Raw genomic sequence first — 144,179 nt, forward strand, 5'->3', positions numbered from 1 at the left:
GCGTGTGTGTGTGTGTGTGTGAGAAAAGAGGGTATGTTCTCCTAACATACACATGCACACATCTGACTATGGATTCAAACCTGGATTAGCAGTCCCAACAACAGCTGCCCCACCCCCTCAGCCCATAAAAACAAAACTTTAATGAATAACCACAAGTTTATCATGCTCCTCTCAACAAAGGACATAACTCCGACCTCCAAATCATTGTTCTAACTAAAAGCATCCTAAGTGAAGGCAGTCCTCTCTCCTTGCTAATTTTGATCTTGAATTGTTTCAGAATCCTCAACCAAATTCCTCTTTCCAACATTACTGTAACAATTTTTTATTGCAATAGGCTACAGGTCTTTCCCTGGCAAAGGTGTTCAAAGACCAACCACCGATACTAATCCCCTGATGTGGGGAAATATCTTGGGAGATTTGGAGTTTTAGTCAAACAAGTAGATCAAACAAAGCGGCTAGGCAAAAGTGAGGACTTTTGCTGGATTAGAGTGGAGATTAGAGTCTAGATTAGAGTGGTGCTGGAACAGCACAACAGGTCAGGCAGCATCCGAGCTGCAGGAAAATCGACATTTCGGACAAAATCCCTTCATCAGGAATGAGGCGGGGAGCCTCTGGGGTGGAGAGATAAATGAGGGGGGTGGGGTGGGGCTGCGAAGAAGGTAGCCAAGAGTACAATAGGTGGTTAGAGGTGGGGATGAAGGTTGAGCAGATAGGTGGGAAGTAAGATCGACAGGTAGGACAGGCCATGAGGATGGCGCTGAGCTGGAAGGTTAGAACTGGGGTAAGGTGTGGGGAGGACAAATGAGGAAACTGGTGAAGTCCACATTGATGCCCTGGGGTTGAAGTGTTCCGAGGCAGAAGATGAGGCATCCTTCCTCCAGGAAATGGGTGGTGAGGGAGCGGCGGTAGAGGTGGTCCAGGACCTCCATGTCCTCGGCAGAGTTGGGGGTGGGAGTTGAAATGTTGGGCCATGGGGTGGTGGGGTCGATTGGTGCAGATGTCCTGGAGATGTTCCCTAAAGCGCTCTGTGAGAAGGCAAACAAAGTATCAAAACAAAGCCTCTTTGTAGGATATGTGGAACAGTCCATCTTCCGCAGCTACACTGGCACCACAACCCACCTTTTCCTCCGCTACATCGATGACTGTATCGGCGCTGCCTCGTGCTCCCACGAGGAGGTTGAACAGTTCATCCACTTTACTAACACCTTCCACCCCGACCTCAAATTCACCTGGACCATCTCAGACTCCTCCCTCCCCTTCCTAGACCTTTCCATTTCCATCTCGGGTGACCGAATCGACACGGACATTTATTATAAACCAACCGACTCCCACAGCTACCTAGATTACACCTCCTCCCACCCTGCCCCCTGTAAAGACGCCATCCCATATTCCCAATTCCTTTGTCTCGGCCACATCTGCTCCCAGGAGGACCAGTTCCAAAACCATACCATCCAGATGGCCTCCTTCTTCAAGGACCGCAATTTCCCCCCAGACGTAGTAGTCGATGCCCTCCACCGCATCTCTTCCACTTCCCGCTCCTCCGCCCTTGAGCCCCGCCCCTCCAACTGCCACCAGGACAGAACCCCACTGGTCCTCACCTACCACCCCACCAACCTCCATGTACAGCGCATCATCCGCCGTCATTTCCACCACCTCCAAATGGACCCCACCACCAGGGATATATTTCCCTCCCCTCCCCTATCAGTATTCTGAAAAGACCACTCCCTCCGTGACTCCCTTGTCAGGTCCACAACCCCCATCAACCCAACCTCCACTCCCAGCACCTTTCCCTGCAACCGCAGGAAATGCAAAACTTGCGCCCACACCTCCCCCCTTACTTCCCTCCAAGGCCCCAAGGGATACTTCCATATCCGCCACAAATTCACCTGCACCTCCACACACATCATCTATTGCATCCGCTGCACCCGATGTGGCCTCCTCTATATTGGGGAGACAGGCCGCCTACTTGCTGAATGTTTCAGAGAACACCTCTGGGACACCCGGACCAACCAACCCAACCACCCCGTAGCCCAACACTTCAACTCCCCCTCCCACTCCACAAAGGACATGCAAGTCCTTGGACGACTCCATTGCCAGACCATGGCAACACGACGGTTGGAGGAAGAGCGCCTCATCTTCCGCCTGGGAACCCTCCAACCACAAGGGATGAACTCAGATTTCTCCAGTTTCCTCATTTCCCCTCCCCCGCACCTTGTCTCAGTCAAATCCCTCGAACTCACCACCGCCTTCCTAACCTGCAATCTTCTTCCTGACCTCTCCGCCCCCACCCCACTCCAGCCTATCCCCTCACTTTGACCTCCCTCCACCTATCGCATTCCCAACACCCCTCCCCACCTTTTACCTTAGCCTGCTGGACACACTTTCCTCATTCCTGAAGAAGGGCAGATGCCCGAAACGTCGATTCTCCTGTTCCTTTGATGCTGCCTGACCTGCTGCGCTTTTCCAGCAACACATTTTCAGCTCTGATCTCCAGCATCTGCAGTCCTCATTTTCTCCAAACAAAGCATCAAACCAAGGTCCATACCTGCTTGTTCAGATGGAGGATTTTGAAGAGGAGCAGAGGGAGTTATTGGTTGGGACATCAGGGATATCCATCACAATCAACTTCACAAAAATGTTATCCAGTCATTAACAGATTGCTGATGGCATTCATAACTATAAACAGTTGAGTTTGGATTATTCTGTGATGCTGTCACAAACAAAACAGAAGATGTGAAGTCACATATTGGTCAGACAATATGTGATGAGAGACAAAAGAAAAACTGCAGGTGCTGGGATCCAAAGTAGACAGGCAGGAGGCTGGAAGAACACAGCAAACCAGGCAGCATCAGGTGGTGGAGAAGTCAATGTTTCAGGTGTAAGCCTTCTTCAGGGCTGTGGTGGGGGAAGAGGGGAACTGCAGATAAATTGGGGAGGGGACGGAGTGGTGAGATAGGTATAGGTAAACACAGGTAGAGGAGTACAGCCTGGTTGGTCGATGGGAGGAATAAATCTAGTTGGTGGCTAGAAGGGTCACTGACCCCTTTACCTGCAGCTCCCCTCATCCCCAAAGAAAGATTATACCAGAGGCACTGATTTCTCCACCTCCTGGTGCTGCCTGGCTTGTTGTGTTCTTCCAGCCTCCTGCTTATCTACTTTGGGTAAAGTGAGGGAAAAATCTGCTCTGCTCTGTAGAGGGGCACGGTGCAGTTCTGGATTCTGAATGTTAATGGTTTTCTCTCCATTGATGCTGCCAGACCAGAGTTTCTCAGCAATGTTATTGAGACTAGTTTTTAATTCTCATTGTTTTTATTAACTGAAATTTAATTCAACAAGCTGTCATTGCCCACAGAGTAAGAGCCATGAACAATTATTCTTCCAGATATTACCAATATCTCCATCATTACTTGCATTTCAGTGGTAAAAGCAGTAGAGTATGAACATCTTCCTGCACTTTCACTTATGGATTTGCTCCTTCCCATCCTCCCAATAAACAGAGTTGGCCATTTGGTCCCTCACCAGCTCCACTGAAATTAGGATTAAGTCAAACTCCACAATATCAATGGTATTCTTGGCCAAAGTATCTGATTATTTGGACAAGCAAGGGTGAACTATAACTGGGTTCAAAACACTTGGCCAAATATAAAAAGGACGCAGAATATGGTGGGAGGGTGCTCACATTTAGTTAAAGTTCTAAGATTGTATGCTGTGGTTAACAATTAGTCCTGACAATAGAACCATGTAGTATCTCCAGCTCAGCCTCTCGAAGGCAGGAAAATAGCACACCATCAGTTGAGTGTATAGGCCAAGAGGTTTATTTACAGCTCAATAATGCACAGCAGTAAGACAATAGACAATACTTGAAACAAAAAAACTTCACATGGGGTTAAGACATTCTTTTTACAATGTATTTCTCACACAAACAGTTTTGCTGTTAATAGTCTTTTGCAGGCTGCCCATCGCAATCTTAAAATTGAGCAATTAGATTACCTCAATCTCAAAATGAGCTTCACAAAGCAAAATGAACGTTACATGCTGTTTACGTTTTCCAGGTGCAAAGGCCTGGAAATAGAAAACTGTCACAATCACAGACAGAGATGTTTGCAACTCATGCAAATATTTTATCCTCACGTTTTCTGTAACCACAAAAGTACTCTCTAAGCCTATACATTAGCACTTACAAATTACTACACTTTATAGATAAACAATTTGCTCTGCACTTCATAATTGGGCTGCATTTTTGGTATAAAAACATCTTTCATTTCAATTACCTCAAAATTGAATATCAAATAAGAAAACTTTTGATGTCTCAGAACTCCTACCCTTTTTTTAAAAAATAGAGTCACCTTCAGCATTTCTCCAGTCATTCCAAAATGATGTTTGAAACATCAACATCTATAGCTGTTGGAAATTACAAAGCTTGTATCATTGACAAGGCCAGTAATCTCCCTATGCCCAAGGATGCAAAGTCATTTGCTAGTAAGTGCTGACTATTGCAATATTACTTTGCTCAATTATTTCAAAGGTTAGGTAAGAATGAACCACATTGTAATTCCAGCTTCATGTCATTGTCGGGCAGATTGGGGGAGGACAAGTTTTCTTTTCAACAGGACAGCTGTGCAGTCTTTTGCATTCTCAGTAATAACTTCATGACAAGTGCTGATACAATGATAACCCTACCTTCCTCATTTTACAGTTGCCAGGTTAATGTTAAGCTTTTTAAAAAATAAGCCTCTGATATTTGTTCTCAAAATTATTCAATTTCAGAAAAATACAATTCCATTTTCACCATACAGAAATTGCTGGAAGAACTCTGGTCTGCTAGCATCTGTGGAGAGAAATCAGGAGTTAATGTTTCAGGTCCAATGACTTTCCTCAGAACGCTCGACATGAAATATCAACTTTTGTTTCTCTCCACACAGAGATGCTGCCAGACCTGCTGAGCTTTTCCAGCAATTTGTTTTTGTTTCTGATTTACAACATCTGCAGATCTTTTGGTTTCCATTCTCACCATGACAGAAAAAGGTTCCAACAAACATTGACAAGAAAATTCTGGTTGAGAAATGTTCAAGCAAGTGAATGTCAACATTATCACCAAATCTCTCAATGCAGCCAATGTCTGCACCACCTCCTGACTTGTACTTCTGTATTTACTTATGCAGGCAAGTTTGTACAGACAATTAAAGGAAAGTAATGATCAATAATGCAACTCTACCAGAATGTTCAAACTACCATTTCATGTATTTTTATTTCAAGTGGATTTTTAGAAGATGTTTGGATTGAAACTCACTAAAAATACAATCCTCATTGTTTTGCATGTGGGAAACAATATGAAGTTTGAGCAGTTTTACATATTAAAAACAAACAAACACTGGTTTTAAAGGTTCTTTTATTTTGACACTGCAGTGCAACGGGCAGCAACTGTGATCACCTCAAGAAACCACATACAACAGAACTCATTAAAACATGCTGGACAATATTGTAGTGTTTACAGCTGGAAATTTATTGTAGCTCAAAGACTGTTCAAACTTGTCTATCATACAGCTCTGTAGGTAATACCCATATTGGCTACATACAAGTAATAACATGATTACACCTTGGTTAGCTTTTAACATGATAGCCTTTAAGTCTAATACATTATCTACGATGACAATATATGGATAGACTTCAAGTCTCATACACAACATGAACACAAGACATCTATGTCAGACAAATACTTTAAACATAAGATTTATACTTTTCCAACTTTGAAAAAAAAACTATCACTTGTTTAAACTTGACAAAAAAAAACAAGTAAAACCATATTTCCCCACTGTTAGGCAATCTACAATTTAAAGTTACAAAAAATTTTTGACTATTCCACTTCCTAGATGTACATCATTAATTATGCTAATTGCAAAAATCAAGGCACTCCCAACCAGCTCATCTCAATCCAGTTCATATTACTGTTTCTGCCCCAGGAATGGATCCTAATCCAAAGAATGGGAGAAGCAAGAAAAACATACCTGGTTTCAAGGGATGACTGTGGCCACAGCAATTAGATGCTATATGTCTGGAAAGGATTTACAAAAATCCTAACAAAATTGCATTTTGTACAAAAGCTCTACATTCTTAACTTGCATTTAAACAAGAACCTTGCATCCACATGGACTTCAGTAGAAATCTCATTTTCAATCTTTAACAAGTGACTAATTCAGTAGTGTCCAAACATATTTTCCACCCGTAGCATAAATACTCTGGGCCAACTCTGGAATATAATGCTTTGTATACAATGTTTCCAATTATCCACCAGTAGCAGTTTTTTTCTCTAATAACAGGCCAATTCTACAAAATATTAGTCACTATCCTTTTCACCACTACACCAGCCAGACCTCTTGGAAAACCCAAAACATTTGTGGAAAGCTAATTTGGAGAGGAACAGTTTAGCCAGTATATCTGAATTTTGGTGATAAATATCAGTACCAATTACTGATACTGGCATTCACAAAGCAGCTATGAACTGTACCAGACAGAGGGCAGCCTCTTCCTGTCGTTTTGATACCATAAGCAATGCTTAACCACATTTGAACTTCCAGTTTCCAAGGTTTACTCCTAAGTAACGCAAACCTACAAATTTCACTTCCCCTTCTTTCTTTTAGGTACTGAAATGCCATTGGATATCCCTATTTGAAGTGACAGTCAACAGTCCTGGATTCAGGATGTAAAACTGTATCAACGTTGCAATGCTTAAAACTTTGAAGTTGTGCAAGACTTTTTCCAACACTAAGTAATTCAGGGATGACAAAAGGACAAAATCACACATTAGTCCATTACATCGGTTTTGAGTAGCCAAATTAATCTAATGCCTTTTATTCACTACACATTACCTCAGTCACAAAAGTTCTTAAATTTTTCATCTGTTATAATCCTGCCAATAATTTTGAAGATTCTCAGAGATCCTTTTCAATTTCTCCTCCTTTCTTCAGTCAGGTCTGCTATGTACATCTCACCGAAGCTGCATATTTTAGCACCTTTCTGGCAAACACTTTCATATCAATTAAAAATTCATTTAAAAACATGGAGGCAGAGAACTGTTTTAAAACCAAACACATGATTCACAAATGAGCCAATTTCTTTGTACAATTCCAACTACAATATTACCAGGAGAAACCAAAGTTTACTAAATGTAAACAAATAGTTTAAAACTACAGTACAATTCAATGTACAGGAACTATTGATAGTTATTTGAAATGTGCATGTTCCAACAGGGTTGGTTCTCAAAGAAAGCCTCAAGTTTATTGAATCCATCTCTCCCCATCATACAGCATTCAATTTAAAAAGACAGTATTAGATTTGCTTGGTCTGTACAGGGTCTGCTTTCTGATTACCCAGTCACCCAATGTAATTAACTTTTACTCAGCAGTTGCTAATTCTCCATTCTGGTTAATCTTTACCTTCCTTTTAAGTAGAAGACATTGAATGAGCAAGGAGTTCTTCGCCAAACAGCACAGTGCATTTAAAACCTAAATATTGGTTTGTGCTGGTTGAGCAGTTAAAATTGCTCCAATAATCTCACTTTAGTTTAACATTTGAACACATTGAAATGTATACTGCAGCAGTACAACTCCATGTGGCATCAGTAAGGATGTCTTTATCAAAACTGTCTCTTTAAATTTCTGCTTTCCCAATTCATTTGGCCAATCCCTGTTTTCACTACCACAACGACATTAATTACATAATTTCAATATATTTACAAAATATTAAAAATCTTGTTATTTCTCTACGTAAATCGACCTTTTCTGCAATTTTTTTCCACATGCACGAGAAAAAAATTTATGACCAGGCCAAAACCAAGCAACTTTAAACGCTACTCAATGCAATTTCTCTTTTCAATGGAAACAGAAAATAGCAAAGCTGCCTCTTAGAGCAAAGGGGACAGTCCTGAAAATTGTGTGTATTGTCTAACTAAAGTCACTCATCAGATGACAAGAAAAAAGTGCAAGATGGTTCCTTAGGTCAGATGGAGTGAGCAACAAAGTCTCCAAAAGCACAAAGCAACAGCAGGGAAATCAATAGGTAAGAGTCGAGTCATCCCATTCGAGTTGCTGCTGTCTGTTAACATTCTGCTGGTCTTCCTGCTGACCTTCTTCTTCCTCACTACTTTCAGATTCTGCACTGGTAATGTCATCTTCCTCATCACCTTCTTCACTTTCTTCCTCCTCTTCCTCCTCTTCCTCCTCACTACTATGTTGGTCCTCATAGGTCTAGCGAGGCAACATAATACATTAAGAATTTAGTAACCTCTGCCCCTTCAAAATACAAATATTTGGCTGCACAATTAGAAATTTCAAAGAAGTTTGGCATTAAGTAGCCACTTACCTCCATAGGATTTACTGTAATTGTCAAGGCGGAATCATCCCAATCCATCTCATTCTCTTTCCCATTCTCTTGATCCCGCATAGTCCGCTGATGTGCGGCTCGGATTCGGAAAACGCCAAGGATTATCATGAAGACTAGGAAGCTGACGCAAACCACAATGACAACTGTTGCTGCACTAGGAACAACTTGAAAGAAAAAAGAAAAGTTGTTTTTTGATAACTGAAAGGACAAATGCAAAGCTGAGAACATGGCTCAAAAACATTTATATTTACTAAAACAATCTTTTACAGTGGACTGAGACTGCTGGGAACTTTTCATTCTCTAGCTGCACACTTACAGGGAACTATATTGGCTATGTTTTACGATCAAATTAACCAAATTTCATAATGTAGCTATTTGGCATTTTTCATAAGTTTGACTTTAAGACCTCCAAGTCCCTTTAGTGTAAAATAATTTGACTCAGGTCTTTAGAAAACCACTAACTAGGACCGTCAGGACAATAAAATCCGCTGATGTCTGGTCACCATTTGAACTATACTAGGAGACACGTTATAACAAAGCTGATATAGCTTGTTGCCTAATGTCATCTTATCCAAGATACAGTCTACAATGTGGGGGTGGTGACTGGAGAGGAGGAAGAACTGGAAAAATAGTGAGCACACAATTGAAAGATTCTATAAGCAATTAAAACATGTTTTTTGCAGCCAAGACAATACACAGCACACAAATCATGTCTGCGTAAAAAATACTTGAAAAGAGTGGTAAACATAAAAAATTAATCAAACGCCTTATCAAATAGAAAGAGGAAGGGAATATTGACAGTCTTCATCCAGCACCTGAAATCTGTTTAATTAAGATAAAAGGTGCGATGGAATCAAAACGACATGGTCCCTTAGAGTATTTATAAGCTAAACTATAAGTAAAACTTAGTTGGCTGTAACATTGGTCACAAGTATTAGTAGGAACTTTCTTCCTGAAGAAACTGCATACAGGGAAGCTGAGAATCGCAAAATCAAACCCTTCATCACAACCTGACCAAATGACTCAGATAAAACTGTCTTTATACAAGGAAATAAAATTTCCATATTAATTCCGCTTGTACTTTGAAAGATCATTTAGTGTTTCACAAAATCTTCACAACACATCGATAGATGCTGGAATAGGTCATGCTCTGAAGTAGCATTTCAGTTTTGAAAAGAACACACGCCCCTAAATATGGCATCCATTGCTGACTTTTGATCTGACAATGAACTTATAATCTAGATTCAAAAAGCCTTAAACACAAGAACGGCTGAATTCTAATAAATATGATACCTTGATTTGGGGGCAAACTAAAAAAACATTTTCTTCCTGTAAACATTGAAGTAGATTTGAAACCCTTGGATAGCCTTAGAAAATGAATTTGATGTATGCTGCAGATTTGGTGAACTTGTACATGGTACTGAAGCATTCCAATAATGATTTAATAACTCAGTGACCTCTCCATTTCTCTCATTATGCAGCCTATATATTTTCATAGAATAAATAAACTAGCAAACAAACATTTCACCCAGGGCAGTACATTTGTTTGAACAAGAGTTTTATCAGGAATGTTACCTAACTGAAACTTATCTTTGTAAAAGGCTTTTTTTTTTACAAAAAGTAAAAAGGCAGGGACTGCAAAATCCACTTTCTCCATAACAGCTGTTTCCATTATTGAACATCTCCATTTACCTGAGGATGAATGAGGGTTTGCCAGATTGTGGCCAGACAAGTCAACAGAAGCATGCTGAACTGGGCGTACAAACTCTGGCTGTGCCAATACATGGTTGGGGTACTCTACTGGATTAGCAGTGTGAATTACGTTTACCTGAAAACAACATACATGCCCCTGTTAAACACATACCTAAGACTCTCATTACAGCATGTGAAGTTAAAACTGCACAAAATATAAATCAAACCAACGCCCTTTATGCTACAATTGACTTACAGCAAACATTTTATTAACCATCATCTACGTCACCTGGAGCATGCTGGTTGATCAAATATTCCAGATAATCAAGAGGTCCACATAATCAACGTAAAAACACACTAAAGAAAAAAAATCATATTGGCTGTACACACATTTTTAAAGCATAGATCACAAATAATGAAACTTTGCCTTCAGTTTACAGTCAGACAGCCCTTCCACTTGCATTTAGGTGAAAGTGAGGACTGTAAGATGTTGGAGATTAGAGTCGGGAGTGTGGTGCTGGAAAAGCACAGGTCAGGCAGCATCCAAGGAGCAGGAGAATCGAAGTTTCGGGCATAAGCCCTTCATGAGGGACGAGCCCTCATTCCTGATGAAGGGCTTATGCCTGAAATGTCGATTCTCCTGCTCCTCGGATGCTGCCTGACCAGCTGCGCTTTTCCAGCACCATACCCTTAACTCTCACTTCAACCCTCAAATGACTACTGTCATTGCAGTAGACTGTGGTATGAGTAGAAACTGACTCAAAATTGAATGAACTGTTGATGTGTCGTGAGATCATTTGATTGAACAAGTACATTTACATTGAGGTAAATAAATTAAAAACTATAATGGGACAGAATAATACAGGGAGTGTAAACTGTGCTATTTGATATATATAATTTTTGCTGGTTTATGGAGAGTACCAGTTCATAAGATGCCAGTTAAATCAAATTTTTCTGTATCAAAATGAAATTTAAAATCTACATACTACCAATTCCAAAGCATCCTTGGATAAGGTTCAATTGGGGGTTCTGAAATCAATATGCTAGTGAAAATGATTAATTTTTCTTTGTACGTCAAATATTCTACCTCGGCTTTCAAGTTGAGATCTCATTGTCAGATTATCTAATAATTTCGTCCAATCTTAAACAAAAACTAGCAAGCCTTATTCACCTACAGGAGTTTTCACCTACCTCAACTTTGAATTCATTACTGGCATAGCGCCCATTCAACTCTGAGCAAACAATTTTAAACTTCCTTTCAAACAGTGACTCGCTGTTCCAGTTTCGGTAACGGATCAAATGCAGCATCTCTTCATAATTTGCCATTGTATTCACACCTATACAAACCAAAACAATACAAGCACATGAAACAAGTACAAGATATCATGCATTAGGATTTTCATTCCCAACTGACTACAAGCAGAAATTTAAATGGACAGCGCCTAGGATTTTCATTAAGTGAGGCGAAAATACTAACAAGGTTCCAGACACGATGCCTGATTTGTTATTTTCACTTGCCACTGAGGAATAGTAACAATACAAAAGGTTCAGCATCAGTGGGTTAGGAAAAGGGAGAAAGAGAAAGACAACCTTGATGGGATTGCTGGCAATTATGGCCATGTCTCTTTCTTAACAATGGAGGAGACACCAGAGAAAATCTGGACCCCAAAAGGAGTTCAAGTATTCAAAAGTGATGGACAAACTTTCGAAAAATGTAAAATCAAATGCAGAGCTTTTGCTTCCTTAAAAATGTCCAAAGAACACAAATCACATTCAGTGCCTGAAGGCATTGTAAACTTTACATTTTAAGCAATTATATGATGGCGCAGTAAAGTGCCTTTTAGTTCAAGGTAATTATTAAAACGATATTCCTCCCATTCAATTTTCCCTCCCATTGAACATTTCTCCCACACTCCAGCTATAGCTCCACCAGGCAGTATCTCCTAAATTCTTCTTTCACAGAAAGATGGGACAACAGTAGGAGTAGAACATTGCAGACAAACTTGGTACTGTTCTCATTCAGCATCAGGTATACAGTTCCAACAGAGGCATTTGAAATTGGTAGTCTCGTACCCACAAAAGATACAATGTGCAAACTTCTTTTTAAAAACAGTTTTGAATACACTCCCACCATTTCAGAGGTATGCAGCGTTACTGTGCAAGGTGGGGGTGGCTGGTTAGTCAGACAGTAATACTTTTCCCATTTCGAATGTGTCCTTTAAAATCAGGCTCCCTAAAGAGCAACTTCCAATTTTTGAGAATCCCCATCTCAATTTCTGAAGGATAGTTAAACAAAGCAATGTAGAAAATATTTTAGAAAACTGAAAAGGCAACATATTTGTAGGTCAATAACTACAGAAATGCAGAAACCTAATGCACCAATAATCTAACCACCTCAGGAGGCACATGCGAACTCACTAGACATAAACATCAATTCAAAAATTCACATGCAAGACAACAGTATCAAATGTTTCTTGACATGCGTGTGATATATTTAAAGTACCTTCAGCCTCCAATATTTTAAAACTCACCTGTGATTATCAAACCAATAGATGAGTTGCTCATCTCCATTCCCCTTTGCTGGAGCTGAGATGGATCAACTTCAAAGCTTTCCTGTTCTGCATTCAGCTCATCTCCAAGAACAGAGACTTCACACGTATCCAAATTGTGCATTATCTCCTCAGATACCATAGATTCTTGGACTATAAGCAAAAATTCCATTTAAGTTCCAATGCCATGGAGTTAATTCAATGAAAATATCGATATAGGTCAATTTTAAAATTCCCACAGCAATTTTGGATTCAATTGGACCTGACATCAACTGTTCAGAAATGCTGCTAACACCAAAAATCTGAGTTGGCTTTCCAAATGAAGTGATTTCAGAATTAGCAGGAATGTAGAATAGGTTTAATGTTTCTATGCAACCTATGTACCAAGAGCACAGGTCTAACTAACATGTGAAATTGAAACAAAAGCTGAAAATGTTGGAAATACTCAGCAGGTTTGACAGCATTTGTGGCCAAGAAAACTCAGGGCTTCAGGATGAAGATCTTTCATCAGAACTGTGTTGCAATGTAGAAAGCTGCTTAGCAGATCAGTAACAGCTGTGCAGAGTAAAAATTAAACAAAACAATGGTAATGAAGAATCTGCTGAAAATATTTAGTCGTTTGGTTTAACATCAAGTAATGCTATTCCTCATGTGTCACTGCTTCTCTCTTCCCATGATGCAGCTAACTAATGGTTTGAAAGAAGCTCAACAATGTGGCCCTCAGCCACAATGGACGTTCAGCGTTTTGGTGCACTTGCAAAGGTTAGGAGGAAGACAATGTCTTGTGGCTTACAATGCTACAAGATTCGCAAGCTTTAAAATTAATTTCTTGACACTGTTTGACAAGCTACTCCATAGTTAAATAGCACTCTACAGATTACTTTAAAATTTGGGCCTAGGCTTTATAATTTTAACAGTAAGGATAATAGCATTCAATTATTGTGCAGTATGTCAGACTGGAACAACTAGCATTGGTACATGCAGATTTAAATGCAAAATCTTAGACGCTGCTGTCAAAGATAATTCATATTATGGACTGTAGCAGACCTGAATGATATCTGCATCTGTTTATGCTGAATCTGTGGATCAAGATTTATTGCAGTACATAAATGTAGGAGAGATATGGACAGATGTATAACAATATCCAATCTGTGCATTACCAGAGTTATATTCCTCTGGTGGATGACCATTCAAACTGACATCTTTCAGGAAAGAGGGAAAAAAATCATTGCCACACAGCAACCATAAGAATATTGCAGTTTAAAGTAGTAAATCACCTGATCTCAGTCCTTTTCTGTGACCATACACTACCTTTGCCCCATTTACCCTAACCCCTCTTGTAACAGAGCTTGAAATTGGCAGGTACAATGCTGTGGTATGACAGATGTGGCTGCAAGGGAATCACAGTTGAGAACTAAATATCCAAGGATACACGCCCTATCAAAAGGATGGGAAGATGGTCAAAGGGGTGGAGGTTAATTATAAGATTCCCTACAGTGTGGAAACACGCCCTTTGGCCCAATGTCCACACCAACCCTCCGAAGAGTAACCCACCCAGACCTATTTCCCTCTGACTAATGTACCTAACACTATGGGCAATTTAGAATGGCCAATTCACCTGACCTGCACATCTTTGGACTGTGGCAGGAAACCGGAGCATCCGGAAGAAACCCACACAGACAGTTGTCTGAGGCCGGAATCAAACCAGTGAACTTAAAATTGAAAGCAAAAAGTAATCAGAAGGTATAGAATCTGAGAGAGTAGGGTTCAGGAACCGTAAAGGAAGAAAAGACCCTGATGGGAGTTATGTAAAGACATCATAGCAATAGTCACAATACGCGGAAGAAAATAAACCAGTCCACAGAAAATGCATAAGGAAGGCACTAATATAATCACTGAACTTTGGGGGGGGGGGGGGGGGGGTGAAGAGAAGGGGTTTCAACATGCAGGTGGACTGGGAAAATCAGTTTGGAAGAGCAATGGCAGGAGTTTCTGGGGATAATTTGGGAGGTATAACAGAAATTCATCTCAAGAAGAAACATCAAGAGGATGCCAAAGCAATCATAGCTGACAATAGAATCAGGAACAGCATACAATGTAGTGAAGATTAGTGGTAAGCTAGAGGATTAGCAGCCTTAATAAACTAAGGATAACTACTAAAGTAATAAGCAGGGAGAAAATGAAATATTGGGGTTAGCTAGTTCACAATAAGATTGCAAGAGTTTTTAAAAAATATATAAAAAGGAGAGAGGCAAGAGTGGACAGTACACCACTGGAAAGTGCAGCTGTAATAGTAATAGGGAACAAAGACAGCAAAGGAACTGAACACTTTGCAGTCTTCACAGTGGAAGACACCAGCAGTATATCTTCAAAAAAAAAAAGTCATTGGTACAGGTGAATGTAGTGACCATCATTACAGGAAAAGATGCTGGGGAAACTGAAAGTGGATAAAATCACCCAGATTGGGTGAACGACTTCCCATAGTTCTGAAGGTGATAACTCAAGATTGCAGAGGTGGTGACGATCTTTTAGAAATCACTGATATCAGGGAGGGTTAGAGGACTGGAAAATAACCAATGTAACAATGAGACTGAAGTTAGGAAATTATACGCCAGTTAGTTTGACCTTAGCTGGTGGTAAGATTTTATAGTGTTGATTATTAAGGAGAAGACTGTGGAGTACTTGGAAGTCATAGTAAAATAGCGCCGAGTCAGGGCTTCCAGAGAAGGTCATGCCAGACAAATATTAGAATTCTTTAACTTGTTCATTCCCTCCTGAAAGGGCAGCCAGTGAATGCAACCTATTTGGATTTCCAGAAGGCCTTTGACAAGGTATTGCACAGAAGGCTGCTAAATAAGAGGAGCCTACTGCGTTATGGGCAAGGTACTGCCATTGAGGATTGGCTGACTGGCAAAAGACAGCCTGGAGATAAATAAGTGTCTTTTTCAGGATGGCAGATGGCGACAAGTAGAATTCTGCAGGAGTCAATGCTGGGACCACAACTATTCACTTTATATGTTAATGATCTGGTCAAAGGAACTAAAGACTTTTTGCTCAGTTTGCAGATGAGATAAAGATAGATGGAAGGACAGGTAAATGTTGAGGCAGCAGCTTGCTTCAAAAGGACGACAGGCCAGGGGAGTCAGCAAAGACATGGCAGGTAGAATACAATGAGGGAAAAAAAGTGTGATGTTATGTACTTTAGTAGGAAGAATAGAGGCATAGACAATTAGTAAATGGGGAAAGACTTCGAAAATCTGAAGCACAAAGGGATTTAGGAAACCTAATTTAAGATTCAAGGTTAACATGCAGACTCCATTGGCAGTTAGGAAAGCAAATGCAATGTTAGCATTCATTTCGAGAATACAAGATGTACTGCACAGACAGCAATTGGAGTACTAAGATCAATTTTGGGTCTTGGGAAGGATGCGCTGGTATTGAAGGGGGTCCACAGGATATTTAAAAGAATGATCTTAGGCATAAAGGGCTTGTCATACATGAAGCAGTTGAGGACTCTGCCTGAAGTCGATACTAAGAAGTTTGGATAGAATAGATGTAGAGATATTTCAACTAGGAGAGACTAGGATAAGAGGATAAATCTGAGTGAAGGAACGACTCTTTAGAATTGACATGAGGTAGAATTTCTTCAGCCAGAGGGTGGTGAATCTGTTGAACTCATTGCTGCAGAGGGCTGTGGAGGTCATGTCATGGCATATATTCAAGATCAAGAACGGCAGGTTCTTGATCAATCAGGAGAGCAAGTGTCATGGGGAGAAGGCAGCCAGGATCAAATGGTGGTGCGCAGGTGAACGGCCCAACTCTGCTCCTATAACTTATGGTCAAAACAGCAATCTCTTTTTCATTAACAACTGGTCCAGCATCAGCTGCCATTAGCAAGAGCTCCAAACTTTTACAACCGTTGGGATGTTAAATATTTTCATTAAAGATCTGAAAGTCACTAATTTTTAAAGGTCATGGCCCACCATCCGAGATTCCACAATCAGTTGAAATATTTATTTACCTAATCAGCTCTTAACACCTTAAAAGCTTCAATGAGATCAGCTCCTAATCACCCCCAAGTTCCTGGAATTGATTCTCTGATCTCTCCCTGTAACCTGACCTTTGTAGTATGGGCATCATTCAATTAATTCCTTAGGTCTGTAAACCCTCCAAGGCCAACATATCCTAGGATGTGGTGTCCAGCACTGTTTAGTAATCCAGGTGCTATCTAACCAAGACTTGGCTCGGCTGTCACCAGACTTTAATTACACTTGAGTCCTGCAGATATGAAGTCTAACATTGTGTAGTTTTTGATTTTTATATTTATTGATCAATGACATTTTAATGATTTATGTATTTGGGACACCTTTACTGCCAAGTCTACTGCTATTATCACTGCATCTAGCTTTACATCATTTTGAAAGCATGTATAGGTGATGCTACACTTGAATATTTTGAAATTCATCTGGTGCTTTGCCTACAATCTACAACAACAAATAATGGGCCTTTCACCTGTAGGCTCATCTTCATCCTCTCCCTCTGGTTCTACTTCTCTTGTGATGGTGCTAACGATTTTCAGCTCTGGGAACAGTGGAACACCTTTGTTACTTTCAAATTCAGAGGCAGCACGTGCAAAGTGATCAATCCCACTCAGACTTATCTTTGGTTCATCAGGCTGAAGCACCATTACATAGCCGTCCACATCTGGGACAGCAATGCAAGTCTCTTCATTGAAGCACCTGGAATTGTAAAAAAATGACTGACTATTAATGCAGTGCTCTTGAGAAATCTGATTCATTACAATTATTTTGCATAGTTTCAAAGTTTGCTCTGCATAATTAAAATTTAACACTCAGCATGACACAGAACCACCCACATAATACTACAGCTCAACTTCCTAGCCTTGAGGACATGATTCGCTTTACTACCTTCCACTATGCAAACATCATTCTGGACCAAGCCGGTGACTATTAGGAAGTAAAGTTGCCATAGGATTGCTCCCATTAGAAAGTCATTACTGGTGGTGAGTTTAACCAGTGGGTCACCATGTCTCAGCCAAGGGGTGAGGTTGAGGAGGTCACTCCATTTAAGAAAGGCTGTAAGGAAAAGCCAGGGACCCATAAACCAGTGATACTTACGTTAGAGATAGGTAAATTGTTGGAGGGATTCTGAGAAATATGATTTACACATACTTGAAAAGGCAAGGACTGATAAGGGATAGTCAATATGACTGCGTATGTGGGAAACTGTCTTACTAACTTGTTTCAGATTTTTGAAGAGATGACAAAGATGATTGAAGGCAGAGCAGTTGACATCGTCAAAATGGACTTCAGTAAAGCATTCAATAAGGTTCTGCATGGTAGGCAGATTAATAACGCTAGATCACGTGATCCCAGGGTGAACTACCCAGTTAGATACAAAATTGTCTTGAAGATAGGAGACAGAAGGTGCAGCAAAGGGCTGCTTTTCGGACTGGAGGCCAGTGACCAACTGTGTCACAAGGATCAGTGATGGGTCGACTGCTTTTTGTCATTTATAATGATTTGGATGTAAACACAGCAGGTATGGTTTGTAAGTTTGCAGATGAAACTAAAATAGGTGGTATAGTGGACAGTGAATTATGATACATCGAGTACAATAGGAGCTTGATCAGATGGGCCAATGGGCTGAGGAGCTGCAGATGGAAATTAATTTAGATAAATGCGAGGTGTTGCATTTTGGGAAGAAAAATCAGGGCAAGACTTAAACAGATACTGGTAGCGCCCTGGGGCATATTGCCAAACAAGGACAAATGGGTGTAGGTGCATAGTTCCTTGAAAGTGGAGTTGCAGGTAGACAGGGTGAAGACCGCATTTGGCATGCTTACCTTCATTGGTCAGAACACAGAACAGGAGTTGGGAGGTCATGTTGCAACTGCACTGGAAGCTGATGAGATCACCTTTCAAGTATTGCTCACAATTCGGGTTGCCCTTTTATAGGAGAAAATGTTGGTCAATTTGAGAGGGTGCACAAAAGATTTACAAGGATGCTGCCAGGACTGGAGGGTTTGAGAGGCTGAATAGGCTGGGGATATTTTGCCCCTCTGGAGTGTCGGAAGTTGCGGGGTGACCTTATAGAGGTTTATAAAATCATGAAGGGCATGAATAACCAAGATATTTTTCAGAGGCTGGGGGAGTCCAATACTAGAGGACACGGGTCTATGGTAAGAGAGGAAAGTTTAAAAGAGGACCTGAGGGATGGTATGCATATAGAACGAGCTGCAAGGTGAAGTGGAGGTAGTGGGTAAAATTATGACATTTAAAAAGCACCAGGATGGGTATATGATCAGGAAGGGTTGAGGGGGATATGGGCCAAATGGGGCGAGGTCAGACTGGGATGTCTGGTAGGTTTGGACAAGTTGAACCAAAGAGTCTGTTTCCATGCTGTATGACTAATTGCTCACAATACTCCAGTGCTGTTTAATCAAAGCTTTCTATAGCTGCAGCATGGCTTGCACAAATAGCTACATATAATCCTTGATTACTCTAACCTACATCTTAAGAATTAAGTAGGAACTGCAACTGTAGTAGTATAATTTGAATCTATGCGGAACTGTAGTTGGAAACGTTACTAATACAAAAGAATAAAACCTAAATGTATCAATTTAGGTATCAAACTTACTTCACGGTTGTGCTGATTTTCAATCTTCTAATTCCAGGTGTAGGAAACTGTCTAGAATTGAGATATGATACATGCTGCATACTCTTGTCGAAGCTTTCAATATCATCCCCTTCCATGCTAAGGAGTGATTGGGTGGGATTGAAGTGAATCTATAGGAGAAAAATGAATTTGAAAAGAACATTCAATTTGCTTCATAACTAATTTTTTTCCCCTCAATCGGGAGCTTTCACTGTCCATGGATCATGCACTTTAATATACTGCACTGAAATAGCACCTTCCAAGATCTTAACCATTACCATCCACAAGGAGAAAGGCAAAAGATACAAGAAAACAATACAACTTTCTAGTTTCCCTCCAAGCTACATTGTCCTGGACTTGGAAATATATAACTGCTCCTAAACCCTGAACTCCTTCCCTCAGGGCATTATGGGTCTTAGACAATAAACAGGCTGCAGCTGTTCAATATGGTAGCTTACCAACACCTTCAAGGACAACTTATGGTGGGGGTGGGGGGGGGGGGGGGGGGGGGGGGGGGTGTCCAAGCCAGCAAATTTCACAAATGAAACAAACCCAAAACTACCAAGTTCTGAACATGTCCACAAAAGGGCCACTGAGAATCTGAGCACAAGGAAACAAGTAGTCAGTGCACTGGAAGCATGCAAAACAGCACTGAACCATGCAGAGACTTAAACCAGCACGAGGTTATCCATCAATGTCTCACTGGTTAGATAAGTCACATAACATGCAGTTAAGAACAGTTCTTAATTTATCTTGCCACATACCTTTTTGTACAAGATAATGAAACACTACTCAACATTAAAAACATTTATAATCAGCTGTGGCCTACTGGTTTATGCAGGTGACTAGAACTTTGAAAAAACGCTTTTTGCTTCTTTGAAATTAAAAGCTGATTTGACTTCAAACAATAGCAAGGTTGCAATCAAAAAACATTTGAGAGTTAGCATAGGAAACTTAAAAAATGCACAATTTCATAAGATGAGGATTTCTTTTATCTTATTCATTTATGGGATGTGGGTGTCCTGGCTAGGCAGCATTTATTGCTTAGAGGTAAGAGGAGATCAGTTTGTGAAAATCTTAAAATTAATGGGAAAAGGAAATTTGTGCGGAAACCTCTTCTAGAAAAACAACCTGACTTTAGAAAAAGCCTGAAGACAATATTGGATGTCATTGCAAAAACGGCCAGTTCAGTCAGATATGAAATGGCAGCCTGTCCCTCTGATCACATATCCTGAAAGGGGTTATTCCCTGCACGTTAACACTAGCCAATAAAAATGAAATTACTACCCAAGTGTAGCTTCAGAGCAGAAATTGATTTCTCAGAAAAAGACAAAACTCAATGAAGGCTTGGACTGCAATGTGAAGAAAGCACTATTAGCTCTTACCATCACACCTTTGTAACCATTCCCAGAATCCAAGAGATCCAGTCCTTCTTTACAGGTGTACAAGCAGTCAATCACCTTTTTACTCTCAAGTTTGCCAGCTCGAATCATCAAACCAGCTAAATTGCCAAGAAAGAACTGAGTCATGCGAAGTTCACCACCTGGAAAGTGAAAATTTAATATAAATATGGCTTTTTTTTTAATGCTTAGCCATCTTTTATGATTCCCACATTCGTGCATTCATGCAGGTTAGTTATACTTCCATTCTCTCCACAATTCGCTTCTGGCTTCATGTGTGCATAAAGATGACTTGTCTTCATGCATGTGGGGTTTGGCAAAAATGCAGCACTTCACAGCAGTCAATAAAATTTATGAAAATGGAAGGAACAACAGGAATGGAGTGAGTTGCTGTGCCAGCTTTCTTTAGTACAGTGAGGTGGTACATGAATAAAACATATGCTATTTGCCAGATCTTAAGCAACTAAGACTCATTGCCTGAATGGTCTTCGATATTCTACAATTTGTCAAACTATATAGTACATCCAACTATGGGATTAATGTAGATTTAGAATAGCTTTTTGTTGGTGGAGACTCAATGGTCAAAGGGTCCCTTTTATTCTGTATTATTCTATGAATTTGTTCCTGAAGAATGGTACCCACAAAAGGAACAGTGCAAGTTTGACAGTGGTAAGGTTCTTCAATGTTTTTTAAATAAATAAAACTTCTGCCGTGTACGAAATTCATTTTAGGCTTGTATAAATAAAACCCACTCTCAAACCTTGCATTATTTTTCGAGTTACTGGAAATCCAGTTTTGTTGATAAAGTTGTATCCATAGAAGTCGTCCAAATCAATAAAATTCCCTGTAGAAAACGACTTCCATTTACTGAATGGAATAGACAGAGTTGCTCTTACCTACATAAAGTCTGAGATTTAGGGATAAATTAATTGAGGCCTGGAGGGTGCTAATCATTGACTGGGAGGCAAGTATTCTGTTTCATTAAGAGCATTGGTGCATGAGCTCTGCAGAAACAATAAGGCCCCAAATAGTAGACTCTATATTAGAACAGAAAGTTCAGTGGAATTAAATATCTAACTTTGAAAAGCAACAACACTATTTTAATTAACTAATCTCATAGCAAAAAGATTCAGTTGTATTTGGCTTGAACATAATTCTGATTAGTTAGAGGTTTGTGAACTCAGAATGACATCTGATAACAAACACTAAGACCAAACTTTAAGCAGCTAAATAACTCAAACAACTATTCTACAATTTCAGACTTAAAGTTTAATTTAAAGCACCTAAACATAGATAAAATTTCATCAATTAGGCTTGCAATATGGCTCACTTACATTTTCTGGATGCTGCTTTAGTCATTTGCAAGGTCCTGTCCCTGACAGGCAAAGCAAGCATTCCCAAGCATCGTCCTTTCAATTAAAGGAAAGCATTGGAAACAAAATGCTTCCAGCTGTATTCCCCAGGGTAATACTTCAACCAGAGTCCACCTTCTAACCAATCAACAATCTTTGCTGTATAAATTCCTTTTACAATTTGGCATTCTTGCATCTGTCCAAGAGTGCAAGATGAGAACATGCCCTTTTTCTCAGCAATACTTCAATTCAGAAACATTATGCTTAATAGGGCCATTATTTAGGTTAGTTTTTTTTAAAGAAACATAACACTATTTAAAACCATCTCACTGACATTCAGCATGCACAAAGGGACATACTTCTTTAACAACCCCATGCTTGCCAACAAAACATCTTGGTAGCAAAATGCAGGAAGTCAGTGAAAAAGCAGCGTGTGATGCAGCCAAAGTGGATCAAAACATATAATGAACATTTCATGCTAATTTTGGAAATTAAACAGGAGGGAAACCCCCAGCAACCTGGATAGGCTTCAGTCACAGTTTCATTTTCGCTTCCTGTATATTCTGTAGAGAAAGCAAGACAAAAGAAAGAGGAGATTTGGGGTAAAGGATTGGGGAATCTAACTGCACTTATCAAAGGTAATGGAAAATTCCTATGGCAAACAGGTTAACAGAAATCCTCCACTATGGATTGGAACCATCAAGTTTGCTTTCTCATTTGCATATAAAATATTTGTACCATTACATAGCAAACTTGTGAAGTTCTTCCTGTGACCTGGTTGATGTTTGGAGAAATATGGATCTAGAAATGGCAATAACTCTTCAGTACCTTGTACTTGGGAATGACTCCTTGGACATGGCTGGATAATGAAAACTGGCAGGTCATTGGGCTGATAGACAGCTGTATCAATTTCTACTCAACATCTACAACCATGTTCTTTGAGAAAGGGGCTGTTGGATAGGAGCTGGAACTCCAACTGATATTTTCACTTCTAGCTCTAGAGTACTGGACTTAACAGTAGCATCCATTCAGGCGAGGATAGACCAGGACCTCTATCTCTACAGACGAGGCAATTTTCACTAACCTAAAAGGGAAATTGCCTTTGAATGGTATTTGAAGATCTTTGTATTTAAAATGGTTGTTTCTAAAGCTATATGTAGTAAAGTAGCCAAGTAAAAGCAGCAGTTAATGCATGTAGGTGGCACTAAGGCAAAGTACAATAATTTCTACATGACATTAGCTGTTGTAGAAATAAAGTAAATGCGAATGCTCGTTTTATTTTTAGAACTTTTCTCCCTCCTTGAGAAGGTAATGGCTCACGCAGGAGCCTAGATCCAGAAACTATGCAGAACTTCAGCAATGTGGGTGGTCAATTGTCAATCGTCAATCCACACCACAAACATTAGTGGGCAATTCAACTAAAGTGAAAGTAAACGGAACAACTTTGCAGATGACTTGCAAGGATAGGACAACGCAAAAGGTGTTTTCAAGAGGCAGTCACTGCACAGTAATCAGCTATTGGAATTCTTGTTAAAACGACAATTAAAAAGTTAATTGGTTACTTTCATCAATACTCTTTACAATCAAAAGTTTTATACAGTATTGACTCAACTATTCTACCACCTGCAAAAGGTCACAAAGTCATTTTATCCCACATTACCTTGCCAACATGCTCCTACCACCAACTGAGTATCAATCTTTGAATGGTGGAGAGGATAGTCTTCAGTGACTAGGAATGGATCATATGATACCCCATCCACATATAGGGCCACAGTAGGGATGTCAACATTTAGCACATAGTGATGCCATTCTTTATCGCACACCTACAAAACATGGGAGAGTAAGGTCAAAGACGGAAAATGCACTATATCGGTTGAGAAAATGAGTAGTTAAAGAAAAAACTTAATTAGGGCATTGCTTCAAATCCATAAATCTGATCATTACACCAACTTTTAAAATCCAAGCTCCTTAGGTGGGCACTGAAGGTGTTTCAGTTCTTAAGTGCAATTCTGGTCAGCCTGATATAGGAAAGACGTTGTTAAATGTGAGGGGGTGCAGAAAAGATATACAAGGATGTTGCCAGGACCAAAGGGTTTGAGTTATAGGAGGAGGCGGCTGAATAGGCTGGGGCTTTAACCATGCAGCATTGGAGTTTGACAGGTGACCATATAGAGGTTTATAAAATCATGAGGGGCATGGATAGGGTGAATAGTCAAGGTCCTTTTCCGAAGGTGAGGGAATTCAAAACTAGAAGGCATAGGTTTGAGGCAAGAAATGACTTGCGGGGTAACTTTTTTTATGCAGGAGGTGGCAAATGTATGGAAGGAGCTGCCAGAGGAAATGGGGGCAGGTGCAATTACCACATTTAAAAAGGCATCTGGATGGGTATTTGAATAGGAAGAGTTTAGAGGGATATGGACCAAATGCTGGCAAATGGGACTACATCAGACTGGGATGTCTGGTTGATGCAGACGAGTTGAACCAAATAGTTGGGCCGTTTCCATGCTATCTGACTCAGACTACTGAAAACTGCAAAAAAAGGAACGTTAATATCTTACTTGCTTCAACTGGAAGACAAGACCATTATCTCAATATCTTAACCTAAGCACAATAGTAGTGTCTGCACATATCATTTGTCCCAATTTACTGTGCCTAGATAAAGTATGGCCAGAGTGTTTGGTTGTGACTGAAGTATTCTAAACTAAGATTCTCAATTGAATGAGTTTGCTTGAACAGTTACTGATGACATCAGGAATAGCTGCAAATTCTGATACATCATGCATGAAGTTAAAGGAGGGTAAATGTACCCAAATACACGTAGAATAAATGCATGTTCCAAAATTATCTTAGTCCCAACTTCAAAAGATTGCATATGATATTTTTCTATTTGTATAACACTATGAATACAAATGACCTTGCAGATTAGATTATTTTGATCTGATAATTGGATTTAGGATGCCAAATTTCTTTGGCATAGAATCCTTAAAGCTAAGATTTGCATTTATACACAGCAGGATTTGAACCAAGGCTCCACAGATATAAATCCAGTACAAACCCACTGGTCCACAAAGTCTCAATTTATAACTTATCATAATTTTCAAATGGAGTTGCATGACTTTCACAGGTTTTCTTAGTAAAGCCAAAACCCATCTCTGCATTTTAAACACTCCACCTGTTACAAGACAAAATTCCAGATAGTCTTCACTCAAAACGGAAGAGCAAAATCATTGTGCCTTTGCACTGTATTATTGTACAAGGAAAGCAAATATTTTTCCAAGATTCTTGAATGTCTAAGCTTCAGTATAGTACACAGCTGCTGTATGATGAAAACAAGTTAACACACAGGTTCCATTAGTCAAAAACACAACCAGACAGCTAAACATTAAGGTAAAAAGTGCACCGGGAGCCACCTGCTATTTGACCAGGGTGTTATTCACACACAGATATACGTGTATTTGCTCAACATTTTCCAAACCTGATCCAGTTTCCAATGGAACTCTGCTGGATGGAAGTTCTCATTTTCAGAAGGGTTTTGACGGAAGAGGAAAACCAGACGACAGTTGTGCACATAAAGGGAGTAGTGATGACGATTCATCTCTGCAAGATTTTTTTTTAAAAAAAGAGAATGCAATTACTAAACGTGATACCAAAAATCAAAGTAAATTCCTGTTAAAGACAATGTTTGCAGCAGAAATTGATTTGAAGAGCAGAAAAGTAAAAGGGACAAATTAAAGGCTAGATCCTAATGGAAACAAAGCACGGACAGTTACAAGATGTGGGCTCATCATCATAATTCTCCATATCACAAGAATTTCTGGTCTGACGTATTGCTATAGGGAGGGCAAACATATCACAAAGGACCCAATTGAAATCAAAAGAAATTTTCAGATTTGCATGTATATTTTAATCAAAAGTTAACTTTTATCCAAGATTAATATATTAAATGACCTGGCTTTATTGCAACTGACTACTGTTGCCTCAAGTTAATACTTTAATAGCATGCGATTAATTGCAACCTTTAATATGATACATCAATTTTCATCATTTAGAGTTTTTATATTGACTCCTAATAAAAATTCCATGAGTAGCCTAGAAGGAAACAGCAAAAGTATGTTCCTATACCAAGACAGTACACAGAGTAGCCAGCAGAGGTCACCAGATAGCAACGAACAAGAAGCAGTTGCTTTTTTAATAATAAAAAAAGCATTTTGAATCAACCTGCTCAGGTATCCGATGATATATCTCTGCAGCAGGTGGAATCAAACCCAAAGTCTTTAGGTCCCAAGGTAGGGATACCACCACTGTGCCACAATAGCCCCCTCAGTTACTTTTTTTTCTTAGCCAATGATATTGAGGTTAATTATAAATTAAATACAATAAAGAACTGCAGATACTGGAGATCTGCAATTATAAATCAGCTCATTCAGAAAGACAATGAATCAAACCTATGAAATACTAGGACATAAAAGACTGTTTTACAATTAGCTGATGCTTTACCTTTGAGTTTATTGACAATTTATTGACACTGATCATTTATTGAAGCTAGTCTTGTATTAAGATGGGACTAAGTTAACAAACATCTATTTAAAAATCACAATTTCATCTCCGATGAAGTAACCATGCAAATATACTTTTATAATCTTACACAAAAGCAATGCACAACTCTTTGATGATTTTCACCTTGAATGACTATTAACACTGGAACAAGAACCCATTTTAGCAAAGCCTCTGTTTAATTGAACAAGACCATATTTCTACTCAAATTCAGTTTTGATGTTCATCGTATCTACTTCTCAAAGTAGTTATGACTCTAATCTAGTATCTGCAACATCATCATCTCAATTTAATCAGTTTGATCTGGTTGCTCAATCACATTGCCAATCTCCAAAATATAAAGGGTGCTCTGGAGCCCATTTCCAACCAGTCTCAACATTTTTAATTTTAATCTCTTCCCTAATAAAATAAAAGCATAACTGAAATATAAACATACCTGAAATATAAAAATTCTAAAAATGGAGAGGTTGAGTTTAACAAATGGGTTTACAGTAAAGGCAGAAATTAAAGAAAATTCAGAGATTGGGTCACCTATACCTGCTTTATCAGAGTTGCAAAGAACAGTTTCCTTGTCCCCATGAATACTGGAACCAGGCCCATGGCGCATCCACACAGAAATTGTAAATGGTTCCTGTAGATTGGTTGTCAAAACACCTTCTGGGATTTTCACAGCTTGTGTGCCATTGAATTCAAAGACCTGATCACTATCATGGCCATTGTCAGTGGGAAGACCAACGGTCCAATTTGTACTGCTACTTGGTGAGGGAAGGAGGTCAACTGTTCCAGAAGCAGCACCTGAAATCAAGAATGGCAAGACAAAAGCATTGAGACACTCCCAGCTAATGCTAACAGTTATCATTGGTAACTAGACGAAATAAGTTTCATTCAATTTGTATTCTTCAATACCTGAAGCAATGCTGGTTTGAAAATACTGGATCTAACATTTCAACCAGAACCATGACAGAAGCAAGCTGTTCCAAGCCAAAAGCGTAGTTCAAACATCAAATTAAGGTACAGCAACCTTCAATTTATCTTTCAAAACATCAATAATCACAACTACAGCATATTTGTTTCCCAGACTTGAGAGACTTCTCAAAACTCTTCTGGTACATCAGTCTGGAGTCTGATAGAGGACATAACCTTCATCAACACAAAATGAACACCAACCAGACAATGTAACCTATTTAATTGGCACTCCACCCACCACCTAAAACATTCCTCACTGCACCACTAGCAAAACGTGACTGCAATGTACACTATAACAAATACACCGTAGGGGCTCACTAAAGCTGTTGGGAAGAAATTCCAGCTTTAGATTAGCGAATACTGGTTAACATTATGCACTTTTGAACACCTGAAATAATGCTACTATAAAAAGACATAATCAAGGCAGTTTCTTTTGGTAAGTTCATCTATTGGTCTACACAGAAGGTTTAACTATGGTGAATGATCTTTTACATCAGCAACAAAATCCACTGCATCAAAGGAATGGTAACTTTACTTTTATCAATAGGGTTACATTTCAAATCAAATCTGCTGAGCGTGTAAGGATTTAATTTCATAAATGCATCTTTGAGGCCAAGTTTACCGGACTATGTCCTTTTAGTTACAAAGAAGAAAATTCAAACACCACAAGGATAAAAGCTGCAGAAATTTTGTAATAAAACCAATGATTGACAGCAACAGAAATCCATTACAAGGAACCGAAGTTTTCTTAGGTCGGTGAAGATTAGAGGTTTTGTGCTTTTATATTCTAGACAGTTAGTTAATAAAAGCCTTACCACAAAGTTTGTGGAGTGATTTTTCAGAATAAGTGTCCCTGTCGCATCCTTTTCCAATATGGCTTGTTTCTAATTCAACAGTTGTCTGGATCGAGGTAATAGGTTCATCACAGGTTTCCAGATGTATAGCTGGAAACAATGCCAAACTTCCAGTGCCAGGTTCATATTCAATTCTTTTGCTCCAACCTATATCATAAACACATTAATGGTCCTCAATACAAAATATGCAACACGTCAGTAATACATTGTTGACTCAGTCAAATATTTAGTTTGATTTCTTAATTATTAGGTAGGTACTAATTCAGATAGAAAGGTTTATCTTGGATTTTAAAAGCAAACATTAGGGAATTAATACACTTTAGACCACAGATGTTTAATAATTTTTTCTATAGTAATGTTAAACAACGTCCAATTAATTTAGAATTATGTTAATTCTATTACCTTGCCAGCCAGGTTTGCACGTGGGTTTAATGCTGATCTTAACAAGAACATCTTCTGTCGAACGCTTCTTCCCACAGTCATAAGCCGTTACTGCAAGCTTATACTGCCGATCTTTACTGTAGTTTATCTTCTCAGAGTTTTTAATATACCCTACAAAAATCACCAGTTTACAACACATTATCCCTCAACAGTCAAATGCACAGATGCTAATCTTGCAAACAGATTCCATGCTTGTTCTTTGGGAACACAACATTCAAAAAAATTGGGAAGAACAAATGAAATAGTCCGTGTATTGGTCACTTAAAAAAATGATAGCTTGAAAAACAGTGAGGCTTTCTTGGTTAAGTCACTAGCTATTTATTACTATGATATGAAAAAAGGGGAAAGAAAAATCAAAATTCATTTTTCATCAGTAGCCCTGAACTCATTGGAGAATTCAGATGAGAGAACGTTGGTGTGATGAGAACTATACATTCTATGGTTAAAAGGCTTAACATCCACTGTCTTGAATTAGTGAAAAACAGCTAGTTGGGCTCAGTAGCGGAGGACTTCCAGCAGCCTCTGAACCATAACTAAACAAGGACCTTAAGAGATGGGAAGAATAATGGAAGACAGCGAAAACAAATTAATAACTTAGAGAATAATCTTCTTGCATTAATTTCAATTTATAATGGGAAGGCAAGATGCAATCCACAGATATACAGAGATTAGCAAACACTGAGGAACCACTAAACGCAAACTTAAACAAAAACTGATGGTTTCCATTATGTTGAAATAATTAGCAGCATTTCAACCTCAAATTTTATAGTTCAGCTCAGGTATGTTTAATGTCTTCATCTTTGAGACCTGTGTTGCTATACACATCAGGGGACTAACTTTTTTAATATCTCTCATTTGTGTTTCTAATAGATTTTAATATTCTGATTTAAGATTAATCCAACAACAAGGTGGCAATTCCTACAGGACAGGTTAGTAAGGAATCTAACATTGACAATGCCAATTATTGGATAATCTAGAATCTTTTCTTCTTGCCTTGACTTGCCGTTTGTAAAATCATGATCTAGATGATCCCACATAGAAAAAAAATGAAGTCAACATCTGACAAATATTTAACTCAAAACTGAATCATTGTTAAAATTTAAAATTCAACATTAGAAATCCGAAGTTTAATGTCTTTATTTGGAAGTGCATACCCATGTGGCTCATCACTTACCATCTTTATCAATAGTGAATGGCACATCGGGAGTAACAATTTCGTAACTGCAGATCTGGCTGAACTGAGGTGAACAGTCTGCATCGATTGCTTCCACTCTCAAGATGCTATCATACTTCTTTCCTTCAATGATTGTGGCTTTGTAAGACTTCTCTTTGAAAACTGGGGCGTACTCATTTATGTCATTCACCTGGATATGAACATTGGCCCTGTAAAGCAAAAGTACTGGTTAGGAATTGGAAGCACATTTAGAAAGCCTCCCTAATAACTCTTGGATTTAATCAGCTAATAGCAAATCATACAGCCCACAAAAGACCAATATTCAACCCAGAACAAGTACTGAACTAGCCAGTCATAGATAGGTCAGTAGTAAAGCTGCTGCAGTTGATCTGTTTAAACAGCACCTTTAACATAACTAAAGCATCCCATTGGAGTACCGCTGTTCCTCCACACCAGATGAAACTGATTACCAGCCACACAAACAACCGATATTTTTAGTCCAAGTATTGAAGGAGCAATTTGTAAAAGAAATGAGTCAAGCCAAAAAGGTTAGATAACACCAAAGTTTAAGGACTACGTAGAGGCAAAACGTGTGGCGCTGGAAACATATAGCAGGTCGGACAGCATTCAAGAAGGAGAGAGTCAACATTTCGAGCATAAGGCCTTCATCAGGAATGCGGGGTAGGGTGGGCAGAGGGGTGGATGGGAAGGTGATAGGTAGACATGGGGTAGGGGGTGTGGGAGGTGACAGTGATAGGTCAGATGGGACGGTGGAGCGGATAGATGGGAAAAGAAAATTACAGGCGATCAAGAGGGCAGTGAGAGTTGGAAGGTGGGATCTGGGATATTGTAAGGGGAGGGGAGGTCTAAATTGATGCCATGTGGTTGGAGGATCCCAAGGCTGAAGATGAAGCGTTCTTCCTCTAGCCATCAGGTGGCTTGGATCTGACAGTGGAGACAGCCCAGGATTTGCATGTCCTTGGCAGAGTAGGAGGGGGTGTTGAAGCAGTCGGCCACAGGGCAGTGGGGTTATTTGGTGTGTCACCCAGAGATGTTCCTTGAAACGCTCAGAGTTGGCATCTTGTGCTCCCAATGTAGAGACCACCACAGATCAACAGAACAGTAGATGAGGTGTTTGTATGTGCAGGAAAATCACTGCCACATGTGAAAAGATCCTATGGGGCCTTGGACAGAGGTGAGGGCACAGGTTTTACACTGCTTTTGGGGCAAGGGAAGATGCCAGAAATGGAGGGTGGACCTAATGATGGAGTCACTGAGGGAATAGTCTCTGAAGAATGAAGGTAGGGGTGGGGAGGGTAGATTCTCTGCAGTGTGGAAACAGGCCCTTTGGCCCAACAAGTCCGCACCACCCCTCCGAAGAGAAACCCACCCAAACCCATTCCCCTACCCTATATTTACCCCTGATTAACACTGTGGGCAATTTGGCATGGCCAATTTACCTGACCTGCACATCTTTGGATTGTGGGAGGAAACCTGAGTACCCGGAGGAAACCCACACAGACACAGGGAGAATGTGCAAACTCCACAACGACAAGCAGGAATCGAACCCTGGTGCTGTGAGGCAGCAGTACTAACCACAGCTACCGTGCTGCACCGTATCTATCTGGTGGTGGAGTCTGACTGTAGGTGGTGGAAATGGCAAAGGATGCGCTGTACCTGGAGACCTTTACCACAGCAGATGAACTCTTATAGGGACCGAATGTCCATGGTGAAGATAAGGCGTTAGGGGCTGGGGAAACTATGCAGGTGCATCCGCCAGGCAAAGGTCTCCAAGCCCTCAGTTTCTTCCTCTCTCGCCAACCCAACCCATACTCCTCCACCGACACACATTTGATTGGTGGAACTGGTCTTCACCCTCAACTTGTCCTTCAAATTCTCCCACTTCCTTCAGACCAAGAGGGGTAGCCATGGGCACCCACATGGGCCCCAGCTACGGCTGCCTCTTCTTTCAGGTATGTGGAAGAGACCTACAGTTACACATTGGTGAGGGCACTTTCAGAATACTGCGCATAATTATAGTCACCATTCTATAGATAGGAACAATGTTGTTAAACTTGAGGGTGCAGAAAATATTTAAGGATGTTGCCATGACAAAGATTTGAGCTATAGGGAGAGGCTGAATAGGCTAAGGCTTTTAGCCCTGGAGCAGCGGAGGCTGAGGGGCGACCTTAGAGGTTTATAAAATCATGAGAGGCATGGATAAGGTAAGTAGACAAGGTCTTTTCCCTAGGACAGGGGACTCCAGAACTAGAGGGCATGGGTTTGGAGTGGGGGAGGGAAAATTTTTAAAAGGGACCCAAGGGACAACTTTTTCCAATCAAAGGATTGTGTATGTATGGAGTGAGTGGTCAGAGGAATTGGTGGAGGCTGGTACAATTACAACATTTAAAAAGGCATCTGGATAAGTACAGGAATAGGAAGAGTTTAAGAGGGATATGGGCCAAATGCTGGCAAATGGGACTAGGTTAGATTGGTTGGTGTGGATGAGTTGGCCTAAGGGCCTGTTTCCATGCTGTAGAATTCAAGTCTGCTAGCACATGAAAATTGTCAAGTCTTCCTTGATCTAATTTCCTTGCCAGTGAAGTAATTGGGATGATTTGAAGAGGAAATATAATCAAGACTGCCCAACTAGTAGTGCAAACATGAAAGTCTCCCAGACAGGATTTTCTTCCATTGGTCGACTGACCTTTCCATTCATTTCTGGCCACTGCTCATAATGGAGTGATTGAAGCAGAACTGTAATAACTTGAGCACCGTGACTCAGTTGTCATGATCCATATTTTTGTTATATATGGAAACGGAGTTAGGATTGGCTCTGGAAATCAGCAGGGTAACTTACAGCGAATTATGCAGGAGCAACCAGTGACATCCAATTAATTGTACTACTTCCAACATGTTGGGGCCAAGAACTACTTTGAAAAGGGATGAAGGAAATAATTAAAATCTCAGATGAAACGAAATGCTTTCACATCCATATCTTTGCTTAGACTTGTAATAAGATCTGTTTCAAAAGAAATCATAAGAGTCATTTTCTCTAAATTATGTGCCCTGGGGGAGAAGTGTATTTAAATTCGATGAAAGATATTATTGAGTTCCTTTCACCAACAGTGAGAGGTAAGCCTCTCATAGCTTAAAGCAATGGAAAACTTGTCTTTCAGATATGGAAATCAGCCTGAACAGATCTATCTCAATGCACCCCACCCTTCAGCTGTAACACTTGAATGCCAAACTGAGTATAACATTTTAATCTTCAACAGTTAAAAGGATATTTCAGCCAAGTAAACAGGTCAGAAATAATACCAGGAATCTCTGCATCTTGTAGGATTTATACAACAGCAGAACTTCTGATCCTGCAGCATATGCTCTCGAGAATTTACACTGACCCTTTACTACACTTAAGTCTTGAAAACAGCTGTTCAAAAACTACACAGCAAAATCTCAATTCTTTATCAACAGACAACTGATGATTTGGGCAGAACATAGCAATCCTTCAAGGTGAAAGAAATTCCTTTACTGCTGTGTCTGCAGCTGAGGTTAAAGCTGCAATTACTTGCCATTTGGATGAAGGAATCAGGGATGTTGTTGTGAAATTTGCAGATCAAAGATAGATGGACAAACAGGTAATGCTGAGGAAGCAGGGAGGTTGCAGAAAGACTTGGGACAGGCTAGGAGAGTGAGCAAGGTAGTAGTTGATGGAATACAAATGTGAGGTTATGCACTTTGGTAGGCTACAGAAATCGAAAGCAAAGCAATCAAGGATTCAGCCTGTACAGCCCTCTGTAGCAATGCGTTCCACAGATTCACAAGAATTGGAGAACTTCCTCCTCATCTCCTTTCTAAAAGGGAGAGAAGGGAATGTTGTGCCCTCTGATCCTGGTCTCTCCCAGTAGTGGAATCATCGCCACATCCACTCTATCCAAGTCTCTCAGTATTCGGCAAATTTCAGAGAGAGTTGAGTATGTGGTACTGGAAAAGCACAGCAGGTCAGGCAGCATTTGAGGAGGAGAATCGACGTTTTGGACTAAAACCCTTCACAGCAGGGATTAGGAAGATGTGGCTGTGGTAGCAAGTCTGCTTCAGGACATGGCTAAGAGGTTCACAGCAGAGATGACAACCAGGGGTGTGGGGGAGAGGGGGAGCGGTGAGATCATTGAGATGCTTGTAGAGAGATGAGGAGAACTTCAAGGTAGGCATCCTTGGAACAGACTGCGCATAGGACTGAAGTCATCAACAAGAAGGGTTTGTACCCAGAACGTCTATTCTCCTGCTACCTGACCTGCTGTGCTTTCCAGCACCACACACACAACTCTAACCTCCAGCATCTGCAGTCCTCACCTTCTTCAACTGAGTGTGAGATCCCCACCATCCTTCTAAACTCCACTGAGTACAAACCCAGAGTCCTCAATTGCTCCTCATATGACAAACCCTTCATCCCTGGGATCATTTTTGTGAACCTTCTGTGGACCCCTCCAATACCAGCACCTCCTTTTTTAGTTATGGAATCCAAAACTATACTCAGTATTCTAAATGCAGTCTGACCAGTGTCTTTTCCAGCCTCAGCAGTACATCTCCTCTGCTGTTAACATTCATTTCAAGAGAGCTAGAATGTAACATTACATTTGCCTTCCTAAATGTTAACTGAACCTGCATATTAACCTTAAGATAATCCTGAACTATGATTTCCAAATCCCTTTGTTAAGGCATTTAGATCTGCGATTAGTAAGGGGATCAAGGAGAAGGTGGGAGAATGGGGATGAGAACCCTATCAGCCATGACTGAATGGTGGAGCAGACTCAATGGGTCAAGTGATCCAATTCAATTTCTGCATCTGTGGTCTTCCTTCATCCATTCAGTCACCATTAGGAATGGAAATGGGAGCCGAATAATAACCACCACCTGGGAGGTTACCAAAATCAGAAACAAAAAACAAGGCTTGAAAAACCAGGCCTAAACGGGACCTTTCAAAAATACGCAGACATTCACATTTGACATCCCATTGCTAACAGTTAACACTGACTTTTAAACTGACTCGATTATTGGTTGGATCGTAGCAAGTCGATTACAAAATAGATCAATGCTTCAACATTCTTTACTCCTCAGTGCATACTTACTTATGGGACTTCTTCATATTTCCTCCATCGGGATCCTCTCCACAGTCATATGCCTGGATAGTAAAGGTATACTCTTTCTGCAACTCACAGTCCATCTTCTCTTTTGAACGTATGACACCTTCACCTGTGGTTTTATCAACCACCATAACTTCAAATGGTACATTCTGTCCATGAATTCTAAATCCACAAATCTCACCTAGAGTTTTAACAAACAGTAAGTTAGAGCTGGAACCATTATGCATTAAATTAACAAAAAAGTTAATGTGCAACAGCAGTCCAAACTTCACAGCCAGGGATTGTTTTTGTGAGGGTCTGTGGAAAAAGCAAAGCCTGTGCCTTGTTTGGGTGAGTTCTGGGACTTAGTAAAAGGAGCATATGCCTGCCTTCCAGCCACTGGTTTACATTGCATCCATTCATGCAGGAGAGAGAACGAGAGAGCGAGAACGAGAGAGCGAGAACGAGAGAGCGAGAACGAGAGAGCGAGAACGAGAGAGCGAGAACGAGAGAGCGAGAACGAGAGAGCGAGAACGAGAGAGCGAGAACGAGAGAGCGAGAACGAGAGAGCGAGAACGAGAGAGCGAGAACGAGAGAGCGAGAACGAGAGAGCGAGAACGAGAGAGCGAGAACGAGAGAGCGAGAACGAGAGAGCGAGAACGAGAGAGCGAGAACGAGAGAGCGAGAACGAGAGAGCGAGAACGAGAGAGCGAGAACGAGAGAGCGAGAACGAGAGAGCGAGAACGAGAGAGCGAGAACGAGAGAGCGAGAACGAGAGAGCGAGAACGAGAGAGCGAGAACGAGAGAGCGAGAACGAGAGAGCGAGAACGAGAGAGCGAGAACGAGAGAGCGAGAACGAGAGAGCGAGAACGAGAGAGCGAGAACGAGAGAGCGAGAACGAGAGAGCGAGAACGAGAGAGCGAGAACGAGAGAGCGAGAACGAGAGAGCGAGAACGAGAGAGCGAGAACGAGAGAGCGAGAACGAGAGAGCGAGAACGAGAGAGCGAGAACGAGAGAGCGAGAACGAGAGAGCGAGAACGAGAGAGCGAGAACGAGAGAGCGAGAACGAGAGAGCGAGAACGAGAGAGCGAGAACGAGAGAGCGAGAACGAGAGAGCGAGAACGAGAGAGCGAGAACGAGAGAGCGAGAACGAGAGAGCGAGAACGAGAGAGCGAGAACGAGAGAGCGAGAACGAGAGAGCGAGAACGAGAGAGCGAGAACGAGAGAGCGAGAACGAGAGAGCGAGAACGAGAGAGCGAGAACGAGAGAGCGAGAACGAGAGAGCGAGAACGAGAGAGCGAGAACGAGAGAGCGAGAACGAGAGAGCGAGAACGAGAGAGCGAGAACGAGAGAGCGAGAACGAGAGAGCGAGAACGAGAGAGCGAGAACGAGAGAGCGAGAACGAGAGAGCGAGAACGAGAGAGCGAGAACGAGAGAGCGAGAACGAGAGAGCGAGAACGAGAGAGCGAGAACGAGAGAGCGAGAACGAGAGAGCGAGAACGAGAGAGCGAGAACGAGAGAGCGAGAACGAGAGAGCGAGAACGAGAGAGCGAGAACGAGAGAGCGAGAACGAGAACGAGAGAACGAGAGAGCGAGAGCGAGAACGAGAGAACGAGAACGAGAGAGCGAGAACGAGAGAGCGAGAACGAGAGAGCGAGAACGAGAGAACGAGAACGAGAACGAGAACGAGAGAACGAGAACGAGAGAACGAGAACGAGAGAACGAGAACGAGAGAACGAGAACGAGAGAACGAGAACGAGAGAACGAGAACGAGAGAACGAGAACGAGAGAACGAGAACGAGAGAACGAGAACGAGAGAACGAGAACGAGAGAACGAGAACGAGAGAACGAGAACGAGAGAGAGAGCGAGAACGAGAGAGAGCGAGAACGAGAGAGAGAGCGAGAACGAGAGAGAGAGCGAGAGAGCGCGAGAACGAGCGCGAGAGAACGAACGAGAGAGAGAGAGAGCGCGAACAAGAGAGAACAAACGAGAGAGAACGAAAGAAAGAGAAGGAAAAAGAGAGAGGGAGAGAGAGAGGGAGAGAGAGAGAGAGAGAGAGAAAGAAAGAAGAGAGACAGGCATTTCACAGGAGTACTTAGACAGCAATAACTTGTAACATACAGCCATGACTGTTGGCATCTTCTATACCAAGCTACTGGACAAAGCTTGGCTGCCTATTCTGATCAAGACAAAAAGTTAAGAGAGCAAAGTTAAGTCTGAGATGTACAAGCATTTGATATAGGTTCAGCACAGTCTCACAAATACTGTCAAAACTCATTACTTTTACGTGAAATTAAGTCTTCCTGTGTAATGTATCTGTCCACAATTGGGAGACCAAGACAAACCACTGGATGGCAATTCAGCATTAGAAATATCAGTTTGATATCCAATTCCAGAACTGAATACCTAGCATATGTTATGCTCATTTCAGCAAATGCACCAGCCCTTTTGACAAGTTGTAAAGGGTTGAGTGTGAAACACCCAACTTGGGTATCACATCACTGGGTTCAAAATGGTTAATGTTAACTCCAACTGATCTTAAAAGACAAATTTTCCTGAAAAGATTTTAAAGAAATTAGAAAACAGTCAAAATATAGGATTATAAATTCTCAAATTTAGTATTACAGAAAGGACAGGCACCAGACTTCCAACCTACATTTTCCACAAACAGAGCAAAATTGCAAAGAGGATATTGAAAAAAAAACTGGACGACAGACTAACTCTAATAAGCTTATGATGTTAGTAAACAAAAGTCTAATCAGAAATATGATTTCACAGCAATAGTGCACAGGCTCCAAAATCAAAACTACAGGAGTGTGTCTACTGAAACTAATAGTTAGACTTTCTGGAAACTCCAAAGAAATAGTCTCTTGTTAAATATCCACGATAAAATTCTGCATTACATTTTAGTCAATTTGCATCATGCTTTTCCTTTCTCACTTCTTCTGAAATCATCCAACTATCAAGCTATTATTCAACCATTAAACCCCCTAAGAAACTTCAGTCTTAGCATAAAGCATCAGCTAATGAACTTCAATGCAATCCTAGTCTTTAAACAATATCCAGATATGCACACTTGCAACTAGGATTTTCTCAACAATCAGTAACAGGATGCAAACTGATTTTCCCATTTCAGTTAGCCTTTGATAACACTTTGGTTCAAGATAAGCAGCAGCAACAAGCAAAACAAAAATCTGGCCTCATTTAATAGTTCAACCATTTACTTAACCTATTCCTTCCTTAAGCTACTTATCTCTTGTGGTTTTGTATAGAAACACAAACCAAATATAATTTGGAGGGAGGACAACATTACACAGCAGGGAATAAATGAAACGAAATGCAGATATGAGACCTGGTCTTTTTTTGCATTCCTGTTAACTCATCGAATTGCAATGACATCCTTTATCACCAGCCATACTACATTCTAAAGCATTTGAAATTTGTGGATTAAGTCGAAAGGATGATCGAGGCAAATGTGGAAATCAATTTCTGCACAAATAGATTGTGAATGAATAACTAATGTCTGGACTCATTCAACTGAGTGACAAGTGGTCAGGGCTTCAGAATTTCCTGTTCATCTTAATATATTTCTGAGTATTTTTACCATCAAACACAATATTGCTTTGTATGCATCCTGAAAGCTGTCAAAAGGGTTAGCACAAGAGTATTTATTTAAAATGTGTTCAAAAATTTATACTCTGGTCAAAGAGGGGTTAGGTTCAATAGAATCTCCTTGAGGGGAAAATGGAAAGGATGTCAAACAACTGATATTTCTAACAAACGCTTTAAAATTAAACATTGCATCCAGTCATTTTTGCAGATAAACCTGGATAACAATGGGGAATAAAAGCGATGACAGGATTTGCTGTTCAAGTGCTGATTCCCCATTTTATGACCAGAGTTAGTGAGTTAATATAATTGTTCATGATGAATGAAAGAAAGAACCCAGGTATCACCTTGTTTGGTGAATGTCACCTCATACCTCTCTATAAGGGGAAGAAAAGATAAACAGAAATCAGTCATCGAGATAAGGAATTAAAAGGTTGAAGACAGGGACTAAGTCAAAGGATAAATGTAAATACAAAGCAATTGATATTAAAGCTCATCTGCGCTCGATTCACAGCAATTTTAAAAATTACTTTCCAGGTTTTTCAAACAGTTCAAAAATATTGCTCAAATCACTGGAATTCCCATGTTACAAAGATAATCTTAATATATTGAAAGCAATGATATTTTTAAAAACATACTAACCTTAACCATTCCAGGCACTGTAAAGACACTTTACATGAAAAAATGAAAAATTACCTAACGTGACTCAGAACTTAGTAACACATTAGAAAATAATCTCTTCTCCATATTACAATATCGCCCAACGTAGAGTAGAAAACAGTCAAGACCACTATTGCCATATACACTGAATCTTGTGTATATGAGTGCAAAATCTTTATCCCAAATTAACTTCATTTAGACAAGGTAAAAATCAATATTTGAATGTTATTAACACTGATACTTCTAATACTACATTTTAATTCAATGTTTCCACTAAGTATTCAACATCTAAGAATAAACATTGCTTAATCTTGCAGTTGTATGTGGTACAAGAGTTACAATGATGCTGCATAAATAACTTGTATATAACCAAACACTAAATTAAAAATGTCTTCCATTTGAAACTTCAGTCATTCCTCTCCAGAAGCATAAAAAAGTTTTCTCAATTGGCGTCATCAGATGCAATACAATAAATATTCAAGATAGACTTTAAAAATGACATTTTATACCTCTCATATTAAACATCCATTATTTTTCAATAAAAACAGTTAACAGGATAATTCAAAAAGGGAACTGCCATGAAGTTTTGAAAACTCAACCACCACCAAAACCAGCCCAGAACAGAGACCAAAAATAGAATATTTAGCTGTTATTTCCACCTGTTTTGCAATTCTAATTTTAATGTAGTGAGGGGTTCTAAAGTTCAGGAAACCTGCTTCTGAATGAAGATATGAAATGGAGGGCAGGTACATGTCTTCATGTGGCCAAGGAGCATGAATGTTATCCCTTTCCCAGATTAATCGACATCTACAGTCTGGAGCTACAACTTTACCCACCGTACAGCTTTCAATCTGGCTGGCAGCTGACTGAAAGTGTGGTTCTTCCAAAAAAAATCTACACATCTGTGCCAGAGTTTTTTTTTAAAAATGGGACTAGTGAGATTTCCATTTTGGTTTCTAGTCTTGAAGTTTCTTTCCCTCAAAATTATTCCAATAACGATTCTATGCGTCACTTCATCTAGTATAGGAAGAGGATAGTGGAGGATTTAATTTGGGAAATAACTATGGAATTGAGGCACAAAAGATGGAAATGAGCAAGAATGACAGAAGACACAGCGGTCAAGGAGACAAAATGGGTTACCAATTTTGGAAAGGTTGCAACAGCTGCATCGGATATGGTGGATGTTGCAGAGGCAGGTTTTAATTCCCAACGAAACAGCAGAATGGCAGGAGAAATGGTAAATGTTTAACAGAAATCAGAAATTTTGACAGTGGGACAACTAGAGTTGATCATTGAATAGGAAAGAAAAGAAAGTTGACAAGAGTTGAGGAACAATGCAGCTAAAAGCAACAGGAAAATTTGCACAGTGAAGTAGCAATGACTGAGAAATGCAAATTGTGCGCTTCATACATGAGTGTCAAGGTTAGTGTGTTGTCAGTACCAGAGAGGGGGACTGGAAGTATTTCAGAAATCCTGGCTTGATAAGGAAAAGAATCAGAGATAGGCTGATAATGAAAATCCAACCATGATAGCAGCTGAAGACCATCTCAGGGCCTGGGTCTAGAGGAGAGGCTGATCCTTTCAGAATTTAAATTAAATAGAAATGATTTTCAAAGGCAGTTTGCATAACAGAGCTGAGCAACTTTATTTTTCATGTTAAACATTTGTGTGAAAACTGAGATCATATTTTCAATTGGTAGAGGAATTTCAAAAAGCATTTTAATTTTCCAAAACCTTTTCTCCTTATCCCTTTACCCTCACACCCCCCCCAACAAGTTGAGTAAGGACATATGACTCATCATGCATCATTTATTTGGAACCCTGCAGTTATTTCCATTAATTAATTAGTGGGCCGATCAATTTGATGGTGCAGATCAAAAAGGATTAATGCCTTGCATTTACTGAAATGCTACACAACTGTTGGAATGTTGACACCATCTGTCCTGCAACGTGTTTAAGTTTATTAACTTATTTGGTATAAGTGCAAAAAAAATTGAATGAGGATGGTGATATAAAAACAGACTGATTTAAGTACGAAATTTCTGGCTGAATCAAAAGCTAGCTTTTGGAGCAACTGACAATACAGTAAATTAAAGCTCTAGATTACAGACAGTGGATGTGAGGGGTGCTTAATATACGCTCAACGCAAATCTCAATGTTTCCAAACTGGAAATAAACCTAGAAAACTGCAGATGATATTTACTTTGTAAACTGTATTTTAAGTTCTCCCCAAAAATCTCTTCATTCACTGTGCTGAATGCGAGTATGCAAACACAAGTTAGAGAGGAAATGTTACAAATTCAATGAATTGGAGTTGCATACATTTTACAAGTGAAAGAAATGAAAGTGATTGAGAAGGTATTTTGGAAGGATCCTTGATGAGTTACTGGAGTGCAAGAGGATGATACACACACTTTTGCTACTGTTTAACTGAAGTCAGTAGAGCGAGTGAATGTTGAAGATGATGGATGGGGTACCAATCAAGAAGGATGCTCTGTTCTGGATGGTGGCAAACTTCACAAGTGCAACTGGGACTACACTCAACCAGGTAAGGGGAGAGTACACCATCACATTCCTGACTTGTGCCTTTTAGATGATACAGACATTGGGAAGGTGTTAAATTACTGTGTACAATTCCTAGCATCTGGCATGCTCTTGGAGGTATGATATGTGCGCAGCTGGTCTAGTTCAGTATCAGCTCACTGTACCTCAGACCCAATGATGGAGGGAAGGTCATTGATGAATTAGCTGAAGATGGTTAGGTTTAGGACAATCTGAGGTACTCGTTTACTGGTATCCTTTGGCTGAGTTGCTTAAACTCTTCCTTTGAGCTTGGTGTGACTTCAAACAGTGGACACAACTGGGCAGCAACGGTGACTCAGTGATTAGCATTGCTGCCTCACAGCACTAGAGACCTGGGTTCAATTCCCATCTTAGGCAACTGTCTATGTGGAGTTTGCACATTCTCCCAGTGTCTGCGTGGGTTTCTCTGGGTGCTCCGGTTTCCTTCCACAGTCCAAAAATGTGCAGGTCAGATGAACTGGCCATGCTTAAATTGCCCGTGTTAGGTGAAGGGGTAAATGTAGGGGAATGGGTCTGGGTGGGTTGCTCTTCGGAGGGTCGGTGTGGACTTGTTGGGCCGAAGGGCCTGTTTCCACACTAAGTAAATCTAAAAAAAAATTAAAGACAGTTACATCTGTATGAGATGCAAATGTTAGTATCATGCAATCCAGGATTAAGTAGGTTTTTTTTTAAGTGCAATTTCTTTTACATTATTTCATTACCCGAAAAAAAAGTCATCCATCCACTGTACTAAAATGTAGAATGTGCTGCGTTGTAAATATTTTTACTTGACTTGCTGGCTTGACACCTCTGAAACAGGTGGTACTTGAACCTAGGGCTTCTGGCCCAGGGTAGGAGACTATCACTGTCCCACAAGGCCCCCAAATGCTGAGTTATACTCTTGCTGTATAGACATTGATATCCCTAGAAGTGACCTGCAGAGATGACTGTGCTTTAGTTGATGCTCAAAACTGTTTTGCCTTCAGTCAGGTGCCACTTCAGATGGGGTCGGGGGATGAAGGGAAAGGAAAAAAAGGACACGTGATCAACATCTTTCAACAACATAAATACTAGTGAACAACCTAAACAAAAACAGCCAGCCACTGAAATACTTTTAATGCAACAAACACCTCAATTTAAGTTAGTTACCTCTACAGATTCACTTTGTGCAAAGGTTTTATGCTTCAGGTAATCTTAATGCTAATCACAAGCTATTTTCAAATGCACTTTTAATCGACTTCATTAAAATATAGTACTCATATTGGGGTGGCAGGACTTGTTACTTTGATGAAAGCATCACAGACTTGAAGCATCAACTCTGACTCTTCACCAATGTTGTCAAACCTGCTCATTAAACCTTAACATGTTGGAGAAGTAGGCTATTCAACTCATCGAGTTTTCTTTGCCATTTAATCAAGTCTCAGCTGATCTGATTATCACTAACTTCACTTCCCAACATAATCTTTTGTTCCTTACAACAGGTCATTCTGCTATAGTGCAGCAAATTCACATTAACCAAACACGCAATGCACTTGACAAATTGGGGACACTTTCTAAAGTGCGAATTTTTAAAACGTGTTGGCTATAAAGCAATTACATAGCCAACATTAAGCACTGTTTCTACAGCATGATTGTTCTATGTGGGGTTGCACAAGAACGCAACCATCGCATTGTTTCAGCTATGAATCTTAGCAAAGCCTTGGAAGCCTCTGATAAAGAATTCCTCAGAATGACTTTCCACAGAGGAAATTCTTTGTCTGTCCTAAAATGAATTTAGGATTATGCCATCTGGTTCTCTATTCTCCTACAAGGGGAAGCAACTTCTCTCCATCTACCCTGTCAAGCTCCCCAAGAATCTTGTTTCAATATGGTCTCATCTCATTCTTAAGCTCAAGTACAAGCCCAACTTACTCCAGCCCTCATCAGAAAAACCCCTCCATACTTGGATCAATCTAGTGAACCTGCTATGGACTGCCTCCAATGACAGTATATCTTTTCTTAGATAAGGAGCCCAAAAATATTCAGTATTGTAACTGTAATCTGACTAGCACCTTGTATTTTTAGCAAGTGCCCTTTAACCTCCCTTATATTCCATTTCTTTTGAAAAAAAATGGCCATTTAATTTGCCACCCCTATTACCAGCTGAACTTGTGCATGAATCACAAAAGCTAGCATACAATCCACAAATCCCTGTGTGGCTGCTTAATGTACCTAACTCCCCAGTTCAATAATATACAGCTTTTCTATTCTTCCTGCCAAAGTGGATAACCTCGCATTTTCCCATATTACATTTCACCTGCCAAGTTTTTGCCCATTCACTTAACTGGAGTATGTTCCTCTGTAACCTTTGTGGCATTCTATTGGTCCTCCCACTGATTTTTAAAAAATCATCTGTCAATGTGACAATAATAAATTCATGTCTTCCACAAGCCATTAAGACAAATTATAATGGATTGTGGCCCCAGCACTGCTCCCTGCAGCACTCTACTAGTTACAGGCTATGCTGAAAATGCACCTTTATCCTAACTATCTTCTACTGATTAGCCAATCTGTTATTCATGCTAACATACTATCGCCAACTTTATACGCTACATATACCTTTTGAAAATCTACCCCATCCTGTGTTACTTCCTTAACAGGCTTTGAATAAAGTTTGTCAAGTATGACCCCTCCTTGAAGTCATACCGACTCTTCCTCTAATATCTACTTCTAAACGCACTGCCATTAATTCCATCTTTTAATAGACTTGAGCATTCTCCTAATCACAAATTAAGCTAACTTGCTTATGGTTACCATCTGCTTTGTCTCCCTTCCTTTATCAATAAATGAATTACATTGGCAGTTTTCCCATCCCTTCCCCACGGTCTAAGGATTCTTGGAAGGCTGTTAACCAGGGCATCAACCATCTCTGTAGCCACTTAAAAAAAATTTCAAGGATGCAACCCATTAGTTCAAGAGGGCCTATCAGTTTTTAGCACTATTGGTTTCCTTAGGAAGTTTTCTCTAGAGAAATTTATTATGGTTACTATCTTCCTTACTTTAGGCTCCTTGATTATTTACTGTCTTTGGAATGTTATTGATGTCTTCTATTGTGAAGATTGATGCAAAATATTGATTCAACTCCTCTATTTCCTGATTTCTTGTTATTTCCCCAGATTTTCCAAAGATTTATTTCCACTTTGGCCTCTTTTCATTTCTGATATATTTATTCTATCCTGTACTAGCAAAGCTAAATCCGCCACCCTTTGCTTCTTGACTATACTTTCAAAAAAAAGTCATATATATACATATGAACATTTGTTTCCCAACTTTGATCCAGATTTTCAGTCTTTTTTGATTTCAGACCTTCAGTTTCCACACTATTTTGCTTTCTTGCTATACAGAAAACAACTAGTGTTCTGAATTTATTTTTATAGAGACGGAGAGAAGAAATAAAAATTATAACAGAGTGTTTTGTAGTTTGGGTGCGACATACATGATGAGTAGTGGTGTGAAGCAATTAGAACTTACAATTACTATATTGAACTCCATTTCCATGACACAAAATCCTGTGTACGACTGAACTATAGTTAGCAACTTTTTGCTTAGCAACTCATTTAACCAAGTCATGCAATTCTACAAAAAGGAAAAAACATGGCAAAGTTGGCGAAGAAATCCATGGAGTGGAGCAATAAAACCTGAAGTAATGTTGTTAAATCAAGTTCAGCAAGACTCTATTCATTGAAGTAGAGACAATTTAGTTTCAAACTTTATCATGAAATAATTTTTGTGGCATTTTTTAAAAATATATTTCCAGACAAAATATACAATTCAGAATTTTGATTCAAGGAAAGTATCAGGTCTATTTACATACCTGCATAACGTAGAGGTGCATCTTTATCCAAGGCAATTAATGGAGGATCCAGCAAGACTGAGACATCATTTTCTGTAACAATACCATGGTATGTAGTTTCTATCCATGGCTTGTGCTTGTTAACTACAGGAAAGAAAACATGACTAGTTGACGAAAGCCAGGATTTTATGCATACTGCATTAAACAATGGAAGTTCTGAATATACAAATTGTGAAATTTGTTTGTTGCATTTGGAATCCAATCCAAAATTTTCAAATGTTGAAGTAAATAACGAGATATGCCAATGTAGTCAAATAATAAGTCCTTGAAGTTGACATCTGTGCAACTACTTATCACCAAAGTTGTTCTTACTCCCTTGACTGCAAGAATGCAGGTTCATAGTTCCTGGAAGGGAGAGTCTCAGGTAGGTAGGATAGTGAAGGCATTTAGTATGATTTCCTTTATTGGTCAGAGTTGGGAAGTCATGTTGAAGCTGTACAGGACGTTGGTTAGGCCACTTTTGGAATAGTATGTGCAATTCTGGTCTCCCTGCCATCAAAAGGATGGATTTTGTAAAAATTGAATGGGTTCAGAAAAGATTTACAACAATGCTGCCAGGGTTAGAACTATAGGGAGAGGTTGAATAGGCTGGGGCTGTTTTTCCTGGAGGAGCTGCCAGAGGAAATGGAGGTTGGCACAATTACGGCATTTAAAAGGCATCTGGATGGCTATATGAATAGGAAGACTTGAGGGTTATGGGCCAAATGGGACTAGATTAATTTAGGATATCTGGTTGGCATGGACGAGTTGGACTGAATGGTGTGTTTCCATGCTGTGCACCTGATGAGATTGGATTAGATTCCCTACAGTGTGGACACAGCCATTTGGCCCAACAAGTGCACATCGACCCTCTGAAGCATAACCCATCCAGACCCAATTCCTTCTAACTAAAGCATCTAATACTCTAGGCAATTTACTGCGGCCAATCCACCTGACCTGCACATCTTTGCAAGGTGGGAGGAAACCAGAGCACCGAGAGGAACCCCACGCAGATACGGGGAGAATGTCTGTGTGGAGTTTGCACAGTCACCCGAGGTTGGAATTGAACGCAGGTCCCTGGCACTGTGAAGCAGCAGTGCTAACCACTAAGCCACCGTGCCACCCTAAACAGTATCACTATAACCACATAATTATGCACTTTTTACCTTCAAATCTGTCATATCACATTTATCCAGCCACAATTCTTAGGAAGAAAACAGTAGCACTTGATCTTAAAATATACATATCTCTGAGCAAGTCAGTCTTGCGAGAGGAACTGATGCAGCAGAGTGATAGCAGCTCACTAATAAAACTAGGAGTTATTTACTTGCAAAAGAGAATTTAAGAAACATGCAACTGGGTTACTCAAACCAGAAGTATTAGACAAATTCCACATAAACCTGTTTAGCCAATGATTTAAGTTTATACCCCTATTGATCCAGTGCAGTACAAATATCGACTCTAATTACTATAGGGTTATTGAACTCATGTTGACTGCAAAAGAGGGAGTACAGCGTAGTCCTGTTTATAGTGTGACTGCTTACAAAAAGAGATCAGTAAAAATGTAAATATTTGGAAATAAAAGTTTTTTCCTTAAAAACCCACCCCCTTCCAAATCAATTCTGATTAAATCTAATAGTATCTATTTTGAAGTCAATCGCTAAATCATTTTGTATTTAATTCTTAAGACGACACATGGTTCCAATCCAATGTCCTAAACACTATATTTGAGGATAACATGGATATAGTTCTTAGGGTTAAAAGGATCAAAGAGTGTGGGGTGAAAGTGGCAACAGGATCAGTCATCATACCAAATGGCAGAGCAGCCTCAAAAGGCCTACTCCTGTTCCTACTGTCTACAATTCAACTTTCCATCAATTGGAGAATGCTTTCTACCAATTATATGTTTTTGGTGTGGGTCTTCAAAGGAAGAGAAGATAGGAGCAATTTAGGCCACAGTCCATTAGGCCCACTCCATTTAACAATGATATTCATCTTCTATCTCAATGTCATACTCTTGTTCTCTCCCCATACCAAATTTTTATTTAGCACCCAGAAATTAGTTCCTTTCTTAAAGTGACTTCACCTCCACAGTGTTCCATGTAGAAAATTGCATAGGTTCAACACCTGTTGAGTGAGTAAGGAAACTTCTCTTCAGTCCAGGTCTACCAGGTATCAAAACATTGACCCATTTTTGTGTACACCTAGACCAGGGGAAAACATCTTCCCTGCATTCTGTCTGTCCAGGTCTATCAGAGTAATACATATATGAGTGCCCCACTCAATCTAAACCACGAATATAGGCCAAATCAATCCAATCTTTCATCATACCACAAAGCTGCCATCTCAGGAATTAGCATCTGGAGAACTTTTGCTGCATTCCTGCCATTGCCATCATTTTCTTGGGTAAAGAGACCAAAACTGAACACATTCCAGGTGCAGTCTAAGGTCTAGTATAACTACTAAGACTTTGTTGCTCCTGTACTCAAATCTGCTGGCAGTGAAGGTCAACATTCCCAGCAGCATGCTGGTTTGCAATGACCTTTGTAAATCGTAATAACTTAAAGTCGAAGTAAGTAATACACAGCCAGTGTTTCTCCCTCCCATCCATCCCACAGCCCCCAAAAGTGGAGGATCTCACCTTTATCTACATTATACTGCAGCCATATATTTGCCAACTCACTTTATTTGTCCAAATCACCCTGAAGACTCTTTACATCCTCAACACAACCCAACTATGCATCAGCAAACTTGGAAATATTACATTTGATTCCCTCATCCAATACAGATAGTTTTTCTATAATGCGATGGTTATGTTCTTATAAAACTCTGTTATAAAACTTTAGAAGTTTTAAAAGTTTGCGCTTCAGAAACATTGCCCCCAATTTGTCAATTGCATTACAGCAATTCACATTAACGAAATATGTTATAGTGGAACAACCTGGACATATTGTGCAAAGCTTGGCCAAAGTATTAAACTGTGGTATCTCAGTCATCTTTCACTCAAAAAAAAACATTTTTCCTACTCAATTCCCTTATTGCTAGAACAGATTGAGAACTGATGAACAATGTATCCACAGTCTCATGTGATTTGATATTGCACAGTAAACCTCCTTTACAGGGCTTTTTCAATAGCTTTCCGATCCAAATACAGGGGAACCTCGATTATCTGAATGAGATGGGCAGGCACTATTTCATTCGGATAATCAATTATTCAGTTAAACCGATTAAATGCCTTTCCTATGGGGCTCGGAGTTTTAAAAGCCTGCTTCCCGTTCAGCAGACTGCCACCCTACCCACCCACTCCCCAATCCCATCCAGCCCCAAGCCCCTGCCCACCATCCAGCCATACACCCCCGCAACCCCCCCCCCGCCAACCCCGTCCCCAACACCACATATCTCCCCCACCACCCCCCTTCCTGTATAACAAATCCACTAACTCACATGATTGAGTCGACTGATTCTCAACCTGCAGCTTTCAATAGGGGGCACCATGACCCACAAAAGGTTTTTCTGGTGTTGCTCTTCCTCCTGGTGAAGGCATTTAGAGCCTGTGTTGCATCTTGATTTACATATTGCGAAGTTGAATGACCAGCAAGTTTCTCCCAGATATTAATCTCCATGCCACTGTACTTCAAGGAAAACCCAGTGCCTTTCCAGGATTTGCTTTGCCCTCCCCTAGAATACTGGTCATTTCAGAAAATAGGATCTGCTGGGGAAAAGGTGTTTTTCAGACATTCAGTGTCGAGTCCGAATTGAAAGGAAAGGCGTTAAATGAATACTTTATCAGTATTCACACAGGAAAAAGATAACACTGTCGAGGAGAATAATGAGATGTAGGCTTATAGACTAGATGGGATTGAGGTTCATAAGGTGGTGAGAGCAATTTTGCAAAGTGCAAAAATAGACAAGCCCCTGGGCCAGATGGGATTTATCCAAGGATTCTCTGGGAAGCTAGAGAAGAGATTGCAGAGCCTTTGGCTTTGATCTTTATATCGTCATTGTCTACAGGAGTAGTGCCAGAAGACCAGAGGATAGCAAATGCTGCTCCCCTTGTTCAAGAAGGGGAGTAGAGACAACCCTGGTAATAAGAGTCATAGAAATGTACAGCACGGAAACAGTCCCTTCGGTCCAACCCATCCATGCCAACCAGATATCCCAACCCAATCTAATCCCACCTGCCAGCGCCCGGCCCATATCCCTCCAAACCCTGCCTATTCATATACCCAATCAAATGCCTCTTAAATGTTGCAATTGTACCAGCCTCCACCACTTCCTCTGGCAGCTCATTCCATACAGGTACCACCCTCTGTAAAATATTGCCCCTTAGGTCTCTTTTATATCTTTCCCCTCTTACCCTAAAACCCTCTAGCTCTGGACTCCCTGACCCCAGGGAAAAGACTTTGTCTATTTCTCCTATCCACGCCCCTCATGATTCTGTAAACCTCTAGAAGGTCACCCCTCAGCCGCCGACACTCCAGGGAAAACAGCCCCAGCCTGTTCAGCCTCTCCCTGTAGCTCAGACCCTCCAACCCTGGCAACAACCTTGTAAGTCTTTTCTGTATCCAACTGGCTAGTTCTCCCTGTATTCCATGAGATCTAACCTTGCTAATCAGTCTCCCATGGGGAACCTTGTCGAACGCCTTACAGAAGTCCATATAGATCACATCCACTGCTCTGCCCTCAATCTTTTGTTACTTCTTCAAAAAACTCAATCAAGTTTGAGAGACATGATTTCTCACACACAAAGCCAATGTTGACTATCCCTAATCAGTCCTTACCTTTCCAAATACATGTACATTCTGTCCCTCAGAATTTCCTCCAACAACTTGCTCACCGGTCTATAGTTCCCTGGCTTGTCCTTACCACCCTTCTTAAACATCGGCACATTAGCCAACCTCCAGTCTTCTGGCACCTCACCTGTAACTATCGATGATACAAATATCTCAGCAAGAGGCCCAGCAATCACTTCCCTAGGTTCCCAGAGTTCAGGGTACACTTATCAGGTCCTGGTGATTTATCCACCTTTATTCATTTCAAGACAATCAGCAATTCCTCCTCTGTAATATGGACATTTTTCAAGGTGTCTCCATCTATTTCCCTACATTCTATATCTTCCATATCCTTTTCCACAATAAACGCTGATGCAAAATGCTCGTTTAGTATCTTCCCCATTTTTTGCGGCTGCATACAAAGGCCGCCTTGATGATCTTTGAGGGGCCCTACTCTCCCTAGTTACCCTTTTGTCCTTAATATATTTGTAAAAACCCTATGGATTCTCCTTAATTCTTTTGCCAAAGCTATCCCATGTCCCCTTTCTGCCCTCCCGATTTCCCTCTTAAGTATACTCCTACTGCCCTTTATACTGAGGATTCACTCGATCTATCCTTACACATGCTTCATTCTTTTTCTTAATCAAACGCTCAATTTCTTTAATCATCCAGCATTCCCTATACCTACCAGCCTTTCCTTTCACCGTAATAGGAATATACTTTCTCTGGATTCTAGTTCTCATTCGTGAAGGCTTCCTATTTTCCAGCCATCCCTTTACCCACAACCGATGTAAGGCTCACAGGTCTATAATGGGCAGCTGTTTGCAGGTAAAGTGTTGGAAAAGGCTATAAGAGATAGGATTTATCTGGAAAGGAGTAATTTGATTAGGGTTAGTCAACACTTTTGTGATGGGTAGGCAGTGCCTCACAAACCTTACCTGACTTCATTGAGAAGGTAACCAAACAGGTGGATGAGGGTAAAGTAGTTAATGTGGTGTATATGGATTTCAGTAAGGCATTTGATGAGGATCCCCATGGTAGGCTATTGCAGAGAATAGAGGCATGGGATTGAGGGTGATTTAGTGGTTTGGATCAGAATTTGGCTAGATCAAAAGGCGACAGAAGGTGGGGGTTGGTGGGACATGTTCATCCTGGAGTTCAGTTACTAGTGGTGTACCTTAGGATCTGTTTGGGGCCACTGCTGTTTGTAAGTTTTATAAGTGACCTAGATGAGGGTGTAGAAGGATGCTAGTAAATTTGCAGATGACATTAAAGTTGGTGGAGTTGGGGATAGTGCGGAAGGATGTTGCAGGTTTCAGAGGGATATAGATAAGCTGCAGAGCTGGGCTGAGGGGTGGCAAATGGAGTTTAATGTGGGGAAGCGAGAGGCGTTTCACTTTGGAAAGAATAACAGGAATGCAGAGTACTGGACGAATGGTAAGATTCTTGCTAGTGTGGACAAGCAGAGAGATCTATGTCCATGTACATAGACCCATGAAAGTTAACAACCCTATCAACCTGGGTGTAAGATGACAGTGTGTTAGCTTTTATTGGTAGAGGGATTGCGTTTCGGAGCCATATGGTCATGAAGCATACAAAACTCTGGTGCAGCTGTACTCTGCGTATTGCATACAGTTCTGGTCACCACATTATAGGAAGGATGTGGAAGCATTGGAAAGGATGTAGAGGTGATTTACCAGGATATTGCCCGGTATGGAGGAAAGGCTTTTCATGAGAAAGAAGGTTTGAGAGGTGACTTAGAGACATACAAGATAATCAGAGGATTAGATAGGGTGGACAATGACAGCCTTTTTCCTCAGATGGTGATGGCTAGCACGAGGGGACAAGCTTTAAATTGAGAGGTGATAGATATAGGACTGATGTCAGAGGTAGGTTCTTTACTCAGTAGTAAGGGATGCAACATCCTGCCTGCAACAGTAGCAGACTTGCCAACTTTAAGAGCATTTAATTGGTCACTGGATAACCAGATAATAATGGAATAGTGTAGGTTAGGTGGGGTTCAAATTGGTTTCACAGGTCAGTGCAATATCAATGACGGAAGGGCCTGTACTGCTCCGTAATGTTTTATGTTTATTCAAAAACAAATGTCCAATCCACTGTAGTTAATTGTGCAGGCATTATGCTGAAACGCTTGTGGAACTGCTTCAATAAGGGTATTAACATTTATTCAAATGGTCATCCTGTTGAATACAGACACTGTAGATGCTTTGCTGGAATTTTTCCAACGCTCGCACATCACTGACACAGCCCAGATCTCACTGCAGCCAGTGATATTGACAACTGCTTTGAGCAGGAGGTCTTTTGTTGACTCGTGGAGGTATTTGTTGTTAAATACTCACATCTCCAGTTCATTGAAGGCTAAGCTAACATAGCTGATCCTGTGTCAATATTGGCCTTTTTGAGAAAAGTGGTCACAGATATGGGAATCGTTCAATATATTTTGAGGTGGAATATTTAAAAATTGATTAGATCTGGATTGAGGAGTTTTATTTTGGCAACATTCAAGAACAGGTTTGTATACAGAACTAAAAAAGATCAGTTGCAAATGTAGTGTAGGTTGGGCAATATAACAATAGATGTTTGCATACTGAAGGTCACATCTATGGTGGTCAGTTTACTTTTAGTATCCAGACTAAAGTTGGAGTTTTTGATCTAGTCAGTACAAATCTATCACATAGCTAGCCAATGGAACTAAATTAAAGATACATGGTCAGCATGGGTGAGGTTGACTGAAGAGTCTGTGTCCATGAAATACATCTCTATGACAAAGGGAATGTTCAAGTTGGTTCATAGCCTATTTTCGCCCAGGGAGTATATATCCATGGACAGGGATCAGAAGGCATTCAAGACAAAAAAAGGTTCATCTCAGCAAATTAGGTCAAAAGCCTATTTAGGTATGAGGTACCAGGAGTAACTGATAAATGTACTTTGAGGTATTTGGAAAAAACTAGATGTTTATATTGAGAATACCTTGCCTTTAACAAAATATAATAAATGCTGTTACAAAGTACAATATTTTAAAATATTTCCCTGAAGGAATTCAACAACAGCAAACTAACCCACTGTTACCTTTCCCAGCTATGTGCTGCTCTCCAATCTTTCAGTTCTTTCATTCTCGTTTATTTCATCGTTCATATAACAGCTCCACCAGCTTGAGGGGCTTCAGGAGTCACAACCCTGCACTCTAATTCTCTTTCAAAACCTTAGAATTCTATCTTTAAAAGCTTCCTTAGAATCTGCCTTTTTGACAATTAATTTTTATCAAAGCCCATTATTCTCCTACCACTCAGACATTACAAGTAAAGCTCTGTGGGTTGTTCAATACATAATACATACCTCAATGTACCTATACTCAGAACACCACTTTTTTTTTACACATTATTCATCGTCAAGAGACTGTCGTACAGAGGGAGCAATTTTAAACAGCAAACTTGTACCTGTTAGAAACTCAGTCAGAGAGAGAAAAAAAAAAATCAGCAAATTCAATTAATTTAGGGCTCATACAGAAGGTAACTCATCAGCTCGACTAAATTTGAACCCTAGTTTCTCAGACAAAAGAGCTTTCAAATACCAGGCTCCATTAAGTTTGCTTTGTAATACTTATACTTTTTGCAACATGAAGTCAATTTGAACAAATAAAACGGAATTAATGATGCATGAAAAGAACATGTCTGATTGCAAGCTTCTTTACAATTCAACAGGCATTTTCAAAATCTATTTTTCTCAGTTTGTACCATTTTATGATACAAGTCAGAAGATTGAGTGTTCAGGCTGCATCTCATACCAGAGCACTTAACCTTGGCTGTTACTGGAGGACATTATATTGTTATTGGTACTATAGTATTATCTTTTGGTTGACAAGGCAAATTTAGAAAATTGTTTCATATTATACCAAGAACAGAACAATTGTGCCCTGGCTGCTATTTGTCCCAACTAATTTCAGCAGAGATAGCCAAGTTTTACATTTCAGTGCTCATTCCAGGCCTTGTCTGCAACATGAACTTCATATAGTGCTTCAAATATAAAATAAATTTCCAAGGCATTTCACAGAAACATTACAAAGCCAAGTTTTACACCAAGCACTAAAGCATATTTTAAGTGACTTAGAGGAGGGAAGCGAGGTGGAGGAAGAGTATTCCAGAATTTGGGGATGAGGCGAACTGAAGAAACATTATAAATGGCGATGGACAAGAAACAAAAATTAGGTAAGTGCAGATATCCAAAAGTTGAGGTTTGAAAAGATGAGAAAGGAAGGGGTTAAGTCATGGAAGGGACTTGAAAATAAAAGGAGAATGTTGTAATCAAGATGCTGCGGAGACAGAGGGTGGTGGTGGAGGAGGGTAACTTTTCAGACTGGAGGCCTGTGACTAGCACTGTGACACAAGGATCAGTGCAAGATCCACTGCTTTCCATCATTTATATTAATGATTTGGATGGGAATATAAGAGATATAATTAGTAAATTTGCAGATAACACCAAAATTGGAGTTATACTAAACAAAAGGACACCTCAAGAGTATAATGGGATCTTGATCAGATGGGCGAATGGGTCGAGGAGTGGCACACGGAGTTTAATTTAGATAAATGTGAGGTGCTGCATTTTGAAAAGACAAATCAGGGCAGAACTAATACACTTAATGGTAAGGTCCTGGGGAGTATTGCTGAGCAAAGATCTTGGAGCACAGGTTTCATACCTTGAAAAAAGTAGATAGGATAGTGAAGGCAGCATTTGGTATGCCTGCCTTCATTGGTCAGTGCATTGAGTATAGGAGTTGAGAGGTCATGTGGCTATACAAGACATTTGTTAGGCCACTTTTAGAATACTGCTTGCAATTCTAATCTCCCTGTGACAGGGGGGATGTTGTGCAACTTGAATGGGCTCAAAAAAGATTTACAAGGACGTTGCCAAGTTGGAGGATTTGAGCTAGGTGGAAAAATTGCTTTCCCTGGAGTGTCAGAGGCTGACAGGTGACCTTATAGGAGGTTAATAAAATCATGAGGGACATGGATAGGGTAAATAGACATTTTCCCTAGGGTGGGGGGAAACCAAAACTGGAGGGCATAGGAGGCAGGAGCAGGGGATTTATAAAGGGACCTAACGAGAATCTTTTCATGCAGAGGATGGTGCACATATGGAATGAGTTGCCAGAGTGAATGGTGGAGGCTGGTACAATTCCAACATTTAAAAAGGAATCTGGATGGGTATATAAATAGGAAGGGCTGAGGGGGGCATGGGGCAAATAGGACTAGATTTAGGATATCTGGTTAGCATGGACAAGTTGGACTAAAGGGTCTGTTTCCATGCTGTACATCTATGACTGGGGTCAGCAAGCAAAGGGTGATAGGGGAACAAGACTAACAACTTAAGAGACAAGCAGGGTTGTCTCTCTTTGCAACAGCTAAAAGCTTAGATTTTCTCTTTCTTCTAAATCACGTGAGACAATCTGCTTTACTATCTTTGCCAAGGGTATGCTTATGGGTGTTACTGTATTAGAACAGTCGTTTAGTAGTTAAATAAATTGTGTTCAGTTTCACAAAGTTATACTGATTCTTTTGTTTGCATTTTAACTGTAGGGCAAGAGTAAAGTGTGCATTGCTTAAAGCTGAGCAATGTAATCAAATTACTTCTGGTCCTTACACTTTCCTCTACAGATGAAAGCTAGGGAGATCTCCTTGATATAGTTGAAGGGGATCTGGTTCATAAATATACAAATGTAATAATTTGTACTAAGTTAGTATTGTATTTTTCTTTCTCCTGTCAGTTTCTGCAATTCAGATCACTCCTTTATCAACACTTTACTTGTCTGTGCTGCTCCTGGACTTGAGTTGAATCTGGTGTGTTTATGAATATACAAAGTAGAAATAGGCCATTCAAAATCTTGCTCTGCTCCACAATTCAGTAACATGGCTGATCTGCTTCAGTTGTGAAACCCCACATTTCAACTACCCCTGATAACCCTAGGTTCCCCTATCTAACAAACAATCCAATTTTAAAAAAAGTACTCAATGAACCCACCTCCAAAACTTTGAGGCAGACTTCTACAGTCAGGAAAAAGCTCAAGAAAATTCCCTCATCTGCCCTGAAACAATTGTCCGATAATATTTAAAACATCACACCTTAGTGCTGGATGCTCAGTTGTCAGTGCTGATGCACAAAGCACACATGGTGATTTTCTTGTTGGGTGTAACGAGTGCTGGCCACCCAGTCAACACTTTCTCCAATTCTGGAGGTCAGCAGCAGTACAGAATTGCGAGCACATCTCAGAATTAAGCATTTTTCAGAAATGTGGAATGTGAGCGTCGCCAGGGAGGCAGCAGCTACTGTTATGCAAACAACTGATTTATTAGAACACAAATTTGATATGGTAATTATTACAATATATGAAACAGCAGAATTTTCACATCGGGTAGCTCCCATAAATAATTTGGGCATCTGGTTTTTGTGATTCAGTTTTGAACATTGACTTGGTGACTAGGGTTAAACTTAGTATTCTTCATTTGCTCTTCAAATGCCATTACGCAGTAGAATGGGGACTCCGTTTAATACCTCACCTGAAGTACAGCTTCTCCTTCAGCACTGCAGAGGAGTGCCAATCTTGATTTTTGCATTCACGTCCTTGAATGGGATTTGACTCTCAGAACTCTATCAGAAACTAGTGTGCTGCGATCTGAACCATGGTCAATGTACATCTATTTCATTTGCTGGTTACGGAGAAGTGGGTAGAGTTTGAAGAGGTGAAATGTCCCATTCCATTGAAGAGAAAAAAAGCTTTTTGAACTACAATATTTTTGTACCAGCAGTTCATATATTACATTTCCCACTGTGCCTATATAAAAAAGACAATTGCTTCTTCGGAATGTGCAACTTCAATGACTTGAGTGGACCATATTTAAAGCCAAGCAAAATAATTGCTAGAACTTGATTTTGTCAAACAAGTGTAAAGAATAAGCAAATGGGAGTGTTAAATTCAACAGCTAGAAATTTAATATACATCTTAAGTGATCTGGAAGATTTCCTAGGAGTTGTGCAATGTTCTGTTTCGCAATGTACAGTCAGATTCTTACTATAGCAGACGTACTTCAGTACAGTATCAGTTATTTTTCACGAGACACACAATGGCTGTCATAGTAAGAATTGCATTAGGGTGTTGGTCACACTTTCTCCTTAGTATGAACACTAAGTGACAACTAGTGATAATCTATCACTAATTCTAAATACCAACACTTACTCAGCCATAGCACAAGTGAAGCAAATTTTACATCCTTGTTAAAAGAGCAGTTAAACATTACATAGGTATCAAGACAAAAGAGAATCTCAATTGAGATGGTATGTACCTATCAAAGCAAAGGTTACCTTATCAAAGGACAGAAGGTTGAAGAGGCCAAATAGCCACCACCTGCTGAAACTTTTGTATCTATGCTTGCAAGTAACTGGCAAACCAGATGCATCAAAACAAATGAATAGTATTGTATTTACGTTGTCTTGACCTCAGCCTTCTGAAGCACTTTACAGCTCATGAAATGGCTAATGAACTGTATTCACCAGTAAATATGTAGGGAGACAAAGACCAAATTTACATACAGCAACATGAAAGTAGCTGAGAGATAAAAAGCCAGAAGTCCTTAGTTGATAAAATTTTGGCCAAGATATTAAGGGAATTCCCCTGCTCTTCAAATAGTGCAATGCAGTTTTCTATTCAAAACAAGGAATTAGAGAAGGTAAAAACAATGACTGCAGATGCTGAAAACCAAATACTGGATTAGTGGTGCTGCTGCCTGAACTGCTGTGCTCTTCCAGCACCACTAATCCAGTATAAGGAATTAGAGAAGGCCACTCAGCCCTTCAAGCGTGCTCCACCATTCAATAAAATCATGGCTGGTCAGACTTTTACATTTCTGCATATCAGAGATAATCTTTCATCCCCTTGTTCAAGGTTTTTTTTTAAAATGTAAAGATTCTGTATCCATTGTCTTCTGAGGAAAGGATTTCCACACTGAAAAAAAATGTATCATTTCTTTCTTGAATGACTGACCCCCTATTTTTAATATATGATTCCCCAGTTCTAGATTCTTCCATTAGAAGAAACATTTCAACATCCATCTGGTCAAGTCCCATCAGCTTCTTAAATATTTCAATAAATTCATCTAACTCTAAATTCCAAAGGAATACACTTATGCATCTAGAAGTTCCACCTGAAGCAATCTGCTTATTGCAGGTACTAATCCAGCAAACCTTCTCTGTACTGCTTCCAAAGCATTGACATTCTTCCAGAAGTACAGTGACTACCACATTTACTGATAGTGTTTACTTCTGGCATTTTAAACATTTCAGTAGTTGCAACAGATCTCATGCTGTGCACAGCTTTTAACACCACTTCAGGGATTGCTTAAAAACCAAAAAATGTTCTGATATGGTGAAGTAACTAACTTTATAGACCTATTAAATGAAAGCTGTTGAAGCAGGTGAGGCAGACAAAAAGGCACACCCAGATTCTAGTCTTCAAACGTTTTCTAATCAAGACTTGTTCAACTTCACAGATGAGCTATGCACAATTCCCAAGGCTAGAAATTTCCTAAAACAGGGTATTTACTACTCAGAACACTTGCCTCATTACAACAGCTTAGAATTTGACTTCAAATCTGAAATAATTGATTTATTTTTATGCAATCTTTCCAGCCGAAAGAAACCAATGTGGCCAGGCCTCAAGTGCCATCCTAAAATTTTAGGTCTAGTCAGGGAACATTCAAGCTCTACCCAACCTAGAATGCCTCATCTTTTGATGTGGAATTTTGCAGCAAAAGGCATCAGCATCTAAAATTTTAAAACGCAAGTGATACTCTAAAACAAATTGGCAGTTTCAGTGCCATGAAGAAATTGGACACAGGCTTATCGATCAGAAGTGTCAGTCATACCTTTACCAGAGACAATCCCAAAGTATTTCAAGGCCAGTAAACAGTAGAGGTGATTGGCTATTCTTTTCTCAGGCAAGCAAAAAACAAATCAGCCCACAGTAAAATCCAAGGCAAGATAAAACAAATGTTTAGTTAGCTGGCATTTGATGTTGAGAGAAGAACACTGACCAGCATTTCAAGAAAATTTCTTACTGGTCTTTGAATCATGCCATTGCAAGAGACAAATAGGATCTAAAAATTAATACCCGAACCAGAGGCGCAACTCTGACAACGAAGCAGAGCTCAGTTGTGCACTCCTGTAATTTAGTTCACATGATCAAATCAAGGCAAAAAGCCATATATGAACTTATAAAGTAGGAGAAGTAGACAGAGTTCCTTGAGCTGCGCTGCCATTCAGTAAGATCATGCTGGTCTGTTTGCAATTCAAATTTTGCATTCCCAACCAATTCCTATTACCTTAGAGTACCTTGCCTAACAAGAATTAGCCTGTCTTAAAAATATTTAATGGCTCATGTTCACTTTCTTCTGAGGTAGAAAGTTTCAAAGAAACAACTGTCAAAAAAAAAAAAAATTTTTCACATCCTGAAAGAGTGACACCAAATTTTAAAACAGTGCCCTCTACTTCTGGATTCAGCCACAAAAAGGGAACATTCTTTAAATGTCCATCTTGTCAAGACCATTCAGGACCTTACAAATTTCAATACTGTGAGATAAGTCTTAGATTACTTTGTGTGGAAACAGGCCCTTCAGCCCAACAAGTCCACACCGATCCACAATCCACCCAGACCCATTCCCCTACACCCAACACTACGGGCAATTTAGCATGGCCAATTCACCTAACCTGCTCATTTTCTGAATTGTGGGAGGAAACTGGAAGTCAACAAGAAAATGTGTCCAAATATAATCATTCCTAAATTATTCACGAAAAGACACTAGCAGGTTGCTCACCTTTTGGACCACTTTATGCAATGCATGAAGAAGCCACAACTATCAAAGTAAACATACAGTATGCTATAACTTTACTTTCTAGAATAGTTGAACACTGCTTGTTATACAGCTGAATTGAAACCTACTGATTAAGTAGAAATAATGAGTGGAATCATGCTCAATTTAGGCAAAATGAATATTTACCTCAATTTAATACGGATGCCAAAATACTAGGAGTTTCTAGTGATCAGAAGACTACATGAAAGATCAAGCATGGAACCAATGAATGGATGCCATGGGTAGTTTAGAAGGTACAAAATCATGCTAACTTGCTATTGGTTTCGTAAGAGGGGAAGTTGTCAAAGCTGATAAGAAAATATAATCCTTCATTAAAAAAATAAATAAATTTATAGATGAGGGTGTATGTACAGAGTTCAATAAGTGTTTAATATCGATGAAACCAATTTATTCTGGAAAAGGATGTCTTCCAGAACAGTGTTTTTCCTTCTCTTGAAATGCATGCCATGCTTTAAAGCAAAGGATCATTCGACTTTTCTGGCTGTTAGAAATACAGGTGATTTTAAAGTGAAACCAATACTTGTCTGACATGCCCAACAACCCAGGTCAATGAAGGGTTATTCAAAAGAACAAGTAGAGGGCAAGTAGAGAATTACTTGTAACCCAAGCAATTTTGGAGGATTAGTTTACATCTTTTGTTCAGCTGGGAAAGATTATTCTTCAACAAATAATCTTGCCAACAAAGCAATGCTCACAACATTCTCCTGCTCATCTTATCACTCTTGATGACGTTGATGACAATGATCTTCCTATCATTTAACAACACTTCCATTTCTCTAGCTTTGGGTCATAGGGTGATCATGGCCCATCATAAAAAGAACCTTTGGACAGCTATCCAGAAAAATGAAAGCCAGGATGCTTGTGCAGTTAAAAAAATGTTGGTAGAATTATAACAGATCAAGGTCATTAATAATCTTACTGGTTCAGAATGAAGTCACCTCCTCCAATGTAAATGGTGTAGAATTAAAATTGGGACTAGATGTGTTAGAGCCAAAAGACTGTGGAAACTCTTATATTGGAAGTGTGGGAGTCTTTTAAAAGTAGTATAGTGAGAAGTGAAGGGCAAGGGCAGAAAGTCCATATAACCTTGGATGTTAAGGAGAGATACTTTGATAATGAGAAAGGAAGCATAAGTAAAGCACATTAAAAACAAGGGAGACCCTTCAAAAGTATAGAGGGCTGCTTACAGAAATTGGGAGGCAAAGAGGAGCCAAAAAATCTTCAGCAGATAGGATTAAGGGAGACCCCCAAGGCATTTAGTAAGTATATTAAGATTACCAGGAAAATAGTGGGGCCTAATAGAGACAAAAGGGCTATCTGCACATGGGGGCAGAGGATGTGGAGGAGGTCTTAATTGCATCTCATCTGCATTCACAAAGGGGAAATTTACAGTAGCCAAGGTTTCACTCAGGATGGTGAGGTTCTCAAACATGTTGAGATTATGAAGACGTAATAGATGTTTTATTGGGCATAAAAGGTGGCTAAATGCCCAGGACCTGAGATGTGTGGGAGCCAAAAGGAAGAGACTGCTGGCATCCTGGTGGTGATATTTACTACCCCACTGGCCACAAGTGAAGTGCCAGATGACTGGAGCATAACTAACGCAGTACTTTTGATCAAGGGGAGCAGGGATAAGCCAGGTAATTACAGACCAGTTAGTCTGACATCAGTGACAGTGAAAGTATTGGAAAAAGTTCTGAGGAATAGGATTAACACTTGAAAAGGCATGGGCAGATCAAGGATATTCAGCACAGATTTGTTACAGGGAGATAAATTGAGTTTTTTTGAAAACGGTGACTAAATATTTTGATGAGGCTAGTGCAGGTGAGATTTACATGGACTTCAATAAGGCCTTGATGACGTCACAAATGGAAGGCTGGTACAAAGATCTAAGAACCCATGGGATCCAAAGCAAGTTGGAAAACTGAATCCAAAATTAGCTTGCAAATAGGCAGAGAGTGGTGGAGGATTCAGTGCAATTGGAAGCATGTGACCAGTCAGGTACTACAGGGATCAGTGCTAGGACTGTGTTAGGTACAGAAACAACTTGAATGAGAATGCAGAAAATAATTTCACATATGATATGAAAACTGTTGCAACTGTTGACACTGAGGAGCATCATCTCTTGCTATAGTCTGATATTGATCAGCTGGAAAATTGGACAGCGCAATGGCAGATTGAATTTAACCCTGAGGAGTGCAAGATAAGTGTGTTTTGAGGGGTCATAGAAGGGAAGGGAAGGATATATACACAACAAATGATAGTACTGCCTAAGAAGTACTAAGGAACAAAGGAGTGTTAGTGTACATTTCCATAGGTCACCAAGGTATCAGCACAGGTAGACAGGGTGGTAAAGGCAGCATATCAGATGCCTGACTTGATTAGCCAGGGGGAAGAATATAGCAAGGAGATCTTATTACAATTTTAAAACTTTGGTTAGGCCACAGGTGGAATACTAAGTGCAATTCCGGTTGCTGCACTGTCAGAAGAATGTGATTACATTGGAGAGGGCGCAGAGGGAATTCACCAGGATGGAATGGAAATTAAAATATGTACAGAGTATAAGGCAGGTAGGGAAAGAGTTAAGTTCTGACTTTAGTGAAACAAGAGGTTCAGCTGAGCATGACTCAGATTAAAAAAACTTGCAATTAACAACAGGGTGCTGGAGGCAAGGGTAATGGGTTAACAAGGTTGAAGAGTATTCATTATGTAGAGCCATTTAATAATATTAGAAGGATTCAGTATGTAAGGTCAGTTTATAATAAGGGGAAAGTATTCATTATGTGAAGCCAGTTAAGGTTAAGAATATTCATTGTGTAACAGCAAATGGCTTAATCTTTGCTATTGATGCTCGCTGATTGTAACAGTCACCCAATCAATATGTATGTTGCCTTATCGGGATGGTCCTCCCTGTGAAGTGACTATTAATTCATTAAGAAATTCTCTTCTGAGAAGACAGAGAACTCACATCTCTGTGTACATGGGCGATCGTTCTCTCTCTCTCTCTCTCTCTAAGGCCCGGAATAAAGACGGAGGTGGTAAAACTGTCTGTATGTTTTACTTCAACTGAGGGGGACAAGGGACAACAGAAACACTAAGTTATGAGGAGAGACTAGATAGGCTGGGTTTGTTTTCATTGGAACAGAGGCAGCTTTTGGGAGGCAGGGGCACCCGAGGGAAAATAAGGGCATAAGCAGCATAGACTGAGAGAATCTTGGTCCCATGGCAGATGACTGTTCAGAGGGCATACTTTTGAGGAAGAGGAGGAGAAGGGAGGGAGGGAGGGAGGGAGGGAGGGAGACACTGTGGTTTAATGGAAGTACTGTACTTGAGTTTTAGTTGATCAGCGTAGATGTAGTAGTAGTAGTAGTAGTAGTAGTAGTGGTGGTGTGGGAGGGAGAGGGAGTGTACACGAGAGAGACAGCACATTAAGAGGTGAGAAGGAATAGGATAGGATAGTGATTAGCAAGAATCAGCTCAGGTGATGCCTTGAAAAACCTGCAACCCCCTTGACCATCAAGTCCTGAGGTAGCTCAGAGGCAGAAATGCTACCTACTGTACAAGACCTACATGAAAAAGATAATACACAAAATTGAGCATTCTGAACAGTCAAATCTCCATGTTAAAAGATGCAAATGAATAAAAGCTGATGCATGTAAAACTCAAGGAACAGAAGTATGAACTTAATGGAAATACACTGAGGATGTGGAAGATTAAAAAGATCAATTAGTAGAAAGTGATTGCACAGTTAAATTAACTTGCCACCTGGACACTACAATCTTCCATCCTTTCTGGCCACATATATGCTGACAGTTAGTGTGCATTTTCCCTTTCAAACTTACATGATGTACCCCAGTACTATGGGAAACCTAACTTCTCTGCACCTGTAAATTAATCAATCCTGCATTGTAATCACGTCATAATTAGGAACCCATCCTTATCCCAGCATAATACAACAAGTGCTGAGCAATATAAAGCTACAATGAACAAATTAAGGTTGAAATGTGGTGTGCAAACGTGCTTATCCTGTGTCACTTCATCTGTGGGTCACGAGTAACAATTGGCCTTGTTAAATCAGACTGAATTAATCTCACCATGCTGTTTTTGAACTAAGAGCAAATATTTTACTTCACAGGTCTAGGTGCACTTATGCATCAAAGTATGATTACCACTTGGCTACAGGATGCAAAATCAGATGTAATTCAAACAGCGCACTAAAATCCAATACTCACCACCTTCCCCATAGGCAATTATATTTAACCTCCTTATTCTATTTAAAACAAAGATTCCTGTAGTACAAAACAACAGCACAAATAACTTTACATCCATCCATCTGATGAATTTACGCATAGTCTGTCACAATAGGAAAAAAACTTTAATCTATGAGCTGCTTCTTTTTCTCCAAACGTTTCAGTAATTAGAATGCACAATATGTTGCAGTACACGTCACTGTGTCCTGCAATAGTTAGCAAATGAACTCAGATTTGAGCAAAAGACGTTCAGTGCAAATTGTATAGTACAATGAATAACATTTAAAATCAGATGTGCAAAAGCTCATTATTATTCCATTCAGAAAGACAAAGGGGGAAAAAGTTTAAAATCACACATTGAGTGCTCATGGCCAAGTCAAAAAGCTCAAATGAAAATAGAATGAAAACAAATGTATTTGTACCAAACCTGTTTGTACAAGTAAAACAGCTACTTTTATTCCATTGGATGATTTAGATAAAAATAACTTGTAAGGGTATGGGAAAAAGTAAAAAATGGGGACTAGAAATTGGTGCTCATTTAACAAGCTGGTGTAACTTCCACTGATTATACCTCTTAAGTCCTTTGGACTGCTTTTCTGTTGACAGGCAAATATGTCCTCAAAAGCCCTCAAACAGCTGTAAAAACCCAATCATGGGCGAGACAAACAATGGAGCAGCAGCTCCTCCAATGTGGTTCTGTATCTCAACCATAACTCCAGCTCCATTCACCAGTTCCCCATCTCATTCTTGCTGCTTCGAGGCACAGAATCTAGATTGAGAAAGCAACTAGGGCAGGAGGTAAACAGCATGATTGGACAAGCTGGAAGAGGTGTTCTGGAAGTCCTGGGGTCACGCTGGAGAGTTTCAGAAAGCTAGAGTAGCAGACTGTTCAGCAGCAGTGAGTAACCAATGGTTACTGTGTCAGCTGTCAAGGAACAGTGATAGGAAGCTGGGTACCAGGCTGGAGTTAGTTGATCCACTATTGATTGGCAAGGAACAATGGTCATTTATGCAAGAATCACTGATCAAGCTTATAGGAATTTATAATCATTCATTCAACTTGTTGACAGTACGGTGCAGGCTACACTACTTACAATGCATACAAGATAACTTTCTGTAAAAAGGAGTAGCAATCAGGATAGCCTTAAAATGTTTTTCATGTATCGAGACAGAATACTGTACTCAGGGGTGGATAATTTGAATATTGTTTACCTAGTCAGAATCTTGTATTTGATTCTCAAAAAGGTTTCAGGAAGATATTTACAAGTTATATTTTCCAATTTGCATAAATGATTCCTGGAAAGTCAATATTACAGGAGCACCATTTTACAAGGCAAATATCTAGCTATTTTGGTGAACGCACAAAAAATATTAATTTTATGTTGAAATCTATTTAATCTTAAGATAGATAGCGCAGCACGGTGGCTCAGTGGTTGTTAGCACTGCTGCCTCACAGCACCAGGGGTCCCATGTTAGATTCCAGCCTCGGGCGACTGTGTGTGGAGTATGCACATTCTCCCTGTGTCTGCATGGGTTTCCTCCAGGTGCTCCGATTTCCTCCCACAGTCCAAAGATGTGGAGGTACGGTGAATTGGCCATGCTAAATTGCCCAGTGTTAGATGCATTAGTCAAAAGGGAAACAGGTCTGGATAGGTTACTCTTTGGAGGGTCGGTGTGGACTGTTTGGGGCGAAGGGCCTGTTTACACATGGTAGGAAATCTAATCCAATCATAGATATGACAGCACAAAGAAAAAACCTTTTGAAACGTTTTTTTTAATTCACCCCATTTAGTTCTGTTTTGCTTTAACATCCGTTAAAGGACCAGAAATCTTTAAGCATCCCCAGATTAACTATAGCTGTTTGTGGCAGTACATTACTTGACTGATAATATTTTGGCAAGAACTCTCCCCACTCAAGACTTAGGCTGATACCAGTCTCTTGACTTGCAGTCTCTCCCAACACATCACCGCTCAAAGGGTCTGCTGCTAAAACCCCCAATTATGCCCATTCAGTCCCAGAATCCACCAAGATGCCACTCACTAACAGCCATGCCACAATATTCTTCCCTGACCTTCCTTTCCAGAATTGAGGCTCAAAAGGAGCATAGCAGTGCTTGTCTCTTCTGACACACAAGTTGCCAAGAACTGAGCTCAGTAGGCACACTCTCCTCCCCTGGTCTGGAAATTTTAGCAGCTGTTAAAAGGAGCTAAGAACACAAACACCAGTCTTAATATAGAAATTGATTCTGACTTGAACTCAAAGTTGCAATTTTCAAGAACACAACCCCAATCTTAAGAGAGGACACAGTGTATTGAAAGTAATGTTACCACATGGCTATCCTCCAATAAAAGCCCTGATCTTGGGAGGAATATTTTGACCTGGGTAATGCTGTGAACATTTACAGATACTGAGCAGCTTAGTAGACCTCATTCTTATCCCATCCCACTATAAATACATGGCCCAAATATGAAACCAGATCACAAAAGAGCTGCAAGATTCAGGATTTGACCACTCAATATTAATGATTTGGAGATGCCGGTATCCACCTGATGAAGGAGTGCCGCTCCGAAAGCTAGTGTGCTTCCAATTAAATCTGTTGGACTATAACCTGGTGTTGTGATTTTTAACTCAATATTAAGCTAGTGAAAGAGTCACGGGGCGTAATGCTTGGCTTCAGGTATGTTTGTTGGTTCATAGCTTGTGGGGGTGCCTGGGCAAGATGCAGTCAGATTCCTACTATCCCATGCCAGATTATTACAAGTGTACTAGTAAACAGAGTAGGCCTCTATCCAATCTCAATTACTTAAAAAAATGCACTTATGTGCTTAAATATAGGTAACAAAAAAGTCAAAATCCAATATCTATCAGCTTTCTACTTACCCCTTCACAGTAACAAACATTGCAAGAGGCCAAAATAAGGATGATGCAAATCAGAGTCAACATTTAAAAGAATGGTTGTAAATTGTACTTTTGGAAATGCCTCCATTTGCTATGCAATGAATCAGAAGTTATTTAAGAAATATTTTTGAACTAGAGAGCCTGGCTATGTTCATTGTGCCTTATTAAATATAGCTGTAGTGAACATGTAGTTTGCGTGGCTTAAGAAAAACCCGAACTAAGTATGTCATTGTTTTCCAGATTTAGAAAGTGCTCCATTATTTAAGCCTACAAAGAGTACTGACAATAAAATAAGAATTCAGTACCATTTTCTTGGTGAAATAAAACAAAGGCAAACTAACAGCCTATTTGGGAAGGGGAAAATTCATTGGTCTGCCTGAAGTCTTTAACTGATGTTTATATACTTTAATTTATGACATGCAAGTTGCATAAACCTACATCTATCCCTAGTTTATTCTGGCAAATAGGATTGTCTAAGTAAATTACCAGAGGGCCAACATGATTATTCACAAGTTGACTTTAATAAATTAAAAAGCAAACAGGGAAGGCGGGGTGGGGGGGGCTGGTGTGTGGAGGATGGACATGACATTTCAACGTCACACCACATTTTTTGCCCAGAAGCTTTCCAGCTTGGAAACCATTCTGACAGATAGGCTTGGCAAGAGAAAAATGCAGCCACGGAACTTCAAGCAATTTAGTAGTAGCTGACTAGAGAACAGGGCTGAAATCTTCCAAATCAGATGTTTTACCATGAAGGAGGAGATTCTTCTGCTGTTCCTATTCCACAAGCAGCACCAAGAGATTTAACTTATTCATGAAGCATTCCTTGCCTTTAAAAACCAGGTTTTCTGACACCTGGGAAACCCAGCCAAAGATTATATGTGAAAGAGTTAAATCAAAAGGCAAGCATCCTCAATATTAAAATCACAAATTACTTCCTAGTTGTCTGCCCTTAAAACAAGGACTTGAAATTTCACAATTTTCAGTTCATCCAAAAAAAGTGTTCAGGCATTAAAACTTCCAACTCCATTGTAACATTGACACACCATAAACTGAGGAAGAAAATACAGAACTTTACTTCTGCTGGACACCACTGCCAACAAGACATTTATCTATCATTTTTAAAATGGTGAAACATCCAGAGGCTCTCCAGAGAAAGTTTACCCAGCAAAAAGATCAAGACCATAATAATACAGGAGCAGAACTGGGCCATTTGGACTGGAGTCTGTTCTGCCATTTGATCACAGTGGGTGTTTTTCTCAACTCCGATTCTCCAGTCTTCGCCTCAACCCTCTATCCCTTTTACTAAAGAACCTGTCTGAAACACACTCAATGACTTAGTCTTCACAGCCTCCTGCAGCCAGTATGTTTCACAAATTAGCCACCCTCTAGCTGAAGAAATTCCTTCTCATTTTAGAGGGTCGCTTCCCTCATTCTGAAGCTGTGCCCTCAGATCCTAGTCTCTCCTACTAGTGGAAACATCACGATATTTACTCTATCCAGGCCTCTCTACTCCATTTCAATCAGATCCCAATCATCCTAGGCAGTCATATGAATTTAAAAAGTTACTGAATTTGAAAAGGATCTTGTTAAAGCAGGATTCCATCAGAATCTACAATTCCCAATCAAGTGTACTTAGTACACTTGAGTACAGTTGTAAAAAAATCCTCAATTTTTTAAGTAGCATTCATCAGGGCAATTTGAAATTCCAATATCACTCCCCAAATCCTAATATTCATGCAAATTATCCTGATGAATTCAACATGAAAAGCTTCAACAATTTCTTTCTTTCAGTAGTAAATTTTAGTTGTCAAAAGTGGGCAAGAACCTCACTTCCTTTTTTTGAAATCAAAAGTAGCTCCTTTACATTTTCACAACTGTGGAAGCCCACCCATGATTACTTCTGAAGTTCAGTTTTCTTGCCATGAGTGATGTCAGTAGAAACCAGCTATTTGTGTCTTAAAGTGACCCGAAATATGGATTACTTACTGATTCAAGATTCTATTTTTAAAACATGTTTACTTTAAGAGTTAAACAAAATAACTTAATCACCTATATTTTAAAACACAAGAATAAGTTAAACATTGATTAACAACGTAACTTATTTGTAATTTACCTAAGTGACAAAGATCTTCCAAATTAGTTCAGCAGTCCACCAGCCAAATGTCACTGATTGCAGTCACAAGTCCTTCAAAACAGACTTCCTAAGGAAATTCAGCTCTTCCTCCAGGATTTAACATGACACCCAGCCGACAGATCATAACGAACCAGAATCCCATAAACAATTTTCACCAAAAAAATGGCATACATCTGCAGAACATCCTCAACTTCGTTTAATGACAATCCGGATCGTACAGATCCAATGTCATTTTCAACAACAGAAAGAGGTGCAGAACTGCATATTGACTCATTTTCAACCTTTGGACTTAACTCCCCATTCAACCTGTCCATACTCTTATCACGAGACCAGCAACTAAAAAAGCTTGGATGGGTCTTGTTTTCTATATGATATCACAAGTTTCAATCTCCCCAGATGTTTTAGTTTCCAATCTCACTTTAAGTCTTAATTGCAAGGTGGTTCAGTTTTCTTATTTGGCTTTAGTCAGGATACATCTCTAACAAAAAAACAATCCAAGCTCAAATTGAATTCATTACATAACCAACAAATTAACTTAATGGCACTGACTTGGACCAAATTACTTCCTAGGTTATGACTGACATTTCAGAAAGCCCAGGCTCATGCATAACATTGTATTCCTCTGCACCAAGGGAAACAGCTCCATCTGATGGGAGACTCTCTCAGCAATAGCCTTTAAATTCTGTCGACATGTCTCTAAATTTTGCTTCGTTCCATGTCATCTAGACACTTCTGTTCAATCTTGACAGCTGCAATCTGGATTTAGCATGTCAGGACATCAGTACGAAATCAATGATTGACACACCCAAGAGCTAGCTCTCCCTTCTTTGCAGCTGAAGAGGGATTTCCATTTCAGTAATAAAAGGCGCACAAAAGATGTTTTGAAGAGCCTAACCTTCTGAGACATTACTTGCTACTGACTGCAGAAAGCAAAACAAATTTACTTTTTCTGCCAACTAGTTGCCCATTGATGTCAAGGGAGTAAAGTCAGTGCCGCTAATGAGAATATGTACAGGGTATAAGCAGGCAGGGAAAAAGTTCTGAGTTTTGTGAAACAAGAGGTTCAGCTGAGCATGAATCAGACCAGATAAGAACTTACAGTTAACAATGGGGTGCTGAAGCAAGGGTAATGGGATAACAAGGTGGAAAAGCATTATGTACAGCCATTTAACAAGATAAGGTAGCATTCAGTATGTTTTGTCAGTTAACAAGGTGAAAGATATTCATTATGTGAAATCTGTTATTCATTGCGCAACAGCAGATGGCCTAATTTTTACTATTGTCACTTGCTGATTGTAACAGTCACCCAATCAATGAATCTTATGAATTGCCTTATCTGGATGCTCCTCCCTGTAAAATGACATAGTTCATTGACACACTGCTGTTCCAGAGAAGACTGTGAACGCATCTCCCGGTGCATATGGGCAATCGTACTCACTCCCTCCAGGGCCTGGAATAATGAGGGAGGTATAACAATACTGTGTATGAGCATTTTGCTTCAACTGAAAGAGGGGAATGGGATGACATTAGAATTCCAACAAAATTACATTTAGTGGTGCAAAAAAGACCAATATAATTCTAATAGCTATTTCACTTTGGGATATGTGTCAAAGACTGTTTTCAGCTACAAGACAATATGTAGCTACGAGTTTGCCACTAGTAGCAAAGGAATGCTACAAATAAAGAATATCAATATACAAGTCAGTGATATAATTCTATTCTTTGGAGGAAATTTTAAACAAGTCAAACCAACCCACCTTTCTCTTGGCAAAAGACAGCCTGAGGTACCAAGGGTTAGAAGGAGAAATTTGTTTTGTGAACTGTTAACAAGTAATTTAGATCAATTTAGCATGTAGATAATGTTAGTAAGTGTAACAATAGGGAACGCCCCCTTTGTTCCCCCCAAACAAAAATTTAAAATTTCGCTTATAAGCTACCAGGGTTACCAAGAGAATACTAAAATCAGAATATGGGTCCTACCATAACTAGCAACCAGCATTCCATAAACAAGTTTTAGAATACTTTCCAGATCCTAGCAATCTGCTATTTCAGATTCACCCAAAGACCCAGATGTCTACAATTCTTGGCCAAATACAACAGACTGCTGGGAGTTAAATAATAATTCAAGTCTGTTGTGCTAATATTACTAGGCAAACCACTAACCATTCTTTCTGGGCACATACCCAATGGATAAATGACAACTCAAAAGGCCACAATCACCTCACTTCAATGACATCATTGCAGAAATTCTTCAGGGTCCTAGGCCCAATCATCTTCAGCTGTTCCTCTATTATGAAGAGTAGTGGTTCATACCTCCAGGTGCTGAAGCAGTCTGTATCTATACGCAGCAAGACCTGGAGAAAACTTAAATTTGGATTAGAAAGCATCAAGTAACGTTCACATCAGGAAATGACCAGCTCTAATAAAAGAATAAAATCATTTTCCCTTGATGTTCATCACCAGCATCACTGAATACCCAATTAACATCCTGGGTTTACCACTGACCCAAAACTGATCCGGACAGTCGAATAAGCAGTGACTACAAGAGCAGGTCAGAGGTATGGAATTCTGCGGCGTGAGACTCACCATCAAGGTAAAATGCAGGAGTGTGACGAAATATTCCACTTGCCCAGATGGGTATGGCTCCAAAATGTTCAACCCTGTCCAGGGCAATACAGGACACCTCTGTGACCCTACTCACTAGTGGCAACGTTCACCACCCGTAAGACACACTAAATGATTCACTAAAACGTCTTCAATGACACCTTCCAAACCTCCAACTTCTACCACCCAACATCTAGTTCTCCTACAAATTATGCATCTTCTCAGATTTGGAACTATATACTGTATATCACTATTCCTGGGTCAAAAACTTTGGAACTACCTTCCTAAAAACACAGGTGAACCTACACCCTAAATACTGTCACAGTTCAAGACACCATCTCGCCTCTTCCTTCTCCAGGGCAATTAGAAATGGGTAGCAATTGCTAGTGATCACATCCCATGAATGAATGAATGAATGAATAAATGAATGAATAAATGAGTGATATAAAAAAAAGGTTGGCTGTGGGATACTCAAAAGGTTATACGGATGCATTCGGAGTGATTTTTCAAAAGGCAATTTGATGAGACAGTGATGTCATGCTGCAAATCCCTGCATTATTCCTTACCAGACAGCACTCCATGCTGACCCCAGAATAACTGGAATGCAAAACATGTTCAGCATGGACTGGTTGGACCAAAGGGTCTGTTCCCATGCTATGATTCTACTTTCACTACTCAATGCTGATATCATTCAACTAAACAAATACATCTAAAATAATCACAAGTAAATGAGGAACAAACTTTGCAAACAGTAATTCTGATCTCATCTCTAGGGTTCACTCCCATAGTAGCAACCCCATCCTTTGATACCTTACTAAAGGACTGTTCTCCAGCTACAATATTACATTGTAAAAACAAGCAAACATCAAGACATGACATTCAGATCCAGACCAATTTACCCTTCCAGTAACTGGAACCACTAGCTTCCAATTGCCAGCCCAAAGATGTGCCTTTTAAAACTCCTCTGATCCTTTAAAATTAGACAGCAACATACAAAAGAGAAAACAATTTTCCAAAATTTACAGGTTTATTTTCTATTTGTGTCAACTGTAACCAGGCTTGAGTGCATTCTCCAGGGAGCTCTGATTTGCAACTAGTTAAAAGCTAGGTTACGTTTAGTGCTGCACTAGGAAACAATGAAATTCCTGAGATTCGGCAAACCTGCAAGTTTTAGTGCTGCTGCCAGCAAGGAGGAAAATTGGTTATTTTGTGCAAAATAACTGAATATCTGTTTTGATAAACTCTCTCCCTCACATCACATTGTCTCAATGTATGGTGTTTCTGATCAAATATATATATACATTACCTTAAAAGTGCAGTCAACTACTCATTTTTCCTCATTTATGACAGCTCCTTTGCCCCATTTCAAAAAAGTTTAAAATTCAGAATACCATTTTGCCTGCCTTCAGGTTCTTTTAAATACCTTAAACCTGTCTCCCATACTGCAAGTTTCACAAAGCCATATGCAAACCTCCCTGTTCATAAGGACACCAGCAACCTGGAGGGCTGCCTAGAACAGATTGAGTCAGCAGCCAGTTTTTAACTGGCAAGTTTGCATCTGACTTGTTACCAAGATATCAAGGCTCACACGTTAGCAGTGCTATTGGTGCTCATCTCCTATCACACAGTCCTAAGCATGTTTGGTGTCATTAAAGTGCCAACATTTAATTCTCTCCATACAAAACATTTTCAGGTGATTAGAGTTCAACTCAGGTTGAAGTGGATACAAAAACATTTCAAATTGCTTTGTTTATTTGGGGGTCCATAACTGTGGAATGTTATTTGCCTGATTCGCTTTCTTGTACTCCCTAGAATAGCTTGCCTTATGCTGTGTAAAGCCTTTATCGGTCATGTGCATCCCTAAGTTGTTTGTGTCATATCAATGAAAATTTGGAACCAGATAGTAACTAACACCAACTAGGTAAAAAAAACACTTACATTTTTGACTACCTCACATACAAAAATGGCAGATTATCTACCGACAGGCTTTTGTTATTAACATACTGACCAAAAAGATGATTAATGTTAATTATGTTACATCAAAATGAAGTCTCAAGAATGTAAAATAAGAAGCCTTCATCAATACCTGGGTGCACAAAGGTTAAAACAATGATAATTTTGACAAGTTTAGGAGAGCCTTGACAATGAGTGGTTTTTGCTTCAAAAATCAAAGAGTCTAGACCATGATGTATCAATTATGCAAGATATTTTCTAATCAACATCTGGAGATTTTATTACACATTTCTGGAGCAGACAAGACTTGAACCCAAACCTCCCAGCCCACAGGTAGGGAGCCTACCACTGTACCACAAGAACCCTAATGCAATCGGGGGGGGAGCAAATGCAAGTGTCAGCATGCTTCATGCTGGAGGTCAAGTAATAGTAAAGAAAGATAGATGTTAAATTAAAGATATATGGAACGTGATGTCAACTGATACTGTGCATAACGGATATGCACAAGATAGTTATACTTAAATATCCAAAAAGTTAATTCATCTGCCAATAAAGCACCAACCCACTGGATCCAGAAGATCTCAGGTTTGACCAATACTTGAGCATTGTTAGTTGGGTTGCGTCAGAACAAATTGTTAAAAAAAAACACAGCTCAGAGGGCAAAAGCATTTAAATATTAATTAGATTTCCTGCTTAAGATGGTTCCCCACTGATCCTCACAAAATGTACATGCAGACTGCTGGTGAAAACAGGAGCAGACTCAGCAACAATAGAACAGTCTGCTCATTGTTTACAGTAACATACAACTATCTACTTGGGTTAGATGAAAGAGGCTACCCAGCCAAAAAAAAACAAACCAGCACTTTCAGATGCGAAAAACACTTAAATTCAGCTATTCTAGAATCAGATTTTCTTTTCACAAAATCATCTGGATCAGAAAATCATCACATCAAGAAGATTCAAAGAAAGTTCTCAAACTTCAGAAATATATGACTTCTCAAAGTAAAGACATTTGCAGGTTATTGCACTACTTTACTTGACTGGGAAAACATTTAATAGAAAAATAAACTTCTAGCAAGCCCAACTTCCTTCCAAATTAACATTTTTCTTCAGCTGAACTCATCTCAAACAGACCACGGTTAACAACCCATAATCTGCCTGAATTAAAAAAGGTGCATTAGTACACAAACTGAATATTCAAACCCAGGATTCTAAAACAACAATTAGTGAGAAAATCATGGTTATTAATCAAGAATTTGCTTTAGAAGTGTGCAATGCAGGTAGACAGACAAGTGAAAAACTGAACTCATTTTAAATCATTGAAATTATACTTCAACAAAAAAAAGTCAAAACATTCCAAAATTGCCTGACATGATTCCATAACATTTTTTTCAATTCCTTAAAAAGTCAATGTCACACCAGATATCTTACAAAGATTTGTTTTATTCATGAGATTCCCCAAATTGTATGGAACGGTTTAAAATATGGATATCAATTTTCACAATTTGAACCAAGTGACCTCAGCTGGATTACTGGAAAATGTAAATCTGCTTTATTAAGTAGAACTAAAGACTATAGGACTGGTTATATTCTGAAATGGTGATTAAACATCTAGCCCTCAAATTCTAATGTTTTTAGTCTTATTTCAGAACTGTTGAATATTAGCAATACATTTTGTGTGTATATTAGTACATTTAGCCATCAACTCAGAACTCAATATTTAAATGCAGCTAATATTGTAATCTGATTAAATAACATGGGTTAAGGTATAAAAACAAATTTCTAAACATGTATGCAATACAAAAAAATTCACAGCTTTGAGAATAAAGAAGACGCTCAGTATTAGCTACAAGATGGACACAAAACTAAAATTTAAGCAAAGAAAAGCTTGTATTTTGATTTCATGTATGCCTGGACCGTCAAAACTCAACAGAACATGGTTCCTTGGCTAATCTGTTTTCCTATTAACTAACCCTGGCATAAAAACAGGTCTCTTCAAAGATAAAGCCCTATCTGGTGATTAGTAAAGTCAAGGTAACTGTTACAAGTGAATTAATTATACAACAGCCACACGTTGTTTTAATGAGCACCAATTACAAGTTGGAGCTCCACATTGATGGAACCAACATACCATGTCACTTACAGGTACAGAATAAATTCTAAGTTCAGATCAGTGATTCAGAAAACAAATAAGAACAGAAATGTCAGAAACAGAGACAATTGCTAAGTCAGATAAAAGCCTCCTATACTGTGACAATCTTAAGGCCTCAGTGTAACATACAATGTTAGGCACCCAGTCCAGACTGGATTAAAACGCAGATCCCAAAACATAACACCTCCCACTTCAATTTCTACTGATCTTGCTAAACCAGACATTGCATATTGAGGGTTGGAACCAATGAAATGGAGATAAATGGAGTTGGAGGCCAAAGGTTCAACTGGACTTGCCTCAAGCACAACTTCGCACTTCAAATACTAAAACAGGAACTGCCTTGCCAACACTCCACATTGTCATCATTCCCTTTGAGGAGTAGTGGCATTTCACTGAAACAATATAAAGTTACAAGATAGTTGCGGCTCAATTAGTATACTATCAGAAGTGCACACAGAAAAAGAAATTTAGAGGAATAAAGTGTGTACAATTGATTAATAATGTCATTCATGGGATGAGAGCATCACTGACCAGCCTTACATTTACTGCCCATCCCTAATTGCCTAGAGGGCAGCTAAGAGTCAACCACATTTTGGAGTCATATGTAGACCATAGAGAGTCAGAGATGTACAGCATGGAAACAGACCCAATCTGGTCCCACCTGCCCATGCCGACCAGCTATCCCGACCCAATCTGGTCCCACCTGCCCACGCCGACCAGCTATCCCGACCCAATCTGGTCCCACCTGCCCATGCCGACCAGCTATCCCGACCCAATCTGGTCCCACCTGCCCATGCTGACCAGCTATTCCGACCCAATCTAGTCCCACCTGCCAGCACCCGGCCCAGAGGGGAATGGATAGGTTAAATAGACAAAGTCTTTTCCCTGGGGTTGAGACTAGGTACAGATAGTAATTTCCTTCCAGATGGGTTTTTCTGGCAATTGACATTGGATTTGTGGTCATCTTTAGACTCAATTCCAGATTAATATTGAATTCAAATTCTACCATCTGCCAAATTGGGCTGCAAACCCAGGTTTCCAGAACATTGGGCTATTAATCCAGAAACCCACAGTGATATTAGATAATATTTAACTTGATTATGTGTCACCTTCTGATCTGAAAAACATATGTTTTGTCAGTGGAAAGACAACAACATCAAATCATTCATTGCTGACATTACAAATTGAAGAGCTGGTCAATTTCAGGAAGCAGAATGGAGTACACACCCATCTATATCAATAGTCTGAGTTGTAGGTCGTCGAGAGCATCAAGTTCCTGCAAGTAAATATCAACCACCTATCCTGGCCCATCCACATCAATGCTACAGTCAATAAAACACACTGACTACTTCGTCAGAAGGCTAAGGAACTTTGGCATGGCCAAAATGAAACTTACCAAATTTTACAGAAGGCAACCTATCGAAATGCATCACAACTTGATATGGCAACTCCTCTGTCCAAGACTAAGAAATTACAGAGCTACAAATGCTGCCCAATCCAGCATGAAAACTTGCCTTTCTTCCACTGACTGCTTACACTTTCTGCTGCCTCATAAACAAAGACCCCTCCCACCCCAGTTCCATCAGGCAGATGATACCAGATTTAAGAACAGCTTCTTCCCCACTGTTATCACTTATAAGACTTTTCATTAGGATAGATATTTCTCTACACCTTCTCTGTAGCTGTAAATGCATGTTGCGTTCTGCATTCTGTTCTATTACCCTGATGTACTTAAGGTATGATTTGTCTGAATAGCAGACAGAACAATACTTTTCACTGTATTTCAGTACATATGACAATAAATCAATCCAACAGAGATCAAAGCAAATCCATATCCTTCCAACTCAAGGGCCTAACATTTTGTTGCTTTGGCTAGAAAACATTGTACACATTATCAGAAGGTCATCCATTTTTCAATGTCACTTGACACAAAGTTAAATGTTGTTGATTCACACTTGAGCCATCACTATGACAGCCTATTTCCACTTATTTAACAGTGCCCATTCTACCCCTGCCTTATCTCATCAGCTGCTGAAATCCTCAACCTTTTAATCAACTCCACTAATATGCCCTTATCAAGGGACTCTGAAGAAAGATCACTGGGCCAAACTATTAACTCTGCTTTCTCCACAGATGTTGCCAGAACTGCTCAGGTTCTGTAATTTCTGTTTTTGTTTCAGGATTTCCAGCATCTGCAGTTCTAGGCTTTATCTTGTTATCTAACTCTGGGTCAAAAAAACTTTAAATTCTCTGAAGCACCTCATGAGAATTTATTAAGTTTTATAAAAGTAATTGTTCAATTTATCCTTGAAAGCAAATTTATAATCCACTCAGTACTAATGTTAATCCACTGAAAATATTTGCATTTCTCTCGAGACCTGCTTCAGAAAGCTTATTTCAGCTTTCCCACTGCATCTCCAGTAAATACCTTGATTTTGCCCTAAACAAAGTAAAATGAAAAGACACTCCCTTGAGAATTACACATTAGTCTTTGAGATCTTAAAACATAAATGTTACACTAGATTTATCATGTAGATTTTTCTGTCTCCAAGTGCTTCCCCCCGCCGACAGTTACCTGCAGTGAAACAGACCACTTCAAAAGAATGGAAGCATTCACTGTAGTTGTAGATATTCATTTATCTACAATGGAAAAAGATAAAAATCTAACCATGGGAATTGCAAAAGAGGATGTGTGCACAAAGTAAATTACTAGAGTCAACCTCATCTCAATACACAACTTCTCAATCTGATTACAACAAATCTTCTCAGCAGAATACTATTTTGTATCATGTTAGAACAGCTAGTCTATGATACATAGACTATCGTGTATGCAGTTTTAAAAATTGTCTGAATCGAAAAATCACCCCAAAAGGGCTTGAGCCTAAAGAGCCTTTAAAAGGCTCACTAGCATAAACCAAAAACTATATGCAAGTAATATCTTGAATAATTCCATTACACTTGTTAAAGTTGGAGAAAATTGTACACTTTAAAACTGCAGATTTTTCATCTAGTAAGGTATTTTAGTAAAATACAAGTATCAATTTATGCCACTCAATGGTGTCCAAAACAGAATACATCCAACACCTTTCCATAAAGTTTTGCCACAACTTGAGAACTATACTCAACATTTACAAGATCTACAACTTAACATTAAAACAGATAGCTATCAAACATGTTGACAGCCAAGAATCACTTTTTTGTAAATAGCACAAGTTATCCTCATGAAATTTTCAATTTTGTCTAAATGCTCTCAGAAATTGCCAAGACAGCAAATGGGGCAACTAAAAATTACCAAACTATGCAGTATAAAAGAACAGATTTAACATCCAAAAAAACTGATAAAAATTAAAAGCTCATTGTTAAAGACTTCAGCCTTCCTGACAATGTTGAGTTCAGCAATTTGAAATTAGTTGATTTAATTGCACAAGGATATAAAAATATTTTAACGCAAAAACATGCGTGAAGCAAAATTATTTATAAATGCCAATGGGAAACACTGATTTTACTAAGAATGTTTGAGAAAGTAAACAGGCTGTAAATTTGACTAACTACAGAGCTTCATGTAGCACTTGGTTCCTATGCAAAGCCATGAAGTATTGTATTTTTCGACTGTATTACTTTTCTCAGGAGAAACAAAATCTTTAATCTCAAATATACCATTGCCACAAAAAAATCCCTTCAGATTCATGCTTCAGCATTTTAAAAAAGTGATATTTGAATCATTCCATTAAATAAATAGCACAAATCAAAGAAGCTGCAATGCGTCGACTTATGAGCTTTAAAAGGCTAATCAATATTTAATATGAACCATTAAGATTTTATTAAAGAAAGTCTAGATGACAGTCATTTATCAACCTCTTAGAAAACTTAATGAACAACAGCGACAATGATTTTTAACTGATCAATTCCTCAATGATCAAAACAAAACAAAGTCAAAGGTAGTGCTTGTATTGAAGCCTTGTAAAGATGTCAAACTAATAGTGATCAAAAAGATGAGGAAAACTGAAAATTTACTTAATGCCTTAAACCTGGGATGAAAGACCTTTCTGGAAGTAGGAGAGCGAGGAAATAAAAATGGAGCATTTATTCAACATTAGACTGGAAACCCATCAGGAGACAGAAAATCCTTTAATTACCATGAATATCTGAGATGAATACACTGCAACTTAAAGTAGTCATGTGAATCTATATAAAAATAAAGCCTGGCCCTTAGTTAACCCTAGATGACCAAACCCATAATGGGAAAAAGGGGCAACCCTGCGGAACAGGAAAAAATCAGGTCGCCTGCCTAAATGCACTGCAGATTTCCAAGGCTCCCAAACATCTTGCAAACACCAATTAAATCAAAACACAAGATGAAGGAAGGCAATTGTCGTCTCCACACCCCAGTACATCTTCAATTCTCAAGCAAACAACCAAACGCTTGCAGAAGGGTGGGAAGCGAATAAATAAATCGAGGTAAGTATTTTCTGCAAGGAGGACGGATTCCTGCACATAGGTTTATTTTTAATTAAAATCTCTCAGCCTACGGGTGAATGCCCCTTCCTCACATCCCAATGGAGGATTGGGGGGGGGGGGGGGGGAGGGACAGAGCAGAGGGTCTTCTCAGCCCATTATTGTAATAATTTACCATTCATTTCAAATGCAATGACCGTGCACCCACATCTTTTTTGAGAAATAAATATGTTTTTTTCGCCTCATTCACAAGAACATGGCCGGAGCCCAACACCAAGCAGAATGATACAGAGGAGAAACCAGAACAAAACAGCATTTTAAAGATCCGCCGAGGGTCACTGGGACGAATGGAAAGGAAGGAGGCAGACGTTCTCCTCACCTTTGCCGGCGGACGCGACGATGGAAAGGCTGAGCAAGAAGCAAGCTATCAAGGTGGAGAGTCTACACCTGACGGGGTTCATGCTGCTGCCACCGCCGCCCGGCTACCGATCACTAAAATGGCGGCCGCCCGCCTGCTCGTTCCCGCCCCGCAGCCCCGCCCCGGCCACGCCCCACCGGCGGCGCTGACGTCACCCCCGCCCCGCCCAGAACTGACGCGCCAAAACGTCACCGCCACGCAGCCCCGCCCAGAACCGACGCGCCATAACGTCACCGCCACGCAGCCCCGCCCTCTCCGGCCCGATGGTCGACATGACTGCAGCTATTTCCCCGCCCCCTTCCCTGGACGGCGAGACGTCTTGCCTAGTCCCCGCCCTAATGCGGCGGCGCAATAGCGTCAGACACCTCGGCCCGCCCCTCACCGTGAGCTCCGGCCAGGGAGAACTGCATCACGTGACAATTAAAGGGACTGGTGACCCAGCAACCAGACTGTTCGGCCCTTCAGCTGCAATAACCACTTTTATTCCTGGATTTGACAGTGTACAGGAAGACAAATACAATTCATTTCAAGAATGCAACAGTAGGGATGTCCTACTAAAGTTGTGGAAGGTTCTAGTTAGACTGTATTTGTAATATACAAATTCTGCTGTGCTCTTCCAGCACCACTAATCCAGTATTTGATTTTCAGCATCTGCAGTCATTGTTTTTACCTTGTATTTGTAATATTCTGAGCCCCATATCTAAGGAAGGATGTGCTGGCCTGGGGGATGGGGGGTGGGAGTCCAGAGAAGGTTCATAAGAATGATTGTAGGGGTGAAAGGGCTTGTGTTTGGAGTTTAGAAGGATGGGAGAGGATCTGATTGAAACGTGCAGAATTCTGAGAGGCCTGGATAGAGTGGCCGTGGAGAAAGTGTTTCCACTAGTGAGAGAGACTGGGACCTGAGGCCGTCGTGTCACAGTGAAGGGATGACCTTTTGGAACTGAGATGAGGAGGAATTTCTTCAGCCAGAGTGTGGTGATTCTGTGAAACCCATTGCTGCGGAAAACTGTGGAGGCCAATTCATTAAGTGTATTTAAAACAAATAGGTTCTTAAGTAATAAAGGGTGAAAGTGTCATGGGGAGAAGGCAGGAGAATGGGATTGAAAAACATATCAGTTATCTTACCCTCACCACTCCCTCTGCCTTCCACAAGGACCATTCCCTTCGCCAATCCTTGGTTTGCGCCACTCTCCCTACCAACCCCCCCAAATCCCCAGGTACCATCCCCTGCAACCGGAAAAGATGCAAAACCTGCTGTTACACCACCCCCTTCACCTCCATCCAGGGCCCCAAATAGTCCTTCCAGCTGAGACAGAGATTCATCTGCTTCTGTTCCAACTTAATTTACTGCATCAGGTGCTCTCAAAGTGGTCTTCTCCACATTGGGGAGACCAAACGTAAACTTAGGGAATAGGTCACTGAGCATCTCACCAGGCCCGCAGAGGTTCACTGGACCTCCCTGTCACCACCCATTTTCATTCCCCTTAATTCCCCTTACCACTTCTTTTCTAACATGACCATCCTTGGCCTCCTCCATTGCCACAACGAACCAAACTGCAAGTTGGTGGAACAACACTAGTCAGGGTAAATATAGGGTAGGGGAATGGGTCTGGGTGGTTACTCTTCGGAGGTTCGGTGTGGACTTGTTGGGCCGAAGGGCCTGTTTCATTGAGTGCTCCAATTCAAATAACCTCCCTTCCCCACTCCTCCCAGCCACCAACTGGATTCATTCCACCCATTGACCAACCAGGTCGTACCCTCTACCTGTCTTCACCTATCCCCACTTCACCACCCTGCCCCTGCCTCCCCCTTTAACTGCAGCTTCCCCTAAACCCACCCGAGTCCTGAAGAAGGGTTACACCTGAAACATCGACTTCTCTACCTCCTGATGCTGCCTGGTTTGCTATGTTCTTCCAAACTCCTGACTGTCTGCTTTGGTGGGCGACACGGTGGCACAGTGGTTAGCACAACTGCCTCACAGTGCCAGAGACCCGGGTTCAGTTCCCGCCTCAGGCGACTGACTGTGTAGAGTTTGCACATTCTCCCCGTGTCTGCATGAGTTTCCTCCGGGTGCTCCTGTTTCCTCCCACAGTCCAAAGATGTGCAGGTTAGGTGAATTGGCCATGCTAAATTGCCCGTAGTGTTAGGTAAGGGGTAGATGTAGGGGTATGGGTGGGTTGCGCTTCGGCGGGGTGGTGTGGACTTGTTGGGCCGAAGGGCCTGTTTCCACACTGTAAGTAATCTAATCTTGAATTCCAGTATCTGCAGTTTTTTTTGTCTCTAATCATGATTGAATGCCAGAGCAGACTCGATGGGTCAAAAGGCCCAATTTATTTTCTTGTGGTTTTGTGGTCTTGTGTAATCGCAGAAGGAAAGTTTCCATGTGTGGGGGACTAAGCCATCTGACCCCTCAAGCCAGCTCTGCCTTTCAACAAGATCATGGCTGATGTTTTCATGGGCTCAGCTCCACTTACCCACCTGCTCACCATAACCCTTAATTCCTTTACTTTTCAAAAATGTCTCTATCTTTGCCTTAAAAACAATTAATGAGATAGACTCAACTGCTTCAGTGGACAGGGAATTCTACAGAAGGTTGTCAATAGAAGAGCCACATGGATCAACGTTGCAACCCTCTTAAAAATATAAATGACCTTCCCAAATAGCTAAAAAATCAGAACACAACTATTTGCAGATGATTGCATAGTTTAGGCATGATGGAAGATCATATCCATTGATGTGTTATGAGAAGATTTGTAGCTCAGATTGAGGTTCTGGATATAAGTTTGCTCGCTGAGCTGGAAGGTTCATTTTTCAGATGTTTCATCACCATATTAAATAACATCATCAGTGAGCCTCTAGTGAAGCACTGATGTTAGAGACCCGCTTTCTATTTATGTGTTTAGGTTTCCTTGGGTTGGTGATATCGTTTCCTGTGATGATGTCAATCCCTGTCCTTTTTCTCAGAGGGTCGTAAATGGGGTCCAAATCGATGTGTTTGTTGATAGTGTTTCAGTTGGAATGTCATGCTTCTAGGAATTCTCATGTGTGTCTCTGTTTAGCTTACCATAGGATGTATGTGTTGTCCCAGTCAAAGCGGTGTCCTTCCTCATCTGTATGTAAGGATACTAGTGAGAGTGGGTGATGTCTTTTTGTGGCTAGCAGATATTCATGTATCCTGGTGGCTAGTTTTCTGCTTGTTTATCCAATGTAGTGTTTCTTACCGTTCTTGCGAGGTATTTTGTAAATGACATTAGTTTTACTTGTCTGTATGGGGTCTTTCAAGTTCATTAGCTGCTGTTTTAGTGTGTTGGTGGGTTTGTGGGCTACCGTGATGCCAAAAGGTCTAAGTAGTCTGGCAATGAACACAATTGGCCGATTTCTCAGCAACAAACAAGCAGACAAAACACATTCAGAAACCCCAGCTGCTCTCCCCTACATCAAAGACATCTTGGAAATGACTGCCAGATTACTCAGACCTCTTGGCATCTGGCTTCAGCCCAAAACATCCACATTGACCCTCCAAAGAGTAACCCATCCCAACCCGATTACTCCACATTTACCCCTGACTAATGCACCTAACCTACACATTCCTGAACACTGTGGGCAATTTAGCATGGCCAATTCACCTAACCAGCACATCTTTAGATTGTGGGAGGAAACTGGAGCACCGAGACATGGGAAGAACATGCAAACTCTACATAACAGTTGCCCGTGGCTGGAATCAAACCCAGGTCCCTGGTGCTGTGAGGCAGCAGTGCTAATCACTGAGTCACCGTGCCACCCACTGGGCTCTTACGGCCTGTCTTCTGTGCAGTATTTCCCAGTCTCCAAAGGGGCTGTGATGGCCTAATGGTATTATCGCTACATTAACTTCAGGTTCAAATCCTGACATGGTCGTTGGTGGAAACTGAATTCAATAAAAATCTGGAATTAAGAGTCTAACGGATGACCACAAAACCATTGCCAATTGTCAGAAAAACCTATCTAGGTCACTAATATCCTTTAGAGAAGGATATCTACCATCCTTGCCTGGTCTGGCCCGCATTTGACTCCAAACCCAAAGAAATGTGGTTGATCCTTAAACTCCCTCTGGGTATTTAGCGATGGGCAAGAACTGCATCCTGTGAATGAATGTTTTTAAAAAGGTAATCAAGGAAACTCTGCAGCATTTATCAATTTGAGATTATCCACTGCCCATTTCTGTCTGTAATGCTCCACCTTGCTGGTTATTCATCGATGACACAGGCTGGGATCTCCAATCCCATTCCCAAACATAGGTCCAGCTAATTTCCTACCTAAAGGAACAAATTAGCACAGCATCAAGTGCATTTTTGATTGATTTGACTTATTGTCACATGTATCTCAGTATAGTGAAAAGCAAGGACAAGATTAACAAGATCAACATTATTTGAAGCTAGAGAGTCAATTCATCAGTCTAATAATGGTTGGGAAGAAGCTGTTCTTGAACTTATTGGTGTGTGTGTGTGTGTGTGTGTGTGTGTGTGTGTGTGTGTGTGTGTGTGTTCAAGCTTCTGTACCTTTTGCCTGACGGAATAGCTTATTAGAGTATGTTACCAGAGTGGAATGGGTCTTTGATGATCTTGGCAGCTTTTCCGTGGAAAGAAGAGGTGTAAATAGAGTCCATGAATGGGAGGTTGGCTTCCATGATGGCCTGGGCTGTGCACACCACCTTCTGTAGTTTTCTCATGGTCCTGGACAGAGCAATTGCTGTATCAGGCCGTTATGCATCCAGACAGTATACTTTCAATGGTGCATCTGTAAAAGTTGGTGAGGGTCTTTATGGACATGCCAAATTTCCTGAGAATCTGTTCCACATCTCCAGTATGCTTTTGGGTTTTGGATGAGTGGGCCTCAGAATGAAGATGTTGCCTAGTAGGGTAACGAAACGTCTAGAAATGAAACTTGCAGCTCAGTGAGCAAACCTACATCCAAAACCTCAACCTGAGCTACAAATCTTCTCAAAACTCGCAAATGCTTTTGCGTGTTGGGGAAGTGACTTCCAATCTCCAGTTCCTCCTGAGATTTATTCATTTTAAATATACACAACCCAGTTCTAATCTCAATCTGAGTCCATCAACATCCCAGGGCTTACCATTGACCAGAAACTGAACTGAACTAGCCAGACCACGGCTACCAGAGCAGATAAGAGTTGAAAATTCTGTGCCTACTAATTCATCCTCTGTCTCCCAAAAGCTTGTTCACCACCTGCAAGGCACAAGTCAAGAGTGTGATAGAACACTCCTGACTTTCCTGGATGAGTGCAGCTCCAACAGCATTCAAGACATTTGGCACCCTCCAGGACAAAGCAACTCATTGTTTGGCACCCTATTCACCATCTTCAACATTCACTGGAACTCCTTCCCAAACAGCACTGTGGGCGTCCTTCCACACCAAGAACTGCTGTGGTTCAAGAAGGCAGCTCACCACCACCTTCTCAAAGATAGTTATGGGTGTGATATAAGTGATAAACTGGCCTACAACACCCAGACCAATGAAATTAAATAACACTCAAAAATCCTATTTCTATCTACATCATCTGTGGCTATCAACACAGCTAACACCTGCATCACCCTCTCCTCTACTCATAACTTAAAGCCTGGTTTGTACAATGAAAAATCCTTTTGTAATCCTTTTAAAAGCATAGCTGCAGAAATTAGACGAGATTGGCATGGCTGTGGGCATTCTCTATCCCTTTATTAGCCTCTGATGAATTCAATCATGTACTCCCAACTACAGGGCTCCTTTTAGATTCGGAACCTGCATGGTTGCATCTATTAACAGCAAAAAAGAAAATGATTGTAACAATGTCCTTGGTTTTAATGATCCTCTCTTACAACTCTGTATTATGCCATGCATGGGATAGCTTTTTGTGCAGTCCACAATTTTCTATTTTTTTTCCTATTCCAGGACTATGCTAATTATCAATAACCTTTAAACTCATGTCACAGTCAGACATGATGAATTAAATATTACCAGCATCCTGATAAACATATTTCTTATGCATTTAGATGTTCAAATAGAAAGCTGAAAATTGTTGCTATTGTTAGTTTACAGGATGGAATATTGCAAGTGTTCTGCAAAAGTCATTTTATAACACATTGGTAATAATTAATTTTTTCTATTGTTAATTTATGCTTATTGCATTTAATCATTCTTGTGCCTAGTCCATTACACAGTTGTCACACTAACACTAGGATAATTATAGGAGACAAATGGAAATGATTATTGCCTACAAAGCAAGGGTATTATTTTCCTATCACTATTTAACTAACAACATAACTAAATTCCAACTGTGACTTGCATGGTGGCTCAGACAACACAGTAGTATTTAGGCACACAGCTATTAAAGTATCTCATATAGAAACGGTTGATCTGTTGTATCCTAAACCAGCAAGAACTGTCTGACATTGATGATTGAAAGCAAATTTGACTACACTGGCAATACATAAAGCAAATGAGCCAATGCCAACAGTGCTATTGACTTTGAGCTTTCACTATAAATTCCAAAGGTAGCCAGACACCACAGGGCAAGACTGAACCACACGCTTACATTTCCTGACAGCAATAAGGCATATCATGTGGTTTTCCCACTCTTGGCTTTTTTTGGGACTTTCCCAGGCATTAAGGAAGTTTTGTTGCCCACAAAACACTTGAAAAGCTCGTCTTTCAAGTAATTATGGTCAGAGTCTTGTTTTCACACTGCTATTGTGTGAACAATTTTTTTAGATTTGACCATGGGATGTAGGAGTAGCTGGCCAGTCCAGCATTTATTGCCCAGAGGGCAATTAAGAGTCAGCCACATTGCTGTGGATCTGGAGTCACATGTAGACCAGACCAGGTAAAGATGGCAGATTTTCTTTCCTGAAGCACATTAGTGAACCAAATGGGGTTTTACTATTGATAAAGGTTACATTGTTGTCATTAGGCTATTTTTTTAAAATTCCAAGTTGAAATTAAATTTCATTATCAGCAGCAATGGGATTTGAATTCAGATCCGCAGAATATTTGTCTGGAGTAATAATCCAATAACTTTACCACATACCACTACCTGTCGCCACAGCTATTGGAATCTGTCTTAAAAATGGGCCAAACCCCTCTGGGGAGAACATTAATCACACATTCTCCCTGTGTCTGCGTGGGTTTCCTCCAGGTGCTCCGGTTTCCTTCCACAGTCCAAAGAGGTGCAGGTTAGGTTAAGAGAGAGTTAAGAAGAGCAAAGAGAGGACATGAGCATTCTTTAGCAGGTAGAATAAAGGAGAATCCTAAAGCTTTCTATAGGTATGTGAGGAATAAAAAGATGACGAGGGTAGGAATAGGGCCAGTCAAAGACAGAAGTGGGAAGTTGTGTGTGGATCCTGTGGAGATTGGAGAGGTGCCAAACGAATTTCTAATCAGTTTTTACTCAGGAAAAGGAGAATATTGTAGAGGAGAAGAATGAGATACGGGATATTAGACTAGAAAGGTTCGAGGTTACTAAGGAAGGGGTGTTATCACTTCTAGAAGGAGTGAATGTAGACATTCCCTGGGCCGGATGGGATTTATCCAAGGATTATCTGGGAAGCTAGGGAGATGTTGGAGCCTTTGGCCTTGATCTTTGAGTTGTCATTGCCTACAAGTTTAGTACCACAGGATTGGAGGATTGCAAATGTTGTGCCCTTGTTCAAGAAGTGCAGTAGAGATGACCCAGGTAATTATAGACCAGTGAGCCTTACATCTGTTGTAGGAAACGTTTTGGAAACAATTATAAGAGACAGGAGTTATAATCATCTAGCAAGCAACAATTTGATTGCAGTTAGTCAACATGGTTTCATCAAGGGCAGGTCATGTCTCACAAACCTCATTGAGTTTTTTGAGAAGGTGACCAAGCGTATGGATGAGGATAGGGCAGTTGATGTGGTGTACATAGACTGCAGTAAGGCCTTTGATAAGGTTCCACATGGTAGGCTGTTGGAGAAAATGCAGAGTCATTGGATTGAGGGTGATTTAGCAGTTTGGATTAGAAACTGGCTTTCTGAAAGAAGGCAGCGGTGGTGGTTGATGGAAAATATTCAGCTTGGAGTCTGGTCACTAGTGGTGTGCCACAAGGATCTGTTTTGGGACCACTGCTGTTTGTCATTTTTGTAAACGACTTGGAAGCAGGCATAGGTGGATGGGTTAGTAAGTTTGCAGATGACACTAACGTTTTGTCCTATGTTCTATGTTAGGTGAATTGGCCATGCTCAATTAACCATAGTGTTCAGGGATGTGTATGTGCATGAGTCAGGGGTAAATGTAGAGTAATAGAGTAGGAAAATGGGTCAAGTGGGATACTCTTCGGAGAGTTGGTGTGGACTTGTTGGGCCAAATGGTCTGTTTCCACACTATAAGAATTCTGTGATTCTCAGATTTCTGGCACAGAAAGAGGCCACTTGGCCCATTGCTCCTGTGCCAACTGGAAAATGAGCCAACTCACCTATTCCCATTCTCCAGCACATGGTCCATTGCCTTTGCAGGCTACGACACTTTCAAGTGAGTCAAGGCTTGGCAAGGAGTTCCAGACACCGACCACGCTCAGGTAAAAACATGTCTTTTCCCTCTCCATTCCACTACTTTTACCAATTACTTTACATCTCTGTCTCCAGGTTATAGACCTTTCTTCAGGGATATACAGATCCTTACAGGCCCCTTACAATTTTGTATGATTGATTTAAATCTCCCCTTAGCCACCTCCTCTCAACCCCAGCCTCTCCAATATTCCCATATTGCTACATTTTTTCCACTCTTGGTATCACCCTAGTAAATCTCATCTGAACTCTCTCTACTGCAATTAGATTCTTTCTGTAATGAGGTGTCCACAATTAAACTGTGTCGTAACAAATGGTTATATTGCTCCAGCAGAATCTCCCTGCAGTTATATTCTATACATTGGCTCCCCTCACCCCACCTCATCCCAAATCGAATCCTCCAACTTGGCACCGCCCTCTTGAACTGTCCTACTTGTCCATCTTCCTTCCCAACTATCCATTCCACTCTCCGCTCTGACTTATCACCATTACACCTCCACCTACATCTATCTATCGCCTTCCCAGCTACCTTCCCCCTGCCCCAGCCTCACCCCCATCCTCCTATTTATCTCTCAGCCCCCGGAGGACTCTGACCTCCAGCATCTGTAGTCCTCGCTTTCTCCTAATAAAGGAAAGAACATAGAAAAATACAGCGCAGAACAGGCCCTTTGGCCCTTGATGTTGTGCCTACCTGTGAACTAATCTAAGCCCATCCCCCTTCACTATCCCATCATCATCCATGTGCTTATCCAAGGATTGTTTCAATCTCCCTAAAGTGGCTGAGTTAAATACATTGGCAGGTAGGGCATTCCATGCCCTTACCACTCTCTGAGTAAAGAACCTGCTTCTGACATCTGTCTTAAATCTATCAACCCTCAATTTGTGGTTATGCCCCCTCGTACAAGCTGACGTCATCATCCTAGCAAAAAGACTTTCACTCTCGACCCTATCTAATCCTCTGATCATCTTGTATATCTCTATCAAATCCCCTCTTAGCCTTCTTTTTTCCAATGAGAACAGACTCAAGTCTGTCAGCCTTTCCTCATAAGACCATCCTTCTAGATCAGGCAACATCCTGGTAAGACCTTTTGCAATGCTTCCACATCCTTCCTCTAATGGAGCGACCAGAACTGTACACAATATGCCAAGTGCGGCCGCACTAGCGTTTTGAATAGTTAGGGAAAGGCATTTTAACCATCTATTGACCTGTCCTGCTACCTCCAGGAATCTGATGGCATTCACTCCAAGGTCCTTCACTTCCTCTACAACCCGCAGCATCCTCCAATTTATTGTGGACGCCTTTGTTTTGTTTCACCACCTAAAATCTGTCACTTCACAGTTCAATCGTTGAATTCCATTCCACCCCCCAACCTGTCCTAATGAAGGGACTGCAAGTTAGTACCAACCAAACTCCAGTTCCAAAAAAGAAGAAGCACTCTGATCCCCTCGGTACAGTTTCTCTTGTCTGATGTATCTGAAAACCCACGAGATATCAAAGAGTAACGATGTGGCTACCATGCAGCCAATTACTTTAAGGTAAATATTTAATGGGCTATTTTGATGATATTCACAAAGAACCAGAGGAAAGTCATGGCACAGAAAGAGGTAGTTCAGCTCATCAGGGCATCACATTGACTCGATCAGTTCTGCAGGTAAAGCCGGGCAGAAGTGACATGAAACTTGAAGGGTTCAGAAAAGATTTACAAGGATGCTGCCAGGTTCGGAGGGTTTGAGCTATATGGAGAGGCTGAATAGGCTGGGACAGTTTTCCCTGGAGCATCGGAGGCTGAGGAGTGAGGGGTGACCTTATAAAATCATGAGGGGCATGGATAGGGTAAATAGTTAAGCTCTTTTCCCTTGAGCGGGGAGGTCCAGAACGAGAAAGCATAGGTTTCAGTTGAGAAGGGAAAAATTTGAAAGGGAGCTAAGGGGTAACTTTTTCACGCAGAGGGTGGTGTGTGTATGGAATGAGCTGCCAGAGGAAATGGTGGAGGCTGGTACAACTACAAAATGTAAAAGTCATCCGAATGGCTATATGAATAGGAAGGGTTTAGAGGGATATGGACCAAGTGCTGGCAAATGGGACTAGATTAGGTTAGGATACCTGGTCGGCATAGATGAGTAGAACCAAAGGGTCTGTTTCTGTGCTGTTCATCTGTATGACTCTGACTCCAGGAGGATATAGTGACAACATGCACACTCATAGAGTTGTACAGCTCGGAAACAGACCCTTTGGTCCAACCTGTCCATGTTGACCAGATATCCTAAATTAATCTAGGCCTATTTGCCAGCATTTGGCCCACATTGGCCCTGTACATGTACCTATCCAGATGCCTTGTAAATGTTGTCATTGTACCACCCATGAGCAGGCTGAACTTCACTGATGCTGGAACAATAAAGGACTGTTTACTTATGTTGACAAGTAGAGCAGATATTGGAGAGATTAATTTTTTTTGTTGACTGCAGTGTACCTCTATAATTTGTCTGAGTAGATGAGGAAAGGTTATGTCCCCTTGTGGAAGAGTCGAGAACCAAAGGGAATTATCTCAGAATAAGTAGCCGTCCATTCAAGACAGGAGATGAGGAGGAATTCCTTCTATGTGAGGGTAGTAAATCTGTGGAATCCTTTACTGCAGACGGCTGTCAAGGTTGGATTAAGGATATTCAAGGCTGAGATAGATGGATTTTTAATTGGTGAGGGAATTGAGTGTTATGGGGACAGGATAGGAAAATGGAGTTGAGGATTATCAGATCAGTTGTGATCACATTAACTGGTGAAGTAGACTTGATGGACTGAATGGCCTACTTCTGCTCCTATATCTTTTGAGTGAGAACTGTCAACATGGATCATAGTGAATGCTAGTGCTTTCTAATTGGGTGACATGACATCAGGTTGCCAGTGTTCATGGATCTGTGTTCCTGCTCAAGTCACTGTCACGGGAGGAGGGTGAATGGGCACTAAGGGAACAAGTTTGCCTGGTTAAGTCACTTACCACATCAGTCTTCATTGTAATGTTTCAGCTGAACGATGTCATAACAAGCCAAAATGCCACTTACAACAACACCATTGTGTGATGGAAACAAATAAAAATTACTCAGACCCGACTCTACAAAGCATATGCTCCATCAGGGAGCTGTGGTTGCTTCATAAACTGCAGATAAAAACTGGGACAGAATTGCACTCCAAACATCACTACTCTCCTGCTCGGTAATCACCAATTAATTTTGTATGGATTTATTTGAAATCCAAGAGGACTGAACAGAAAGATTATTTACACCACCAAAAACATATGATGTTTTCATTACTCCTGTGCCTGTCTAGAAATCGTGTTTGAAACAGGTGTTTGCAACTTTGCCTATTGTTCTAATGTGGCTTTTCTTCAGTTCAAATTTATTCTTTAGTCTTTTCCCACTTCAGCGTTCCTCCTTTCTTGAACCACTCTTTGCATTAAGTTCCCACAGGGAGCTCCATGTGGGGCAGGATTTATCAGCCATGGCACCTGCTCAGTCAAGAGTTCCACCAAACAGCACATGCCTGATTTATCTGACAGGATTTCCTAATTGTGGGGTAGTGTGGTGGTAGTGAGGCATCTCTCGCTCTCAAAGATGCCCAACCCCACATTTAGAGGATGAAAATGGAAAATCCTGGCACAATGGTGTCTGCCATGGCTCTGTGGGCAGGATCCCTATCTTTTGAGTCAGAAGGTCACTTTTGGCAGATAGAGTTCAATCCAGACAAATGTGAGGTGATGCATTTAGGCAAATCTAATTCTAGACCAAATTATACAATGAACGGAAGAGCCTTGGAAAAGTTGATGAGCGGGAGTGCAGGACCATTGTACCCTGAACGTTGCTGCATGGGTTGGTGATGATTTGCCACGGCAGATTCGCTGCCGATGATTAGCCACTGCCAGTTCTCCACCAGCGTTTCTCCACTGGGGTTGTTTAACCTCTGGAGATTATTAGCCACCGGGAATATATATGTGTACTGATTGTTTTCCCTCCCACCTGTTCTTTCATGCTTCTCAGTCCCCTTTATTTATACAACTACATACCACATATTGATAAAAAAAAGAGGTAAAATAGATATCATTTATTGGTTTATATATAAAAATGAGTTACAAACTTTAACCAGAAAACAGAAATATATTTTAAAATTCTTTATAATGGCAGTAAAATCTCACATTAATATTAAACAATGAAATTTTAGTTCATTTGACATTTATGCACTATTTATTTATAAAGATAAAAGCCAAAGCAATTATCATGTTTGCTTTTAAAGCATAATCAGGATCGATGTTGTATTGACGAGTTGCTCCAACTGCAGCAATATGTCTATGCATACTTTGTGCCAAATGAAAGAAACAGCCCCTAATTCTAACTTCAGGAAAACGTTCTGTCATAGCACTGATAGCTGTCTGCTCGAAGTCACAATGGATATACTGTGGTCTGGGATTAGGTACCAAGGACTTCACCATTTCAAACATGCATACATACGTTGAACGCTGCTTACTTAGTAGAAGTATATACACTACTGGATGGTCAAGGAAGTAATCGTATAATCATATTTGGTAGGGAATCTTGGATACATCATTTAGCAGAATTGACGTGGTTTGTGGATGGTACATTCAACATAGCCCCTATTTTATTCTCTCAGGTATATTGTATTTTAGTAAAAATACTTGTCGGGGTTCATCCAATATTGTATATACAATTTGCGGTATTTGCGGAGGTGAATCATCTTCAGTGGCCAATGGCCGGTGGCTAACTGTCCGCGGTGGTTAAAGGGCAGTGGCTTATTGGCAGCAGCGAATTTGCTGTGGCAAATGGTCACATCCATGCTGCACAGGTGGATAGAGTGGTCAAGAAGGCATATGGTATGCTTGCCTTCATCGGATGGGTGTATTGAGTATAAGAACTGGCAGGTCATGTTAAAATTATATAAGACATTAATTCAGCCGCATTTAGAATACTGTGTACCGTTCTGGTCACCACATTACCAAAAGGATGTGGATGCTTTGGAGAGGGTGCAGAGAAGGTTTACAAGGATGTTGCTTGGTATGGAAGGTGCTAACTATAAAGAGAGGTTGATTAGGTTAGGTTTGTTTTCATTAGAAAAAAGGAGATTGAGGGGGGACCTGATCATAAAGGGTATAAGACAGGGTAGATAGAGATAAGCTTTTTCCCAGGGTGAGGGATTCAATAACGAGAGGTCACGCTTTCAAGGTGAGAGGTGAAAAGTTTAAGGGGGATACACACAGCAAGTACTTTACACAGAGGGTGGTGTGTGTCTGGAATGCATTGCCATCAGAGGTAGTAAAGGTAGGCGCGGTAGATTCATTTAGGATGCGTCTGGACAGATGCATGAGTCGGTGGGGAGCAGAGGGATACAGACGCTTAGGAATTGGGAGACAGGTTTAGACAGTAGATTTGGATCGGCTCAGCTTGGATGGCCTGTTCCTGAGCTGTAAATTTTCTTTGTTCTTTGTTCTTGTTACATGTACTCATTGCCACACTTCAGCACAAGTTCCAGGCTGACATTCCAGTGTAGTGGAGTGCTGCGTTGTTGAAGGTGTTATCTTTCAGATTAGATAGAGTCATAGAGATGTACAGCATGGAAACAGACCCTTCAGTCCAACTCGTCCAGGCCGACCAGATATCCTAAATTAATCTAGTCCCATTTGTCAGTATTTGACCCATATCCCTCTAAACCCTTTCTATTCATGTACCCATCCAGGTGCCTTTCAAATGTTGTAACTACGCCAATCTCCACCACTTCCTCTGGCAGTTCATCCCACACATGCACTTCCCTCTGCATGAAAACATTGCCCCTTAGGTCCCTTTTAAATCTTGCCCCTTTCACCTTAAGCCGATGCCCTTTAGTTCTGGACTCTCCCAACCCGGGGAAAAGACCCTGGCTATTCACCCCATCCACACCCCTCAGGCTCTGACGCTTCTATAAAAATAGCCTGTTAAAATGAAGTCCCTTCTGTTCTCTTGGGTAAATTTTAAAGATTTTGTTTAATCCTATTTTGAAGAAAAGCTGGAGATCTCTCCCTGGTGCACTGACCAAAGTATATCTCTTAGATAACATCTCAAAAACACATTACCTGCTCATGATCACATTGCTTTTTTGTGGAAGCTGCTTTGTGCAAATTGGCTGCCATGTTTCCTGTCAGTGTCTACATTTCAAAAGTTTTGTTGTGTTTGTTCATGGGATGTGGACATCTCTGGCTAGGCCAGTATTCAATACCTATCCCTAATTTCTCAGAGAGTGGATAAGAATCATCCACATTGATGTGAGCCAAATGGTAGATTTCCTTCCCTAAAGTGCATCCATCTTTTTTCTCTCTTTTTTTCCTTCTTTCATTTTTAATGCTTTTTTTCCCCCAACACCCATGGTGTGTGTGTGCAGGTGTGAGACAGTGAGAGACACAAGGTGCACAAATCTCTATTCAGTTTCCACCACCAGGAAGAAAGGAAACACCCGAGTGGCCAGTGACAAGCAGGGCCCTTCACATCAAAGGGCAATGCTGTGTGATCAAACAGTGAAGGGGAGGGCAGGGATTAAATCAGAATAGAGTTGGAGGGGGAAATAAAGCACTCCACTCCCTGCGGTGCCCACCTCTCCCTGAACAACTCCAGGGTGTTGGTGGAGACCACGTGCTCCTTCTCCAGAGACCCCCAGGCTCTAACATAACCGCCGAAGAGGGGCAGGCAATTGGCCCTGATGACCCCCCTCCACGGCCCGCTGACCAGATGAGTTTTAACAACATTGAGGATGGTACTATTGGGCGAGCTTTGGATTGGTTTTATTAAATTCAAATTTCACCATCTGCTGTGGCTGGGTTAAAACCCACGTTTCCATAACATTAGCCTGCAGTTATGGATTAATATTGCTGTGATATTTCTACTAGGCCACAACATTCCCCATTGCTTAACTGTACAGTGAGGTTGTGAACAGTAGTATAAAAGTGCAGGTCATTTCTCCCCTTCCTTTGGAACATTCTGTTGCAACCCTTTGTGCAAGTTACACAGAGCCCTTCTTCATCACTTGTACACAAGCACAGACTCAACAATTCACAAACCCCTAGCAGAAGTCATGGGACAACAAGTAGCACTGGGATTGATTATTCTCTGCTATAGCCACTGCATCAGTGCTACTGTATCACTGAGAACAGATCCCTCTGTATAGATCAAGGATTGAACTTGTGAAATTTGGTTTCATGACTTTGTATTTGGCACTCCAATGCATTTGACAAGTTCACCTTAGGTATAATTGTAAACCAGATTAGTGATGAGTGTGTCCGTCTGTTTTTAGACATCATTCTAATTGCATTCATGATATCCTCTGCAGTAAAAGCATGTATTGTGATGGAACCTTTGGATCTGGAACTACTCCAATAAAATCAACTTGTTAGGAATATATTGGCAAGATTTTGGCCTGCAATAGCAATACTGCCTAATTAATTTAATGTTGGATCAATTATTAAAATCTATTATTATGAGATGGAGCTATTCAAACATTTTCTCTTTTCTAAACATATGAAATATAGATACAGCGTTTCCATTTTTATCTGAAAAATAGTTGTGTTTCTACATTGTGCCTCCTGCATTATATACCTTACATTAATCTTCCACTGTGTTGCTAAAATATCCTTTAAGCACATTGATGAGCATACCATAATGACCCAGCTGGTTTGTAATCATCTCCACAGCTGTTCATGGAACAGCCAAAAGTTTCTCTGGATCAGGCTGGTCATCAATGAGCCAGTTATATACAAATGATCAAAGTCTTCAACAATAAATGATGGTCTGTTCATTGTCCCAGCATCCAGTAATAATCCTCCCTTCCTTCTTATGATTGAGAAGTAAACCTGCTCTGTTATAAAACTCCATTTATTTCTTTAAGATCACAAATATGCCCGATAACGAAATAGCTGGGGCTTTTATTTTTGATCTCAAGACAGGACTTGCATCCCCTCCAGTGAATTCTCGGAAGCCTCCAGTGCAGGTATGAACTGTGTGCAGGCTTTGTGAAATGGTTTTCCATTTAGTGTCACACTAATGCTCTTTCCCCAACTCAATCTTGTTTTGTTCGAATACATCTCCAAATCTGTTCTGAGCATGTTCTGTCTGACTCACCAAGCACTTTTTCACTGTACGTAATGGCAGCAAAGAGCTGGTTTACATCTTCACGAGCATTATTCCCACAACTAGACTTAGCTGTAATTTGATCTGTGCTATGCATTGATCCAAGCATACCTGCATCATTCTGAACAATTTAATTGGGATCAATCTGTACAGGATCACATTCTGTAGTGTATTATTAAAGCATTGTTTCAGGTATGTGACGATCCCCTTTCTGTAGAAATGAGGTAATAGCAGACATAATTCCTTGTTAGTTGGAGGCAATGCATTATGATGTCCAAATTACTCAGCAGCAGACTATATAAAAACACCACTAAGCTGAATGAATTATATTGACTGTGTCTTTTCCATATTTATTTGTCCAATATTTATTATAGTATATTGAACAGAGTACCAAGTTAAAAAAGTAAATATTTATAGCCTTTTGAATTCCATTTCACCATTAATGAGATCATTTGAAGATAAGGAGTTTTCAAGTTTATGACAAGTGTGGAATAACCCTAGGAGTTTCTAGTCACATTGTGTGCGAAGGCCCATTGTGTACTGATTAGTTCAGAATGCTGATCATGCGATTGTGCAACGTAACATCAAGCTTGCTTTTTTTAAAGGCTTGTTGTCCCAGAATTTGATAGCTTGAGGAAAGTGGTATACACAGACACTGCAGTTGGGTTGGTAAGCTTGCCCTGGGTCAGCAGGGAACAAACTCAGCCAGTGTTTCCACCTCTAATTGACATTCAAGAACTTCTGATGGACAGTCTACCTGTACTGACAGTACATTCCTTGTAAAAGTTATTCTTAGATTTCAGTCTTTAATATATTGACACTTCCTTCATAGTTTCTAGTATCATAGAGTCATACAGCACAGAAACAGATCCTTCAGTCTAACTCGTCCATGTTGACCATGATCGCAAACTAATCCACATGCTTATACTTCGAGTCATAAAGATGTACAGCACGGAAACACACCCTTCGATCCAACTCATCCATGCCGACCAGCTATCCTAACTTGATCTAGTCCCATTTGCCAGCACTTGGCTCATGTCCAAGTAAATCCTTCCTATTCATATACCCATCCAGATGCCTTTTAAACATTGTAATTGTACCAGCTTCCACATTTTCTCTGGCAGTTCATTCCATACACGCACTACCCTCTGTGTGGTTGTCCCTTAGGTCCTTTTTAAATCTTTCCCCTCTCATGGTAAACCTACGTTCTCTGGAATCTCGCACCCCAGGAAAAAGACCTTGTCTATTTACCCTGTCCATGCCCTTCATGATTTTATAAACCTCAATAAGGTCACCCCAGCTTCTGGCTTGGTCCATTTCTTTCAAAACATTTCTTATTCATGTACTTATCCAAATGTCTTTTAAATTTCCTGCATCCACCACTTCCTCCAAAAGTTAATTCCACATGTGAACCATTCTGTGTAAAAAAAGTTACCTCTCCTGTCTTTTTAAAATCTTTTTCCTCTCAGCTTGAAAATATGCTGTCTTATCTTGAAATCCCCCATCCTAGGGAAAAGACACCTGCCATTTACCCTATCATGATTTTATAAACCTCTGCAAGGTCACTTCTCAACTTTCTATGCTCCAGTGAAAGAAGGCCCAGTCTATCCAGTATCTCCTTGTAACTCACTTTCCCAGCTACATCCTTCATGATTGTTCTGATGGATGTGCCAGGATGCGAAGGATATAACTGGAGCCTAGTCTGGACACACTTATAATGTATTGTTTCCAGAGACACATATTACAAACATGCACTTCTAAATGAATGTATTCTGTCTGCTCCAATAAATGGGAGCACAATTGAATCAAAAAGTGTGGTGCTGGTAAAATTACAGCCAGTCAGACAGCATAATTGAATCTCCAAATAATGCTCACCAGTTGAATACAATAAAATGCTCAATGAGTGTAAAATTAACATTAGAAATTAAAGCTCGCAAAACATAGGAGTACAGGAAAATAGAGTCTAGAGTAGGCCATTCAGCCCATCCATCAAATAGATTGTCACATCATTTATCTCAACATCACTTTCCCATGCTATCCCCTTATCCCATGATGTCATTAGTATCCAGAAATCTGTCTTGAAACAGCACAATGATTGAGGGTCCACAGTCCTTTGTCTAGAAAATTCTAATTCCTCCTTACCTCAGTCCTAATTGGCCTTGCCCCAGACTAACCTTACATCCCCTAATCTAGACTCAGCAGCCAAGGGGAAATATCCATCACTATCGACCCTCTCCATTCTTCAAAACCTTCACAAATACAGAGACAGTGCAGAAGGACATTGCAGGTGCAGCACCAGGCATACCTGAAGGTGAGATGTCAACCTGGTGAAGCTAAAAAACGGTAACTTTCATGCCAAATAGTGTAAGCAGCAAGGGATAGATCGATCTAAGCGATTGCACAATGAGTGGGTCAGATCTAAGCTCTGCAGTCCTGCCACATCTAGTCATGAACGGTTACGGACAGTTAAACAACTAAAGGAGGAGGTACCACAAATATCCCCAACCTTAATGAAGGAAGAGCCCAGCACATCAGTGCAAAAGATAAGGCTGAAGCATTCACAGCAACCTTCAGCCAAAAGTGGCAAGTGGGTGCCTCATTTCAGTCTCTTCCAGTTGTCCCAGCATCACAGATACCAACCTTCAGCCAAGTTGATTCTCTCCATATGATCTCAAGAAAGGGCTGGAGGCACTGGATAAAGCAAAGACTATTAGCCCTGACCACATTCTGGCAACAGAAGATTTGTGCTCCAGAACTTGCTGCTCTCCAAGCCAATGGTACATTTACACCACTGGCATCTACCTGACAATGTGGAAAATTGCCCAGGAATGTCCCACAGGCAAAAAGCAGAGACATCTGGCCAATTACTGCTCCATCATCCACCTCTCCATCATCACTAAAGTGATAAAAGGTGTTTAGATTAGAGTGGTGCTGGAAAAGCACAGCAGGTCATGCAGCATCCGAGGAGCAGGAAAATTGATGTTTCGGGCAAAAGCCAGGGCTCCTCGGATGCTGCCTGACCTGCTGTGCTTTTCCAGCACCACTCTGATCTAAACGCTGATTTCCAGCATCTGCAGTCCTCACATTTGCCCTGATAAAAGGTATTATCAACAATGCTATCAAACAGCACCTGCTCAGCAGTAACCTGCTCAGGAACACCCAATTTGGTAGCACCAGGGCCACTCAGCTTATGACCTTATTACAGCTTTGATTCAAATATGACAAAAGAGCTGAATTCCAGAGGGGAGATGAGAACGATTGCCCTTTACATGCAGATCGCGTTCGACTGAGTATAGCATTAAGGAGTCCTAGCAAAACTAGAATCAATGAAAATCGAGGGGAAAGATCTCCAGTGGTTGGACTCATACTTGGTTGTAGCCATCTCAGCTCCAGCAGACCTTGGCAAAACTTCCACAGGGTAATGTCTTTGGCACAACCATCTTCAGCTGGTTCCTTCCCTGTAAGATCAGAGATGGGGATGCTTACGGATGATTGCACAATATCAGCACCTGTTGTGACTTCTCACATACTGAAGCAATCCATGTTCAAATGCAACAAGATCTGGACAAGGTCTAGACTGACAAGTGGCAAATACCATTTGTGCGATACAAATTCCAGTCAGTGACCATCTCCAAAATGGGAGAATCTAACCCCATGACATTCAATAGTGTAACATCACTGATTCCCCCATAAGATCACATCGTCGTTGCTTTATCCAAAGCCTCCAGCCATTTCTTGAGATCATACGGAGAGAATCAAATTGGCTGAAGGTTGGTATCATAAAATTATATTATTTGCTAGAAAGTGAACTGGACTAGCTAAATAAGTGACTACAAGAGCAGGTCAGAGGTTCCAGGACATCTCCGCAGGAGTTCCTCAGGGTAGTGTCCTACGCCCAACCATCTTCATCAATGACCTTCCCTGCATCATAAGGTTAAGTGTGGGGTGGCAGAATGCAAAGACCATTTTGTCACAGACATAATAGTGAGAAACTGATTGGGCCTCACCCTCCACTCTCCCACCTGATTAAATGTCCACACCACCAAACCTTACACAGGCAAGGGCATTAAATTCCACTCATTATATTGGATACACAAAGTTCTGTTACTGCGTGTAGAATATCGTCCAGTATGCCTACTGCCAATTAGGGTTCAGTACATTATTCAGTCTTGCTGTCACACAGATAATGACAGTTTGGTTTTCCAATGGTTGTTCTGGAGGATGGAGCTGAGGAAATGAAACAACACTGGGAACATGTAAGTAGGGACCTCCAAACTGTAGTAGTCCTGATTAATGTTTGACAAAGTAGTTTTGTCTACAGTTGAAGACAAATAATGTAAAATGAAGCATCACAAATAGCTAATGAAACAGTTGATCGCAAAACTTCATACGGAATTTGATAAACACTAAAAAAATCAAGGTACAGAGGAATAATACAAAATGAGGGGACATAACTTTAAGGTGAAAGGCAGGATTTTTGGAGGGGATTTGAAGAATTTCTTTTGCCAGAGGCATTGGAGAATTGGGAATGCGCTGCCTGGGAGGGTGGTTGAGGCAGGAAACCCCAACCTTTAAAAAGTACCTGGATGAGCAATTGAAAAGTCATAACATTCAAGTTTATGGGCCAAGTGCTGAAAAATGGGACTAGTGTAGATTTAGAGTAGATTTTGTTGCATGCAGACTCAATGAGTCAAAGACCTCTCCTGTCCTGTACGATTCTATAATTCTGAAGTAGGGGTCAATCTAGTAAAGGCTGAAGCTAGAACTAATTGTCAAGAAAGAATAATTTATATAAACCCACAATTTGAGGAAGTTTCCAGCAGACAAGCAGGAAGTATTATATTCCAGAAGATATAAATATGCTTCCTCCACAAAGCATTATTAGGACATTACACTGTCCAAAAGCTGTCCTGTGTTCATGAAAACAAAGTTTATTTTATTTTGAGAAAATGCAATTAATGTTCAAAGTGTGCATTTCTTCTCAAACATTGTAGCTCACTCTCTCCTTTGAGACAAATGCATCGGTAGATAGTGATGGGAAAGTGGGAAGACAGTGTCATTTATGAATGGAATGCTTATCAACATGCACCAAGGTACCTGAGTTGATCCACTGTATTATATTTCTTACAAAAACACATTTCTAACTTTGCACCAATTAATTCAGTTACAAATGTTATATGTGCTTGTTGATTGGCATAAATAACATTCTACTGGGTCAGTTCATACTAATTAGAACCAGGGCTGTGTAGTACCATCCATTGGATTACTGAAAATCTCTTTGCAACTTTAGCTGTTTCTGGATGACTGGACACCTTCAGAAATCTCAGAAATGTATTCTTTGGTTAGTGATGTGGTTTGCAACATAAGTAGCACTCCATGGAGATATGAAAAGAGATGTTGGTCTTTTGCATTGAGAGCAACAGCAAAGTGCTGCATGTTTATTGCTCCCAACACTTTTCTCTCCTTTCCTGCTTCTTGAAGGGATTAGGAAAGCTCATTCAGTGTACAATTAATTGCACAGTGGTAAAATCAGTCTTAATGCATCATCACTGGTTCCAGGATTACTGGACTTTGCAACACTTCATCCCCAAGTGTCATGACACTCAGTATTGAATAGGGTATGGGCTGAGTCAGCACTGGCAAACCTGACTGATCCTGTTCATCTCAATGTTGAGGCAGATATTCTATCAACAAGAGGTTTGGAAAGCAGGAGCAGGCACTTGAGGAAAATATCCTTTCTTATCTTCATGGGGGAGTCACTGGCTGGACCAGCATTTATTATCTACCCCTAGTTGCCCTTGAGTAGGCGGTGGTGGTGGTGAATTGCCATCTTGAATGACTGCGGTCCATTTGGTTGATCCACAACATCATGAGGGAGGGTATTCCAAGATTATTGGCCCAGCGACACTGAAGGAATGAAATATATTTCTAATCAGGATGGGGAGTGACTTAGAGGGGAGCTTACAGGTAGTGATGTTCCCACTTACCTGCTGCTCCAATTGTGGGTATGAAAATTGCTTTTCTCTCTTTGCCCTGGATGAATTATTGCAAACAAGGTCACAAATTGGATACAGATGAGGGAAGTCTAACCTAGTTCAACCATTGGGAAATAACCCACCGTCACCCCGTCACAGTAATCTTTTTAAGTGAATTTAAGAAACCTCAGTACAGTACCCTTCCTGAAAATCTATTTAATGTGCTAATCACTGTAGATTTGTAGCAGAATTTCCTTGTAGACTTTCATTTGAGGTTCAATGATTGCAATATACTTTTCTTGTTTTCTTGTAATTTTAAGTAACTTTTAAGGTTTGATTTTGAGTTGTATTTATTTTCTTGAGATTTTCTTTCAGTCAGCTCTTTTCATTGTGAAAATATAATTTCTCCTCCTTTCCCCTGTGATTGTGTCCTTTCCCGCACAATCTCAGATCTTGAATGTCTTCCTCATGTCGTGATGACTAACCAAGCACAATAATCAAGATATCACCGTAATAGACCACTGGATCATTTTAACACAGCTTCATCAGTTTGTAATTAACTTTTTTAATTTTATAATTCACCATCCTATTTATTTCATTGACTTCCACTCAAAGGTTAATGGACAAACTTGCTTATACTTTTAAATTTTAACAGCCCCTGTTTCTTTCCTATATGAACAATATACTTAGCTGTTTCTATTTGCGGTGTTCTACCTAGTTACTTACTTGATTGATTTCATTAGAGTCATAGAGATCTACACAACAGAAAAAAGGCCATTCAGCCCATTGAGTCTGTGCCAGTCAAAAACAACTGGTTAACTATTCTAATCCCATTTTCCAGCAGTTGATCCATAGCTTTATATGCCTCAGCATTGGAAATGCATAGCCAGAGGGGAAGCAGTGGCTTAGTGGCATTATCAATGGACTATTAATTTAGGAACCCAGGTAATATTCTGGGACCTGGGTTCAAATCCTACTATGGCATGTGGTGGAATTTAAATTCAATAAATATCTGGAATTAAGAGTCTAATGATCACTATGAATCAGAGGTTGTTGAAAAAACCCAACTGGTTCACTAATGACCTTCATGAAAGGCATCTCAATTCTTACATGGTCTGGCCTACATGTGACTCCAGACCCACAGCAATGTGGCTGACTCTTAACTGCCCTCTGGACAATTAGGGATGGACAATAAATACTGGCTTGGACAATGACACCCTCATTCCATGAATAAATAAATTTTAAAAAACTATTTAATAAATACTTCATTCTGTAGTTCCTTTGCAAACTCTCCCTGTGTATATTTCCTTTTGTTATTCCTTGTTAAAATTTTACTAAAGTCCTGATTGGGAGTAAAAATCTAAATTGTATTTACATAGAAACCTAGAAACATTCAGATTCTTTTTGTTTTTGTTTGGCCAGATCTTTCCGATCTTTTCCCTCTTTCTTATGATTTTTACTTTTGGTCATTTTGAAGGACAGGATTTAATTTTGAAGATCAGTTTTTTAAATCACCTTTTAGAATCCATCTTACAGTAAAACAGAAAAAAGCTCAGTTTGTGAGACCTTACTTCATCACTGTAGTGGTTTAAACTGATTAAAATGCAGCAAAATGCATGTATAGATTTTCCATGACATGGAAGAACTGTCATCAACACAAAGGGTTAATGAAAAGATAAAAACAATCACGTACAAACTTGACAATAAAAAGACAACTTAGACAATCTTTCCTTCTCTAAAGTAGAACTAAAGTTCTGTTCTGAGGATGCTGGAGATATGAAATAAACACCGACGTTGCTGGTAAAACTCTTGCAGTCATCGAATCTTTACAGCACAGGAAGAGATCTTTTGGCCCATCATGTCCATGCTGGTCACCAAATGACAACCTATTCTATTCCTTTTTCCAGCCCTAGGTCATAAGTTGTAAGGCTAAGGCAATTCAAGTGTCCATCTTAAACAACTCAAGGCGGCAGTCTATGGAGAGCATCTATGGAGAGAAAAACAGAATTAACATTTCGAATCAGATGCCTCTTCCTCAGAACTGATGTCACACACATAGCATCAAACTCCTTCCTGCCGACCCCTGTAAACTCCCTAGAGATATGGAGAAAGAAATGCCGGGGCTAATGAGGGGAAAAGAGAAATGGAAATGTATCTCTGACACCATGCTCCTGTCTTTCAGACAACCAAAACCAGTCAAGAGGATCTCCAAGTTCACCAGGAGTCAAACAGCAATAGCTGTCCTATGTGAAACTCAGAAGTCACACAACACCAGATTATAGTCCGACAGGTTTATTTGAAATCACAAGCTTTCTGAGCACCTCCCCTTCATCAGGTAAAGTGAGAGGGCACACTCTGAAAGCTTGTGATTTCAAATAAAGCTGTTGGAATATAGCTTGGTATCATGTGACTTCTGACTTTGTCCACCCCAGTCCAACACCAGCACCTCCACAACATGAGAAAGTGATTTCACAGTAAGTGGAATGATTACACAAGCACAGTCTGATTAGAATGGGAATTCCTGACAGCAAGCAGTTTCAACTGCATTGATAATGCTCTCTCCAGTTACAGCCACAAGACCTCAGATTCCTTCTCTTTGGTTTCTGCTAATCAATTCAAGAACAAACTGGTTAGTTTCGAACCTCCTTTCATTGTTGGTATTCCCCGTCAAGAGAGCAAAATTCAAACTCTGTAATCATTTCACTGAACCTGATTGAAGTGAAACCAATAACAATATGTTTCACTTCCTTGGTCTCTGGGGAAATCACAGCATATTTATAGAGTAGTTATTACAATGAAAAATGACACAGGGACAGCTCCATTAAAGTGGGAAATTTTGTATCTGTGGGCAGGAGATGAACTCTGTGATTATTGTACTGCACAATGGGAAAAATTTAGAAATATCTTTAATGCTAATCACAATATGAATATAATAAAGCAGTAACTAGTTTGTTAAATAACTTTTTTCATCGTCAATATGGAAATTCTCCTATTCTCTATTTTAAGATGATCATTGGTCTGTATAAGGATATAAGAAATATATAAACATAAGAAACAGGAATGCAATTGATCATACTGCTCCTTAAGTCTTCTGATTCAATCAACACCACATTCCCACTCGCTCCCCGAATCCCGTGCTTCCTTGAAAGACTGAAATATTCAGTGGTGGAGCATCGACAACATTCTAGGATAGAAAATTCCAAAGAGTCACAAACTCTAAGTGAAGAAATTTCTCCTCATCTCAGTCCTGACTGAGCAACCCCTTATCCCAAAACTTTTCTTTGGGTTCACTAGTTCACAGTCAGTGGGAAACAACTTCTCAGTATCTCCTAGTAATGAGGGGAGGCAACGTCCTAGTGGTATTATTGCTGAACTGTTGACTCTGGTAATGCTCTGGGGACCCGAGTTCAAATCCTGCCACAGTAGACGGTGGAATTTGAATTCAATAATTATCTGGAATTATATGTCTGATGATGCTGATTGTTGGGGGGAAAAAAAACATCTGATTCACTAATGCCTTTGGGGAAACAAACTTTTTTTTAACTTGGTCTGGCCTACATGTGATTCCAGACCCACTGTAATGTGGTTGACTCTTAATGCCCTCTGGGCAATTAGGGATGGGCAATAAATGCTGCCTAGCCAGCATTGCCCACATCCCATAAATGAATAAGAGAAAACCAGTGTCAAGGCCTTTTAGAATCTTCCATATTTAAATGAGATCAGCTTCTAAAGGAGCTCTCGCTTTAGAGAATATTGACCGATGTTACTCAGCTTCTTAACATAGGACAACTGGTTCAGCCTAAGAGCCAACCTTGGCTGCACCATCTCCAATGTGAGAATATTTTCATCCAGTTCGCGATTTCACTAAAATAGCAAATTAAAATGTTGCAGGATTGTGTGAAATGAATTCGAAAGCTCCCTGGGCTTTCTAATCAGTGTAAGTTGGGATGGAGAAGGGAAATACCTCTAATTACAAAGTAGGCTTGACTATTGTTAGGAGTAGATTGAGCAAGCAGATATCAGCACTGCCAGAACACTCTGGGGACATACATCAGGAAGTTATACTCCCACAGCCAAGGGCTTTTCATTCAGTGTAGTTAATGAATGAAAAATTATACCCTGGGGACTACACAGTTATCAAGTGCATTGCAGAGACAGTACCAAGATCAAAAACAAAGCTCTCTCTAAAAATTTAAATGGAATCTCCAAGAAGAAAGGACCTCTTGACATTCCATGGTGTTACCATCACTGCAATCCCCATTATCCTGGAGGTTTCAATTGACCAAAACCTGAACTGGATGCAGTTGTATAAATACAGTGGCTACAAAAACGGTTCAAAATTCTGTTGAGTAAATCATCTCCTGGCTCACCAAAGCCTGTCCACCATCTTCAAGGCACAAATCAAGAGATGATTTAGAGATTATTTGGAGATGCTGGTGTTGGACCGGGGTGGACAAAGTTAAAAATGACACAACACCAGATTATAGTCCAACAGGTTTATTTGGAAGCACTAGCTTTCAGAGCACTGCTCCTTCAACAGGTGGTTGTGGAGTATCTGGAGCAGCACTTTGAAAGCTAGTGCTTCCAACTAAACTTGTTGAACTATAACCTGGAATTGTGTGATTTTTAACCAAATCAAGAGAGTGATGGAATAGTCCCCATCTGACTGAATGGTTGTACCTCCAAGACATTTGATACTATCCAGGACACAGCAGCCCACTCAAACAGCATTCTGTCTACCATCCCTGACAGTCATTCCTCCCACCCACCAACACATAGTGAGTGCAGAGGTACAGCAGTGGAGTAGATAATGCAGCAACAGATCTGTCAGTCACTTCCATTGCTTTGCATAGAATTACAGCATCAATTGCTTCATAAAACTGTCTCGGAAAGAGTCCATAACTCACCCCGCCTGAGCTAACACTGATCGGATGGAGGTGAGCTCATTTCTGACTGGAAACAAGCCTTCCTGCCCTATAATTGTTTTTTCATTTTACAAAAGGTTTATCTCACAGATCAGCCCTGCCTCTTGGACAGGACTTAGGGGTATGTCAACCTCTTTCACATTATTCAGTAAATCTCTGTTCAGTGTACCGTACTATTCTTGCAATATGGGCATTGCAATTCTCCTCAACTTTATTAAAAAATGGTCTGATATGATAGTCTTTCATTGCCGCACAGAATGAAATACTATGAATAAGTGCTGCTCTTCGACCCTGGTTGCTATAGTTACGACTGGCTCTGAGCAACACTTGGAGCTAACTGCAGGTATCTCTGAGCAGTGAGGCTGTTATGAGAAACCTGCAAGCCAGGTACATCAGACCACTATCGTCACTGATTTTGCAGCTTGAATTATTTAACTCATGAAATGTAAAGAGCAATCTGTAAAATAAAAGGAATTGGCCCATGGGACAGTGCTGTTTTACCCCTCTTTTAGCACATTTATGGCGAAAATTACCTTGAGTTTCACTGGATGTGGTACATACAGTGAAATAGGAAAGGTAAGATTAAGCCTTTGCTGTACATTAAACTGTAGGCGAGCAGATGACTGACAGCTCCAGTAAGTGTGAAGGTCGGTACAGAATCAAGCATTTCAGAGGGTGCCATAAAATATAAGAGCACTGCTTGAGGATTGCACAATAATTTCATGAGTATTTTGAATAGCCCCTTCTTCATATCTGGGTCTAGTCGTAGTGAAGCTTTTCGATCCCTGGCAGCATTTCAGCTGTGTCTAAGCTTGACTTTGTGTGATTTTTAACCTTTTCAGTCGAGGTCATAGATCAGGATCTGGATTTTCCCTCATTCCTCACCCAGAAACGTAGAGATACTGGGATTGGGACAATGCAGCGATCATAAGGCAAGGTAAACAGAGGACAGCCAGAGAATTTCTAGAAGCATGGCACTCATCCACAGACTCCATCAACAGGCACATAAAGCTAGACCCAATACACCGGCCACAACAACAAACTACTGGAACCAGCAGCTGGAAGCAGCAGAAATGGAACCAAATAAATTCCAGAAGACACAGTACAGCAGCGCTTCACCGGAGGATTGAGAGCACTGAGAATGTCACCCAGACAGGAGATGAAATATCTGCAAATCAACTTCCCAGCTCAGCGAACATACCCACAACTACAACAATGTAGAGACACGACCAATTTACCACCCGGGTCGAGATCAGGTTAACCCTGTCCAGTTTAGGCGTTTAGACAGTCCCTTTATGCAATAGAGCAGTGGGGAAGCTTCATGGGGAGAATAAACGGGAGATGGCAATATCAGTGACATCCGTGGGGACTTTTGACCATCCAGCGAGTTTCCAGAGAAAGAATCTCAGATACGCAGCCTCACAGAACGATAGAAAGCTCCTGGCTCCTGCAATCTTTTGCTCAGTTTTGACCCATTCCACCCCCAATGCCAGAAGGGAGTTCATAATAACATAGAGGCTTAGGAGCAGGACTAGGCTATTCGGCCCTTTGAATCTACCCCACTGTTCGACATGATCATGGCTAATCCTTCATCTCAATCCCAGACTGTTTTCTCCCAAAGCCCTCAATGTCTCTAAAATCTAAAAAATGTACCAATTAATTTTCTTGAGTGTATTCAATGGCTTGTCCTCCACAGCCTTCAGTGGTAAAGAATTCCACAGGACTGCTACCATCTTGACTGAAGGATCTTTTCTTCTTCTCCGTGAAATGGCCTATCCCATTACCCTGAGACTGTGACTGCTGGCTCTAGACTTCCAGCTGGGGAAAACACCCACCTAATCTGTCCAGACCAGTTTAATTTTATACATTTCTATCTGATCCTCTTTCAGTCTTCTATCTGCTAGTGAATACAGGCCTGGTCAAACCAATCTCTCCTCATAGAACAGTCCTGCGAACTCCAATATCAAAACAAAGTTGATTGGACTGGGTTAAAACATTTTTTGACTTCTCAGCACGTTTTATTCTTTCACGGACATCATTGGTAAGATCAGCATTTGTTTCCCATCATTAACTGCCCTAATTGAAACCTTATAGAGATTTATAAAATACTGAGGGGCCTGGACAGGGTGAATAGGCAAGATCTTTTCCCTGAGGTAGTGGAGTCCAAAACTAGAGACCATGGGTTTCGGGTGAGAGGGGAAAGATATAAAAGGGACATAAGGGGCAACTTTTTCACACAGAGGGTGATACGTGTATGGAATGGGCTACCAAAGGAGGTTGGTGGAGGTGGTTACAATTGCAAAATTTAAAAGGCATCTGGATTTGTATACAAATAGGAAGGGTTTAAAGGGATATGACAAATGGGACTAGATTAATTTAGGATGTCTGGTCAGCATGGACGAGTTGGACCGAAGGGTCGGTTTCCATGCTGTACAATGCTGACTCTCTAAGTGTCTTGCTTGGTCATTTTAGATTCAGGTAAGAGTCAATCACATTGCTATGGGTCTGGAGACATGTGTCAGCCAGACTGGCTCACAGTAAAGAACATCAATCATTTTTTTTCACTGCAATAATCAATTGCATTTGTGACAGAATTTCAGATTTAATGATTGAACTGAAATTTCTCAAGGGGTTGAGGTGGTGTTTGAACCCATGTTCCCAGTGCATCAACCTCGGGCCATGAGATTTTAGGAGAAAGTGAGGACTGCAGATGCTGGAGATCAGAGCTGAAAAATGTGTTGCTGGAAAAGCGCAGCAGGTCAGGCAGCATCCAAGGAGCAGGAGAATCGACGTTTTGGGCATAAGCCCTTCTTCAGGAATCTTTTTTTTTGGGACTCACTGAAATCCTTGTAGAGGGAGGAAGAGAGCTTCTTCAAGGAAGGCATCCTTGCGTGAGATTTTAGCCTAGTGACAATTCCATCATGTCACCCTCACACCTGCTTTTGATGGTTAAATAATCCTTTATCATCACATGGCATCCTGACTCCAACTATCGTCCTCTCCTCTAATATCTTTTAGCCAATACAATAAGAGGTTTTCAAAGAAAATTAAAGAAACAGTCAATTGTTTTGATCAGGGACTATGATATTTTCTTTGGTTTGCTCAGAGGAGTTTATTCTGCTCTCCTGGGATACCACTGTGCTGTCCTGGAGAGTTGGTAACGGGATCTGGTCAAGGTCTGAATGTGAATGAGGAATACAGAAGCCAATCTCCTATTCGTGGATTCCACTTAAGCTTCTGGTTGCCACAGATAGGCTGCCAAGACCAACAAGGACAAAAAGGTTCAAGATAACTTCTTCCCTGCTAAAAATCACACAACCCCAGATTATAGTCCATCAGGTGATAGCGGTGCTCCAAAAGCTAGTGTGTTTCCAGTTAAACCTGTTGGACTATAACCTGGTGTAATGTGATTTTTAGGAGAAAATTAGGACTGCAGATGCTGGAGATCAGAGTTGAGAGTGTGGTCTGGAAAAGCGCAGCTGGTCAGGCAGCATCAAAGGAGCAGGAGAATCAACGTTTTGGGCATAAGCCCTTCTTCGTACTTTGTACACCCCAGTCCAACACCAGCATCTCCAAATCATTCTTCCCTGATGTTATTAGACTGGTGAATGGATCTCTCTTCTTTCAAATAGTGTTGATCTTGCTTTGTGTATCTCATGTGCAGCTGTAACCTTCAATGCCTCACTCTGTCTAAGCACCTATGATCTGTATGTTCTCATTTGCTAAGATCTGCCTGTATTTTTCACAAAACAAAACTTTTCACTATATTTAGGTACATGTGACAACAATAAACTAAATCAAATCAACATAGAGTCATAGAGTCAAACAGCACGGAAACAGATCCTTGGTCAAACCAGTCCATGCTGAACATAATCCCAAATTAAACTAATCCCACCTGCTTGCTCCTGGCTCATATCCCTCTAAACCTTTCCTATTCATGTATCCATTCAAATGTCTTTTAAAAATTGTAACTGTACCTGCATCCACTACTTCCCCAGGAAATACATTCACAAATGAAACCCCTTCTACGTAAAAAATTTGCCTCATTTTTTTAAAATCTCTCTCATCTCACCTAAAAAAGTGTCCCCTAGTCTTGAAATCCCCCAACCCAGGGAAAAGACAACTCCCATTAACTCTATCTATACACCTCATTATTTTATAAACTTCAATCAGGTTGCCTCTCCTATGCTCCTGGGAATAAAGTCTCAGCCCATCAAGCCTTTCTTTATAACTCAAACCTTCCATACCCAGTAGTATCCTGTTAAATCTCTCTGAACCCTCTGCAGCTTAATAATGTCCTTCCTATAATGGGGCGACCAGAACTGGAAACATGTTAAAGATGACACACACGCGAAGCAAGCCCACCATCCCGTGGCCGAACATTTTAACTCCCCCCCCTCTCCCCATTCCACCAAGAACATGCAGGTACTGGGCCTCCTCCATCGCCAAAACCCAACCACCAACGCCTGGAGGAGGAACACCTCTTCTTCCACCTTGGGACCCTCCAACCACACAGGATCAATGTGGACTTTACCAGTTTCCTCAGTTCCCCTCCTCCCCCCCCACCTTATCCCAGATCCAACCTTCTAATTCGGCACCACCCTCATGACCTGTCTAAGCTGTCCATCTTCCTTCCCACCTATCCGCTCCACCCTCTTCTCCAACCAATCACCATTACCCCCACCTTCATCTGCCTATCACATTCTCAGCTACCTTCCCCCCAGCCCCACCCCCCTCCCATTTATCTCTCAGCCCCTCCCTCCAACCTGATGAAGGAGCTGTGCTCCAAAAGCTAGTGTTTCCAAATAAACCTGTTGGACCATGACCTGGTGTTGTGTGATTTTTAACTTTGTCCACCCCAGTCCCACACCAGCACCACCACATCACGAATAGAATTGAGAGCTGATTGTGGATGTGTCATGACACTGGCTATGAATGACTTTTGGAGAATCCCTTGTATAAAACTTAAGGATGGTTAATTTTACTGGGGACTTTCTATTCAAGTCTGTGACTGTTTGGCTTCTTATGGGATGGACAACATTATCTTTCTTCAGAGATATGTAAAATTTTAATTAGTGAGGGAACCAAAGGCCATGGGCAAAAGCCAGGAATTGAAACTTATTATCATCAAAACCCTACAGTGTGGAAACAGGCCATTTGGCCCAACAAGTCAACATTATCCCTCTGAAGAGTAACCCACCCAGACCCTATTACTCTATATTTACCCCAGACTAATGCACCTAATCTACGCATCCCTGAACACTATGGGCAATTTCCTGTGGCCAACTCATCTAACCTGCACATCTTTAACACCAAATCCTCATATGGTCCAAGGCTGGGGAGAGGTGAACACAAACAACAGCTCCCAGTCCACCTCCTGGAAACAGGGCAAACAGGATGATCAATGCAGCTAACTTAAAATCCAAAGAACTGCAGATAATGTAAATCAGAATCAGAAACAGAAATTGCTGGAAAAGCTCAGCAGGTATGGCAGCATCTGTGGAGAGAAATCAGAGTTAGCGTTTTGGTCAAATGACCTTTCCTTTGAACCCGGGTCCCTGGCACTGTTAGGTAGCAGTGCTAACCATTGAACCACCATGCCACTCCTGTTTTAAACAAATTAGCAATGATTTCAATACATGATTGAGATAGATTCAGCGGACTGAATGGTCTACCTCTGTTCCCTATGTCTTGCAACAATGTCTCTTTGGTCAGAAGAAAAGTGATTTTACTTGAGCTGATGAAGAAATCTCTGTACCACCTGAAGCAGACAGCTCCTTGACAGAACCATCAATGTGAATACAAGGGAGAGGGAAGGGGGAGCAGGGCGGAGGGGTGCAGGTTTCTGGACAGCTTTGTTAAGTAAGCTGCAAAAAACGCACAAAGCTACCCTGTAGAGCAGAATATCGTGGATCAAACCAAACTCCTGTTCAGTCTTTTAATTCCAGGATTGGTCTCAGAGGTTTTCCTTTCATTTTGTGGCTGACCTCACCAGACTGTGTTATCCCAGACTGAATCAAGTGCCTGATTTTAATTTGCCGAGGAGCGGGGACTGTTGATTTATATCTCCTCAGGTGCTGGGAACACTGTGGGTTGATTTTGCACTATAAATACCAGAGTGGATAAATTTGGCTGTCAGTTGGATTTGCTTGCAACCTCATTAACTGCTTCAGATGCGGTGGCTGTATTGATCCAAAACAAAAACAGAAATTGCTGGAAAAGCTCAGCAGGTCTGGCAGCATCCGTGGAGAGAAATCAAGAGTTAACCTTACACAGTTCAAAGGAAAGATCATTTGACCAAAACGCTAACTCTGATTTCCCTCCACAGATGCTGCCATACTTGCTGAGCTTTTCCAGCAATTTCTGTTTCTGTTTCTGATTTACATTATCCGCAGTTCTTTGGATTTTAATTTAGCTGCATTGATCATCCTGTTTGCCCTGTTTCCAAGAGGTGGACTGGGAGCTGTTGTTTGTGTTCACCTCTCTCTAGCCTTGGACCGTATGAGGATTTGGTGTTAATGACCCCATTGAGTGCCTTGGTAGCTTATACAGCAAGGGGAAAGGTCATTCAACCCATCATCTCCACACTGGTCAAAAACAACCAGCTAACCATTCCGTCCTGTCCTCCATCACTTGGCCTATTGCCTCCCTGTCTGGGCATCGCAAGTGCACATCAAAATACCTCTTCAATGTTATGATGGCTCCTGCCTCTGCCATTCTTACAGGTTCCAAATTCTCACAACCCTCTGGGTTAAAAAAAAATATTTTCTCAGATCTCCTCTAAACCTCCTGCTCCTTTACCTTAAGTCTCTGCCCCCTGGTCATTGATCCCTCCATCAAGGAGAAAGCTTTCTTCCTGTCTGCTCTGTCTGTGCCTTTCATAATTTTATACATCTCAGTCACGTCCACATGAATCTCCTCTGCTCTGAGGAAAACAGCTTTAGTCTGTCCATTCTCTCTCTGTAACTGAAACTCTCCAGCTCAGGCAACATGCTGCTAAATCTCCTCTTCACCTCCTCTAGTGCAATCCCATCCCTCCTATAATGGGGATTCCAGATCTGTGACTTAACCAGCTTTCTGTACAGTTCCTGCAATGTCTCTTTGTTCATTTTTCCTTTCACTCGTGGGTCAGAGGTGACACTGGCAGGCCAGCATTTATTGCCTGTGGTCCAGTTGCCCTTTGGGAAGGTAGTGGTTGTACTGACTGTAAAGTGGTCAGCTTCACAGAATATGAGTTCCCTGGCTGGGGCTGTTAATCTGATCCAATCAGGGACCCCTGGCTGACAGATATAAACAGGGAGTGTCAGAGATTCAGTTCACTCTGAGAGCTGATTCAGAGGGAGCCAGACCAGTGTCAAGTCCTATGCACGTGTAACTTGGTGACGGGATACTGGCCTCTGTAAAGTTATTTCAGTGGTGAGCTGCCTTTTTAACTGCTGCAGTTCATGTACTTTAGGTAGACCCATAGAGAACTACCAAGCCACAATACATGCAGACTGCCCAGAGAATAGCTCTCTTGTGGGCGGCACGGTGGCACAGTGGTTAGCACTGCTGCCTCACAGCGCCAGAGACCCGGGTTCATTTCCCGCCTCAGGCGACTGACTGTGTGGAGTTTGCACGTTCTCCCCGTGTCTGCGTGGGTTTCCTCCGGGTGCTCCGGTTTCCTCCCACAGTCCAAAGATGTGCAGGCCAGGTGAATTGGCCAAGCTAAATTGCCCATAGTGTTAGGTAAGGGGTAAATGCAGATGTAGATGTAGGGGTATGGGTGGGTTACGCTTCGGCGGGGCGGTGTGGACTTGTTGGGCCGAAGGGCCTGTTTCCACACTGTAAGTAATCTAATCTAATCTAATCTAATCTAAAGGTACCTTCATCGATCAGTGACCTGTGAAACAGAAATCCCTACGAATAAGAAAGGAAGACAGACAAAGACAGAAAGAGAGGATTCGACAGCTGGCTGGTTTTAAAGTTTAAATTTTGATAAATCTTAGTCAGGAGTTTTATTGGAGTAGTATTATAGAAGGAAAAGTAAAAGATAGGTTAGAGGAAGGAGTTGTAAGTAGTTGTCATTTAATTATTCTCTGTTATACTTTAAGAAATAAAATTGTTAATTTTTACTTTAAATAGTGATCTTTGGGATCATTCTTGGCTATTTCTCTTTACCTCAGTTAATAAAGGCAAGTATCCCATAGCTGTGGAATAGCAACATGGTGTGAGTCGAAAGTAAGAAAAGAAATGTAAAAACATAAATCTCGAAGGAATAATGAATAAGGTATCAAGGTTCAAACTGATCTCAAAGGGAAGGCAGGTACTGATGCTCTGACTAAAACTTCTTAGCAACTCACCTTGGACAGCACCTTCCAAGCCCACGTCCTCAATCATCTCGAAGGACATGAGTGGCAGATACATGGGAACACCACCGCCTGCAAGTTCCCCTCCAAGACACACATCTTTTGACTCTGAAATATATTGCCATTCCTCCAAGTCTCACTGGGATAAAATCCTGGAACTCCCTCCATAGAAACCACTGTGGGTGTATGAATGCTACAAGGACAGCAGTAGTTCAAGAAGACAGCTCACCAGCATCTTTTTTGAGGGCAATTAGGGATGTGCAATAAGTGCTGATCCAGCCAGTGTGCCAATCAATATTTCAAAAATTCTGATCATAGCATTGTAGTGGTTAGAAAGGGTGGTGTACGCTTTCGGGGGTGGCCAGAGATCTGGGGTTCGATTCCACCCTCAGGTGAGTGTCTGTGTGGAGTTTGCACATTCTCCCTGTTTCTGTGTGAGTTCCCTCCAGGTGCTCCAGTTTCCTCCCACAGTCCAAAGATGCACAGGTTAGGGTGGTTTAGCCATGCTAAATTACCCATAATGTCTAGAGATATGCAGATTAGGTGGATTAACCATCGGTAATGCAAGATTACAGGGATAAAATAGGGAGTGAGTCTGGGTGAGATGCTCTTCAGAGGGTCATTGCGAACTCGATGGGCTGAATGGCCTGCTTCCACACTGTAGGGATTCTATTCTGTGTAACTGTAAGCGAGATGTGGTCCTACCTCAACAGAGACACGACACTGACTTCCAAATGGCCCAATGTGAAAAGTAAAAGGGAAATTCCTACATTTTTTTTCTCAATTTTCACAATTTCAGGACACCTTCAAGCACTTCAGAGCCAATGAGATTCTATCTGAAATGTTGTCAATGGAGGAAATACAACAACCAATTTGCACGCAGCAAGTTCTCACAAACAGCAATGTGGAAATGATCAGGTTATGGGATTTTGTCACGCTGCCTGTGGGGAAAATATTACACATGGTACTGAACTGTCCAAATGTATTGGCCCAGGTCACAGCTCAGTGACCCACACCAACACACGTCCGTGTGTTAGCTGACAGCAGAGCTGGGACTAACTGCGATTCTGCCCAGAGTTTGCTCCCTCCCGGTTCAGCCACACTGGGTGAAGAATGGCCACTTGCCACAGATTAGAGACAGTGGTTAGTGCCTGTGACATCTGAACAACACTGTTCAGAAAGGTAAGGCGAAACAGGCAAACCATTCCACCACAGAACAGATGACAAGGGCTTAACAAAACGGTTGGTCCTTTCATAAAACATTTTAAATCTGCACCCTTTGTTTCTCAATCCTTTTATGAGCGGCAATCGTTTCCCTGTCCTCTCTGTCCAAGCCCTCAAGTCTTTGAAAACTTGAATCAAATCTCTCCTTATTCCTCTCCACTCCAAGGCAAACAATCCTCGCTTTTCCACTCTCATATGAAGAGAGATTGAAACAACAAGACCTCAACTAAAAAATCTAAAAGAAATAGCAAGATAAGATCAGCAGCACTGGGAATGAATGGATGACAATCACTTTCAATGAAGGCTTTATTTAGTCTGTTTTCCTACTTGCATATTTTAGGAAATCAGCAAGTAGTGTGGCCACAGGTTTGGAAATTTATAGCAACGTTTGTATAAATAGTCCTTTTTCCAGCTCCCAGTTCCTCTCCTGTTGCAATGAATCATTGCTAAGGCCCACACACAAATCAATACTGTTACGATTTAAAATTCCTTCATGTGATCTGAGCAGTTATGGATAGGCCAGCATCAACTGCCCTTAAGGAAGAGGTGGTGAGCATTATATAAGCTACCAGTTCTAAAAGAGTTAATGTTAGAGTTTGCATGAGGCTCCACCCAATTTGATGGTGTCCCACAGTCTGGGCATTACGCTCAAATCCAGTCTGTCTAGCCCTGTCAGAATTTGATATATTTCACTGGGATCCCCTCTTGTACTCCAGTGAATGGAGGTCTTGTTGTTTCAATCTCTCCTCATATGAGCATATAGACAGTGGAAAAGCGAGGACTGTTTGCCTTGGAGTGGAGAGGAAAAAAGAGAGATTTGATTCAAGTTTTCAAAACCTTGAGGGCCTGGACAAAGTGGACAGGGAAACGATTGCTGCTCATAAAAGGATGGGGAAACAGAGGGCGCAGATTTAAAATATTTTGTGAAAAGACCAACTGTGAGATGAAAAACTCTTTTGGCACACAGTGAGTGATTAGGGACTGGAGTGCACAGCCTGGAAATGTGGCAGATACAGGTTCAATCGAGGCATTCAAGAGGGACATTGGACACTAATTAAATAGAAACAATGTTCGGTGTAACTAAGAAAAGGCAAGTGTTTGGGACTGAGTCAAAATGCTGAGAGGGCTAATGCAGAGCCAAGGGGCTGAATGGCCTCCTCTGCACCATCACAATTCAGTGATTCTGGACGAAGAACCAGTTTGAGATCCCATTGGATTCAGACATGACACCTGATCGTTGCGGTGTAATGTCTAACAAGTTAATGTAATTTGTAACTACTTTTATAATTCATTCATTGCATGTGGGTGTTGCTGGCTAGGTCAATGAGCAGTGATATCCCAGTGAGAAGATAGTGGTGACCTGTCATAGATGGATGTCATTGATCTTGATTTTCAGATGGCATTTGATAAAGTGCCTCATGAAAGGTTGCTGCACATGATAGGAGTTCATGGTGACTTGAGCCCAGTCTTTGAATAAGGGGTAAACCTTTCAGGGCTGAGCTGAGGAAGAATGTTTTCACTGAGAGAGTTGTGAACCTGTGGAATCTTCTCCCATAGGAGGGTGTTGGGGCCAATTCCTTAGGTACATTCAAGAGGAATCTGGGTGTGGCCATTGGGGCTAAAAGGATCAAAGGATGTGGAGAGAAAGCAGGAAAGGAATATTAAAATTGCATGACCAGCCATGATCATGTCGAATGGTGGAGCAGGCTCGAAGGGCCAAATGGCCTCTTCCTTCCCCTTTTTTCAATTTTTCTTTGGCACTGGGGTAATGTATTAGCATGGATTAAGGATTAGCTAATAGACAGTAGATAGAAATTCAGGATTAATGGGTCTTTCTCAGGTTGGAAAGGTGTAATTAGTGGAGTAACACAAGGATTAATCCTAGGGCTCAAATTATTTCCTGACTTAGAGACAGGGGATGAGTGTAATGTGCCGACATTTGCTAATGTTGCAAAAATAGGTGGGAGGGCATGTTGTATTGAGGACATAAGGAATTTGCAAGGGAATAAAGATAGTTTGAGTGAGTGGGCAAAAATTTGAAGGTCAATGTCAGAAAGTGTGAGGTCATGCACTTTGGGAGGAAGAATTAAAGGCAGACTATTATTTGAATGCATAGAGACTCAATAAAGTGCAGCCCAGAGGGTGTTCTGGTGCCTGAAACACAAGTTACTATGCACTACAACCAAAAAATGTTGGAAATCACAGCAGGTCAGGCAGCTTCCGTTGAGAGGGAGCAAGCTAACGTTTCGTGTCCAGATGACTCTTCATCAGAGCTGCTCAGATGAGGAGTCATCTAGACTTGAAACGTTAGCTTGCTCTCTCTCCATGGATGCTGCCTGACCTGCTGTGATTTCCAACATTTTTGTTTGCAGTACAGATTTCAGCATCTGCAGTAATTTGCTCCTAAGTTACAAGTAATTAAAACGGCAAATGGAAATTTGGACTTTATTGCTAGGGGCTGGAGTGTAAAAACAGAGAAGTCCTGTTATAACCATACAGGGTATTGGTGAGGCAGCACCTGGAGTATTGTGCATAGTTTTGGTTCCTGTATTTAAAAAAAGAAATACTGACATTGAGGCAGTTGAACAGAGTTTGACGAGACTGTTTCCTGGGATGAAGGGGTTTGGTTTATCAAAAATGGCTGAATTGGTAGGTTTTTATTCATTCAAGTTTAGAAGAATGTGGTCTGATATTATTGAAACATACAGGATTCGGAGGAGGCTTGACATGGTAAGATGCTGTGAAGATATTGCCAATAATGGGGGAATCGCAAACTAGGATACGGAGTTACAGTGCAGGGGGACACTCATTTAAAACTGAGAGCAAAACGATCTCTTCTCCCAAAGGATAGTGATTGTCTGGAATTCTCTATCCCAGAGAGATGTGGAGGCTCCATCATTGAAAGAGTTAGGTCAATGTTTGAAATGTCAGGGAATTGATGGCAATGAGGAGCTGGCACTGAAGAAGCCCGGGGCAGATCAGCTGTGACCTTGTTGAAGGCCATGGCATAGTTGATGGGCTGAATGGCCTGGTGCTGCTCCTATTTGCTATGTTCTTATTACAGACACAGGTGTCAATCAGTGTTTCCTAACTGTTGATTTGCACCTCAGAGTTCAATACAAACTCCAGTCTGCTCTCTCTCCCCTTCCTAAATTCCTACTTAATAAGATCAGAGCCCATGGTGTTGAGAGTAGCAGATTAGCCTGCATAGAAGATAGGCAAACCACTTAGGTGGATTGGCCATGCTAAATTGTGCATAGTGTCCAGGGATGAGCAGGCTAGGGAGATTAGCCATGGGAAATGTGGGGTTACAGGGATAGGGTGGGGGGGTAGAGTCCTTTTTGGAGGGGCCACGTCGACTCGATGGGCCAAATGGCCTGCTTCCATGCTTGGAATTCTGTGAGACATTGTAGTAAACCCCAACCTTGGTCTTCTCTCTTCCTTTGTAAATGTGGTGCTGGAGACTCCATCCTTTCACAGTTTTCTACTTTTAGTCTGCTGACTCGATTCAGTCTGAGACTGGATTCGACACCCTCTGCAGCGATCTCACGTTGTTTCAGCACCGGAGCACTATCAAACACAGCAGCGTCAATTGAAGCATACCCTTTACTGAAGTCAATATTCTCAGGAGATAAGGGAAGAGGCTTAGGAGAAATGAGTCACCCTGTTACCCAGCTCACAGCTTTTGCAGGTCAGTAAGCCCAAAATTAGTATGCAGGGGAGATCACTCCCTCTGGTTCTCATTGCTGTGAAGGGCTGGTGTCAGGCTGTGGAAAATGACAGGCATTTAACAATAATGCTCTACTATAACAGCTGGAAGTAACATCATTGTCTCTCAAGTGAAATTAAATGCCACAGAATAGAATTTCCCAGCATCTCATGAATGTTTCTGCAATAATGTTAGTCCAAAAGGAGAATTGTGATCTCTGCAATTCAGACATGCAATGTTTATTGTTCCTTTATTTTACAATTAAGCTGATTAATGAAGGAAGATATCGTTTGCGCCGACCTAGTGTTCATCATCCTGGGAAGATCTTGTTCTGTTTTATCCTTGTGTGTGTGTATGTGTGTTCTTCAGGTCTCTATACAAATTCCGGTCAGATGCCTTAGGTTAAACAATTCAGACTGTGCAGGATGGTCAGGAGACAGAGGAATAAACTCCAAGCTTGCATGGTGCATCTTTTGAGCAGCTATGACTCCATGATTCTATTAACACATGATTACTGAGGTCACAGAAACATCACAGCTTAGTTTAGAGGTTCATCTACATACTCATTAAATCTTATCTCTACAGATTACAACAGCTTTCCAGCCAATGTGTGTAATTATCTTCAGAATGACATTATTTAATTTCAATTTTCATTTCCTTACCTCTCAGCCTCACCCTACATGGTCTCTAAAGTTCATTTGGAGTCTCAGGGTTACAATGTACATTTTAATTCCACATCCTCATCAGTTTCCATGTATGGCAAGTTTCCAACACTAAGAGATTTCCGTATATGATTTTGGGTTGGCGCAGATTGCTATAGCAACAAGTGTCAGGCAATGACCATCTCCAACAAGACAGAATCTAACCATGGCCTTTGGGCAATGAATGGCATTACCATCACTGAAGGCGGCATAATCAACACCTTGGGGGTTACCACTGACCAGAAACTGAATTGGACTAACTGTGTAAACAGAGTGGCTACAACAGCAGGTCAGAGACTAGGAATCCTCCAGCAAATAACTCACTCCCTGACTCCCAAAAGCCTGTCCAGCATCTACAAGGCACTTGCCTGGATGGGTGCAGCTCCAACAACACTCAAGAAGCTCGACACCATCCAAGACAAAAGAGCCTGTTTGATTGGTACTACATCCATAGACATCCCACTCCGTCCAACATCGACACTTAGTAGCAGCGATACATATCATTCAGAAGGTGCAGTGCAGTAATTCACCTAGGCACCTCAGTCAGCACCTTTTAAACCAATGACCATGCCATCTAGAAGGATTAGGGTAGCAGATATATGGGAACACCTCCACCTGCAAATTTCCCTCCAAGCCACTCACCATCCTGATCTGGAAATATATCGCAGCTCCTTTAGTGTTGCTGTGTCAGACTCCTGAAGTTCCCTTCCTCAGGGCATTGTGGGTCAACCAATAGCACACGGACTGCAGTTGTTCAGGAAGAAGGCAGCTCACCCTCACCTTCTCGAGGGGCAACTAGGGATGACCAATAAATGCTGGGCCCAGCCAGAGGCAGCCACATCACAAGAATGGGCGGCACGGTGGCACAGTGGTTAGCACTGCTGCCTCACAGCGCCAGAGACCCGGGTTCAATTCCCGCCTCAGGTGACTGACTGTGTGGAGTTTGCACATTCTCCCCGTGTCTGCGTGGGTTTCCTCCGGGTGCTCCGGTTTCCTCCCACAGTCCAAAGATGTGCAGGTCAGGTGAATTGGTCATGCTAAATTGCCCGTAGTGTTAGGTAAGGGGTAGATGTAGATGTAGGGGTATGGGTGGGTTACGCTTCGGCGGGGCGGTGTGGACTTGTTGGGCCGAAGGGCCTGTTTCCACTACTGTAAGTAATCTAATCTAATCTAATCTAATGAAGTTGAGAAAAAGTTTTTCCTGATCTACAAAGTCCACCTGGTACCAACTGGCAAAATGGAACAAGACGTGAAGTAGTGTTGCCTGTTCTGTGTGAGCTCGATTCCCAGGAGTCTGCAGGGCCATACTTACTAACCTGACCCAGTTGTTGGCTGACCAGCAACTTTTAGCATCACTTTACATTAACGCTAATTCCCCTCCCAGTAATACAGCATCCATACAGTTCCAGCAACCAGGGTAACAACATGAGTGTCATATTTGTGAGATGGTCTACAATATTGTTACATATGTATATTAGAACTAGGAACAAGTTCTATGTATGAGTGTTTCAGTAGGAAACATTTCATGACTGCACCTGGTAGGAACAAATTACTGCAGATGCTGGAATCTGTACTGAAAACAAAAAAATGCTGAAGATCACAGCAGGTCAGACAGCATCTGTGGAGACAGCGCAATCTAATGTACCGAGCCCAGACAACTCTTCATCAGAGCTCCTCAGGTGAAGAGCTATTTAGACACTAAATGTTAGATTGCTCTCTCTCCATGGATGTTGGCTGACCCGTGGTGATCTCCAGCAGTTTTTGTTTTTATAACAGCACCTGATAAGCGTGTGATATGTAACAGAACCTGTGGGATCAATTCCCACACTGGCTGAGGTTAGCAGGAGGGACTCTCCTTCCTAACCTCTCCCCTCAGGCCTGAGGACGAAACACCACCTTAACCTAATACAACGACCTTCAACAGTAATTAAAATTAATGTTACCTTAATGCCACTCCACCTAAATACCACTTTACTATAATATTAATGCTATCTTCAATAACAATTAAAATTAATACTATCTTAAAGTCACCTGACCTAAATCAGTGCTGACCTGGAACTGAAACTGGGGTCTTTGGCCCACAACAGCTTGGTTGGATAATCATTCACTAGACGAAGGCCTTCTCTGCATTTTCTTGAGCCATTAACACAGTTAAAAATCAATAAAACCATTCAAACATCTTTGCTTAAAACATCTAAATGGACTTAGATTTCAGAGACAGTACAGACAGACATCAAACTATGATAGAAAATAATTGATAGTCAGCAATGTCAGAGGAGACTGTAAGTCGATCTGAGGATCAAATTGCATTAATAAACCTCTTTTGCTTCATGCTCATGACTTATGTGATAATCTGAAGCTTTTTTCCATGAAGCCTCCAGGCTGCTTTCCTCCACCTGTGGGCCCCTAAATCTCCAGCAACATTTGTAAAGTACCATTCAGTTGAAGCATTACCTCACACACAGCTAAAGGCAGAACAAGACCAGAGATGACTGTTTCTCCAAAGACAAAGCAACATTTAACCACCATCAAAAAGCAAGCCTGTGCTGGTCGCGTGAAGTTTAGATATTAAAATGGAATATTTGTTTGAAGCAGACAGTGCAGTAAAATCATCATGTTGGATTATCAGCAGAGAGTAACTTGTAGCCTGTATTAAAGTCATCTATTCTCAATGTTCTCCCATTAGCAGCAATCTATCAAGAGAAAGGTATGATCAATGACATCACAATACAGAAACAGGCCATTCAGCCTGAGCTCCATGCTAGTGTCTATAATCCATACATTAGGTTCTATCCAACATCATCTCAACCTGTTGTGATGAAAGGTGTGTGACTTAGAAATATATTATACATATAGTCACTTTAGAGTTTGAATTTTAAACTCACGCCTTCTGGGTGTTGGTTTATTTTCATGAAGAGTCTTAATTTTTGGCCCAATCTGTCTTTTGAGAACCATGATTTTAAGCAAATATGTGTCGGAAAGTAGGTGTCCAGGAGTGTTAATAGATGTGTGTTAGGATTGTGGGAATTTAACAGCAAAAGAAAAAAAAACACTGAAATGTTTTCACGTACTTTCACTTACTTTAATGTTTCGAGTAATCAACAATGGATTTTAATGTAGAAAAACCCTGAGGTTGGAAAGCTTTTGGGCAATTTGATCATGATGTAACTGATGTCAAACGTGACCATAATTCTCCTAAGGAAAAGAAGAGCAGTTAAGAAAATAAGATAACTATAGGATAGAGCACAGCTTGTAGAAGGATTCAGACCAGGAGCGTCTGATCAGAAATCTGCATTGGTTATTCAAAGCTGAGAAAGTCTAAGCTCTCAGTCATGTGAGGATTCAAGAGAAGAGCTCACAGCTCATGGTTCAGGAGCTGAGAGCAAGAAAGTCAAACCCATGGATTGGGAGGGGAAGTAAGCATTCTCTGGTTTTTGAGTATCTGTAAAGTGACAGTTTTGGGGGAGTAGATGGGGTTTGTTTTGACATGTGTTTTTCAAACAATGTTATGTTTAGACAGCTTGATTTGGATTATTTTATTTTAATTATTTTAATGTAATAAACTTCTCTTTTATTGTTAAAACCAAGACTGCAAGATTGCTTGTTTATGCTTCAGTGAAAGACTGTCAAATTAAGAAAAAGCCCAATCTGATCGCCAAGCCAGATTTCTGTAACATCTGCTGTGATTGTAACAACTATCAGCTCATTTATTCTTTTCTCCTGAACATCAGAATATTCTGAGCTGCCTGGAGATGGATGTGGAGGCAGGAAGGTTAGAAAAAGACACAGGAAGATCTCCTAGGGTGTACCCAATGTCTGTCTCCCCAACAGCAAGCGTTTGCCAAGAATGGGAATAATGATAAACCAGGCACACACTGGGCAGCACACACACTGGGTAAACCAGGCACACACTGGGCAGTACACACACTGGGTAAACCAGGCACACACTGGGCAGTACACACACTGGGTAAACCAGGCACACACTGGGCAGCGCACACCCTGGCTAAACCAGGCACACACTGGACAGTACACACACTGGGTAAACCAGGCACACACTGGGCAGCGCACACCCTGGCTAAACCAGGCACACACTGGGCAGTACACACACTGGGTAAACCACGCACACACTGGGCAGCGCACACCCTGGCTAAACCAGACACACACTGGGCAGTACACACACTGGGTAAACCACGCACACACTGGGCAGCGCACACCCTGGCTAAACCAGGCACACACTGGTTAAACCAGGCACACACTGGTCAGTGCAGACACTGGCTAAACCAGGCACACACTGGGCAGCGCACACCCTGGCTAAACCAGGCACACTCTGGGTAAACCAGGCACACACTGGGCAGTACACACACTGGGTAAACCAGGCACACACTGGGCAGCGCACACACTGGGTAAACCAGGCACACCCTGGCTAAACCAGGCACACACTGGGCAGCACCACACTAAGTAAACCAGGCACCCAATGGAGAGACCAAGCACCCACTGGGCAGATGAGGTATCCACCGCCCTATGGCCCAACATTTCAACTCTCCCTCCCACTCTGCTGAGGATATGCAGTCCCTGGGCCTCCTTCACCGCCGCTCCCTCACCACCAGACGCCTGGAGGAAGATCGCCTCATCTTCCGCCTCGGAACACTTCAACCCCAGGGCATCAATGTGGACTTCAACAGTTTCCTCATTTCCCCTCCCCCCACCTTACCCCAGCTCCAACCTTCCAGCTCAGCACTGTCCCCATGACTTGTCCTACCTGCCTATCTGCCTTTCCACCTTTCCACTCCACCCTCCTCTCTGACCTATCACCTTCATCCCCACCCCCATTCACGTATTGTACTCTATGCTACTTTCTCCCCACCCCCACCCCACTCTCATTTATCTCTCCACTCTGCAGGCACCCTGCCTCTATTCCTGATGAAGGGCTTTTGCCCGAAACGTGATTTTCCTGCTCCTCAGATGCTGCCTGACCTGCTGTGCTTTTCCAGCACCACTCTAATCTAAACTCTGGTTTCCAGCATCTGCAGTCCTTGTTTTTACCCGCAGGAGAGATCAGGCACCCACTGGGCAGCATTCACTGGGTAAATGACTTACCCGCTGGACAGAGCAGGCATCCACTGGGCAAGCCAGGCACCCATTGGGCAGACTAACTCAGGCATGTGAGGCCAGAGAAAGGTCTCTTCCTGTGACAGGTTGCCTCTGCGTGGGCTCCATGGGATGGGGTTGAGGGGGTCAACTCCCCTTCTGGCATCAGACTGTGGCCCCCAGCCCCTGACAGGAAGGACAGAGCCCACCCTCAGTTCTCTGTGCCCTCGCAGTCCAAAACCTGTCTATCTGTCCCAAAGGTCCATCTGAAGAAAAAGAGTGAAATCATCGCACCAAAGAAGTAGAGTTAGAGTCAGAGAGATGTACAGCATGGAAACAGACCCTTCGGTCCAACCTGTCCATGCCGACTGGATATCCCAACCCAATCTAGTCCCACCTGCCAGCACCCGGCCCATATCCCTCCAAACCCTTCCTATTCAGATACCCATCCAAATGCCTCTTAAATGTTGTAATTGTACCAGCCTCCACCACATCGTCTGGCAGCTCATTCTATACACGTACCACCCTCTGCGTGAAAAAGTTGCCCCTTAGCTCTCTTTTATGTCTTTCCCCTCACCCAAAACCTATGCCCTCTAGTTCTGGACTCCTCCACCCCACGGAAAAGACTTTGTCTATTTATCCTATCCATGCCCCTCATAATTTTGTCAACCTCTATAAGGTCACCCCTCAGCCTCCAACGCTCCAGGGAAAACAGCCCCAGCCTATTCAGCCTCTCCCTGTAGCTCAGATCCTCCAACCCTGGCAACATCCTTGTAAATCTTTTCTGAACCCTTTCAAGTTTCACAACATCTTTCTGATAGGAAGGAGACCACAATTGCACGCAATATTCCAACAGTGGCCTAACCAATATCCTGTACAGTTGCAACATGACCTCCCAACTCCTGTATTCAATACTCTGACCAATAAAGGAAAGCATACCAAACGCCTTCTTCACTATCCTATCTACCTGCGACTCCATTTTCAAGGAGCTATGAACCTGCACTCCAAGGTCTCTTTGTTCAGCAACACTCCCTAGGACTTTACCATTAAGTGTGTAAGTCCTGCTAAGATTTGCTTTCCCAAAATGCAGCACCTCGCACTTATCTGAATTAAACTCCATCTGCCAATTCTCAGCCCATTGGCCCATCTGGTCCAGATCCTGTTGTAATCTGAGGTAACCCTCTTCGCTGTCCACTACACCTTCAGTTTGGATGTCATCTGCAAACTTACTAACTGTACCTCTTATGCTTGCATCCAAATCATTTATGTAAATGACAAAAAGTAGTGGACCCAGCTCTGATCCTTGTGGCACTCCACTGGTCACAGGCCTCCAGTCTGAAAAACAACCCTCCACCACCACCCTCTGTCTTCTACCTTTGAGCCAGTCTGTATCCAATTGGCAAGTTCTCCCTGTATTCCATGAGATCTAACCTTGCTAATCAGTCTCCCATGGGTAAAGTTTAAAACTCAGTCCATTAATCAGGAATGAAATAAGGACTAATTTTGTTTTTTTTGCCACAAATTGTTCAATTTCCTAAAGTAACCTGCAATAACTTCCAACTTGGGAAGTGGTAGAGCAGGTGCGATTGTAGCATTCAAGAGGGGCATTGGGTGGTTATTTGGATAGAGCTGAAAATGTGTTGCTGGAAAAGCACAGCAGGTCAGGCAGCATCCAAGGAGCAGGAGAATCGACGTTTCGGGCATAAGCCCTTCTTCAGGAATGAGGAAAGTGTATTCAGCAGGCTAAGATAAAAGGTAGGGAGGAGGGACTTGGGGGAGGGGCGTTGGAAATGTGATAGGTGGAAGGAGGTCAAGGTGAGGGTGATAGGCCGGAGTGGGGTGGGGGCGGAGAGGTCAGGAAGAAGATTGCAGGTTAGGAAGACGGTGCTGAGTTCGAGGGATTTGACTGAGACAAGGTGGGGGGAGGGGAAATGAGGAAACTGGAGAAATCTGAGTTCATCCCTTGTGGTTGGAGGGTTCCTAGGCGGAAGATGAGGCACTCTTCCTCCAACCGTCGTGTTGCCATGGTCTGGCGATGGAGGAGTCCAAGGACCTGCATGTCCTTGGTGGAGTGGGAGGGGGAGTTGAAGTGTTGGGCTACGGGGTGGTTGGGTTGGTTGGTCCGAGTGTCCCAGAGGTGTTCCCTGAAACGTTCCGCAAGTAGGTGGCCTGTCTCCCCAATATAGAGGAGGCCACATCGGGTGCAGCAGATGCAATAGATTATGTGTGTGAGGTTCAGGTGAATTTGTGGCGGATATGGAAGGATCCCTTGGGGCCTTGGAGGGAAGTAAGGGGGGAGGTGTGGGTGCAGGTTTTGCATTTCTTGCGGCTGCAGGGGAAGGTGCAGGGAGTGGAGGTTGGGTTGGTGGGGGGTGTGGACCTGATGGAGTCGCGGAGGGAGTGGTCTTTTCGGAACGCTGATAGGGAAGGGAAGGGAAATATATCCCTGGTGGTGGGGTCCGTTTGGAGGTGGCGGAAATGACGGCGGATGATACGCTGTACATGGAGGTTGGTGGGGTGGTAGGTGAGGACTAGTGTGGTTCTGTCCTGGTGGTGGTTGGAGGGGCAGGGCTCAAGGGCGGAGGAGCGGGAAGTGGAAGAGATGCGGTGGAGGGCATCGTCGACCATGTCTGGGGGTAAATTGCGGTCCTTGAAGAAGGAGGCCATCTGGGTTGTACTGTTTTGGAACTGGTCCTCCTGGGATCAGATGCGGCGGAGATGAAGGAATTGGGAATATGGGATGGCGTTTTTACAGGGGGCAGGGTGGGAGGAGGTGTAGTCTAGGTAGCTGTGGGAGTCAGTCGGTTGATGTCCGTGTTGATTCGGTCACCCGAGATGGAAATGGAAAGGTCTAGGAAGGGGAGGGAGGAGTCTGAGACGGTCCAGGTGAATTTGAGGTCGGGGTGGAAGGTGTTGGTAAAGTGGATGAACTGTTCAACCTCCTCGTGGGAGCACGAGGCAGCGCCGATACAGTCATCGATGTAGCGGAGGAAAAGGTGGGGGGTGGTGCCAGTGTAGCTGCGGAAGATGGACTGTTCCACATATCCTACGAAGAGGCAGGCATAGCTGGGGGCCATGCGGGTGCCCATGGCTACTCCTTTGGTTTGGAGGAAGTGGGAGGATTGGAAAGAGAAGTTGTTCAGAGTGAGGACCAGTTCAGTCAGTCGAAGGAGGGTGTCAGTGGAAGGGTACTGGTTGGTACGGCGGGAAAGGAAGAAGCGGAGGGCTTTGAGACCTTCGTGATGGGGGATGGAGGTGTATAGGGACTGGGTGTCCATGGTGAAGATAAGGCGTTGGGGACCAGGGAAGCGAAAATCATGGAGGAGGTGGAGGGCGTGGGTGGTGTCCCGAACGTAGGTGGGGAGTTCTTGGACTAAGGGGGACAGCACCGTGTCAAGGTATGCAGGGATGAGTTCGGTGGGGCAGGAGCAGGCTGAGACAATGGGTGGGCCGGGGCAGTCAGGTTTGTGGATTTTGGGCAGGAGGTAGAAACGGGCAGTGTGGGGTTGTGGGACTATGAGGTTGGAGGCAGTGGATGGGAGATCCCCTGAGGTGATGAGGTTATGGATGGTCTGGGAGATGATGGTTTGGTGGTGGGAGGTGGGGTCATGGTCAAGGGGGCAGTAGGAGGAGATGTCCGCGAGCTGGCATTTAGCCTCAGCGGTGTAAAGATCATTATTGGTTATTTGGATAGAAATGGTACGCAGAGAGATGGGGAAAAGGAAGAGATTGGCACAAGGTGATAGAGTAGGTGAAGGCATGGTGGGCTGAATGGCCTCGTTCTGCATTGAGACAAATCAGAGATTCTGTGAATTGTGAAAGCACCTACATTGCTATTGTAATATGTAACAGAAGAACATCAGAGCACGGAGCAGAAGGAGGCTATTCAGCCCATCAAGCCTGTCCCATTCAATACTACCATGGCTGATCTCACCTCGGCCTCAACTCCACTTTCCTGCCTGTTCCCCAGAACCCTTCAACCCCTGACTCATTGAAAATCTGTCTCTCTCCTCCCCCTTGAACGTAATTTGGTCCCTTTTGCACAATTTCTTCTGTCAGGAATTAAGTAATTGTATCTTAAGAAGCAAACAGTGGGTTTGCCAGAAACAGAGTGATTGGAATACACTTGTTTAGAGATAAAAACACTGCAGATGCTGGAATCCAAGGTGGACAAGCAGGAGGCTGGAGGAACACAGCAAACCAGGCAGCATCAGGAGGTGGGGAAGTCGAAGTTCCAGATGTCACCCTTTTTCAGGACTGGGAGTGGGTGTGGGAGGAGCTGCAGATAAAGGGGGTGGTGGGGTCAGGGTGGTGAAGTAGGGAAAGGTGAAGACAGGCAGAGGGTACGACCTGGTTGGTCAATGGGTGGAATGAACCTGGTTGGTGGCAGGGAGGAGTGGAAGGGAGGGGGAGGGGCTGGGAAGGGAGTCGGGGCATGGGAAGGGAGGTTATTTGAAATTGGAGAACTCGATGTTGAGTCCTCCGGGCTGTAGGCTGCCCAGGCAGGAGGTGAGGTGTTGTTCCCCCAATTTACAGTTTCGTGTCATTGGAATACATCACAGTTATGATCAAAGGCAGTTTTGACAGATGTAACTAACACTCGGACAGCACAGGGAAAGGAAAGGAGAGAAAGGAGAGGACTTCTCATCAGCATCAACGGGAGATAAAACCGATAGGAGCTGGAAGAGGAAGTAATATTGGAAAGTGAGCCTGATCTAGAAGCAGACCATACGTTTTCTCCTCATTGAAGGCAAAATATGGCCATGAGAAGGGACTCAGAACAAAGGGATCCAGGAGCAGGAACTGTATCCACTCACTGTACACTTCACCAAATTGATCTTTATTCATCAAGCTGCTGACTTTATTGAAACAAGCTCAGCCTCATCCAATAGCAGAGCAGTGTCACACTCCATAATGTATCTCATACCATTTCAGGTTTTATTATTCCTTCACGATAGGGTGGGAGGTGACAGACCATCACCTCAAACTCACAGGAATACACCTCTTCAAATTCCACACAAGTTCAGACAGGAGGCGGGCTGTTAAGGAGATCAGAATCTTTCGATAGATGATTTATTTTCTTGGCAACCTGTTGAGATGTGTCATTACTGCGGAACAGGTGGGACTTGAACCTGAGTCTCCTGGCTCAGAAGTAGGGACATTACCACAGTGTCAAAAGAACCATGACTTCAGGGGATATAAAACCATAGGCCTCAGTACCTATCCCAGAAAACAAACACAGAAAGTGCTGGAGAAACCCAGCAGGGCTGGCCCCATCTGTGGAGATAGAAACAAGAGTTAATATTTCAAGTCCAGTGATGCTTCTTCAATTCTGCAGGACTGGACTGGAAACATTGACTCTGCTGTGAAGTACCTCTGGGGATGGTGTTACATTCAAGGTGCTATCTAAAGACAGGTTGTTGTCTTTGCCGTTACACTTGGCCTTAGTAGCCTGGGCCCTGTGGTAATTGTAGTTGTCGGGGGAGTTGTCAGAGTCATAGTGATGGGAGAAAGTGAGGACTACAGATGCTGGAGATCAGAGTCGAGAGCATGGTGCTGGAAAAGCACAGCAGGTCAGGCAGTATCGAGGAGCAGGAGAATCGATGTTCCGGGCGTAAGCCCTGCACCATATCCCTCTAAACCCTTCCCATTCATATTCCCATCCAGATGCCTTTTAAAGTTTAAACCAACCTGTTGTTAGTTTCACAGGTCAGCACAACATCAAGGGCCGAAGGGCCTGTACTGCTCTGTAATGTTCTATGTGAAATGTTGTAATTGTACCAGCCTCCACCACTTCCGCAGGCTGTTCTTTCTATACACTCACCACCCGCTGTGTGAAAAAGTTGCCCTTAGGTCCCTTTTAAATTTTTCCCCTCTCACTTTAAACCTATGCCCTCTAGTTCTGGACACCCCCACCCCAGGGAAAAGACCTTGTCTATTTAGCCTCTCCACGTCCCTCATGATTTTATAAACCTGCAGAGAGTCCCTCAGGGGATTTCTGCTTCTCCTCCTCAGAGTGACAAATGTCTCGTGGTTTCTGTCAGCACCTGCTCGTTTCTCCATGCTCACAGATCAGTTTTTCGTGCAAGAAACTGGGCAGAACAAACAGTCACATTCACTAGAACACTGACGGCCTCTGCCAGTAGTTGGACCCACCACACAGCAGGACTGGGGAGGTCAGGGGAAGCTTTAAACAAACTCTAGTGATTCCCTCATCCCCTCCTTGACCAGCCGTCACTAACCCGATCAAAAACACAGGGACATCCTGATAAATCTTCAACTCCTTCTGAAGTTTCAGTCTCACCCAACTGACAATGAACTTTCAAGAAAAGGGGGAGACCGCTGTAATAACAGACTCCTGTTGTTGCTGGCTCTAGACAAACATAGACACTTACCTCTCAGACTCCAGGACCACTAACATGGCTCTTAAACATTACAGATCCAGGGAGAGGTTTGCAATCTTCATTTCCTGCAGTGTCAAAACCCAGAATTTATTCACAAACATTTCTCTTCCATTCCCCTTTAGTTCAGGCTGTGATTTCAACCCAGACTCAGATTCTCCTGAGGCCTTCTCCTCTTCAGTTTCACTGACCAAACTCATCCTGGAGGGACAAAGGCAGGAGGTTCATGGAAATAACTTCAGGTCCAGCATGGCCCATAAATCACACTGACAATCCCAGCATTCGGTGAGTCCAGTATCCAGTGGTGTACTAGTAGAAAGTGAGGGCTGCAGATGCTGGAGAATCAGTGTCAAAATGTTTGGTGCTGGAAAAGCACAGCAGGTCAGGGAGCATCCGAGGAGCAGGAGAGTCTTGAAGGACTTATGCCTGAAACATCAACTCTTCTGCTCCTTGGTTGTTGCCTGACCTGCTGTGCTTTTCCAGCACCACACTTTTCGACTCCAGTGGTGTACCACAGGGATCTGTGCTGAGTCCCTTATTATGGGTATGGATTAGTAAATTGTCAGATGACATAAAGATTAATCAGGTGATTAACAGTGAGGTTAGGCTATAAGAAACCTTTGAAAACCAGCAGAGAACAACTAAAAAAGCAATTATGGGGAGAAGATGAAATACAAGAGTAAGCTATCTAGTAATACTATTGAGGATTGTCAGTCTTTTTTAGATATATAAAAGGTAAGGGAGGCAAGAGTGATCATGGTACCATTGGATAATGAGGATGGACAAGCAGTCATAGGCAGCAATGAAATGGTGGAGGAACTGAATAGGGTTGTATCAGTTTTCACAGAATAAGCCATTGACAGCAAACCAGAACTTAAGAGAGTCCGGGGCAGAGGTGAGTGTAGTGATTATCATTAAGAGGAAGTTAATGGGGGAGCTGAGAAATCTGGAGTTTGATAAATCACCCGAAACAAATGGATTTTACCCCCGAATTCTGAAGGAGATAGCTGAGGAGATTGTAGAAGCATTGGTGATGATCTTTCAGGAATCACTGGAGTCAGGGAGGGTCCCAGAGAACTGGAAAATGGCTAATGTAACCCCCTATTAAAATAGAGAGGGAGGCAGATGACAGGCAATTATAAGTCATTTAGCCTAATCTCAGTCATTGTTAAGATTTTAGCATCCATTATTAAGGACAGGATTGCGGAGTACTTGGAGGTTCATGGTAAAGTAGGGCGGAGTCAGCATGGCTTCATCAAGGGGAAGTTATGCCTGACAAATCTGTTCGAATTCTTTGAGGAGTTAGACCAAGGAGAGCCAATGGATGTGATCTATTTGGATTTCCAGAAGGTCTTTGACAGGGTGCCACACAAGACACTGCTAAATAAGATATTAGATGTTAGGGGCAAGGTCCTTGCATGGCTAGAGGATTGGCTGATTGGCAGAAGGCAGAGAGTGGGGATTAAGGGGTTTTTCAAGATGGCAGCCAGTGCCTAGTAGTTCTGTAGGGATTCGTGTTGGGACCTCAACTATTCACATTATACAGTAATGGCCTGGAGAAAGGAATTGAGGGCATTGTTGCTAAGTTTGCAGAAGACGGAAAGATGCATGGAGGGACAGATAGTGTTGAGGAAGCAGGGAGGCTGCAGAAGTACATGGACTGGCTAGGAGAGCGGGCAAAGAGGTAGCAGATAGAATACAATGTGAGCAAGTGTGAGATTAAGCACTTTGACAAGAAGAATCGTGGCATATTTTCTAAATGGGGAAAGGCTTCGGAAATCTGAAGGACCAAAGGACTTAGGTAATCTCCTAAGATTAACATGCAGATTCAGTAAACTGTTAGGAAAGCAAATACAATGTGAGGATTCATTTTAAGAGGGCTAGGATACAAGAGCAGAGATATATTGCTGAGGCTATATGAGGCTCTGGTCAGACTGCATTTGGAATATTGTGAGCAAGTTTGGGCCCTGTATCTAAGGAAGGGTGTGCGGGCATTGGAGGGGTCCAGAGGAGGCTTACAAGAATGCTCCCGAGGACGAAGGGCTTGTCAGATGAGGAGCAGTTGAGGATCTGAGTCTGTACTCATTGGAGTTTAGAAGGATGAAAGGGGATCTGATTGAAACTTACAGAACACTGAGGGGCCTGGATGGAGAAGATGTTTCTACTTATAAGAGAGACTAGGACCTGAGGGCACATACTTAGAGTGAAGGTATGGGAGAAAATACGGGTCCCGGCCTCCCCATGACATGGCCACATAACAGACAACACAAAATGTCTGCACTTAATCACTAAACCTACCCACAATGCCTCAAATTGTCCAAACCAGCTGCTCCAGACATCACACATACCTCAGGACATGACTCATCCAGCCCCAGACCGAGAGAATATATTTCTTCAGACTAACTGATGATGAGCCTCCCACTCCACGATAGCCAGCACCTCTGATATCCTAAGGGCACAGCTGCTCCCACTAGGAATCAAGCCTTCACAAAGGGTACCCAGACAAGGAGGAACCAAAGGTACTTCGCTTGCCCCTTCAACAATATGATAGGTAAAAACAATGAGGTAAAAACAATGACTGCAGATGCTGGAAACCAGATTCTGGATTAGAGTGGTGCTGGAAAAGCACAGCTGTTCAGGCAGCATCCGAGGAGCAGGAAAATCAACAATATGAGCACACTGACACCAGGATGAAACCCACTAACACTTACTCCAGCCCAGGATCGGAATCTCCTGAGTCAGTTAAGAAACTCATTGTCAGACACTGGACACTTGAATCTTTTCAATGAATGAATGTTAGTTCACTTTGTTGTACAACTCACACCATTGTCTCATAACTCACACTTCATTGTTGTAAGGGTATAAAACTCCACTGTATTCTCTGCTCGGGGAAGAAGCTGTGGTTCCTTCTGAACAGCCTGTCCGTGACTGTTTCAGTGGCGTCAAGTCTCTTCTGCGATATCGCTGTTTGTTAAATAAATCCTTGTCAGTTCTCAGTCTGATCTGAATGTTTGTGAATTGGACTAAATTCTCCGACAGAACGCATGACCCTTTAGAATTGAGATGAGGAGGAATTTCTTCAGCCAGAGGGTGAGGAATCCATGGATCTCATTGCCACAGAGGGACGAGGAGGCCAAGTCATTGAGTGTTGTTGAGACATAGATAGGTTCTTGATTAGTAATAGGGTCAAAGATTATGGGGAGAAGGCAGGACAATGGGGTTGAGAAGCCATGATGGAATGGTGGGGCAGATTCGATGGACTGAATGGTTCAATTCTGCTGCTCTATCATACAGTCATATGAACATTGATGACCTTATCTCAGGCATGAATACAAAAAAAAAACTCACACAATTTGAGATAGAGCAATGTTAAACAGAAAATTTGACTATAAAAATGTGAAGACTTTAGAGCCATATTTCCCAGGTATGAAGCAGTGCTTCTTGCCACTACCCTGTTAGGCTGAGGTTCGGTTTAATGGTGAATATTAGCTCAGGCTGACTCAGCACCTTCACCACCTGGATCCTGTGTGAGCTCTGAGACACGCACAGAACAGGTCCTGACTTGGCTGCTGGATTTTTGTGAAGTTTGGCCAGCTCAGATTGAGATTTGGGCTGGTCCCAAAGACCCTGAAGATTGTTCCTCTCTTGTTTATCCATCTCCATTTCCACATTGCCCAAACATTCAATACCAAGAACAGCAATAACCACCTTTAGCTAGAGGTAACAAAACAACAACCACTTAGAACAGCAGGACCTTAAACGTATTCATGTGGTAACAGCAACTGATTACACTTAATGAGCAATTATATTCCAAATTAATTTTTTTTTCCCAGTGGTTTGACAGATGCTATTTAAATCAGACCAAATGCCTGATAAGATGTTAAGTCTTAGGGAAATGGTAGCAGGTTTTGACAATAAAGACCCTGACAGCCTTATTTCAAGCACGGAGGCAGGGGAGTGGACAAACACATGAAAGGGAAGGTAATGATGGAATAGTAGGCAGCAGAGATTAACCAGGAAAGGGTTAATGGTGTAAGAGGAAAAGCAGAGCCAGGATTTCTTCAAAGCTGGAATTCCATGGATGGTAGTGGCTGTTCTTTCATTCTCTCTTTCACAGTCATAACAAGATTTCTCTATTTTTAGACTCTGAGCTCTTTGCAATAAAGAAACACTGTGGCTCAGTGGTTAGCACTGCTGCCCCTCAGCACCAGGGACCCGGGTTTGATCCCTACCTCGGGTGACTCTCTGTGTGGAGTTTGCACATTCTCTCTGTGTCTGTGTGGGTTTCCTCCAGGTGCTCCGGTTTCCTCCCACAGTCCAAAGGTGTCCAGATTAGGGTGAATTGGCCAGGCTAAATTGCCCATAGTGTTCCCCTAGGGATGTGCAGGTCAGGTGGGTTAGCCATGGGAAATGCAGGGGTAGGGTTGGGGAGGTGGGTCTGGGTGGAATGCTCTTTGGAAGAGTCAGTATGGGTCCAATGGCCTTATCCAACACTATAGGGATTCTATGAAAGACCAAGATTCCATTTGCCTTCTTAATTACCAGTGTTTGTGTTTCATGCAGCAGAGATCCCTCTGTGTAACAGAGGAGAAGATTGGCCTGGATAAGCTGGAAGGGAGAAGGCCCTCAGCCTTGACTCAATGAAGTGGGGTGATAGTAATGACACAGGAAAGGCAGGAGCCTTCAGCTCCACTCCCTTTACTGTTACTGTGGACGGGAGTTCTCACTGGTCTATCCTCATGTCAGAGACGAAGCAGTGAATACCAACATCCTGATCTTTCTCTGTGTTTCTTCATTTCTCTGCCTTTTATATTCGATGATGTTTTCCTGTTTTTTATGATCACGCTGGAGAGAAGCGACGCTATATACAACACTTTCTGCTGTATTTTGTAACAAAAGACAGTGACAATAAATAGATCGACTCAGATCCAAATCAATCCGAAGCAGAATCAGAGGCCGATGCATCCCCATCCCATTTGGGGCACTGGGAGTGGAGGCAGAGTTGGAGGAAGAAAGGGGTCAATTGATTGGGAGCAGGAATCCCAGCAGAGTCTCGATGTCCCATCGCAGTTTTCCAGAGACACCCCTGCCTCCCAAGGTCATCTCTACAGGTGAGCTTCACAGGAGGACATCCTGACAGCCAAGGGATCTTGTCTGTGTAACTCTAACACACCGTTTCACATTGTTGTCAGCAATCACTCACTAATGGGTCTGATTGTCCACCACAGAAATTCCCTGACACTGGTCCTGGATTCTGTGTGTCACTGTGTAGTTGATCAGCTCCATCCTCGAGCTATATCTCCATCGGCACATGGGGCAGGTGTTTCTGGGAGGTGGAATTGGTCCTTGGCTTCCAGATCACTGGCATTCCTTTCTCCGCTTCCTTCTCCGTGCTTCCTTGTGCTGCCATGTATACTCAAAGAGTTGTCTGTCTCCATACAGGAACTTCCTCCAAGTCAGTTCATACGGTACAAGGCTCTCCCATGTGTGGGCATCTATGTTGCATCTGTTGAGGGAAGCCTCCTTCGATCCACTGAATCATCAAGAAGCATTTTCCCGACACTCGGTGATTTCCTGCATTGTGCGGCTTGTGGTTTTCAGAGCAGACAGTCCATTTTCAATCAAGGAGTCTCAAGCATGACCTCCACCCTCCAAGACAACAAGAAATTGTATTTATGTAGCACCTTCTAATGTCATGTCCCAAGGTGCACTATCAAGCAAAGCATGATTCTGAGCCACAAAAGGAGCCTGTTAAATCAGGTGACCATTGCTCAGTGGAATAGGCTGGATTTAAGGATTATGTGGTGAAGCTTTGAAGGAGTAGGGAGGGTAATCGAGAGTCTAAGGTGCAGGCAACTGAAGAGATGACCGACACTGTTGGAATGGTTAAAGTATGGGATGGGCAAGAGCCAGAAGAGCAAAGGGTCGATATCCCAGGAGGCTGTAGGGCTGGAGGAGACCACAAACTCAGCCTTGTTTGAGGTGTTTCTGCTGTTACAAACCTGTGTCAATGTTGGTGGAAAATGGATATTTTTGATGCCTATGGAACTAAAACAAAACACAGAGGATTACAATGAGCTGCTAACTCACTCCAATACTTCCGGAATTTTCAATTTGTAAAGTGCAGCCAGCTTGAGGGATTTAATCAGTTCTTTGGGTTTCACAGTCTATGTCTCAACTTTCAAACAGTCTGACCTTGGCAATTCTCTATAACATCTTTGTCATTTAAAGCGTGAGACATAATTGCCATTGCACAATTTAAGTGAGGTCACTATGCAGTCTGCTGACTAGTTTTTGTAAACCTCGGTGTCCTTTCATTTGTCAGTCTGTCTGCACCTCTCCTGACTCTTACACAGGAGGTTTATACAGCCCAGAACCATGCTGCCACTGGTCTGAATTCCAACACAAACAGCGAGTATAAAACAGAGGTCGATATAAAACATTTTGGAACATTTTCGACTGCCAAAATTGTGCCCAGGTCAGACTGGAGAAATCCTATTAACAATAGCAACAAACATTAAACAGACTTGCACACCACAACCGATTGGGAAAGTGAATTTTTCTTCTCTCCACCTCTGGGTGATATTCACCTTTGCATGCTTTATGACGCACGTGTGTTTCATAAATAATTCACTCAACAAGCACTCACCTCTTCAACTGCTCTTCATCTCGTCAGTGACAACCTTGATGCAGGCTTATTAATGTCAACCTGTATTCCCCTGCTTCCCTTAGCAGAAGGACTGATGAAAATGGTTATGGAGAGTTTCCAGGACACAGTCATTCTGTGTTCTTACAGAAGAGAAACCAAATTTATTAAATGAGAGATTTGTATGCATATAGCATGCTTCATTATCCCACAGTGTCCCCACAGTGTTTCCCAAGAAAGGAAGTGTTTTACTGAAGTGTTGTCACTTAATGTAGTGTAGCAAATGTATAGAATACAAATATGAGAAATGAAAATGCCTGTTCTACGTTGAAGATTAGTGGAAGACCTTCAAAGTGCTGTAGCCCAGTTGTTACATATATGTGGAGAAACATGCAAGACCATAGCATACCCCAACATCTGATACAAGATCAGGATGAATAGGTAAGGCCTGTACCTACTGGAGTCTAGATCATAGAATCTCTACAGTGTGGAAACAGGCCCTTCAGCCCAATAAGTCCGTACTGATCCTCTGAAGAGAAACCCAGCCAGACCAATTCCACATCTCTACCCTGACTAATGCACCTAACCTACACATCCCTGAACTCTATGGGAAATTTAGCATGGCCAAAGCACCCAACCTGCACATCTATGGACTGTGGGAGCACACAGACATGGGGAGAATGTGCCAACTCCACATAGATAGTTGCCCAGAGTTGGAATTGAACCGGGGTCCCTGGTGCTGTGAGGCAGCAGTGCTAGCCACTGAGCCACCATGCCACTTCCAATACTCGACTGAAACAATAAAATCCTGAAGGTTGGTGGCGGGGTCCCTGTGGAGAGGATGTTTCCTCTTGTGGGAGAAGCTAGAACTAAGAGCCACTGTTTCAAAATAAAGGGATCATCCATTTAAGACAACGGTAAGGAGAACACTTTCCTCACAGATGGTGGTGAATCTTTTTTCAACTGTCTTCATGAAAATGGGGTGGAAACAGAGAGTTTTCATATGAACAATGAGGCCACTCGGCCCTTCGAGGCTGCTTTGCCATTCAACAAGAGGATGAATGGTCTGATTTTAAACTCATTCCTACATATTACATTTTCCATTCCTACATTTCCCCGGTTTTTAAAAATCAAATATTGAGTGTTTAATATACTATAAGGCAGAGGTAGACAGATTATCGATAAGCAAGGAGTGAAAGGTTATTGATGGTCAATGGAATTATAGAGTAACTAGATTTGCCATAATTTTATTGAATGGTACAGCAGGCTTGATGGGCTGAAGGACCTGGTCTTGCACTTAATTCTTACATTTGTACAATAAAGTTCAAATTTGGATTATGAATGATACAGCAAAGGAGGCCATTCAACTCCCTCCCCCAACCTGTGTTGGCTCCTTGTAACCATTAGTTCCATTCTGTTGCTCTTCCCCCATTGCCCTATAAAATATTTCCATTTGAAATATTTATCCAATTTCTTTTTGAAACTTTATGATTGAAACTGCTGCCACTGCCCATTCAGGCAGCACATTCCAGATCGCAACAGTTCATTGAGTGAAAGAATTTCTGTCTCATTTTCTCTGTAGATCCTTTCCATAGTTACCCTCATCTGTCTCCTCTGGTTATCAAACCTTCTGCTACTGGAAACAGTTTCTGTATATTTCACCAGTTAAAGCCCAACGTGATTTGGAACAACTCTATTAAATTTCACCTTCACCATCTCTTTTTCTTTTCTTTATATAGTTGATCCTAGGACAAGACAAACAAAGACATGCAGGAAAATTCCTAGAAGCATGACATTCCAACCGGAACTCTATCAACAAACACATCAAGTTAGACCCCAACTACCACCCCCTGAGAAAAAGAATAGGAAGTGACTTCACCACAGGAAATGACATCACCAACCCAAAAAATCCAAACATATAAATAGAAAGCAGGAATTATCAGCAGTGTTTTGCCTGAGGCCCACTGAAGATGTTACCTTGTAGGGTGACAAAACGTCTGGAAATGAACCTTCCAGCTCAGCGAGCAAACCTGCATCCAGAACCTCAACCTGAGCTACAAATCTCAAAATTCACTAAGTTTATCCACAGGCTGTGAGCTGTGCGGTAAAGTTAGGATTCATTGCCTTCTACTTACATTCACTGCAGAAGGCAATGGTGAGGAGTGCTGCCCTATCAGAGGAGCTACAGGCCCAGTGCCGTACTGAAGGAGTGCTGCTCTGTCAGAGGAGCTACAGGCCCAGTGCCGTACTGAAGGAGTGCTGCCCTGTCAGAGGAGCTACAATCCCAGTGCTGTACTGAAGGAGTGCTGCCCTGTCGGAGGAGCTACAATCCCAGTGCTGTACTGAAGGAGTGCTGCCCTGTCGGAGAAGCTACAATCCCAGTGCTGTACTGAAGGAGTGCTGCCCTGTCAGAGAAGCTACAATCCCAGTACCGTACTGAAGGAGTGCTGCCCTGTCAGAGGAGGAACAATCCCAGTGCTGTACTGAAGGAGTGCTGCCCTGTCGGAGGAGCTACAGGCCCAGTGCCGTACTGAAGGAGTGCTGCCCTGTCAGAGAAGCTACAATCCCAGTGCCGTACTGAGGGAGTGCTGCCCTGTCAGAGGAGCTACAATCCCAGTACCGTACTGAAGGAGTGCTGCCCTGTCAGAGGAGCTACAGGCCCAGTGCCGTACTGAAGGAGTGCTGCCCTGTCAGAGGAGCTACAGGCCCAGTGCCGTACTGAAGGAGTGCTGCCCTGTCAGAGGAGCTACAATCCCAGTGCCGTACTGAAGGAGTGCTGCCCTGTCAGAGGAGCTACAATCCCAGTGCTGTACTGAAGGAGTGCTGCCCTGTCAGAGGAGCTACAATCCCAGTGCTGTACTAAAGGAGTGCTGCCCTGTCAGAGGAGCTACAATCCCAGTGCTGTACAGAAGGAGTGTCAATGTCAATGGAGGAATGACAAGACATTTCTGAGTCAAGAGCATGGCTTGGTGAGAATCCTGCAGATTTCCTAGTTCCC

At 41.6% G+C, this 144,179-nt stretch overlaps 1 protein-coding gene across 4 annotated transcripts; it reads right to left on the reverse strand.

Annotated features, from left to right (window-relative positions):
* Nucleotides 1-5,372: 5,372 nt before the first annotated feature.
* Nucleotides 5,373-81,552, reverse strand: clstn1 (calsyntenin 1). Of its 4 annotated transcripts, XM_072586114.1 has the most exons (19): nucleotides 81,408-81,552; nucleotides 45,851-45,973; nucleotides 39,123-39,152; nucleotides 35,172-35,367; nucleotides 30,040-30,248; nucleotides 28,827-28,976; nucleotides 28,386-28,571; nucleotides 27,142-27,399; nucleotides 25,526-25,647; nucleotides 23,711-23,873; nucleotides 22,569-22,613; nucleotides 20,684-20,841; nucleotides 19,281-19,429; nucleotides 17,133-17,359; nucleotides 12,603-12,773; nucleotides 11,263-11,408; nucleotides 10,072-10,207; nucleotides 8,359-8,543; nucleotides 5,373-8,243 (listed from the first exon to the last, which is right to left on the reverse strand). In XM_072586114.1, exons 1-19 carry the CDS (start codon nucleotides 81,487-81,489, stop codon nucleotides 8,049-8,051), a joined length of 2,931 nt encoding a protein of 976 aa, XP_072442215.1. In that variant the 5' UTR covers nucleotides 81,490-81,552; the 3' UTR covers nucleotides 5,373-8,048. The 4 variants fall into 4 exon arrangements, with proteins under 4 accessions (XP_072442215.1, XP_072442216.1, XP_072442217.1 ...); XM_072586115.1 differs by lacking the exon at nucleotides 39,123-39,152; XM_072586116.1 differs by lacking the exon at nucleotides 22,569-22,613.
* Nucleotides 81,553-144,179: the final 62,627 nt, after the last annotated feature.

The sequence above is a fragment of the Chiloscyllium punctatum genome, chromosome 16, assembly GCF_047496795.1.
Source record: "Chiloscyllium punctatum isolate Juve2018m chromosome 16, sChiPun1.3, whole genome shotgun sequence".
Classification (NCBI taxonomy): Eukaryota; Metazoa; Chordata; class Chondrichthyes; order Orectolobiformes; family Hemiscylliidae; genus Chiloscyllium; species Chiloscyllium punctatum.

Bases quoted from the DNA above. Each gene is read 5' to 3' on its own strand.
- clstn1 (XM_072586114.1), bottom strand. From the start codon at position 81,489: ATGAACCCCGTCAGGTGTAGACTCTCCACCTTGATAGCTTGCTTCTTG. The intron at 45,974-81,407 runs GTGAGGAGAACG...TCTTTCCTGTAG, and splicing joins CGTCGCGTCCGCCGGCAAAG to TTAACAAGCACAAGCCATGG. The intron at 35,368-39,122 runs GTGATACCTGGG...TTAAAACTCTAG, and splicing joins GGTGACATTCACCAAACAAG to GTGAGATTTGTGGATTTAGA.